The sequence below is a fragment of the Sus scrofa genome, chromosome 15, assembly GCF_054392235.1.
Source record: "Sus scrofa isolate SSC_HxYL_T2T_F1_AM1 chromosome 15, Sscrofa_HxYL_maternal_Yorkshire_Landrace_v2.0, whole genome shotgun sequence".
In the NCBI taxonomy this organism is placed as follows: Eukaryota; Metazoa; Chordata; class Mammalia; order Artiodactyla; family Suidae; genus Sus; species Sus scrofa.
In genome coordinates, this window is record NC_139397.1 from 38,933,329 (window position 1) to 39,044,622 (window position 111,294).

The following is a 111,294-nucleotide window of genomic DNA, read 5'->3' on the forward strand; positions in this document are numbered from 1 at the left end:
CAACTCCAGCCACACCGATCAGGCAGGCTGAAACATCAGTCTACAGGTCTTGCCAACTCTGTTGGGAATACTGCTGGCCTCATGCTCTGAGGAAGGCAGGGTTAGTATATGTTTGAGACTGGTCTGAGGTCTAGCCAGTCCATGGTTGCAGAGCAAACGAGCAAGGGTAGAAGCCCCAGTGAGGGTGAAATATGCATCTGCAGGGAGCATTCCCCGAGTCCCCCCACAGGCACAACCAAGTGGGGGAAGCAAGGGCACAGCAAGGAGTAGGGCATTCAGGACCTAGGAAGGGCAAGGGTTTAAGGCTGCAGAAGAGAAAAGCTGGAGCTTGACTGGAAGATGGAGGTGGTTAAATAGTAAGAAAGAAGAGACAGCTATCAGACAGTCTTTGCCACTTACTCCCCTCAGTCACTTCCACAGTCCTGCAAGGGAGGTGGTCATTTTCCCATTTTGCAGGGTGCTTAGGCTGAAAGGAATTAAAGAGAAGCTCTTAGGCCAGGCAGTTCTCAGTTCTCCCCTGCAAAGCCTGTTCCCTGGTCTTAGGCTTGGTTCAACCTCACCCCAGAACAGTGAGGCTTCAGCATTAGTAACTTGCCCAAGGTCACTCAGCTGGTAAAGAAACTCAAAACCAGGGAGTTCCTGTGGCTCAACAGATTATGAACCTGACTGGTATCCATGAGGATGCAGGTACAAGCCCTGGCCTCACTCAATAGGTTAAGGATCTGGCATTGCCATGAGCTGCAGTGTGGGTCACAGACACACGCTCAGATCTGCTGTGGCTGTCTTGGATCTGCTGTAGCTATAGCTGTGGGCAGCAGCCAAAGCTCTGATTTGACCCCTGGCCTGAGGCCTAGTCAAGCGTCATGCATGTCAAGAACCTAGTCCAAGAGCAAATTATCATTCCTTTGGTAACACTAGAGAGAGAGAGTGTGGGTAAGAAATGAACTTCCCAGTATTTCGCCCTGTTGCTAGCTTGTGAAAGGCAGCCAGGACCTGGCAGACATGTGCTCAGTCACTCTGTCACTGTGGTGCTGCTGGCCAGAATCTCAAGAAAGTAGGCCTGAGCCTGGGCAAGCTCTGATGAAGCTGATGCTGCCTGGCCCTCTGCAGTCACTTACGCTATGATCATACAATGACTACTCAGTATTTCTTCTCCAGCAGATCCCCATGGGAGAGAAACACTGGAATGAAAAGGTAGATCCAAGGCCCATCTGCCCACCACTGGTGTGACCTCTTGATTAATGGCCATCATTTGGGAGAACCCATGGGGCCAGTCTCCCACTCGCTCTTTGCTTCAGTTCTGAATTTCATCCCACAGTGCCTTAAGGTGGGGGCTATACCTCCTGACTGTGTAATGGGTGTTACTGTGCCCATTATTCCAACGAGAAAATAAGTCTCAGATGATGTGAGTGGATCCAAACCCAGGGCTCTGGCCAGGAGGGCCCTGCTCATCCTCTTCCATCACATTCCCTCTTGTGGACACAGGCAACCCCTCACTGTTCAGCCCCTCTGCCCATAAGATGGTGGAGATGACCCCCATCTTCCTAGTCTAGCATATAAGATACTATGAAATCCCCCACCTGCTGGCAGTTCCTTCCAGAAAGCAAGTTCCCTCTTTAAAATTGGTGTGATGCCCAGACAAGCTGTACTTTTAAAAGCACCTAAGGAGGGGAGTTCCCATCATGGCTCAGAGGAAATGAATCTAACTAGTATCCATGAGGACACAGGTTTGATCTCTGACCACAATCAGTGGGTTAAGAGTCAGGTGTTGCTGTGCCTGTGGTGTAGGCTGGCAGCTACAGCTCCAGTTCAACCCCTGGCCTGGGAACCTCCATGTGCTGCCGATGTGGCCCTACAAAGGCAAAAAAAAAAAAAAAGTACCTAAGGAGATTCTGAGGCTCTGCCAGGTTTGGGAGAGGCCCTCCCCACTCACTATAAAGCAGTAGTACCAGTTTCTCAGAAAGTAATGTAGGTCTGATAGTCTGTGAACACATCCCCAGCAATCTGTGGGGAGCTGTGCCTTCTCCTATGGCCTCTGCAGGAGTGTACACACAGCCTAGAGAGGGCTCTCAGGTGTCATCCGGGGGAAAATGAGGGAGTGGGGAGCAGGGCAGGACACCATTCTTCACCCCCTTCTTGGTGAAGCACCCACAGCTTCCCTGTAGAACCTCACCTCCAACCTGACGTGTGAATCCCACTTAAGTCTCTCAGGTGCTGGATCACCTATCTTTTTAGAGCCACACTTCCTTCACCTGGAAAATGGGCTGATAAAGTGGGTAAAGTGCTTAGCACAATGCACAGGGAACAGCAATCTTCTAGCAGCCTGGAGGTCTTCCCTCAACATCCATATCCTCAGTTCTTCCCTCTCCACTGTCTGGACAAGCCTTGGCGTTAGGACATGGGCTGCTGCTCTCCCCTTGGCAGTGCTTCAATAGTTGTGGCGGGGAGGGCAACCACGTAAGAAGCGTGGGTTGTCCTAGAATGTTGTCTCTATACCAAAGGAGTTCCAAGATCCAAAAGCCTAGGAACTGCTGCTGAAGATCAGTGTCCCAGCAGGATGTCTTGGGGGGACACGGAAAAGTGGCCGGATTGCAAGTCAGGGGACCTTGGCTCAGCCACTGCCCAGGTTACATAGACCTGGGGCAAGTTATGTCACCTCTGTAAGCCTCAGCTTCTGATGCTAAGCAGAAGGTCACGTATCCAGCAGAGCAAGGAAGGCAGGGAACGAGAAGGCCCCAGAGGTGGCTGACTTGACAGGAGTCGGGCTGGGAAGTTGTGAGGGGGTGGTTTAAACAACCAGGTGAATAAAGGTGTGTAAAATTAAATTACAGGTGTTTGGAGTTGAGGCCAAGAGAAAGAGAAAGAGCCAAGAGAAATTACCAGGAGAGGCAGGCTTTAAGGGGCTGTGGTGCTGGGCTGGCAAAATAGCACCTCCACCCTTGGCAGCTCCTAGGGAAAAGAGGGTTAGAATGTTTCTTCCTTTATTTATTTATGTGGGTTGGATTGTGTTCCCCCAGGAGATATGCCCTCCTGCAGCACACCGGACCTGTGGTTGTGACCCTATTTGGAAATAGGATCTTTGCAATTGTAATTAGGATAAGGATCTTAAGGATAAGGAGAAGATCATCCAGGATTAAAGTTGGGCCCTAATCCAATGACTGGTGTCCTAATAGGAGAGAAGAGAGGGCAATTTGAGATGCGGAGAGACACAGAGAAAAAGGCAACGTGAACATGGGGACAGAGAGTTATGCAGCTACAAGCCAAGGAATGCCAAGGGTCATTGGCAACAGCAGGCTCTGAAAGAGCCAGGAAAGGAACTTTTCTCTTAGTCTCTAGTAGGAACCAACCCTGCAGATAATTTGAATCTGGACTTCTGGCCTCTGTCTTTTTAGGGCCACACCCACAGCATATGGAGGTTCCCAGGCTGGGGGTCAAATCAGAGCTGTAGCCACTGGCCTACACCACAGCCACAGCAATGCCAGATCTGAGCCGGGTCTTCGACCTATACCACAGCTCATGGCAACACCAGATCCTTAACCCACTGAGCGAGGCCAGGGATCAAACTCATGTCTTCATGGATGCTAGTCTGGTTCATTAACTGCTGAGCCATAACGGGAGCTCCTAAATTACCCAGTTTAGTTTTTATTTGACTGCTCAGGGTGGAGACGTAACCAGGACTCTGGCTCCTCAAGGGCTGGGAGCACATCTGTCAGCTCTTGGGTGGGGGGCCCAGTCAGAGGCAGGAGCAGAAGGAACAAAGTCAAGGAGAAAGAACACAGACCCCATTCTTGATGAAAAGAGGATCATAATCACAATGTACAAAAGGTCTGTAGGATGGGAGATATTGTTGCAGCAATTTGGGGGGAATATAATCTGCCAGAGATTTATGACCATATCGCCTAAGGCTGCCATCAAATTGTCCTTTCTAGAGAACTGAACATCCTCTTTTTGCTTAAACTAGTTTGGCATGGCTTTTTGTCACTTCTTGGCTACCACAGTGTAACGCACATCTCACAGGGCTGTTCTAAGGATTAGATGACAGAATGCTTGCAAAAGTTACACCACAGTGAAAACTATAGGAGCTTCCTCCCTCCTTTTCCCTCCCTTCCACTGACATTTCATTGCCCCTAGGGATGGTGGGAACTGGCAACTAATGCTGTCTTTGTTGCAACACAGGAGTAGCAGCAACTTTATCACCATGTACAGATCATACCCCTTGCTTACAATTACAGTTTCAGTCTAGGGAATTTTGTAATGCATTTGCCCAGCCCAATGCAGACAGAGCTCTGCTCTTAAGCAGTAATCTTTTTTCCTTCTACTCACTAACAAATATTTCCATCAAGACACTCCCAAACTGTACTGACTTCACATGAAGCAAAAGCTTTTGCAAACTCATTTTTTAAGAGTTTTAAACAACCTTTACAGATGCAGTTTCTTTACAACATACCCCATCCTCTTTCTTATCCCAGTTCCAGACTGTGCTGCATTTTAAAAAACATTTTTCTGGGAGTTCTTATTGTGCCTTAGCACGTAGTGTCCGTGAGGATGCTGGTTCAGTCCCTGGCCTGGCCTGGCCCAGTGGGTTAAGGATCAAGCGTTGCTACAGTTCGAAGGTGTGGCTTAGCTCTCATGTTGCTGTAGCTGTGGCATAGGCCAGCTGCTGTAGTTCCAATTAGACCCCTAGCCTAGGACCTTCCATATGCTGGGGGTTTGCACGCTAAAAAAAATTTTTTTTTCTGATTTGACAAACAATGTGCAGAGTTCCCATCTTGCGCGGTGGAAATGAATCCGACTAGGAACCACGAGGTTGCAGGTTCAATCCCTGGCCTCACTCAGCGGGTTAATGATCTGGTGTTGCTGTGAGCTGTGGTGTAGGTTACAGGCGCGGCTTGGATCTGGCATTGCTGTGGCTGTGGCAGTGACATAGTCCAGCAACAACAGCTCCGATTAGACCCCTAGCCTGGGAGCCTCCATATGCCACGGATGCGGCCCTAAAAAGACAAAAGACAAAAAAAAAGAAAAGAAAAACAATGTGCATGTATTGCAGAAAACTTGGGAAGTACCAGAAATATGGAAAAGAGAACAAATTATCTCTCATAATCTGATAGCATACAACAAGAATTGCATTGTATATAAAGTTCTATAACCTGACTTTTCTCCCCTTATAGTATATTATGAAAAATGTCTGCATAATATTTGCATCACATTGTTGGACTGTAATTTAATTAGCAACACCCAATTTTTGCTATTATAATTTGTGAAACTTCTTTATATGAAAATCTTTGAAAATGTCTTGATTTTTCACCATTACAATATAACTTACTGATTCAAAAATAGATGATCTTTTATACATATTACATTATTCCCATAAAAATCCCCTACTGGTAATGTACAAAATTGCCCTTTCATCATCACCTCCTTGCCAGCATTGAGTATTATCATTTAAAAATTATTTCGTTATTACAATGTGGCAAGTAAAAACTGGTGTCTTGCAGTCTGAGATTCCTTTGAAAATGAGAGGATTTGAGGGTTGTCGTTTCTCACTCACTATCTCTCTGCCATCTTGCACAATCTTGCGTTGTTGCTTAGTTGGAGCATAGTCTGCAACTCTTGTCCCAAACGGTTCTTTCTCAGTTCTACCTCTGCTCTCTAAAATCTCATTCTGCCAGAGAGCACAGAGCTAGACGTTTTCCATTAACCAAGTCATGATGAACCGGTTAACTTGGAAGTCCCTCGAGGAGGCGGCAGGAGTGCCTAGTGGGGCAGAGGTGCCTCCCCCTGGGCCAGACAGGGTGGGCTAATGCCACAGGCAGAGGGGGCAACATATGCTGCCTGGCTTTTTCTGGCCTCACTGAGTGTAGCATGCGAAGAAGCGATCCAGATTCACACACTAACACAGAACCCTGAGTTCACAGCAGGGTGGATGGAATGGTGTTCCAGGCTCAATTCCCGGAGGGAGGGAGCCGCTTTCCAGCAACAGCAGCCCTAGGACAGAACAGCTGCGTGCCCACCTTTAGAGGGTCTGCAGAAGCAGGGGTCTGCAGAAGCAGGTGACTGCAGAACAAGAAAAACTGTCCTTTTTTTAAAGCTACACTGAACTTTGAAGGACTATTTCAGGACTTTCGACTTACTTGTTTCTGTCCATTTTGATATGAAATGTTTCAAACATACAGAAAAATGATTTTTTTTTTTTTACAGAGAGCACTCAAGTAACCCCCTACCTATATTTTCACCACAGCATTGTACTCTAGTTGTTTTATCATACAGCAATCCATACACTACTCTAGCCAGTGACCAGAATTATTTTTGGATGCAGTTCTTTTTTAAAAATTTTAGTTTATTTTTATTTATTTTACTAAGCTATAGTTGATTTACAATGTTGTGCCAATTTCTGCTGTACAGCAAAGTGACCTAGTCATACATGGGTGCGTTTCAAAGTAAGTTGCAGGCGGAGTTCCCATTGCGGCTCAGCGGTAATGAACCCGCCTAGTAGCCATGTGAACTCTGGTTTGATCCCTGGCTTCGCTCAGTGGGTTAAGGGTCTAGCATTGCTGTGAGTTTTGGTGTAGGTCGAAGATGCAGCTCGGATCCCGTGTTGCTGCCGCTGTGGTACAGGCCGGCAGCTACAGCTCCAAATTCGATCCCTAGCCTGGGAAACTCCATATGCCAAGGATTCAGGCCCAGAAAAAAAAAAAAAAGTTAAGTTGCAGACGTTACTATGATTCTTCCTGAATATTGTCAACTTAAAAAAATGCACAACCTAAAAGATGAGAGTTAAGTTTTATTTGGGGCAAAATTAGGAAGGACTTAAGCCCAGGAGGCAGCATCTCTAGTAACCCTGAGAAAACCACTCTGAGGAGGCTAGGGGGGAGTTAGGATATATAGGAGTTTTTGCAACAAAGGGCAGGTAGTGTTTTTCTGTGGGAAAATGCAAAGGTCTGGGCTCATTGAAATCATTCTTTTGATATTCACCTCAGCCATCTGGGGGCAGTATCCTGGGTTTTCATCACCTGAGCTTCCTCAGGGTTTGCTGTTAGGAATGGCTGCAGTCTGCTGGCTGCTAGATGGTAGGTATTCTTTGTTTCCTTCCTGAGTTCTCTTAGGACTTATTGGCTCATTAAAGCTACTATTAGTCACGAGGAGCAGACATCACCGTGAGGGATTTAGTGTTTTTCTAGACAAGAGATGCAAGAATTGGGCACATAAAATCTTCTCCTTAAAATATCTGTCTGAAGACCTGTTCTTCCAGTTTTCACAGAGCATGGAGTGCCTCACTCCTGGTTTCCACCCTAAGCTCTGCTTTTGGGGTGCTGCAGGTCATCAGTGGCTCATGATTTAATCCATGTAGAGGCAGATGGCAAGTTCAAAATACTTAAACATATAAATTATTAAGTAGAGTTCAACATTTGCTTATTGTTTTATTATTTATTTGGGGTACAATTTATTTACAATAAAATGCAGAGATCTTAAATGTACCGACTGATAAGGTTTTTGTTGTTGTTTGTTTTTAGTTTCCTTTTTCCAGGTTGGTAAGGAACTATAATTCTTTTTTTTTTTTTCAACTGATAAGTTTTAACAAGTACTTGTACCTGCACAACCCAGATCCCTCTCAAAATATGGATAGAACACTACTATCAACCCAGAAAGTTCCTTCAGTGTCCTCTCCCAACAGGTATGTCATGCTCCCAGAGACAAACACTGCTTATTTTTTTCTATCGTAAATTAGTTTTCCCTGTTCTACAACTTCATGTAGGTGAAACTGATAGGGATGGAGTAGGCACAGGTAGTTATAGAAGTCCCAATAAAGGATCATAAATAGAGAGGGAAATCTAGGGGACTTTGGGAGATCACTCTAAGTTAATAAATTGTTCAAAAAAGCCATCAGAACAAGGTAGGCTTGCTTGACTGGTTGAAGTGCGAGAATTGCATCAGGTCATTGGGTGGGGGATGGGATGAGTCCTGCCTTGAGATTCAGACCAAGGGAAGAAGTTTGATTTGAATACACACCTTACTGGATACCAAGGACAAGCTACTAATCCAAGAAAGAGGAAGAGGCGGTCTTTTCTGACACCTACTCCCCTTGGATGATAAAACTGTAGCCACCAGATCCTGGATTCTTGGGGCAGAGCTTCTGTGCCTGCCCTCTTGCAACTCTCACAAGCGTCCTATTCTAGTAAATCTATTTCTTGCCTATCACTTTGTCTCTTGCTAGATTCCTTCTGCTCAGAGGCATAAAGAACCTGAATCTCGGTAAGTTCAGACATAGGGTGAGTGATTCTAATTTAAAACCATGGCTTCAAGTCCTAATCTGGGTTTAGGCTGGGTTTGAGCCCTGGCTTATGGGTTCAGGTCCCAACCTGGGTTTTGGCTGGCTTCGAGTCCTGGCTCATGGGTTCAAGTCCCAGTTTGTGTTGTGGCCACTTTCAGGTTGTTAATGCTGGCAGTTTCAAAACCATACATTTGGAGTTCCCGTCGTGGTGCAGTGGTTAACGAATCTGACTAGGAACCATGAGGTTGCGGGTTTGATCCCTGGCCTTGCTCAGTGGGTTAAGGATCCGGCATTGCCGTGGGCTGTGGTGTAGGTCGCAGAGGCAGCTCGGATCCTGCGTTGCTGTGGCTCTGGCATAGGCTGGCAGCTACAGCTCCGGTTAGACCCCTAGCCTGGGAACCTCCATATGCCGCGGGAGCGGCCCAAGAAATGGCAAAAAGACAAAAAAAAAAAAAAAAAAAAAAAGAGTTTTAAAGCTTTGTATTTTATATTTAGGACTATGATCCATTTTGAGTTAGTTTCATGAAAACTTTAAGGTCAGTGATTTGAATAATTTTTTATTACAAGTGGATGTGCAGTAGTTTTTTTTGTTTTTGTTTTTCTTTTGTCTTTTGTCTTTTTAGGGCTGCACCTGTGTCTTATGGAGGTTCCCAGGCTAGGGGTCTAATCAGAGCTGTAGCTGCAGGCCACAGCCACAGTCATAGCAACGCCAGATCCAAGCCACGTCTGCGACCTACACCACAGCTCATGGCAACGCTGGATCCTTAACCCACTGAGAAAGGCCAGGGGATCGAACCCGAAACCTAATGGTTCCTAGTCGGATTCACTTCTGCTGTGCCACGTCGGGAACTCCAATGTGCAATAGTTCTAACACTCTTTGTTGAAAAAACTACCATTTCTCCATTGAATTGCCTTTGTTTCTTTGTCAAAGATCAGTTAACTGTATTCTATTCTACTGTTTTACTTGCCTATTACCACACTATCTTGATTACTGTAGCTTTAATTGATCAACTGATTTTTTTTTTTTAATTTCATTTTATGGCCACACTCATGGCATATGGAAGTTCGCAGGCCAGGGATCGAATCTGGGCCACAGCTGTGAACTGGGCCACAGCTGTGGCAATGCCGGATCCTTAACCAACTGCGCCAGGCCAGGGATTGAACTGCACTTCCGCAGTGACCCAAGCTGCTGCAGTTGGATCCTTAATACGCTGCACCACAGTGGAACTCCAGTGAACTGATTTTTGACAATGGTTCCAAAATGATTGAATGAGGAACAGGATAGATTTTTTGACAAATGGAGCTAAAACAACTGCAATATACCTGGAAAAATGTTAAATCTGTCCCTTTTTTCACACCATATACAGAACAACTCAAAATGGATCATAGACCCAAATATCAAAAGTAAAACTATAAAACTATTAGAAGAAAACATAAGAAAATATTTGAAACCTTTGGGTAAGCAAAGATTTCTTTCTTTTCTTTTTTTTTTTTTTTTTGTCTTTGGCTTTTTTAGGGCCACACCCTTGGAATATGGAGGTTCCCAGGCTAGGGGTCCAATAGGAGCTGTAGCTGCCGGCCTACACCACAGTCACAGCAACTTGGGATCAAAGCCACATCTGCGACCTACACCACGGCTCACAGCAACGCCAGATCCTTAACCCACTGAGCAAGGCCAGGGATGGAACCCGCAACCTCATTGTTCCTAGTCAGATTCATTTCCTCTGCTCCATGATGGGGACTCCACAAAGATTTCTTAGGACACAAAAAGCACAAAGTACAAACCATAAAGAAAGAAAAAATTTTTAAGAAAAAATTAATAAATTGCATTGCATCGTAATTAAAACTTTTACTCTCCAAAGATGTAATCAAGAAAATGAAAATAAAAGGGCAAAGCTAGACTGGGAAAAATGTATTAGCAATACATTTATCTGTCAAAGGACTTGTATCTAGAATTTGTACAGAGTTCTTACAATGCAATAAAAAGAAGATAAAGAGTCAAATTTCTAAAAATTGGCAAAAGAGTCTAACAGTCACTTCACAAAAGCCCTGAGCCACTACAGTCAAATACTTAACCCACTGTGCCACAGTGGGAACTCCAAGTACGGCAAGTTTTATTGTGAGGAGGGAACAAAGACTTGGTGTACAGATTCCAGAAGATGAAGACAAGAAGTCCCAAACTAGGAGTTCCCATCGTGGCTCAGTGGCTAAGCAACCCGACTAGTGTCCATGAGGACGAGAGTTGGACCCTGGCCTGGCTCAGTGGGTTAAGGATCTGGTGTTGCCTTGAGCTGTGGTGTAAGTCACAGATGCAACTTGGATCCCGAGTTGTTGTGGCTGTGGTGTAGGCCAGCAGCTACAGCTCTGATTGGACCCCTAGCCTGGGAACCTCCATATTCCTAGGGTGTGGACCTAAAAAGACAAAAAATAGCCAACCCCTTCTCTGAGTTCCTATAATATCCTACAGGTATGTCTTTTGGTGGACTGATTACATGCATGGAATTTAAATGATCTGTTTATGTGTCTGTGGTCCCCACCACCCACCAGGCAATGGAATTGGAGTTATACCTGATAGACAGTAGATATTCTGAAAAGAATGAATCTTTTTAGGAAGCATTGGAGCTCCCTCTTGAGGCCAACTGTTATTGTAGGGGAGGTCTCCACAAGCTTACTCAAGTCCTGATGTGCTGCCTTTTCTTGTGGTGCCTGGAAAGGGCACTGTGAGAGCAGACTTCTGCTAAATCCTGAGGGTTTTATGTAGAGCTCAGTCCTGGACCCAATACCTGCCTCATGTCACTTGCAGGATGTGGCACCTTAGGGATATCTGCTTCCCTGGCCTGCCTCCTATACTCCTCCCCTCCCCAGAACCACCCCCTCAACTATGGATCCAGGTGATCTCAGGCTGTGGCACCCTTGAACTTTTGAAAGAAGCTGTTCCCTGTTTTTCCTCAACTGGTATCTCCCTCCTCTATCCCACCCACCCTCATGGATACTTTTCTATCCCAGGACTCTAAGTGCTATACTACAATTATCTGTTAACACAACTGCTAGAGGGAAAAACCAAAGAGGCAGGAGGCCAGAGTGCCAAAACTTCAAGTGAGTTGTATTGACCAACAGCCTGGCCAGGAGCACTGAGAGAGAACTCAGGCTCCCCACTGCCTAGGGAGAAGTTAGTTACAAAGGACAAGGGGTAGTTTCTATTTTTAGCACAGTCAATATTCAAGGGTTGGGGAAGGCAAACTCCTTAGGAATGTGGATAATGGTTTGGGGTAAAGAGTAGAGGGAAATTGTAAAGGAACATCCCATGACAAATGACTGTTCAAATTTAACTGGTCTCCAAGACAGCTCATTGCTGGGGAGGGATGAGCCTTCTAGACTGTAAGTCTGATTAGAGTTTGGTGGGGCCTAGCAAGCCATGTCTGATTCCCCACCTAAGAACAATTACCTGCTCCCTCCTGGTGAGGTCCTTGAAGGCAGGAGATGTGTCTTCTTCATCTCTGTATCCTCAGGGCTTAGCCACATCAATCCTCAATAAATATTTGTTAAATGGCTGCATGGCTGGATGTCAAAATTCCACTTACTTCTTGCTTTACTCTACCCTACCCCTTCAAAGATATTTCACAATAAATTATATTAATAAACCTTCATTGCAATCCTCCATTACTGTAATTACAATGTTTTCTGCCATAATAGTTAAGTCAAAAATCTCAATGGCTCAATACAATAGAATTTAATTCCTCACTCAGAGAAAGCTCCAAACAGATTTCCCACTATGTGAATGGCCTCTTCCAGGGTCCTGACTCTGCCTTCCCCTATAGCCTTGGGGTCCATATTTAGCCTGTGGACTGGGAAAGACTGGAGGTTTTAATTGGCCAGGGCTGTGATGGACAAGCTTCATTTGTGCCAATATTCCATTGGGTAGAATTCTGTCATATGGCACACTTACTCTGAGGGAGGCCAGGAAATGTCTGGCTGTGTGTGCCCAGAGAGAAGAGGAAATGGATTTGCTTGGTAGCCAGTCAGTCTCTGCCACACATGAGTTAATGGGATTTCATTCTGTTACCAATTGAAAGATAAAGGAGTTTAGATTCAGCTTTGTCCTTTACATGGCCAGACTATTTTAATATCAGAAGGGTTTTTATGATTAGAGAGGAGCACTTCTCATCACTTGTATGGGAAAGAATGCAGTCTTTATTAAACACAGCCATTTTTCTGTTTGACAGTGCCTGTGGCATGTAGAAGTTCCCCGGTCAGGGATCGAACCTGAGCCACAGCAGTGACAATGCTAGATCCTTATCCTGCTGAGCCACCAGGGAATTCCACACAATTTTAATAAACGACATTCAGAGAATAATTGTTCATAAACATTTGCACACTGATGACAGACGTAGTTCAATAAATTTTCTGAACAATTTAAACTAAAATTAGAGCATTATCATGACTGATTATTTGAAGCTTCGAATACTCTAATATTTCTAGGGCTGCACGCAAGGCACATGGAGGTTCCCAGTTTAGGGGTCCAATCGGAGCTGTACCTGCCGGCCTACACCAGAGCCACAGCAACTTCGACTTAGACCATAGTTCATGGCAACACCAGATTCTTAATCCACTGAGCGAAGCCAGGCAACGAACCCGTGTCCTCATGGGTGCTAGTCAGGTTCGTTAACCGCTGAGCCATGATGGGAACTCCTGACTCACTGTTGTATAACTAAAGTTTTATTAGCCCACAGCCATGCCCTTCATTCAGAGGGTATCTGTGGCTGCTTTTGTACTATAATTGCAGAGTTGAGGAGCTGTGGCAGAGACTATATAGCCTGCAAAGCCTGAAATATTTACTATCTGGCCCTTTAAGAAAAAATCTAGGCGTTCCCGTCGTGGTGCATCGGAAACAATCCAACTAGGAACCAGGAGGTTGTAGGTTCAATCCCTGGCCTCCCTCAGTGGGTTAAGGATCTGGCATTGCCATGAGCTGTGGTGTAGGTGGCAGATGCAGCTCGGATCTGGTGTTGCTGTTGCTGTGGCTGTGGCATAGGCCAGCAGCTACAGCTCCTATTAGAACCCTAGCCTGGGAACCTCCATATGCCTTAGGTGCGGCCCTAAAAAGAAAAAACGAAAAACAAAAGAAAAAAAATTTAGACTGAAAGAAAATATCCACAATGACTACAAAACCAATTACTACATTTACATTGAAACATACTTCAGAATATTGACACCATGGGATTCATCTTATAATCATCACCTTTACAGTTGTTCTTTTACCTTTGTGGGCTTATGGTGGGGTTTATTGTGATACCTTTTAGGAATACAGCAAAACGACCTGAAAAGGGAGGAGGAGGAAATGGAGAGAAGGCAGAGAAGGGAAGAAGGAGGGGAATGAGCAAGAGGAGGGAACATGCTTGCTTTATGGGGACTCATTTTAATTAACTAGGACAACTCAAGGTTTTATCTCCTAGAATTCAAGGAATATGATCTAGAGAGTTCTCTTCTTTTAGAGTCTTGCTTAATCCACTACCTTGCAACACACTCCCAGGGCTCTTTCTTTGAGACTTTTTGTGACCATCAGTGCTGCTAGGTCCTTGCTACTCTCCCTGGTCACCCCCACTTGCCCATGCTGCCTGTACTCACTTGCAAACAGAGAGAACATGTTGGACACAGTTTTTTGTTTGTTTGTTTGCTTTTTAAGGGCTGCACCAGCAGCATATGGAGGTTCCCAGGCTGGGGTTCTAATAGGAGATGTAGCCGCCAGCCTATGCCACAGTCACAGCAACGCCAGATCTGAGCCCCGAATGCAACCTACACCACAGCTCACAGCAATGCCAGATCCTTAATCCACCAAGGGAGGCCAGGGATCAAACCCGCATCCTCGTCGTGGATCCTAGTCCAGTTTGTTAACCACTGAGTTATGAAGGGAACTCCCATGTTGGACACAGTTTTATAAACAGACTGAGCCTCAAGAAGAGATCCATATATTATCAACACTGTCTTTACTACTGAGATTATATAAAATACTAAAATTTTGGAGTTCCCTGGTGGTCTAGTGGTTAGGGACTAGGCATTGTCACTGTGGTGGCTCAAGTTAGATCTCAGGCCTGGGAGTTTCTGCATGCCATGGGTGCAGCCAAAAAAAAAAAAAAGCTATCCTTTTGTATAGTTTACATAAAGTTTTCCCTTTCCAGGTATCATTTTATAGTCTCGTGTCTTTTTAGGCTAAAGTTGTTCTTAACAAAACTACAATTATTATTCAGTTTTGACATTCAAATTGTGATGCATTGTTGCCAATTTTTACAGTTTGGCCAAGAAGTCCTTTGTTCTATTAGTGCATCCCACGACTCTGAAACTTTTCATTGTTTGAGGCCAGCAGCAGGATACTTCAAGCCCATCCCAATCTTTTTCTACTCCTTAGACATAGAATCAGTTACTCTCTTATGGAGTCTTGATTCCTTTTAATATAGAATTATATCAGAACACAAACACTGGATACTTAAAATTAGGCAAAATAATAATAATTTCTGCTGCCATGGGTTTTTTTGTTTGTTTGGTTGGTGGCTGTTGTTTGTTTGTTTTTTTGTCTTTTGTCTTTTTAAGGTCGAACCCATGGCATGTGGAGGTTCTCAGGCTAGGGGGTCTAACCTGCGCTGTAGCTGCTGGTCTACGCCACAGCTGCAGCAACGCCAGATCCAAGCCGCATCTGTGACCTACATTCCAGCTCACGGCAATGCTGGACCCTTAACACACTGAGTGACGCCAGGGATCGAACCACAACCTCATGGTTCCTAGTCAGATTCGTTTCTGCTGCGACATGACAGGAACTCCTCTGCTGTCATTTCTGAAGTCATACACCTGGAAAAGAAATGTATTTTGAATGTGTTATTGCTCATCTTTCAAAACAATTCTTTTTTTTTTTTTTTTAATCCTAGAAAGACAGCAGTCTCAAAAACTTGACTTCACAGAGAGCGAGAGAGAGGGAAAAAAGTTTTTCTGATTCCAGAATCTTCCCATTACTTAGCAAAAGCTTGGGGAGCTGAGAGAGGAGACTGTTAAGAAACTACAGTATAAAGAGGATGCAGAATGTGATCTGGGTGTTTTCACTCCAGGAGACAAAGAAAAGCCCTTGCAGTTTAGGAGGGATGAGGAGAAGAGAGCCAGCAGAGGAGGGAGCTGAGCCAAGAGGTTCTTCTCTTCTGCCCTCCCTGCTCTGGCTGAATATGAAGAAAGCAGTGTCCCATAAGAGCAAAATACTCCCATGGTTGGGGATAGGGGAGAGCAAACAAGCCAGGCCCGTCTGCTTCCCAGCTGGATCTTAGGAGGGTCTAGGGACTCCCACAAGAAGTACAGTGTGCCAGTGTTGAGGGCTAGGCCTGGGGCAGCTCCAGGATCCAGAGCTGCCCAAAGTCACAGTCAATAACCCAGGTGCTAACTTCCTCCTCAAAATACAGAGTAAGTTTAAGGAAGAGGGATGCAGGCAGGACTTTTAAGCCAGAGCTTGAAAGTGAGCTGCAAACCATGCCTCAAGGATGGCAGGTCCAGCAAGCACGAGGTAAAAGTAAGCAAGCGTGGGGCACAGGGACCGCTGGGTTTCTGGGACAAGGCATAAGCAGGTCCTGAACTCCTGAAGCCACCACACATCAATAAGGGACTCAGTGGTGACTGGCATACAGCCTCAGGCCATAGACCACTCCATGGCATCTGACCTCTTGGGAAGGGAGACACCTTTAGAGGGAAGTTCTGATGAGGAAGTCTTAAATCTGAAGAGACCTTAATATTTGCAAAAGTCTCTTTTAAACCAGAAGAGACGCAGTACCTTTAGTCAGCAAGTTACTACCTCATTTCCTACCTTAGTGGATTGGAGGTGTCGCAAGATGAGGCAGATGTACATGTGGCTGGACCACTGCCTTGGGCGCCCAGTGCTTTTTCTTCCGTGTAAATCATTCCTCCCCGCTGGGCTGGAGGCACTTTGACCAGGCTCGCGCTGTACTTTGGACACTTGGCCTCTAGAGGACGCGCGGAAGCCTCGACCTGCCAGCTTCGCTGAAACCCTTGATCCCGCGTCCCTGCCTCAGAAGTGTGTTCTCCCTCCCTCAAAGCTCCTCTCAGCCTCACCAATGTTTTGTGTCAGGCTTTACTTTTGCAAGCTGTGTTGCAATGAGGTAGAGTTTCCCTCCTCTTCCAAACGTGAGTTATTATAATTTGAATGTGGTTTCTAAATATTCCTGTTCCGTTCCACCCTGGAGATTTTCATATCCCTAAACATAAAGGCGTGTGCCCACTAGTCCCAGATCACTCTGGGGTGGAGCCCAGAGATCTGGGCATTAGCAGCCCTCCCTGGTGATTCCCAGGCACACTCTGGCTTGAGAATTGCTGCTCTATACTCTAGCCCCTCTTTCTGTCTTGTCCCATAGCCACCACCTAGAGGGAAGAAACCATGGAAGTCTGGAGATGAAATGCCCTGTTGCAAGGGGCAAAGAGGACAGGAGTAATAAGGTGGTGCTTTCCTGAGCTCCAAAGGCTATGACATATCTGAGAATCAGACAACACCCACAGTGCAGGACAAAGGTTTCTGGTTTCTGCCCCCTCCAGCTACTCCCTGCTCTACACAGGGGCTTCAAGGAAACTTCTGCTTGGCATTGTAAGTACAGACCCAAATAGAATCACAGCCTGAAGGCACTTTAGGCAATTTTTTCCCCTCTTTCCAAGCATTATTCACTTTGCTCATTCAAGCCTTTGCTGACAGTGCCATGTGCTGCCCACTGAGCCCAGATAGATAAGGAGTCTCCAGAGCCCTGCACCATGATGCCTGCTCATTGCAGCTGCCCCAGTTGTTGGACTTGAGGTACCAATGGGAAGGATGAACAAGCAAATAGACCTTCTAGTGCAGGAAGCCCGGAGCCTGAGAGCCCTAATCCCACTGTATGTTCTGGGTGCAGCCACCACTCAGGATCTAGATGCTGTAGCTTGTCCCCAGGGGGAGGAATGAGCAAAGTGAACTAACACAGATGATGGTTTATAGGGTGTGATTGGTCCCTTCCATGATCCCTGAAATCTTCATATCAGCCATGCATATGGAAGGAGGAAAACTCCCATCTTCCCCATGAAGACACAGGACAACTGAAAGCCTGGGCCAAGCTCTCTAAGCTAGGAGTCTGATTCCAGCTCATCTGATGCCACCCCTGGGCTGCCCCATATTCCAGGCTGCCTCTGAGGGGAGTGAACCCCAAGTCTGCCTCCAAGATATTCTGAGGACCTGCTTCAGCATGAGGAATCTGGGGTGGAAAGGAAGAGCCTTGCTTTGCCCCTAACCAAACTCCTTCAGGTCTCTTCCCCTGAGGACCTCTGTTTCTTCACCCCTCACCCATAAAATGAGGAGGTGGGAAAGGTCAGGTCTCTGTCCTCCCCAGCTCCACACTCCTGGCTCTGGTCCAGCTCTGCCCTTGTAACCATATCTCCTACCTGAACAGGACCATTTGCATAAGCTGTGGAGCCCAGAGCAAAATGAAATTGCAGGGTCCCTTATTAAAAGAAAGAAGGAAAGAAGGAAAGAAAGAAAGAAAGAAAGAAAGAAAGAAAGAAAGAAAGAAAGAAAGAAAGAAAGAAAGAAAGAAAGAAAGAAAGGGAGGAAGGAAGAAAGAGGAAGGAAGGAAGGAAGGAAGGAAAACTATTAAGAATTTTGAGATGGTAACAGCAGAGCATTGATCCAAGTATGGACTTTCCTGAGCCTGGAGCCATTTATGCCTGCATGGGTCACATGCCCATGAAGCTGCCCCTGCCTCAATGGAATCTGACAGAATTTGTCAGATTTGGTGAAGAGTCAGGAGTCACCCACTGAGTGTCTTCAGTGTAGGGCCTCCTGGACCTCATGCTCTGAGGGCTGCCTGGAAGACAGGAAGCTTTGCCCATAGAGTTTATGGCTGACACAGAGTGGCCAAGTCAAGATCATTCTTTGCTCCATGCTTACTAGCCCAGCAAGGGCAAAGAATCACAATTGGCTTCAGCCAATCATAGGACTCCTATCCCAGTCTCCCTGAGCTAGAGGTGGTTCTGTGCTCTGCTGGGCCTTATGGGAAAGATTTCACCTTCCCCAAGTCAGTCTTATAAGCCCTCTTTATATTGCTGCAGGCTTCTGCAGTATACTTCTGGTGTCTTCTGCCTTGTCCCCTCTGTGGACCTGAGGTGGCCCTTCCATTCTCCAAACTGACACTGGTATTTAATGGGCAACAAACCGTATGATCTAAAGGCATTTATCATGCTGAAAAGGGCAAGTTTAAAGATGATGTTAGAAAAAGTGCCATGCACTTCTGCGTCACTCTCTGGAACACTCACTCCTGACTCCTTCAGCTGCCATGTAGGCAGTCTGACTTTGCAGAGACTACCATGCTGTGAGGAAGTCCAAGTTCACTGACATGGTCAGACCCCACACAAAGCCCTGAGAGAGCAAGAAGCCAGAGGGCTCCCTGACCACTCAACTATATTCATTTCTTGCTCATCCAACCATGTGACTGCAACCCCAAGTGTCCTCTAGCCAGAAACACCAAAATTCCTGACCAATGAATAAAACAAAGCAAAATTGAATGTTAGACCTTGCTGCCCTTTACATTAGGCTAGGCACTCCCTGGGGCTCCTCTGCTAGCTGGCTGGATGTAGGATTTAAACAATTGTGGGGGGGGAGGCACCCTCTAAAGCAGAAGATGTAAGATTATTTATCCAGTATTAAATTTGAAAATCAATACCTATTTAGGAGAGACTCATGCAAGAAAGGAGTCTTGAAGTGTAAACTTCATAGGCTTCCTTGTAAAAATACTTCTCTTACCAGCCACGTACCTCCTTGGCTCCAAAGAGCCACCTTCAGCTGCAGCATTCCAGCTGCTCGAAAGCCAAATGTGCCAACAAGCACATGAAAAAATGCTCAACATCACTGATTATTAGAGAAATGCAAACCAAAACTACTATGAGGTACCATCTCACACCAGCCAGAATGGCCATCATTAATAAGACTACAAATAAAAATGTTGGAGAGGGTGTGGAGAAAAGGGAATCCTCCTTCACTGTTGGTGGGAAAGTAAATTGGTACAATAGCTATTTAAAACAGTATGGAGGTACTTCAGAAAACTATGCATAGAACTACCATATGACTAAGCAATCCCACTCTTTAGGCATATATCTAGACAAAATTTTCCTTGAAAAAGACACATGCACCCGTATGTTCATTGCAGCACTATTCACAGTAGCCAAGACATGGAAACAACCTAAATGTCCATTGACAGATGAATCGATTAAGAAGATGTGGTATGTATACACAATGGAATACTACTCAGCCATCAAAAAGAACAAAATAATGCCATTTGCAGCAATATGGATGGAACTAGAGACTCTCATACTGAATGAAGTAAGTCAGAAAGAGAAAGACAAATACCATATGATATCACATATATGGAATCTAATATACAAATAAACTTTTCCACAGAAAAGAAACTCATGGACTTGGAGAACAGACTTGTGGTTGCAAAGGGGGAGGGGGAGGGAGTGGGATAGACTGGGAATTGAGGGTTTATAGATGCAAACTATTGTCTTTGGAATGGATAAGCAATGAGATCCTGCTGTATAGCACTGGGAACTATGTCTGGTCACTTGTGATGGAGTATGATAATGTGAGAAAAAGACTATATATATATGTGTCTAGTGGGAATTCCACCTCCAGCTCCCCAAACTGAAACAGAGCCAACTCCAGCCCCAGACTCTTCCTGCCTGTGGCATGTAAGCTTGGAGTTAGTGAGGATAAACTTAGGAAGAACCGGCTAAGTGAGGAAAAGTCTGACATCAGGGCTTTCCCTCCAAGGTTGGTGGCAGACCAGTTGACTCTGAGGTATGCAGTGAGGGCTGGGCCAGGGCTTCCTCGCTCTGCCATCAGCTGCCTCAGATCTGCCTTTCCCTGATTCAAACTTCTATGAAATATGTGCATATCCGAGATGCAACACTTGTCAACCTTGTGACCTAGGCAACTTTCATAAACCACATGACTTTACTGTCCACGTTAGATAACATGACTTGCTGCACAGAGTGACTGTGCAGATTAAATAATGTGGGGCAGATGGGAAGCTGGGCCCGTCTTATTGTTTAGGGGAGGACAGCCAGGTCCATCGGTCGTCCAGTCATCTGCCCAGGAGGCTCAGCAGCCTCTGCACTTATTAGGGGCCTGAAGTCTACACAACTACAAGACAAACAAAGCCTACGGTTGTAGCTACCACAAGGGAATGTACCTTTGAATGGGGAGTTGGTCCCAAGGGGTGACCAGAATGAGTGGAGATGTACCTTGAGTTGAATGCAATTCATGAGCCTTCATGAGCTTGGAGTTAGTGAGGATAAACTGGGTGAAAATGTCCCCCTCATTTCCTCATCAGGATTGCATCCTGGGTGGACAGAGAACAAAGCCCAGGGACTCAGGTGAGTTTCAGGCCATGTTCACGGATTCCTGGGATCCAGCTCTAACTGGTGACCATTGCCTGGAATGCAAAAATGGGTGTCAAAGGTCCAGGTGACACACTCCCTGTTCCCCCAGAGCTGTTCAAGAAGGTGGTTCTGTCAGTGCCTGGGCTCCTGCCTATCCCAGAGGGTCCAGCCTTACCATGAATACATGGCACCCACTGTGCCTGCCACCATCATCCAGTTCAGCAAGGTGGCCACCTGTGTCATGACCACTTGTCTCAGTGATCCAAGAAAGATGGTCCAGGACAGGGTCCGGGTGGGACGCACTGAATCAAGGTGGCCAGGGTTTGCTCTGGAAGCCACCCCCAGCATATTTCATCTCCAGAAACTTAGGAAACTCTCCTTCATCAGCTCCAGGATCAAAGTTTGTGGTCTAAATCATTGCACAGCTCCTAGGCTCTTCCTGCCAAGGGCATGCTAACCTTGACCCACATGTCCCAGTAGTGGTTTGCAAAATGAGCTAACTGGCTCATTTTGAGGTTGAGCTAGAATCATCCTTCCTGTAGATTTAAAAAAAAAAAATCACCCTGGGAGTTCCTGTTGTGGCTTGGCAGTAACAAACCCGACTGGTATCTATGAGGATGCGGGTTCAATCCCTGGCCTTTCTCAGTGGGTTAATGATCCAGCATTGCCATGAGCTGCAGTATAGATCACAGACGTGGCTTGAGTACTGTGGCTGTGGCATAGGCTGACAGCTGCAGCTCAGATTTAACCCCTCACCTGGGAACTTCCATATGCTGCAGGTGCAGCACTAAAAAGCAAAATAATAATTTAAAAATTTTAGAAAACATCCAGTCCTGATGATTGTTGTACACCTATAAATGTAATAAAATTCATTAAGTAATAAAAAATAAATAAAAAATGAAAATCATCCTGTCTTACCCATTGGGTCCCATCTCTGCCCTCCTTGCGCTCCCTGGGCAGCTGTCTCACTAGGACACAAGAAGACAGAAGAGGGATATGGAGCCAGAGAAAACAGGACAGCAGCTTCCCACCTCCCACCTCGTTCTCCTCCCTTCCCTGAGGTGCTGAGCCGGGAACTCCTCCTCCATGCATTCCATCTTCTCTGCATTGCACAGCACCTCCAATTCTGAAAGCAACAAAGGAAAAGGTTTCCAGGTGGGTGTGCTTCCCACCATAGGAGGTCCAGGGTGGATATCTAATATGTCTGTCATATAAGGTGGGACCTCCTGGGAGGCAGCAATGTATAAGGACAGGGACTGGACTTGAAGCCTGAGCCTATAAGACTTCCTGGGTAATAGGACACCATTCCTTCTGCTTTTGGAATCAGATTCTTTAAATATCAGATAATGGGGTGAGCTAAATTAGAGATTTTCAGGTGATTCCTTTATAGCCACAGAACTCTATGACTAGTTGAATTTCAAACCAGTCAGAACAGAGCTTCTCAATAGAAATAGATATTGAGGCCCCTGGTAACCAGTCTGAGTACTCCATCCTCAGTGTTCCACAGAATGATGGGTGCTCAGGAGTTCCCGTTGTGACACAGTGGAAATGAATCCGACTAGTAACTATGAGGTTGCAGGTTCAATCCCTGGCCTTGCTCAGTGGGTTAAGGGTCCTGTGTTGCTGAGAGCTGTGGTATAAGTCGAAGATACAGCTCGGATCCAGCATTGCTATAGCTCTTATTTGACCCCTAGCCTGGGAACTTCCATATGCCCCAGGTACAGCCCAAAAAAGAAAAAAAAAAAAAAAAAACGGTGCTCAGAGGAACCCAATGAAAATCCTCATTTAGACAGTTTGATTTTTTTTTTAAGTTTCTCAAATAAAAGAGATTTGTACTTTAATGTGTCTCACATGTTTTTTATTCCTCACCTTCTTTCCTCTCTGTTCAGGAAGAGCTCTCAAAAATCTAAAAAGCTATTTTGCAAAGACAACTGACTGAACAGAGAACTTCTCATTAGATTTAAGTGGAGGCTGGAGGTCTGGGATGAAAGGAGGAGTGAGAAGGGAAGGGGACTAGGCAGGGTATTTTTTGTTTTTTGTTTTTTGGGTTTTTTTTTTAATGTCTTGCCTAAAGATTCTTTGAAAAATTCCAGTATTTTCTGGCTTAAGAGGAAGAAGGAGAGTTTTGTCCAAAGTCAGGTTGAAGGGCAGGAGATCTTAGTAATGAGGTAAAGTGATGGCTGGGCTATTCTAGGAGGGGATGCTGAGATAACAAAATTAGCAGATCTTTGGCTTCCATGCTGGTCCATCCTGCTGGCACTTAGCTTTTTCTAGGCTGTTGAATGGATGGGTGGGAGGAGGCAACTTTCTTCCCTAAACCAACCCAGTCTGTTCTCAGGAACCCAGGTTCCTGCAGCTCCTCTGTACTCACCACACCTCCAAGGGTAGTGCATCCTTCTTGCCCCAAGGATGGGTACTGCAGGGGAAGCCCATGGGCCAGGTGTATGATGCACTGCCCAGCCTTGGGTACAAATGGCTGGAATAGAGACAAGATATACATGCCGTCTGTGACTCCCCACTGTGCCCCGCACACAGTTGCTGCTAGTCAGTCACAGTCGGGATTCTCACCTGGGTGCCTAGTTAACTGTGACACATGCCCCAGGTGGCTGATGAGAAGTGTCTGAGCATCTTATGGATTCTTAGTGGACCTTTCCTGAAAGGACTTTAGAAGCTTCACGTAAAGGAGCAAGCAAAGTTTCTGTCACCTCCTACCCCATCAGTCAGAGGCGGTACCTCAGGGGTTATGTTACTGAGTAGATGAAAAGAAACTGCTATCCAGGGGAATGTTATAAGCTGATCCTGGGGCAGGGAAGGCATCAGCATGGCTTTGGGTCCAGCCTGAGTGGCAGAGGCTCCAGCGGATCTGGGGCAGGCAGGGAACTAAAACCAGACTTCCAACCACCCCATCCCTCTCCATCCACAGCTCCACTCAGATAGGGGCCTGGACAAACTTGAGAGTCAAGTGGACAGGACATCTCATTCCAGGTGGGACTGGGGTGGATGAGGGAAGCTGGAACAGGGCCTCTGGCTAACAGGAGGTGCAGCCTGTCCTCTGTGGACCCCTAAGCCTCACTGCATCTCTTTGGCCTCTGCCTCCTCATCTGGAAAGCGGAGGGATAATAAGCCTCTGGTGCGGGCCTCACAGGGTAGCGATGAGGTAAAAGGGAAGACAGGAATGTGAGGTTCTTTCTGTCCCGATCCAGCTGCAGGCTGATACAAGAACAATGATGACAGCATCACAGTGCGAAGGGTGGAGTCTTCAGGAGACCCTTGTGGTAGCTGGGATTCCTACACTTTTCAGATGAAGAAACAGGCTCATGGGGAGCAGGGGCAGGCTGCAGGGCCAAAAGCACACACTGAGTGAGTTTTGGAGGTGGGATTAGTCTAGAATCAGAGCATGCTGGAGAATGGAGTATCAGCTAACATGGATCAGATGTCAGGGTCTGAGGTCTCAGGTACTGGACAAAAATGGGAGGTTGGTGGGGGTAGTATGGCCTCAATGACCCTGTCCTCGGCCCTGACAGGAGCAGCCCTCCATGTTCGCCCCTTGATGGTGAACCTCCATTAAGCCCAGAAGATGCTACAGAAGGTCTGCACAGGAGTCTTATATTCTTGGAGAGTTGGGGGAGGGAAATTGAAAGGAGATTATTAAGGCTCCTCCTAGGCTGCTCCTTGAGGAAAACCTGGGGCAAGGCCAGAAGCTGAGGGTGAGGAGTTTTCAAGAGAGGGTACCCAGGCAAATCTGGGAGTAGAGGCTCATCCCACCCCCCTCCCTGATGACACAGGTGTCTGTCCCCTTCCTTAGCACAATCTTCATTAATCAGGTCATGCTGGGCCCGGTGAGGGAGAATTATCTGGGCCAGGTAAGGGGGACTGTGGGCTAGGCCAGGGGGATCAGAATTGAGGTTTGGGAAGAGAGAGACCTGTAGCTGAGCCCTCAATGGTCAGCACTCAGGAAACCTCTGAGGAGAGGCTCCCCGCCACCCCTGTGAGCTGGGACATCATGTCCATTTTAAAGATGAGTGAAAGGAGGCTCCACAGAATACACACTGGTCCCAGTTTTCAAGGCTGGCAGAGCAGTAGATCTGCCTGACCACAAAGCTGGACTTAGCCTCTCCTTCAGGTGGTGTCCATGGGGTGAGAGTGATATGGGGGACCCACAAGTCCAGCAACAAAGAAGAGAGGGAGCCTAAAGCCTCAGGTTCTGAGTGTCGTCACTGAGGGTTGTGCTACAAGATCCCTGAGCCTCGGCCTCCATGTCCCACGCTCTTGGGGGCCACGACCTGACCAAGGTTTACATCCCGTTTTCTAGGCAAGCCCAGCCCCTTTGTGAGGCCTGATGGTAGTGCCACATGAAAAGGGTGGGCATAGGGTGCTAGTAACGACTAGGGGACACTTTCAGGTGTCTGTCTACCTTAGAGGAGAATGAGATCAACCACCAGAAAAAGAATAAGGCAAGAGCTTGGCACTTCCTATGGAAGAGGGGAAGGGAACAGAAATCAGAAGTACCCCTGGGCAGAAAACTCCAGGTCTCCATCCCCTGTGCCTTACATTTACAGGGAGAGTTTAATAACAGAGGAGTGGGAGAACTATCCAACTGGTGGGTGGGAATGAGGAATGGCACCAAGGAAAATTTCCTGCAGGAAATTTATTCCATTTCTGAGAACAGGTAGGACCTTGATGCAAATGGAGGGAAGGTGGAGTCTCGTGTGTGCAAAGACCCAGGACCAATGCCCTGCCTCTCTCCTCACCCCTCCATCATCTCCTTCCCTCTGGTCCCAGGAATGCACAGTAATGGCAGAGATCATGCTGCTCTGGGTGGCTACAGATAGAGAGCCTGAGGAGCAATTTGATGTCTGATTCTGAGACATGGAGTGGTTCAGTGAGAATGGGAGGTGAGGCTGAGCAGAAGGGAGAGGTGGAGTGGACTCTCCCTACCAGCCAATTTAGAGAACCCAAGTTCACATCTTCTTGGTCATCCCCAGACCTTGTTGCATGGCCATCACTGGAATTCCAGCTGCTGGGCAGACACTGTGAGTGACACCTGAATTGTGGCTCCTGGTAACTCAGGTACCACTCTCTCCTATACCTACCTCTTGTCCTGCTAGCTGGAGGCCAAGTCCTATCTGGGCAACAGAAAACTCAAGGCCAAGAAGAATTGGCACTCATCAAAATCAGGGGCAAATGTGTGTCCAGTGGCAATGCGACATTCACTGTGGCAGAGAGGCAGCATAGGGACTTGATGTGAGCTGGCACCATCTCCCTGATGCCTCATTCCCAAGACTCCTTTACCTATTTTGAAAGACTATTATTTATTATTGTAAATAGCACATGATAGATTTGAATGTTGTTTTAGTAAAATCCCGTTTTAATTTACAGCATAGCCCAGGAGTTGTGGGGTTTTTTCCCTTTGCTAATTTAAATGAAGTAGAAACTCTCACGTTCCTCTTTGAATTAAAAGGCTTTAGAGGAGTTTCCATCGTGGTGCAGTGGAAACGAATCCGACTAGGAACCGTGAGGTTGTGGGTTCCATCCCTGGCCTCATTCAGTGGGTTAAGGATATGGTGTTGCCGTGAGCTGTAGTGTAGGTTGCAGATGCAGCTTGGATGCTGCTCTGCTGTGGCTCTGGCGTAGGCTGGCAGGAATAGCTCTGATTAGACCCCTAGCCTGAGAACCTTCATGTGCTGCAGGTGTGGCCGTAAAAAGAAAAAATTTAAAGAAGGCTTTAGAAACACAAGTGTTCTATAACTGTTAAACTGTTCACTGACATGGATCACTGTGTACAACCTCCTTTCACTGAAAAAACACTTTGCCAAAAATTAATTTCATGACAAATATGTATATTAACATGCGAACAAGCCTTTACAGATAAAGGGAAAGGATTTCAATTTCCTACACTGTTAGAACGCAGGGCTTAGCACAGCTTCTACGTAGCCTTAGAAACTAAGTAGTGATATAGGTCTATTAAACAGTTCAATACATGGGTCAAATATGGGTATAACTTCTTTTTACTGAGGAAACACAATACCAAAAATTTCTTTCATTAGCTTGTAATAATATAACATATATATATATACACACATACACATATATATACACTATATGTATGCATATAACACTATATATAATTTTTATATACATGTATGTGTGTGTGTGTGACAAATCTTTATATACAATGGGAAAGACTTCCACATCCATTTGCTATTAGAACACTGAACATACTGTAGCTTCTAAGCAATCCTACTTACAAGTGTTACAAATTTGTTAAATAAGACTCGCTGCAGGACACCTCCATTAGCTGAAAGAACACTGTCCAAAATTTTTTCACATAGCTTGTAACAAACATCAATATATATCAAATTTAGTACATTATTACACAGACTCAAAAGGTGTTCACATCTATTTGCTGTTAGAACACTGGACTTCATGCAGAGTCAAAGTAGCCTTATAAACATTAGAGCTACAGGTTATTACAAAATTATAAAGTCTACTACATGCATGACACAGAATATAATTTCCTTTCACTGAAAGAACACTGTGCCTAAAATTTCTTTCATATGGCTTGTAATGACAATCTATCATATCTGAAAATATAGCTTCATCTGCAAACAGAAGATTTTTATATGTATTCCTTATTAGAAAACTATTCTTTTCATAACTACAGTGCATGCATGGAAACTTTGAAGTTATAGGTCTGTTAAATAATTCACCACATGCATTTCTCACTGTATATAACTTTTTCATTGATGAATGTGCCAAAAATTTCCTTCATGTAGCTGTAAGAGGCATCTATATAACTCTAGTGTTGGAAAAACTCTGCTATACAATCCAAGACGCATGACTCACATATAAGTTTTTCACTGAAATATAGTTGGGCTGGGCTTATAAATTCTTTCATATAGCTTGTAATAAAGTTCTATGTATATCTAATATCAGAAAACGACTTAAAGGCAAAAGGTAAGATCTTTACATATATTCATTGCTAAAATGCTAGACTTGGGAATTCCCCTTGTGGCACAGTGGAAAAGAAACCAACTAGTATCCATAAGGATGAGGGTTTGATCCCTGGCCCTGCTTGGTGGAAGGATCCAGCATTACCGTGAGGGGTGGTATAGGGCACAGACGTCTCTGGGATCCCGCATTGCTGTGGCTGTGATGTAGGCCGGCAGCTACAGCTCCAATTCAACCCCTAGCCTGGGAACTGCCATATGCTGCAGGTGTGGCCCTAAAAAGCAAAATAAAATAAAATGCTAGGCTTTTCTCAGCTCAACATACACTCACAAACACTGATGCTACAGTCTGTTAAACAATTAGCTATGTGTATTCCTCATTAAATATAACTTTCTTTAAGTGAATGAACACTATGCCTAACATTTCTTTTTTTTTTTTTTGTCCTTTTTGCTATTTCTTGGGTCGCTCCTGCGGCATATGGAGGTTCCCAGGCTAGGGGTCGAATCGGAGCTGTAGCTGCCGGCCTACGCCAGAGCCACAGCAACGCGGGATCTGAGCCGCATCTACAACATACACCACAGCTCACGGCAACGCCGGATCCTCAACCCACTGAGCAAGGGCAGGGACCGAACCCGCAACCTCATGGTTCCTAGTCGGATTCGTTAACCACTGCGCCACCACGGGAACTCCCATTTCTTTTCCTTTCATTTGGCTTATAAAAAACACCTCAATAAATCTAAAGTGGGAACAAGACTACATACACTGGGAAGTAGGTATATGATTTCCCTGTTGAAAGCCAGGTTTTTTGCTGCTTCAGAGTAACCTTAGAAACAGTTTTCAAAATAAGAAAGGATGTACATTCCTTTCCATCTGCAAGTAAAGACTTTTTTATCTCAGACATGCAGACCTAGTATTTCTAAGGCTACACTGAAGCTGTGAAAGCCTGCTTTTTAGCCAGGAAAACCTGTATCTTCCTTTTCTTCTGCAGGTTAAAAAGTGTTCAGGAGTTCCTGTCATGGCTCAGGGGTAACAAACTCCACCAGTATCCATGAGGACTGAAGTTTATTCCAGTGGCCTCACTCAGTGGGTTAAGGATACAGTGTTGCCATGAACTGTGCTGTAGGTCACAGACACAGCTCAGATCATGCCTTGCTGTGGCTGTGGTGTAGGCCAGCCGCTGTAGCTACAATTTAACTCCTAGCTTGGGAACTTCCATATGCCATGGGTGCGGCCCTAAAAAGACAAATATATATATTTTTGCCATTTCTTGGGCCACTCCCCCGCTGCATATGGAGGTTCCCAGGCTAGGAGTCTAATCGGAGCTGTAGCTACCAGCCTATGCCAGAGCCACAGCAACCACTTCTGCGACCTACACCACAGCTCACGGCAATGCCACCAGATCGTTAACCCACTGAGCAAGGGCAGGGATCAAACTCGCAACCTCATGGTTCCCAGTCGGATTCGTTAACCACTGCGCCACAACGGGAACTCCATATTCTAAGTGTTCATATGTTAGATATATATCTGGGAAAATCCAAGCATTCAAATGAGGAAGTTAATCTACTTTCTCCCATCCACATATAAACACAGGATACCACATTATGTAAATAGATGTTTACAAAAACCTACGTGAAAGAAAATTTAAACACAGTATTCTTATGGCGATTTATACTCTGAATCATGCATGCAATGAATTGTATGAGGCCTGTAGCACTAGTTCTTCTAAAACTGCTTTGAAACTACCAAAAGCGCAACTTTCAAACAGTGAACAAATGTTTCCTCTTGTCAGTCTGCATGAAAAGACTTGCTTCCAGTTAAGTTTGCATTGAGTTTATTTTTCTTTCCTTCTTTTTCTTTTTAGGGTGCACTTACGGCATATGGATGTTGCTGGCTAGGGGTTGAATCAGAGCTGCAGCTGCCAGCCAACGCCACAGCTACAGCCACACCGGATCCGAGCCACATCTGCAAACTACGCCACAGCTTGCAGCAACGCTGGATCCTTAACCCACTGAGCGAGGTCAGAGATTGAACCCACATCCTCACAGACACTATGTTGGGTTCTTAACCTGCTGAGCTGCAATGGGAATGCCAACACTACTCTTTCTAAGGCTACATTGAAACTGTGAAAATACTAGCTTTAAGGGAAAATTATCTATTTCTTACCATTTCTTTGTAGAGGCTTGCATTTAAATGAAATAAATAGACATCACTTACAAGCTACATGTAAGAACTTTTAGGCACAATGGTTCTTTGGTGTAAGACAATTATTTTATTTTATCAAGAATTTTTAATTTTTTAAAATTATAGCTGATATACAATGTTGTGTCAATTTCCACTGTACAGCAAAGTCATACATTTATACATTCTATTTCTCATATTATCTTCCATCATGTTCTATCACAAGTGATTGGATATATTTCCCTGTGCTATACAGTAGGAGAAAGATAGTTCTTTTAAATAGGCATGTAGTGAATTATAAAAAGGACCTGTTGTTTCACTGTTTCAAAAGCTACATAGAGCTGCCTAAAGTCTAGCATTGAACAGAAAAAAAATGCAACTGCCTTGCCTTCAGAAGTGAAGGTATAAGCTTAATTTTACATCAAACAAATAGATATTTCTTACAAGCGGTATGAACACAGTGTCCTTACCTAAAAGCTATCCTCAGTGAGTCATGTATGTACTGAACTGTATAAAGAGGCCTACATTACATTACTAGAGTATCTACTAGACAATTCATTCCCCGCACTATCCAGTAGGTCCTTTTTAGTTATCTCTTTCACTTATAGTGGTGTGTATCTATCTGTTAATCCCAGCCTCCTAATTTATCCCTCCTCCCCTTCCCTCTTTGGGAATGATAAGTTTGTAGTCTATGTCTGTGGGTCTATGTCCATTTTGTAAATAAATTCATTTGTATCAATATTTTTTTATTCCACATATACATGATATAATATGGTATTTGTTTTTCTCTTCTGACTTACTTTGCTTTGTATGATAATCTCTAGGCCCATCCGTGTTGTGGCAAATAACATGATTTCATTCTTTTTTATGGCTCAGTAGTATTCCACTGTATATATGGAATATCCATTCATCTGTCAATGGGCATTTAGGCTATATCCATATCACGGTTATTATAAATAGTGCTGCAATGATAATAGAGGTACATGTAGCTTTTCAAATTATAGGTTTCTCTGAACTGGTGCCCAGAAGTGGGATTGCAGGAACATATAGTAACTCTATTCTGTTTCTAAAGAAATCTGCCAAGGGCTGCACCAGTATACATTCCAAACCAAAGTTAGAGAAAGTTATTTTTCTCCACACACTCTCAAGCATTTATTATTTGCAGACATTGAGGCCTTCTTCTAAACAGTATCACCCTGAGACTACATGCCAAGGCCTTTTAAACCTTGTAACCAAGTTTATTCTTGATATCTGTGAACCTATTTCTTTATTATTAATTCATTTTATATTCCACATATAAGAGATAACATACAGTATTTGTCTTTCTTTGATTTATTTCACTTAGCATGATATCCCGCAGGTAAGAAGAATTACCCCAAGAAACTGGGAGACTCTTTACCAAACTGCCAGCACCGAGGCTTTCTAATCGTGTTCTTTCCAGTACTGGAAGTTCAGCCTAGTGCAAGCTACACCTAGAGCCTTGTGCCTGAAACCTGTTAGCGTATCACTTGTGGCTCTTTCACAGTGCTGGTTTACATTCAGTGTTCAGTGCCATAGGCCATGCATACCATTCAGATGGCAGAGTTCACATGACTCCAGAGAGGAATTTAGTGGAATCTGATAGTCTCTATAATAGGAAAGAAATACCAGGCACAGTGTTAATTCACAAAGTGGATGACATACTCTTTTCAAAATAACTGGGCTGTTATGAAGTCTGTCTTATAAGGCCAGGCTGAATGATGTCCATTCACACCATGGACAGAGGTAGGTTTCCTGCAGCTGAAATATAGGCGTTTTGATAAGATAGATGAGCCAAGTTTGGTACAGATGGTACACTTGGCAAATGGAGCCTGGACCTAGGGCTTTGAGAAGATACCACTCACTTTGAGAGAACCACAAATATAACTGGCCTAGAGTGTAGGGTTTCGGAGCACTTTGAAGCTTTGTGTGCAAAGGCCCCAAAACGGGACTAAAGCCTGTCAGAGAGCATGGAAAGGTTTTCCTGCCGTTAACTCAATGCATGTGTTTCAGACAGGTCAGAAGAAATGATTTTTCAGAGAGGTTTTTTTTTTTTTTTTCCCCACTGCAAGGAAGGACCTGAAGCAAAGAAACTTTTATTTCACAGGCTTATACCACTGATATTTCTATAAGCTCCATTGAGACCTTCCTTTAAAAAGGTAGCTCCCTGAGACTACTTGCCAAGTTCTTTGAGTCCTGTTCCCAAAAGAGTTACCCAGGGACAAAGGAAAAGATGGCAGAGTAGTAGGACATGAGGATCACCTACTCCCACAAATGTACTGAAAATACATCTACATGTGGAGCAATTTGCACAGAAAAATTGCTGAACACTGACAAAAGACCTCAGGATTCTGATAGAGCAAGAAAATCTTCACAGAACTGGGTAGGACAAAAGAAAAAGAAAAAGAGACAGAAAATGAGAAAGGAAGTGGGATGGGACCTGCACCCCTAAGAGGGAGGTAGAAAAGAAGAAAAGCTCCTGCATCCTGGGAGGTCCTCTCTCCATCAAGGAGATCAGCCAGGATAGAGGAAGAAATTTAGTCTTGGAGGAGAACACAGCAATCAGTATGAAGCAATTAAAACAGAAATAGTCCTCCACGAATGATCAGTGCTACTGCCCTACACTTCCCAACCAGGCAGGGGTTGGGAAATAAACTCTGACTTTGGATACCAGACTCAGAGAGAGAGCTGAGTCTGGCTGAGTGGGGAAAAACTTGGGTTGGCTGCACAGAAAGAGCCTGGAGGAACTAGAGTCTAGGGTGATCACATTCGAGGGTATAAGCTGAGGAAATCTGCATGGCTTGGAGGCCAGGCACCATTGTTTGGTGGTGTTGGAGGGGAGAGGAAGGATCCACCACTACAACTGTGTTCCCTGTGCACACTCTCAGGCTTCAGGACACCAACTTCTCCAGCTCCAGGAACCATAGCAGAAGCAGCTTCTGTCTAGCAATGGGAGGAGAAGCCATCCCCCTCATCACAGCTGCAGAGAGAGATCTCACCAGCTTCCTGGCAAAGGAAGGGGCCATGGGAGCAGCCCCCACCCTTGGGGCTACAAAGCCCACTCTTACAAGCAACCCAGCAAAGGGAAGGACCACAGAAGCAGCTGCTGACATTGCCAGCTAGTGGGTACATTCCTGAGAGCTGCCTGGTAATGGGTGGGGCTGTGGGAGCTGCTGCCAAACCACCTACTCCAAGAGCAGTCCCATGAACCACAGACCTCACATACCTCATTCCTAGCAGCCACCAGGCTCCAGGAGAGGTAGTGTCCCCATCACATGCTCTGGATAAGTGTGAGCCACCACCAACCCTGAGAACTCCAGAACCTGGCACCAACTGCTGCATCTACATACATGCAGTCAAGCGGACTACAAACATAGAAATGTTAGATACTGTGAGATAGCAAAGAATTAGCTTTCAGAACAAGATAAAAACACACAAAAACAACTAAATGAAGAAGAGATAGGCAATCTACCTGAAAAAAAGATGATCCAAAATATCAGAAAAAGAATGAAGGCACAGATTGAGACGTATGGTAATGGCACCGAAGAAAAGACGTATAGATCAGTGGACAAGGATAGAAAACTCAGAAGTAAACCCAAGCACCTATGGTCAATTAGTCTGTTACAAAGGAGGTAAGAATATACAGTGGAGGAAAGACAGTCTCTTCAATAAGTGGTGCTGGGAAAGCAGGGAATCTACATGTAACAGAATGAAATTAGAACATTCTCTAATAGCATACGCAAAAATAAACTCAAAATAGATAAAAGACCCTTAAAGTAAGGCTAGGTGCTATAAATCTCCAAGAAGAAAAGATAAGCAAAACACATTTTGATATAAATGGCAGCAATATCTTGTTTGATACAACTCTTAGAACAATGGCAATAAAAACAAAAGTAAACCAATGGGATCTAATTCCTTGAACAACAAAGGAAACCATAAAAAAAGAAAAGGCAACACCATAGCATGGGAGAAAATCTTTGCAAATGAAGCAAACAACAAAGGATTAATCTCCAAAATATACAAACATTTCATAAAGATCATCAAAAAAAAAAGTTCCTGTCATGGCTCAGTGGTTAATGACCCACTAGGAACCATGAGGTTGCAGGTTCAATCCCCGACCTCACTCAGTGGGTTAAGGATCCAGCGTTGCCATGGGCTGTGGTGTAGGTTGCAGATGCGGCTCAGATCCCGCGTTGCTGTGGCTCTGGCATAGGCCAGTGGCTACAGCTCCGATTCGACCCCTAGCCTGGGAACCTCCATATGCCTAGGATACGGCCCTAGAAAAGACAAAAAAAAAAAAAGAAAAAAAAAGAATGGGCAGAAGATCTGAACAGACATTTTTTCAAAGAAGACATAAAGATGGCCAAAAAACACATGAAAAGATGCTCAATATTACAAGCTCTTGGAAAAATGCAAGCCTCAACAGCAAATCACTTCACACAGTCAGAATGTACATCATCAAAAAGCCTACAAAAATAAATGCTAGAGAGTCTGTGGAGAAAAGGGAACACTTCTACACTAAAGAAGCCAATGCCTGGGGAGTTCCCATCATGGCTCATTGGTTAACAAATGAAACTAGTACCCATAAGGATGCAGGTTCGATCCCTGGCCTCTCTCAGTGGGTTAAGGATCCAGCTTTGCCATGAGCTGTGATGTAGGTCACAGACAGGCTTGGATCCCGCGTTGCTGTGGCTGTGGTATAGCTATAGCTCCAATTCGACCCCTAGCTTGGGAACCTCCTTATGCCTTGGGTGCAGCCCTAAAAAGAAAAGAGAAAAAAAGACAATGCCTGTTTTATCTGAATACCAGGAAAACTTTCCAAGACTAACCAGAAGCCCTCTGAACCAAGCTACCAGAACAGTTTTCCTAGGAGTGTTCTTCCTTGAAGGGAGTTAATCCCTGCTCGTGATGTCTAGAGTCATTATTTTCAGCAGCTTGGCATGCTCTTCCTTTGATTCTGTGTGAGAAACTGAGACAAACTCAGAGGGCTGAGAGGCTTTGGTATCTTTGCCTTCCAAGAAGCCTAGTTAAGTGTTAGTCCAATGAAGAATGAAGGGCAAGTGTTTCCAGACAGGACCCGGAGACTGTGTGCTAGAATCCTGGTGACCCTGCTGCAGCAGAGCCACCCAGCTCCCAACAGAACCCATTATCCTTTTCCTGCTCACAGCTGCTCTGAATCTCCCAGCCTGCCCGGCCCCTACAGCTGAGACACAGTGTCTCTTATTGGCAAGGGGAAGTGGTGGGGTGGTGAGGGTCTTGGCCAGCCTGCATCCTAGGACAAAGGGCATGGTGCCCAGGTGGCCACCCCATCCCCTCCTGGCTGGAGTCCTCCACCGGGAAGCAGGGAGGATAAACAAGGGGGACAGAGGCTGGGCCCTGACACCCACCCATCCTGGACTCTCCCATGAAGGGGACAGACCATTGTGGGGGAACACTTTGCTCCAATAATAGACCTTTGCCCTAAAAGCTAAAGTGCTTTACAAAACCCTCCCCACCTGTAAGAAAAAGTAATACAATTTCATCACACTTTTCTCAAGCCACAGCCTGTGCTGAGACCAAATTCAGGACATGGTGCTTCAGGGCAGCCTCTTTAAACAATCCCTGGAGTTCAGCTCCCCAAGCTCTATTCGGCTTAAAGGAGAAGTTTCCTTGACAGTGAAGCTTTGCAATCTCCCAAACTCTTCTCCTTCAAACCTTCCTGCTGTAGTCATCACCTGCCAGAAAGTGATTCCTCCAACGCTGTCATTCGTTATTGGTTGCCTGATGCTATTGATGATAAACTCCCAGAGGAGCCAGCTTTGCAAAGTAACGACTTCTGGACTTGGCACTAGGTCCCTCTCCATGGACAGGGTGGAGGGGCTCTTGTCATGGCCTGTGGTGGAAGAGCTCACCTCCTGATGAAGCCAGGCCTCGATCCTTTCCAGGTGCTTCCAGGGTCCTCATTCTCCCCAGACCCCCAGTTACATGGCTGCTGTTTGCACCCATCTATATGGACCTTGGCCATCTCCTAAAATGACAGTTATTTTATACACAGAGAATGGGTTGAATGGTGGCTTTTTTTTTTTTTTTTCCCAAAAGCTGTGTTTCCCAGAACATGGGAATAGGACCACACCTGGGAAAACTGTCTTTCCAAATGTGGTTGAGATGAGGTAATCTTGGTTAGAGTGGCCCTAATTTCAATGACAGAGTCCTGATAAGAGTCAAAAGAGGAGACACAGAAACAGAGGAGAAGCCATGTGAAGATGAGGCAGAGATGGGAGGGAGGCAGGCACAAGCCTGGAGACCCTGGGACCCCCTCCCCCCCCCCCAGAAGCTGGAAGAGGCAGGAAGAACCCTCCCCTGGAGCCTCTGGAGGGACCTCAGCCCTGAAACACCTTGATCTCAGATGTCTGGTCTCTAGGACTGGGGGAGGATGGATTCCTCTTGTTTGAAACCACCCAGCTTGTGGTCATTTTTTAGAGAGGCCACAGAAGAGTCACAGACCCTGCTCTATAGGATCCTGGAAGCGTGAGTGTCTCTAAAGGCCAATAAAGGCCAGATTACAGAGACCTCAGAGTCAGCACTGGGCCCCCAGAAATCCCAAAAGCAGTGGCAGGACACTAGAATGTTGGTCAAGTCTGAAGCCCTTCCCTAAGCGTGCTGGCTGCACACAGCCTCCCCAGCTTCTTTCCCCTGTACACATGGGGAATTTTAACCCCAATTGAGGACCTTTGATATAGCTGTTCACACTACTAATTAAGAACCCATCAGTTACACAGATAAAAACCCAATTAGGACACTTACTACACTGATGAACAATTGTGAAGTTGCTCAGGGGTGGGAAATTTTCTCCTATGCAGACAGCAGCCCCGCATATGAAGCATCTTCACTGGAAAGCTGATGGACCGTGTGGAGGGGTCTCTAGGTAAATGTTGGTAAATGCTGCTCCTGAGCCTCATCCACCCTTCCCAGGTAAACTACCTGAATATGTGCATAGACTTTCAAAGCTGGAAGAAAGGGTGTGGCACCATGCCCATGACAGCATGCTTGCTGAATTGGCATCTGCAGGCCATGCAGGATGGTTTTGGCCTAAGGGCTTTTCCGGAAGCCTTCACTTTGCCTAAATTATTCCTCCTCTCTGAACCCTCTCTGCCTTTTTCTTGCTTTCTCACCTCTGCCAGGGGAGAACTTCCAGTGGCAGATACGGGTGACACATCTCTTTCTAAGCAAATGTTGGCCTAGCAACTCCTGTGTCAGGTCCAGCAGAGGCCCACTCAGACTGGGCCACCTGCAAGGCTGTGATTCCTCATTACCTTTAACTAGCCCAGCTTCATGACTGCTGATGAGGTAGAAAGCATGAGCTCAGATACAGCTGCAGGTACTTGTGTTGCCTAGAAGGGCTATTTATACAGATCTCAACCCAGCACACCTGGGAAGGGCTGGCTGAATGGCTCAGGCTGCCTAGGTCAGGCAGTCCTCACCCATCAGGGGTTCATGGTTGCAGAAAATGGGCCTTGCTGCATGGGCCAAGTCCAAGGAACAAGTGGGGGTTCTTAGCGTCAGGGCGGACATGGGGCTGCAGCTCTAGCTTGTTTTCTAAACATTTTAACTGGCCCATGACTGGGAGACAATATCAAAAAGACCCTCTCCTCATGAGAGAAATCCTGGAATTAGGGATAGGAGGGGAGGTGGGTGGAGACAGAGGCCAGATACTCTGGGCACAGTGGAAGCCTCTAGAAAACCCAGAGGAGGGAGGCTGCACAGAGTCAAGCCCAGGGGCACAGACCTCTCCAGAAGCTGCTGTTAGTTCAGGTCCTGCTCTGAGGTGCTCAGTGTCAGCTCTGATAAGCGGGGCTGGGGGTGGAGCTCTGTGCATGGTTCCTGTATGCTGAGCCCTGTCAGGGTACCTGCTCAGGTGAGCTCCATATCCTGGGAAGGGCCCGCCCACATGAGCCCCGAGCACCGGGAGGGGTATATGAACAAGCATTCTCTCTTTGCAGCTAGCACAGAGTTGCTTAGGATGATTCCCCTGTGGGTATTGTTGGAATGAGGTGAGAACCAGAAGATCTAGCGTGCCAAGGTCGGTGGGTAGGTGATGGCCACTGTGCCGCTTGAGGGAGGCCCCATGAGTACCTCTTCTTCCACCTGACAACATAGAAGCTTTCCTAGGACAGAGTGGACATCCTGCCCTAGGCTGGTGGGAGCTCCTGGGGACCCTGCGGGGGACGTGGGAGAAAGGGAAGTGGGTGCCCAGGAAGAGCTGTGGGGTTGAGGACCAAGGAAGTCTTCTTTCTGGGTTTGAGCTGGGAATGGACGAGCAGGTGGTGAGTGTGATCCAGGAGAGCTCCCATCAAAGGAAGGATTTGTAACACAAATCCCACCAAAGAGAAGGTTTGCACAGTGAATCTTCCTAAAAGGAGGCTCTGTGAGCCAGTCCCCTCAGAGGTGGGATGTGGGATCTACCAGGAGCAGGTAATCACCCTGAGTGGGTAGTGGGTGCACTTTCTACTCATCATTGTCCACAATATATGCCTGGGCCTGTCGATATCAGGATCCCTTAATTTAGGCATCCTCAGATAGCAGCCGTTTTTAGGAGTAAAGGGGGAACAGCTCATGAGTGCAAAGACATTTTCCAAGGACACTAATATTCGATGACTCTACTGCTTGGTTGTTGACTTCAGTCATAGTTCTCCTGATTTTGGATCTGATGTGGGGATTATAGAGGAGTCAGAATTTAAATCTTCATAATCTGTGTATTTGTGGCTCCAGTATCGTTGATGACCCGTGGTTTTATGCTTAAGGAAAGAATATTAACTTTATATATCATGTAAAGAATTTGCAATGATGATATGACAAATAAGGTTATAATGGTGGCTAATGAATGGTTCAGGTTGTCCTACTTGTGCATCTAGTGTACGCATATGAGTCGTTTTAGTTGTCAACAGGATGGATGCTCTAGCGGGGACCTGGGACGGTGGAATTGGGCCACTTCTGATCTGTCCTTGTGGGAGGCTGGGCTGCACGACAAACTCTGGGCTAATTCTGGGTTCTGACCATCACGTGACCAGAGAAATTGGTGACATTTTTGCTTTGCCTGATGAAATGTTTAATGACAAACATTTTGTGCAGTTTCCCAATGTAGGTGAACTGTGGAGGTTGACGATTTATTCTCCAAGAAATGAACATCCTACTTCTCGCCAAGGGTGAGCCCCTGTCCAGAGGTGAGAGACCCCATGTGTATGATCTGTGCCTCCCAGGAGAGCAGCCCTAAATTAGTTTAAATCTGAGTGAGTTCTATGTGGTAGATTTAGACCTTTCCATGCCCTGTCTACACTGCATATGTTTAGACCTAGCCAGATTCCACCCATGCTAGGATGTGGAGACCTGGGTAGAGACCCAGCCTCAGTCCTGAGAGCTTTGGTGGGTGGGAGGAACATGGGGTCCTGGGTAGAGATGCAGACTGGCCTTAGACCTGGGAAGCTCTGAGCCTCTGTCCAGATGCTATGCTTAGATGTCAGGTATGGAGCTGAGGTATGCTTGTCTAGTCATAGCCTCTGATCTGAGGTTGGTTTTCTGCCCTCCCAGGGGTCATGGCTGTGGGAGGGGCCTTAGTCCTTACCCCTGGGGATGGTGGAGGCTCTTCAGGTGAGCTACCTCATAATTAAACCAATTCACCAGGGAGTTCTTGCTGTGGTGCAGTGGGTTAAGAACCTGATTGCAGGGAGTTCCCATTGTGGTTCAGCAGAAACAAACCCCACTTAGTACTATGAGGATGTGGGTTCAATCTCTGGCCCCGCCCAGTGGGTTAAGGATCTGGTGTTCCCACAAGCTGTGGTCACAAACTGTTGTGTAGGCCAGCAGCTGTAGCTTGGATTTGGCCCCTAGCCTGAGAACTTCCACATGCTGCACCTGCAGCCCTTAAAAAAAAAATCCGCAGCGGCTCTGGTTGCTTCAGAGGTGCAGGTTCAATCCCTGGCCTGGCACAGTGAGTTGTGCTGCTGCAGCTCATATTCAATCCCTGGCCCAATAACTTCCAAATGCTGTGGGTGTGGCCATTAAAAGAAATAAATAAAAATAAACTAATTCACCAGGATGCACAGGATGAAGAGGGAAGTAGGTTTGCCTGGTGAACTGATTGCTGGCAGGTGGGTCTGGGTGTAAGGCCCATCAGCAGTGGCAAAATTTGCCTCTGGGTTCTCCTTGCAGTTGCCGATCTTACTCAGCAGAGTCCAGACCTGCACCTCCTCTTTCAGCCCTGCCTTCCCATGAGTTTTCACAACACTTCAGCAAGCCAGGAAAAGGCTGAGCCTGCCAGAACCAAAAGTGGTGTGTACAACTTTAGCATAAAAGGTTAAAAACAATTAAAATAACCCAGAACCAGGAGTTCCCACTGTGGCACGCAGAAGAAACAAATCTGACTAGGAGCCATGAGATCTGATGTGGCTGTGGTGTAAGCCTGCTGCTACAGCTCTGTTTGCACCCCTAGCTTGGGAAGCTCCATATGCCTCGGGTGCGGCCCTAAAAAGCAAAAATAAAATAACCCAGAACTAAAGTGAAAACAGGTAAGGACAGACTTCTCTGGGACAAGTGTTAGAGGACCCTACACTTCTTTCTACAGCCCTAGCAGGTCCCAGGGACCTGGCTTATTCCCACATTGGGGGCCCGGCCAGCACAGCCCTAGGTGTGACCCCAGGTGCAGGGTCTAGAGAGATGGGGTCACCCTGGTGAGTGTAGACTCGAGCCCCCAGTGCAGGCTCTGGGGATTGTGTGGGTCAGGCTCTGTGCAGGGGAGACTCCATGTCTGCCCTTGGCCTCCAGTATGTCTTGTCTTCTCTGAAGTTTCAAACATCTGAAATGAGGGTGTTACCCTGTTTAACCTGTGGTCTCCTTTCTTTTTATCTGGTCATGTTCCTAGGAGGACAGGCACATTTAAGTGGTCACTGCTCCGTGTTCTGCTGACTGACAACCCTTGGTGTCATCGTATTAACATCATGGTATATCATATACCTCACCCATGTGGTCACCACTGTCTGGGTTCCCCTAGACAGAGCTCAGGTAGCACAGACTAGCCCCCTGAGAATTGTCCCCATGTGCCATGTGAAAGTACCATGATGGCCTCCTTGGTGGGGACAGAGCTTCAGCCTCTCACATTTGTTAGGGTAGTCAAATTGGAATCTCAGTAAGACATCAGTTTTATAATTTATTTTAAGTGAACTATAATACATCACACACCCTTTACCATCATCACCATTTTGAGTTCATGTTTCCGAGGCATCAGATACATTCACCTTGCTGCGGAGCCCTCACACTATTCACAGAATTTTTCATCTCATAAAACCAAAGGTCCCACAACCATGAAAGTCTCATTCTCCACACCCTCTGGCAGCCCTGGCACCACAGTCTGCTTCCTTCCATGACCTGTCACCTCCAGAGCCCCCATTTGAATGGAATCTGTGGTGTTTGCTGACAGGTCAACAGCCTGCCAGGTGGTCTCTGTCCTGAGGCAGAAGGACCCTGCAGGGGGTACTCTCAGAGTATGGGGTATGATCCCAAGAGCATGGAGTTCACATGAGACACATGACCCTTTTTCTACATGGAATGTTCCCATGACCCAACTGAGGAGGGCATGGTGGGCGGCCTGAGACCCCAGGGTCCCTTTCCCGCCCTGGAGTTCAGAATGCATGTTCACCATAGGCCCTGGATTCACCCCACATCTCACTGTCTCCCTCTGTCCCATCTTTTTTTTTTGGGGGGGGGGGATGCACACCCATGGTATATGGAAGTTCCCAGGCTAGGGATTGAATCAGAGCTACAGCTGTCAGCCTACACCACAACCACAGCAACACCAGATCTGAGCCACATCTGTGACCTCCACCACAGCTCATGGCAACGCCGGATCCCCAACCCACCGAGCAAGGCCAGGGATCAAACCCACATCCTCATGGATCCTAGTTGAGTTTGTTAACCGCTGAGCCATGAAGGGAACTCCCACCTCTGTCCCATCTTGAACACAGGAAAATGACTTCTACTGATCATTGTCCACAACATAGGCCTGGTCTTGTCGATATCAAGAGTATTTTAGTATAGGCCTCCTGGTATAGCAGCTGTTTTCAGGCCTAAAGAGGGAACAGTTTATGAGTGTAAAACATTTTCAGAGAAAATTAATATTTGGTGACTATACTATTCGATTGTTGACTTCCATTAGCCATAATTCTTCTGGTTTTAGGTCTGATGTGGGGGTTACAGAGAAGTCAAAATTTAAATCTTTACAACCTGTGTGTTCATAGATTCAGTATCACTGATGACTTGTAGTTTTTATGTTTAGGGAAGGGTTATTGATTTCATGTATCTTGTACAGGACTCTCAATGATACTAGGGCCAATTAAGATTAGAACTGTGGGAATTCCCTCCGCAGTGCAACAGGATTGGTGGCATCTCTATACCATAGGTTCGATCCCCTGCCCAGTACAGGGATTAAAGGATCCAGTGTTGCCACAGCTATGGTGTACGTTGCAACTGTGGCTCAGATTTGATTCCTACCCGGGAATTGCATATGCCACAGGACAACTAAAAAAATAAAAATAAAAAGGTGAGAATGGTGGCTGCTGGTAAATGGTTCAAATTGTTCTACTTGTGCATCTAATGTATGTGTGTAAATCAGTTAAGTTTTCAATGTTAGTGAAACAAAATAGAAGACCAGAGAATATATCCAAAAATAATTATCTTTTGCCCACACCCCTGGCATGTGGAAGTTCCTTGGCCATGCGAGAACTTCCCAAAATGATTATTAGTGTGTGATCATGAAAATGTAAAAATTCCTCCATGATATATGATGTTGCCTCTTGAGATCCTACCTGAAATGGATATGCCTTGTGATATACAGGATTTTTACCTGTATATCACACTTATTGAGAAAGACATAATGGTTATGGTATTGGCTTGACACCATTGACAGGAATTCAATTCCTTCCTTCCTTATTTTTTTGGCCACCTCTGAAGCATGGGGAAATTCCTGGAACAGGGGTCAAATCTGCACCACAGCAGTGACAAGGCTGGGTTCTTAACCCACTGAGCCACAGAGGAACTCCCTCTTCCTTCTTTATTTTAAATGTATGTAGGTAGGCTCTTCAAAACTAGGATAGGGTGGAGAGCATCTGTGTAACCATTCTAGGTTTGTAATAGCAGTTTCCACTGCTGAAACTCCTTGTTTGGATACAAATGCTTCTCACATTATGAAGATAATTAGCATTGCTGTTGTTACTGAGTGAATGAGCCTGTGGATGGAGGATTTCACATTGTGTGCACATCAGGGCTGTTGGAATAAAGTAATGACATCCCTAAAAGGCCAAGAAAGTGCTGTGGGGGGGGAAGGCATATTTACTACTGCAAATAAAGTTGAGAAATTTCACTCACGTTTGGCTAAGCATAAACCTGAGAATAGCAAAAATCAGCAAATGAAGCCTTCTATAACAGTGAAGACTGCTCCCATTGACATTACCTAATGGAAGAGTGGTACTACCTCATAGGTACCATGGGGGGACAATGTCCCAGGATGAACTGGCTAAGATGAGTCCTGTCAAACCATCTGTTGTGAAAAGCAAACTATAGCCTAAAGCTCACAATGCAGTGGGAGATCACGTTCTACTACCTCTGTGAAGAGTTACTAATCAGCTGAATATCTTTACTCCTATAGGAATAGTGATAATTATGGCAGCTAATGTAAAGTAAGCTCATGGGTTGACGTCTATCCCTATGGTCAATATATGATAGACCCATAAGATAAATCCTAAAAAGCAAATGGACATGATTCATACCATTCCCATGTATCTGAAAGGCTCTTTTTGTCCTAAATAGTGTGTAATGATATGTAAGACTATTCCAAACCCTGGTAGGCTATGAATACAGACTTCAGGGTGACCAAAGAATCAAAATATGTGTTGGTATAGAATTGGGTCTCCTCCGCATGGTCAAAGAAAGTAGTGTTTAGATTTTAATCTGTTGACAATATGATGATTCTGGCTGCTAGGACCCAGAAGTGATAATTACAGTAATATGGCTGTAATTGGGGCAGATCAAACAAATAATGGTGTTTGGTATTGAAATAATGGCTGGTGGTTTTAAACATTGTAGTTGTGAAAGTAATAGCACCAAGATTTGAGGAAACACCTGCTAAAAGTAAGGGGGAAATTGTTAGGTCAACAGAGGCTTTTGCATATGCCAGATTGCCGGCTAGATGTGGATGTATGCTTCATCAGGTACCAGAACCAGCTCTACCATTGACGATACAAGCAGGAGGAAGAATGAGGGGGAAGTAGTCAAAAGTTTATATTATGTATTTGGCAAAATGCTACAGCAGGTACCCCAGGTATTCGTGGGATAAGACAGTTTGCAAACCCTCCAATCATAACAGCACAGCTATAAAGAATATTAGAAATGCAGGGGCTGTCATGACTACATTATAGATTTGGTCATCTCCAAGCAGGCTCCAGGTTGAGATAGCAGAACACTTAAGGTGTTGCCTGCTGTTCCAGCTCAGAGTAAAGTGAGAATACATTTGTGATTTGTTGAAGACAGCAATTTATGAACACAGGTAAAATGGCTGAGCAAGCATTAGACTACAAATCAAAAGAAAGATTGAGCCCTCTTTTTGTTGAACCCTGTGATGAATCCACAAACTGAACTGCCAATTCAAAGAAGCAGCTTCATTTTTCCAGATGCTTTTCCAGATTTTTCTTTTTTCTGGAAGGTGAGAGAATTAGATTGAAGCCAGTGGACTAGAGTATTTACCTGTTAACCAAATTTTCCTGGGGTAGAAACTCATTTTAAAGTGTTTCATAACATTTATTTTCAGGAATCAAGTATATTGTACTTGCTTAGGGTTTTGAAAGCTCTTGGTCTAAAAGAACCTAAGTTCCTAGTCCAGCACTGAGAGAATGGGTGTTAAAGGTAGTGATAGTGTGGATGTTGTGATTGGTAATGATAGCAAGCTTATTTGTTTTGTATGTGTGAATTGTCTTTTTTTTTTTTTTTTTTTTTTTTTTGTCTTTTTAGGGCCGCACCCACAGCATATGGAGGTTGCTAGGCTAGGGGTCGAATTGGAGCTGCAGCTGCTGGCCTACACCACAGCCACAGCAACACCAGATCCAAGCCACGTCTGCAACCTACACCACAGCTCACGGCAATGCTGGATCCTTAACCTACTGAGCGAGGCCAGGGATCAAACCTGAATCCTCATGGATACTAGTCAGATTCATTTCTGCTTAGCCAGGACAGGAAACTCCAAATTATCATTTTATCTTTATTGAAGGGAATATAGTTATTGATGTGGAGAATGATAGCCACAAGTAGATATACACACTGAGTAGTTCTCTGATGGTTGCTAGTGTAGGTAGAATAATGTCATCATTTTTGTCATCTCTTGCATAAGTATTTAGTTGGGTAAAAACCCTGATGATAATGGGAGACCTTCTGATGATACTCTTATGATGAGGACAAAGATCATGATGGGAGGTATGTTGTTGCATGTGTGTGATCATGATACTGTTTTGGTACATGAGCTGGGCATAAATAGTAAGAAGTGTTATGATACAAATCAGTGCATTTAGGATTGTTATGGTTGGATTATTCATTGCAGTAGCTGTTATTCCTCCTATATGGACGATTGATAAGCAGGCCATAATTTTTATAGTTGAACTTGGTTGAGTCCCCTGCAGCCTCCAACGATGCATAGTACAGCTATGACTAAAGTATGTGTAGGTTGATGGGTGGCGGGATTTGGGTACAAGTTTGTCATGTTAATAGCATCAATTCTGCTGTTCATGGACCGCTTTGTGTTACTTCAGGCACTCAGAAGTGAAATGAGGAAGGTCCTAATTTTATGATAAAAGCTGATATTTTGATGGTGGGTACAGTTGGACTAAAGATTTTTGTAATTTGTGTTCACTGACCAGAGTTATTAGATTAACAGTAACAGCCATCATAAGTAGTATTGATGGTGGTGGATTATTTTAGAAATAATTGTTGGATGCCTCTTTAGTTTATGGTTTAATTTTTTTTATTAGAAATGAGGCTCATGTTAACTAGTGTGAGCCTGTTACTGCAATTATGCTTCCTGAAATAATGGTCAGAAAATGATAGTAAAAATAATAGGGTGTGGAGTTCCTGTCATAGCTCAGCGGAAAACGAATCTGACTAGCATCCATGAGGACACAGGTTCAATCCCTGGCCTTGTTCACTGGGTTAAGCATCTGGCATTGCCATGAGCTGTGGCACAGGTTGCAGATGCAGCTTGGATCCCACGGTTGCTGTGACTGTGATGTAGGCCAGCAGCTACAGCTCCGATTCAACCCCAAGCCTGGGAACCTCCATATGCCATGGGTGCAACCCTAAAAAGACAAAAGACAGAAACAAACAAACAATAGGGTGTATTAGTACATGAAGATATAAAACAACATATATACAACATTTGAGGGGTATGGACCTGATTGCTTACTCAGTGGAACTTACTATATCATGTGGTTGTAACTTGGTAGCATGGTAGGCTCAATTCCTACAATTCTAGGAATAAGAGGTTTGAAACCTCTATTTAAGTAATTCTTTTGTCAGACATACCTCTTATGCCTGTGGTGGAATGCCTGATGTGAAGAGGTAGTACAGCTTCTCATGATGTTAACAGTTAAAAAAAGAATTGTATAAGTTGATCATATCAATATTGTGGGTAGGATGCTCAAATTCATAGAAAGGAGATTGTTAGAAGTGATTTAATGATGATATTGGCAGTATATAATTCTGGGCTTTATAGGATGTGAAATGCTTCTGAAAATAGGATTGTTGCAAAAATGTTTATTAGAATGATATTGACAGTCTCTAGGAAGAAAAAGTGAATGCACCCGCTACATTTTCTGCAGTGAAACAAAAGAGAGGTTTTGATTCTACTCTGTCAAACCAAATGCAGCTCCACTGGATTTCTATTTTTTTCTTCTTTTTTTTTTTTTTTTGGTCTTTCTGGGGCGACACCCATGGCATATGGAGGTTCCCAGGCTAGGGGTCGAATCGGAGCTGTAGTCTCTGGCCTACACCACAGCCACAGCAACAAGGGATCTGAACCACATCTGCAACCTACACCACAGCTTATAGCAATGCCGGATCCTTAACCCACTGAACAAGGCCGGGGATCGAACCCATGTCCTCATGGATGCTAGTCGGATTTGTTAACCACTGAGCCACAACAGGAACCCCCCATTGCATTTCTGCCAGAATAATCAAATTCCGGGTAGGGGTTGGGATGGGAAATTAGTCACGGATGTTCTTGCGTAACATCACATTACCGGGGAAAGTGGGAAAGTGTAAATGATCCATTTATCAGTGGGACTTAGAGAATAATTGCTAGTGTTCCTTCATATGAGATTGTGCTACTGCCCACAGAGCTCTAGTTGTGTGTATTTTGAATCTGAAGCTCATTCTCTCCTGTAGGTTGCACCCTGATCTACGTTTTTATGTCTGATCATTGTGCTCACTGTTGTTCTTTACAAGGTTTCCTGAGGATGTCGGTATGTCCGTATATAGGGCTGGTGAGGTTTATCCAAGTTTATTAACTATAGAACAGCCTTCTCTAGAAGGGCGTGCAGCACCACCCAGTTTTTTACTTTTAGGCAGATGCTAGCAGCATTCCGGCAAATGATTTTGTCGTTATATTTCTTTGAATTTAGGACTAAGCATAGTGGGACATCTAATGACAGCATGTATCTTAACTATCATGTAATCAGAAATATTAAAGTCACTTTCATAGACTTTATGTCAGCTATGGCTTTTTAATGATTAACTAGAGCTTAACTTTATTGGGGAATAATCTTTAACATGCTTGACTCTGAATTTCTATTAATATGGAATAATCTGAGACCAAGGTGGCTGATACTAAATTTACCAACCCTGATTGGTTAATAAAACATGCTCAGACTTTTTTATGGCTTTTTATTACTGCCATTTGCCATGGGAGCATAGTTAAAGCAAAGCATTGTGAGCTACTTTTTAATGTGCTTGATGCTTGCTCTTCTTGATTTTTTTATGATTTAGAAGGCAGTCTCTATGAGATGCAGTGTAATTTTATTAGAAATTAATAGACCGGGACCACACCTGTGTGTTTATGGAGTCAGTAAATTCACCCAGTCATTTACAGTGCCTCACTTTAAACATGAAACTACATCAACAGGTTGAGTAGGATTTTGTACATATGAGATTTATGCAGGAGTTCCTGTGTGGCACAGCGGAAATGAATCTGACCAGGAACCATGAGGTTGTGGGTTCCATCCCTGGCCTTGTTCAATAAGTTACAGATCCGGTGTTGCCGTGAGCTGTGGTGTAGTTCAAAGATGCAGCTTGGAGCCCACGTTGCTGTGGCAGTGGTGTAGGCCGGCAGCTGCAGTTCCGTTTGGACCCCAGCCTGGGAACCTCCATATGCCAAGGGTGCAGCCCTAAAGGCAAAAAAAAAAAAAGATTTATGCATTTATGTGATGTATTAGTATTCAGTGTAGTAGCCTGGGTTGTGTTAAAATTAATATTGAAATATTTAATGTATTTTCTTTTGGAGATTATTAAAATGTACTTTATTTTTTATTTTGTTTGAGATAAATGGCAGCTTTATAAGCCTAATATATCTTAGTAATTGATGGGTATTATTAGGAGGCTAAGAAGAGAGGGTGGGCAGTTAAGGAAGAAATGGCCCCCAAATCAGAACAGTAAGCAAAATATAATTCACTTTGAGTTACCTTGTGGCCTAGTGGTTAAGAACTGGTGTGGTCACTGCTGTGACTTGGGACCAATCCCTGGCCTGGGAACTTTGGTATGCCACAGGTGTGGCAAAAAAAAAAAAAAAAAATTCGTTTATAGAAATCCCCACGGTTCTTGGGCCAGGAACTAAGAGAGAGGCATGTTTGTGGGCAGGTTGATGGCTTATTGAGGCTTCCTGATTATGTTCTGGTTGTTGGTTATGATAAGCATGTTGACTAGAAGTGGTTGGACATAATATGGTATGTACAATTAGTAATTATATGTCCTAAATAACATCAATCACTTCAGTTACCCCTATGAATATCTTGCCATGGCTGGAATTTAATAAGAATTGAACTATTTTTCGGTTTTTTTGTTTGTTTGTGGCACCCACAGCATGTAGAAGTTCGCAAGTCAGGGATCAAACCGGAGCCACAGCAGTAACCCAAGCCATGCAGTCTTTTTTTTTTCCCCTAAAAAATTATTTTTATTGAGGTATAATTGATATATAACATTATGTAAGTTTAAGGTGTACAAAGTGTTGATTTGACACATTTATACAGTTGACCCTGAAACAATAGGGAGGTTAGGGGTGCTGACCCTCTGTGCAGTTGAAAATCTGCCTATATCTTTTTTTAATAATTATTTTTATATTTTCCATTATAGCTGATTTATAGTGTTCTGTCAATTTTCTACTGTACAGCAAGGTGACCCAGTCATACATACATGTACACATTCTTTCTTCTCACATTATCATACTCCATCACAAGTGACCAGGCATAGTTCCCAGTGCTATACAGCAGGATCCAATTGCTTATCCATTCCAAAGGCAATAGTTTACATCTATTAGTCCCAAATTCCCAGTCCATCCCACCCCTCCCCCTCCCTCTTGGCAACCACAAGTGTGTTTTCCATGTCCATGATTTTCTTTTCTGTGGAAAGTTTCATTTGTGGTATATTAGATTCCAGCTATAAGTGAAATCATGTGGTATTTGTCTCTCTCTTTCTGACTTCACTTAGTATGAGAGTCTCTAGTTCATCCATATTGCTGTAAATGGCATTCTTTTTTTGTTTTTGTTTTTTTTGTTTTTTGTCTTTTTGCCTTTTCTTGAGCCACTCCCTTGGCATATAGAGGTTCCCAGGCTAGGGGTCTAATCAGAGCTGTAGCCACCGGCCTACACCACAGCCACGCAATGCAGGATCCCAGCCGCGTCTGCAACCTATACCACAGCTCACAGCAATGCCGGATCCTTAACCCACTGAGCAAGGCCAGGGATCGAACCCACAACCTCATGGTTCCTAATTGGATTCGTTAACCACTGAGCCATGACGGGAACTCCTCTTTTGTTCTTTTTGATGGCTGAGTAGTATTCCATTGTGTATATGTACCACATCTTAATCCACTCCTCTGTCAATGGACATTTAGGTTGTTTTCATGTCTTGGCTATTGTGTATAGTGCTGCAATGAACATGCAAGTGCATGTGTCTTTTTCAAGGAAAGTTTTGTCCAGATATATGCCCAAGAGTGGGATTGCTGGGTCATACAGTAGTTCTATGGTATGTCCATACTGTTTTCCATAGTGGTTGTACCAATTTACATTCCTACCAACAGTACAGGAGGGTCCCCTTTTCTCCATACCCTCTCCAGCATTTGTTATTTGTGGACTTATTAATGACAAGCCATGCAGTCTTAATGCCAAGTCCTTAACCACTAGGCCACCAGGGAATTCCTGGATTGAACTGTTTAATGTGTCCTGTAATAACAATAGGCTAAAGTACATGCTTATACACATGAGGTAGATAATTAATACATGATTATCTGATCATATATTATGTATGATAAAGCATATGTATTATATATCTAGAAGGACATAATGCACAATGTACATAGTAATGTCAGTTTTTATTATAACATTTTTAATACACAGCACTTAAAGATAGTATAAATGTCCCATATGCAAATTGTTCATGGAAGAGTTAAGTCAAATTCCAGCTTTGGGAGCTGAAGGTGGTGCTGGAGCTTCTTCGTTAAGTCTCGGGAGATATGTTATTCTCCTTTTCTGATTTATAAATGAGGGTAATAAATATATTTCAGTCTCTTTTTTTTAAGGTGTCATTTTCAATTATGCTTGTTATTAGTATAAGGACAAGAACTAAAAGAAAGAATAGATGCTAATTTGGGTTTGTGCAGCCAAAAAATGAAATTGAAGCTGAGATGGATGCAGCCCAAGTTTTATTCCATGAGCAAAAAGAATGGAGAAGCAGGAACTTCTCCGAGGGGTGAGAGGGATTTGATTTTAAAGAGTAAAAATAAAGGGAGGAGGCGTGAGGCTAATGATGGGATGTCTGCCCACTCGTCTAAAGGGAAGGTTCAGGGCTTTCCTGGAAATGGGGTGCCACCCCCTTCTTATCTTTTTTTGGTCTGCACCTTCCAGTCATGGCCCCCTGTAGGTATGTCAACTAGTAACTAATCTAGTAAAATCAGCATAGAATGAGACTCCGGGTCAGTAGGAAGTCAGATTTGTTACCATCTTAATTCCACCTGGTTCCATCTGGGTTTTGATTGTCCCTTCCCATAGCTTCCTCCTTTCCTCTCCAGATCCTGTCACTTCAAGGTACATGTTAACTCCCATTGAAGGAGAGGTTGTCAGGTTTTAACAAGGATTTGCTGTCAGCTCTGGCAATAAACTCCCCCCTTTCCTTGTCACTGCTCCCCATTCTGGAGGGCAAAGGTCTGTCTTCTGAGGCTGCTTTCTCCTGAACACAGGCATAGATTTTCCCTGGACTGGAGGTGCAGAACTCTTCCTGCCCCAGCCTAAAATAAGCCTGGTTGTCACCAGGCTGTGGTCCCAGTGCTTGGATCCTTGTGTTAGTATCATCTGAAGTTTGAGGGCTTCAAGTCCTTCACTAATAAAGTTGACAAGGCAGTTAAGGAGGCAAGGCTTGAAGATAAACAGGATGTTAGTAGCAGTTAGTGGGTCAAGAAATGGAAGAAACCAGGTTAAACTAGAAAGGCTCTGTTTGACCATATTCCAGATGGAATTTGGATCAAGATATTTTGTGGTATATCTTTGTGACCTTTGAGCTTCTTCATGTATCTCTTTTATGTTTACCTCAATCTGACTAGAGTTATTGACATGTATGTCAAAGGTTTTATTAATAACCTTGCAGAATTTCCCTTGCTCAACCAGGAGATAGTCAAGGGCTAGCCTATTATCAAGTACAATATTTTCTACTGAGTCCAGAGAAGTACGGGGTTCCTGTAAGACATCGCCCATGTTTTTAGACAAGTCCTCAAGGACCCATGTGAGATTTTGCACAGTGACTTCATGGTATGCAGAACCTCCCCAGGGGGCAGTCTCAGAGCAATCCTTACTACTGCCAGAATAAGTCTTAGTTCCCTTTTATCTCAGGTCTGGGTGATATTATGAACAGTTATACCCAGGTTCCTAGAACTTAGCCAGCCTAGTGTGCATTGCACACAAATTGGGCATCATCTAAGCAAGGGTAGGCTAGACCCCACCCCCAAAGGAGTTAGGGTTGTCCTGATGGGCCAAGTGGTTTACACCTGGGCTCCAAAGGAACAAGTACCCAGAGGGAGCACATGCCTAGTGCACTTCTAAGGAGTTGAACCATCTTTGTAAGAGACCAACCCAAGAGGGAGTGTCCTTGCAGTGTGAGGAGAGAGGCCCACCTGCATGGGGGGGGCGGTCACTGGGGGCTTCCTGACTGGTTGATTTTCCCCAAGCCTCAGGAGAGCCATATACTAAATATCAGACAACCAGCTTCGTCCCTTCCCAATAAGTACATCTCCCATCTGGTCCCTGTGTGTATCCATAGAGTCAGTGCAGAGGGCACCGATGGGTGAGATTTCCATAGGAGTCAATCCTGGGACACAAAAATTGTGAGGTCATGGAAGAAGCATTGCTCAGAGTCCAGAGCAGCTCCAGGATGTTATTACAGGTTTCTCACCTTTGTAGGAGCTTTTGAAGAGCAGTGGCAGTGAGACGGGTCAGAGAGATGGCACTTCAGTGAGTGTTTTGTCTTCATTGGAGATATTAATGCAAGGGGTGAGGTCCAAGCAGGGAAGCCACATTAGGGATGGGACATGAACTTCAAAAGGGGTAAGTTGGAGTTCCCGTCGTGGTGCAGTGGTTAACGAATCCGACTAGGAACCATGAGGTTGTGGGTTCGGTCCCTGCCCTTGCTCAGTGGGTTAAGGATCCGGCTATTGCCATGAGCTGTGGTGTAGGTCGCAGATGCGGCTCGGATTCCGCGTCGCTGTGGCTCTGGCAGCTACAGCTCAGATTCGACCCCTAGCCTGGGAACCTCCATATGCTGCGGGAGCGGCCCAAGAAATGGCAAAAAGACAAAAAAAAGGGGGGGGTAAGTTTAGCAGACCTGTGAGCCATGGTGAGAGAGAGTGAGGTTGTCATTCTTAGGGGTAAAATGTAATACCTTTAATCTAAAGGCAACACTGTGTGGGTCGGGGTGATGGACCAGTGCTGGAATAGATTTTGTCCATGGGCTATAATCCTGGAGAAATTTACGATTGTACTAAATTCCTATTCTGCATGGACAGCTGTAAGAGACAGAGAGGAGAAGATAAGAAAGAATAGACAAGAATGGCTACTCACCCTACTTCCAACATTCACATCCAACATGGACAGATGAGATGTTTGGCAGAATGGCAGAAAACAAGTAAGACAACAGCAATGTCAAGGCCAACTACTAAGCTGTCCACCACATTACTTATCTGTTGGGAAGTTCATCCTTTTGAGAAGCAACTTAAGATCTGTGACAGGTTCACAAATGTATTGAGTGGGTGGCTCAGTAATTTCATCCTCAGACATAGTTGCTGTCTTCACTCTGGTGTGGTGGGGCCACGGAGTTGTGCATGGTAATTTTAGGACAGAACAAATGGTCAGGGTGAGTAGATAAGGTCCTGCCCATTTGGAGTCTAATTGATCTCATGGATTTCCAGCCTTCTGGGTTTTCAAATAAACCCACTTCCCACAGGGAGAAAGATGTACAACCATGTCAGAAGGGAAGGATGTTCAGATTGCTGTATGGTGTAAAGCTGTGATTATTTTCCCCTCTCTGTAAGGCATATTCTCTTGGTCCACATCCCTAAGGTTGGTCTTGGAGCTGGGTCCTTCAGGAATGAGCCTCCTGTATATGGGCTCATATGGACTCAACATGATCTTTCCTTTAGGGACTATTCACATTTTCACAAATGTTGTGGGGAGAAAGGGGATCCAGGGTTGATGAGTGTCTTGACATAGTTTGGCTAAGTTCCCTTTTATTATTTATTTATTAAATTTTATTGGAGTATAGGACTTACAATGTATTAATTTCAAGGGTACAGCAAAGTGAATCCGTTTGTGTATATACATAGATTTAGATAGATATATATCCATTAACTTTTCCCATATATTATTATAGAATATTGAGTAGATTTTCCCATGCTCTACAGCAGGCTCTTGCCTATTATTTATCCTACACTTAGCAGTGTGTATATACTGACCCCACTGCCCCAATTTATTCCTCCCCCCATAGTTTCCCCTTTGGTAACCATAAGTTTGATTACAAAATCTTTTGAGTTTGGAGTTCCCATCGTGGTGTAGTGGAAAAGAATCCAACTCAGAATGATGAGGTTGTGGGTTCGATCACTGGTCTTGCTCAGTGGGTCAATGATCTGTCATTGCCGTGAGCTGAGGTATAGGTCGCAGATGCGACTCAGATCCCACATTGCTGTGGCCATGGTATAGGCTGGCAGCTGTAGCTCCGATTTGACCTCCAGCCTGGGAACCTCTATATGCTGCGGGTGTGGCCCTAAAAATCAAAAAACAAAAACAAAAAAAAATCTTTTGAGTTTGTTTCTGTTTTATTTATTTTTTGTTTTTTGTCTTTTCAGGGCCATACTGGCGACATATGGATGTTTCCAGGCTAGGGGTCTAATCGGAGCTGTTGCTGCGGGCCTACGCCACAGCCACAGCAATGCCAGATCCTAGCAGCGTCTTCAACCTACACCATAGTTTATGGCAACTCCAGATCCTTAACCCACTGAGGGGGACCAGCGATCGAACCCACAAACTCATGGTTCTGAGTCGGATTCTTTTCCACTGCGCCACGATGGGAACGCCTGTTTCTGTTTTATAACTTAAGTTTTTATATCATTTTTTAGACTTCACATATAAGTGATATATAATATTTGTCTTTGATTTACTCAGTATGTTAATCTCTAGGTCCACCCATGTTACTGCAAATGATGGCATTTCCTTCTTTTTATAGCTGAGGAACAGTCCATTGTATGTATATGCACCCTATCTTCTTTACCCATTCCTCTGTTATTGGACATTTAGGTTGCTTCCATGTCTTGGGTATTATCAGTAGTGCCGCAATGAGTGCTGGGATGCATATATCTTTTCCAACTATGATTTTCTCCAGATACATGTCCAGGAGTTCTTTTGAGGGTTCAATTTGTTCTACTTTTCCTGAAGATTGTGGTTTCCAGGTGGAGTGTAAACCCCATTTAATTCCCAGAGTTCTAGAGACTCCCTTAGTAATTTAGGAACAAAGGCAGGCCCCTTGTCACTCTGGATGGACATAGGGTACCCAAATCAAGGGATTAGTTCCTTAAGCAGGACCTTAGAGATCTCCAAGGCAGTCTCGGCTCTGGTGGGAAATACCTCCATCCTGTCTGAGAAGGATTCAGTCAAAACCCACAAACATCTAAGAATTCCTCCTCCCCAGCGCATTACTCTAAAGTCAATTTGCCAGGCTTGATGTGGATATGTGCCTCTGAACTGGATGGAGGTCACTCCACGCTCACTCTCTCGGGGGGAGGGTAAGACTTGAGCTTATTCTTTTTTTTAATGATTTTAACTTTTTCCATTTTAGTTGGTTTAAAGTTGGGCTTATTCTGAAGGCAGATAGGTTGAGCTGCAACCACTTGATGAAGGAGACTAGGGAAATTGGGGGCAGTCATGGATTTTTGAACCATTGCTATAGGACCCCTGCCCATAATGTGTGCTCTGGTGGGCTTCCTGGATGGCCTGCAGTGCAATGGCTGACAGAAGGAACAGCTGCCCCTGGCCACTGTTCCACCTGGAGTATTCTGGGCTTCTAAAATTGCCCCCATCTCAAAGCCTTTCTCCTCTTTTCTGGGGTGTGTATGGAAGTGTAGGAATTAGGGTCTGGGAGAGCTGGTAGGAGTGGCATTTGAAATTTGTCCCCATCCTCTGCTGCTTGTTCAGCTGACATGTCTGCTCTGTTATTTCCCCTTATAAATCCTTCTTCTCCCCCACCCACTTTTATTTGGTCATGCCCTCGGCATGTGGAAGTTCTGGGCCAGGGATCAAACCTGCTCCACAGCAGCAACCCTAGCCACTGCAGTGACAACACTGACCCTTAACCCACTGAACCACAAGGAAACTCCCCTGCTTCTCCCTTGTGTGGGACTCATTTGGTAGGAGTATAGCCTCCAGCATCTGCATATTCCTGCTTCCCCCAGTCTTAATCCATTTATCCCCTGAGGTTTTTGCCAAAATTTGGCTTCTGTCTGCTGGTGCCAAATTGAAACACAGAGACAGAGTTTGGGGTAGAGGAGAAAAAGATAGCATTATTGCTTTGCCAGGCAAAGGAGGGTCACAGCAGGCTAACACCCTAAAGACTCTGCCCCCCACTGGAAAGAATTATAAGGAGTTTTGTAGTAAAAAGAAGAAAAACATGTTTTGAGCTAGGAATCAGGATTGGGACAAAGAAGATTTCATTCTTTCTTTGGGGGAATCTTAGTCATCAAAGCTGGAATCAGGAGATCTATGCATGATCATGATTGGTGGTCTTCTGGGTTGCTGCCTAGAATAACTGTACTTGTGAAAAGCACATATTGATTAGAGATCAGAACAAACTAGGAAAGTTTCTGAAAAACATCGTGTGTTAATAACCTTTAACCCACAGGCAATTATGCTCAGGTGCCTAATCTTTAGTTTATGGGTGATTGTGTTTAGTGTGCAACTAAGCCAGGGAAATGCACAAAGAAGGACTCTAAGCTGTTCAAATTTTGAAGTATTCATTTCTAAAAGAAGCATAAGGAACATAACTTTTCTCTTGGGCATATAAAATGCCTACATCATTATACGTATCCCTTGAGAGGGAATCAGGATCCTGCCCCAAGGCTGTACTATTGTTTCTTGACTGTTCCTCCCCAGTCTCTGTGTCCCCTTCCTTCCCTGATCAGCAACTGGCTGAACCTCTCCTGTGGAACTCAGGGAAGATCATGGAGACTGATTGAGGCTCATTTCCTAAGAACAAGAAATGGCGGGGGGGGGCGGGGGGGGGGCACAAAAAGGCTTTTGTGCCCTGGAGCCCCACAGGGCCCTGCTCAGTTTCAAGGTCAGCATTCCTCTCCCTTCTAGATGACCCCAAGGGCATGTAGGATTGAATAGAGTCAGCATAGATCTTGACAACTTGCTCTCCTGGGCAGAACAACCAGAGGACAAAACTTTTAGCAGTTTGGTACAATTGTTTTTTAAAAAATAGGCCACAGCCTGAGCCAGAGGCCCCAGTTTTCGTGCAAGCATCTCCAGGGTGCGTCCCTCTTTTCTTGTGTATATATAAAAGTAGGTGACAGCTCAGGTCACTAAAGCTAACTCAGGAGATTTCATAGGATGATTTTTCAGTTCAAGGAAACCCTGGTGAGAATCAGGGATTCTACTAGAAAGGGTCAAGCTCATTTCCTTTTAATTGTTCATACAAGGGCTTGATAATTATACCACAGTTGGGGATCCATATGCAGCAGAACCCAACCATCCCCAGAAAACCCTGGAGCTGCTCTCTTGTATTAGGAATGCCATCTGGCAAATCAACGGTTTCCTCCACCGAGGTAGTGCCCTGTGCCCCTTTCCTGTAATGAACACTAAGTGTTCTACCCACTGAAGTGAGATCTCGGCTTTTTCCTCTGAAACTATATCGTCTCTCAGCCAGATGATTTAAGATGTAAACCACATTATGGTAAGAAAACTCTTTGGTGGGGTTGGTGACTGTGCTGTCATCCACGTGTTGGAGAATAGTTCTTTCCTTGTTTTAACTCGAGGTCACTGAGGTCCTCAGCTAAAACCTTTCCCAAAGGGGTAGGGGCATTTTATAATCCCTGGGGCAGAACCATCCAGCACTACTGTTATTTTCTCAAGCTGTTGGGAATCCTTCCACTCAAGGGTAAAAATGTATTGAGATCCTGGGGCTAGGGGCACATTAAAGAAAGCTGCTTTTAAGTCTAACCCTAAGTACCAGGTCCTCTCAGGGTTTAGGGTAGAGAGTAATTTGGTTGGTACTGATGCCAGAAAGATGTTACCAGAATCCAGGTTCTTGTTCACACAGTCAAAGAATGAACTCTGTGAACACACAGGCAACAAGCAAGCAAAGCCTTTATTACAGGAAAGCAAATAGCTCCCAGGGCTGCTGGGAGAGGGGAGAAGATCACCCGCTCTCTACTGTCCTATAGGGGTTTTTGTCCCTTAAAAATGGGAGAGGGTAATAACATGGGGTCTGGAAAGATGTGGTTTTCTCCCATTGGCCTTGCCCAGTTACCTATATCAGTCCTTGTCCAATAGGGGTTTTAGGATGGAACATCCTATAGGTTTTATGGTTTCTTTGTCCTTTCTCTTCCCTTAGACTGAGTCACCATCCCTCTCACTCCTTTTTTATCTCTTGAGTGGGTTAGAGATGAAGGTCCATGTGGGTGTAGGTACACTTCCTATAATAAAACAAAGCTTGTGGGGAAGGCACACTTCCTATAATAAACAAGGCCTGTGGATATATTAATCTCTGGAGTCCTTAAACCACAAATGCTAATCAATAGTCATATCAAAGAATGCATCAAAGACCATGTTCCTACACTGACTACCTGAGTTAGTATCCTACCTCAGTTCCACAGAATGAATCTCCTCCAAATCTTCATTTATGGCCCAGAGATCCTGAACTAGCCAGTATTTCCCATTTGTCCCCTTTATCAGCAGAACAAAAGTGTTGCAAGGGGACTGGCAGGGTCTAAGAAGCCCTCGCTTATGGAGGCTTTCTTTGTGCCTGCTAGGGTTTCTTTGCTTCAGGGGTGTTGGGTTTTTTTATTTCAATGATTATGTCCAGGTCACACCTTGACTATGGTGGGTGGTGCCCTTCTGACTCTGCCCATGGTGCCCTGGGTCCCTGCTGAGGCATTAACCCCCTCAAGGTTAAGTAGGCTATTATTCTTGGCAGAGAGAAGTAGCACTAGGGCTACAGAATGGAAGGGAGCCTTAGGTATTTCAATGGTAAGGTGTTTGTCTCTGAGATGAAGGGTAGCTCCCAATTTGTATAGTAAGTCTTCTCATATGAGGGGAATTGGGCATCTGGTACATATGAGAGTGAGGCAACATTCTCCCCTCCACACCTCATTCCAGAGCCTTATATAATGACATCTCCCAACTCCTGATATCTTACAGTTATCTTTGGTCACTGTGCTTTGTTGGGTGTTCAAGGCTGAGTTGGGGGCCCCTTTGTCAACTAGTAAGCTAATAAGTAAACCTTTTTATTCCCCATGGACTCAGCTAAGACCCTGGGCCCTTTCAGTCTTCTTGTTTTTTTGTTATTGTGGGTTTTTTTTTTTTCTATCTTTTTAGGGCCACACTCATGGCATATGGACATTTCCAGGCTAGGGGTTGAATCAGAGCTACACCTGCCAGCCTACACCACAGCCACAGCAATGCAGGATCCGACCCACATCCGACCTACACCACAGCTCATGGAAACACCAGATCCCCAACCCACTGAGCGAGGCCAGGGATGGAACCTGCATCCTTACGGATCCTAGTCGGATTCATTTCTGCTGCACGACAATGGGAACTCCCACTTAGTCATCGTCTTATTTCATATGGGGAAACGAGCAAGGATATGATGTCAATGAATTGCCTCAGCTTTCAAAGACCTCGACCACAATGGAGAGTAGGGCTCAAAGCCAGTCATTGTGCACATGGCATGAAGGAGGGCTCCTGGCAGGTAGGATGCCCCAAACGTCTTACAGGAAGCCAAGGGTCCTGCCTTCAATCCCTTGTGTGGATTCTAACAGTTATATTGATGGGAGGAAGGGAAGGATACATACATGGTGGTCAGTCTGCCCTCTCCACCTGACCTCTTGAGGGGGAAAGAGCCTATTGATTCTGGACAGCTGGTACTGAAAGTCACTATGGTTGTGCACCGGACTAGTTCCTGAAGGAGGCATGCTGACGGGTGGAGGTGAGAGGGTCAGGCGGCAGTGAGGGCAGCAGGTAGGATGGTGGTGAGTTGGGAGTAGATGGCATCACAGAATGAGGAAAGGTGGGGGTAGATGAATCGGGGGTCTTGGGTGAACTGTCAGGAGGGGAAGCAGCTATTCATGGCAGAGGGAGAAAACAAAAAGGAACATTGGGATTCAATTCCAATACAAGGAGAGAGAGAGATTAGAAATAAACTCACATTTATTTTGGAGGCCCCTTGTTTGGCAAGGCACCATGAAAAATGGGACATAGTGATCTCAGCCCACTTTTCTTCAAATGCTAACACTAGAGGTCTAATTGAAAAATGGTATTATACTACGCACCTACAGCCAACTAATCTATGACAAAGAAGGCAAGAATATACAGTGGAGAAGAGACAGCCTGTTCAATAAGTGGTGCTGAGAAAACTGGCCATCCACATGTAAAAGAATGAAATTAGAACATTCCCTAACACCATACACAAAAATAAACACAAAATGGATTAAAGCCCTAGATATAAGACCAGACACCATAAAACTCATAGAGGAAAACATAGGCCAAACACTCTCTGACATAAACAACAGCAACATCTTCTCAGATCCACCTCTTAGAGTAATGGCAGTAAAAACAAATAAACAAATGGGACCTAATTAAACTGAAAAGTTTCTGCACAGCAAAGGAAACCCTAAACAAAAGGAAAAGACAGCCCACAGAATGGGAGAAAATATTTGCAAATGAATCAACTGACAAGGGATTAATCTCTAAAATGTATAAACACTTCCTACCACTCAATACCAAAAAAAATAATAATAATCATCAAAAAATGGGCAGAAGATCTAAAGAGACAATTCTCCAAAGAAGACATATGGATAGCCAAAAAAAACACATGAAAAAATGTTCAACAGCACTCATTATTAGAGAAATGCAAATCTAAACCACTCTGAGGTACCACCTTACACCAGCCAGAATGGCCATCATCCAAAAGTCTACAAACAATAAGTGCTGGAGAGGGTGTGGAGAAAAAGGAACCCTATCATACTGTTGGTGGGATTGTAAATTGGTGCAACCACTGTGGAAAACAGTATGGAAATTCCTCAGAAAACTAAAAATAGAACAACCATTTGATCCAGGAATCCCCCTCCTGGGCGTCTATCCAGAGAAAACCATGACTCAAAAAGACACATGTACTCCAATGTTCTTTGCAGCACTATTTGCAACAGCCAAGACATGGGAACAACCTAAATGTCCATTGACAGAGGAGTGGATAAAGAATACACAATGGAATATTACTCAGCCATTAAAAGGAAAGAAATAGCATTTTTAGCAACATGGACGGACCTAAAAATTATCATGCTAAATGAAGTGAGTCAGACAATGAGACACAAACATCAAATACTATCACTGACATGTGGAATCTGAAAAAAGGACACAATGAACATCTTTGCAGAACAGACACTGACTTATGGTTTCCAAAGGAGACAGTTTGGGGGGTGGGGGGATGGGCTGGGGGTTTGGGATGGAAATGCTATAAAATTGGGTTGTGATGATCATTGCACAACTATAAATGTAATGAATTCATTGAATAATAAAAAGAAAAATGGTATTATAATTGAGAGAGCCAGTAGTTGGCTAACTTTCCCCATCTACAAATTTTTGGTCATGTGGTGCTGCAAAAGAAAACAAGCTGTTTGTTAGCAGGTGGTAATTTTTGCTCATGGAGGCTGAACGCTAGTAGTGATTTTGCCAGGATAGAGGCTTGGTTACAACCACCGAGGAGACCTCACTTTTGGTCTGTTTCCAGTTCTCGTGTGGCCTCCTGCTAGGGTTGGTGGTGATGCAGATCCCACAAAATCTAGCCCATGCCAAATGGTATAGGTGCTCTAACAGAAACACGAACCAATCTTTGTGGGGGGCAGGAGGGGAAGTGCTAAAAGGACCTTAATTTTTTTTTTCTTTTAGGGCTGCACCTGCTACATATGGAAGTTCCCAGGCTAAGTGTTGAATTGGAGCTACAGCTGCTGGTTTATACCACAGTAACAGCGACACAAGATCTGAGCCATGTCTGTGGGCTACACCACAGCTCAGAGGAACACAGGATCATTAATCCACTGAACGAGGCCAGGGATCGAACCTGCATCTTCATGGGTATTAGTCGGATTTGTTTCCACTGCACCACAATGGGAAATCGCAAGGTCCCCTCTTAAGTCAATGATTCAATGTTCCAAGACCCGCTCTGATGCTGTAGGAGATATCTAATGCAGGTGGGTGCTTTTTAGCAATCAGGCCCTGGATATAAGATGGAGGGGAAAATAGGATTCTCTAGCCAGAAAAAATTACTCAGCCTCTCTGGTGGTCAATGGGACTTGTTCAGAAAGGGTTAACTCAAGCTCAGTTACAGGTAATCATTCACGGAGGCCAAACGCCCATTTGTCATGTGTTCAGTTCTCTATAAACTCAGCTACAAGGACCCAAAATTTTTGGATGACTTAGAGGTGTTTTTCTTCTTTCCCTAGATGTTACAGTGATTTTCCTGAAATCTAGAGAAAAAAAAGGGAAGGTGCTGATGGATTGAACCTTGCACAGTGAGTGTATAAGAATAGAATTTTGGTTTACGGGCAGGGCTAACCCTTGTGATTTTCTTTTGGAGAGTTCCCCTCAAACTTCCTTCTTCCTTTTCCATCTGAGACTCCCCCACCCCACCCCTGGATGACCACTGTTAGCAGGACTGACCCAAAGAAAAGTGATATGAATTAAGAGTAGCCCAAAGAACAGGCAGTTTGACAGGCTGTGAAGAGTTCTGAGAGCCTTTGGAATCTGGAGAGGCAGAATTCTGAACTCAAAAGTAGTTAATTGGATAAACTTATTGAGCATGCAGTGTTTCAGGATCAGGCTTACACAGTGTTTGGCATTGGGAACGCTGTGCTGGTGACCATGAACGGAGAGTATAAAGCAGAAAAATTCCCTTGGTGGGGAGTCTGCATCCATCCCAGAGACCTGTCTCTTAAGGGTTCTCTGAAAAGATCTTTCTTTTGCTGCCATCTGGGGCTCTCCCTCCTTTCATTTACCCCAGAGTGGGAAAAACATTACCTCAAGCCAAGTCACACAAAGCAAGAGGGGAGGCTGGTTAATTAAAACCCACTTAGCAGTGTGGAGTGGGTTTGGCTCATTGACTAAGAGGAGTGGTGAAGGATGGGCGGGAGTGAGTGCCATGGTTGACTTTGAGGAAGAAATACCAAGTCTGTTAGGTACTTGGTTGCTCTTAGAAGGAGAGGAGGAATTAAATCAGCTCTCAGGTGCACAAGCCCAGTGCAGTCCAATGCTTTGTTCAGCAGGCAGGAGTAAGGGCTCTGAGTTGTCTTTAGAGAAAATGGCCACGAGAGGGCGCCGAAGCGCTGGGCAAGGCCCTCAGCCGCTTGGTGTTGGCACTTCCAGGCTCAGAGATGGGGTTTAAGATGGGCATGATTGGAACCACCCATGAGGTTTCCAGAGAGGAGTAGGTTCCAGGCTACGTGAGCCAGTCCAACGTGGCTCACCAGGTAAAAGGGAAATGATTCTGCCTTCATATTTGGGTCACTTTCATATGCCTCACGTAGCTCAAAGTCTCCACCACTGGACAGCACATAGGGGGTCTACCTGCCTTTTGATTCTCCAGAAGCAGAGCTCTGAACCCACAAGCAACTGGTTTGACTATTCGGCATGTAGTCTTCTAGCTTTCACAATGTTTGCCTATGAGAGCTGGGGTGGTGGTCATGAATGGAGAAGCAGAGAAGCTTTGATGCTCAGGCTGTGTCCAGCCCAGAGACTGTCTCTTGAGGGTTCTCTGAAAAGTTAATTCAGTTTCTTCCATCAGAGCCTCTCCCTTCTTTTGTGCACCCCTGAGGGAAAATCCTACCTCAAGCCAAGTAACATAGATAAAGAGGGGATCAGATTAAGGCTGATTAATTCAAATCCAGTTAGCTGATTCGGAGTGGGTTCAGCTCATTGACTAAGAGGAATGCTGAAGGATATGGAGGAGTGAGTGCCACAGCTGACTTTGAGAAATACCCACCTCCTACAAGATGCTATGTTGTTCTACGAGAGAGGAGGAATTAAATCTATCAAGTGCACAAGCCCTGTGCAGTCTGCAGTCCATGGGTTTGTTCAGGAGGAAGTAGGGAGGGCGCTGAGTTGTTAGAATGGCCACCAGAGGGTGCTGAGGGGGCTGGCAGAGCCTAGCAGTTGCTTGATGTTGGCACTTCTGGGCTCAATGATGGTGATGGGTGGATCCCTCAGGAAGTGTCTGGCGAGGAGGGTTAGGTTACATGCCACCTCTAACTCTCTAGTCTAAATTACCTCACCTGATACAAAGGACTCTGTTTTGCCTTCCCTCCTGTGGGTCCCTTTTTGACAGCTCAGGTAGCCCAAAGTCTAGGTGGTTGGACAGACTGGCAAGAGTTCTGATTGCCTTTGGATTCTGCAGAGGCAAAAATCTGAAGCCAAAATTTGTTGGCTTGGATATTGTGCATGCAGTGTTCCAGGTTCAGACTTGCGGGGTGTTTGGCATCTGGAAAGCTGATTGGGTTGTTGTGAATAGAGAGTGGAAAAGCAGAGGTTCCTTGGTGGGCAGGCTGCATCCATCCCTGCGACCTGTCTCTTGAGGTTTGTATGAAAAATTCCTTCTGTTTCTTCTATCTGAGCCTGTCCTTCCTTTTGTGCACCCCTGAGGGAGAATCTTACCTAAAGCCAGGTCACATCAAATAAGGGGAGGCTAAGGGGGTAGAGGCAGGGAAAAAATTTAAAGCCAGTTATTTGACTCATAGTGTGTTCAGCTGATTGACTTCAAGGGCTGTTGACAGATAGGTAGCGTGAGTGATATGGGAGACTGAGAGAGGAATACCACCCTCCCAAGGCCCTTGATTGTCTAAGACTGAGGAGGGCGAAATCTGTTTCACAGGTGCTCAAGAGCAATGTAGACAGAACTGGGTGGGATCTGAAGCAGAAGGCTGGGATCTGAATTGTTGGTAGAGTTAACAAACGCTAACGGAAGAGAAGCCATGACAGTGCCCACCTGCTGCTTTGGTGCTGGCACTTTCAGGCTCAGACATGGGGATGGAGATGGTGCTGGTGAATCCCCAGGATGTGGCCAGTGAGGAAAATGAGTTACATGTTGCTTCTGACTCTTGGGTCCAAAACACCTCTCCTGACATTGGTACATAATTCTTCCTTCACGATTAGGGGTTATTTCCATACCAGTTGGGGAGCAGAAAGACCAGACAATTTGATAGGCTGTCTGACGTCTGAATGCCATTGGGAACTGCAGAGTTACAACCCTGAATTGAGAAGTTTGTGGCTTGAATCTTGGGCATGCCATTTTTGAAAGTCAGGTTTTTGCTGAGCGTGGCATCAGGAAAGCAGCGCTTGTGGAACTGCATGGAGTGTGTGTGTGTGTGTGTGTGTGTGTGTAAGTGGTGTTTTTGGCTGGGCAGGCTGTCCTCATCACTGGGATCTATGCTGAAATATCTCCCCATAGTTCCTTTTTATTTCTAACCTGAGCCAGTGCTTCCTGACAGTCACCCCTGAGGAAAAGAACACAGGCTAATATGAGGGCATGTCTATTAAGGCAGGCAGATAAACTTCTAGCGGGTGACCTGACTTGAAGCTGGATCGGCTGTTGGATGTAGAATTGTGGTGTTGAATAGGCAAAAGGGAGTGCCCTGGGAGACTTTTAGATGTACTGCTGTCTCTAAGGCAGCATGCGGTGGTTTTTAGAGTGAGAGTAGGACGGAAATCATCTGTCTGTTGTACAAATCTAGCGGGTTTGGTGAGGAGGTACGAGGGAGGGTTCTGAGTTATTAGAGTGGCCGTGAGAGGGCGCCAGAGCACCAGAAGAGTCCAGCAGCAGCCTGAATTGGCACATCCCAGCACAGAGATGGGGTTCAAGATGGGGCTGGTGGATCCCCTGGGAGGCTCCTGGTGAGGAGGTATATTTTACGGGCTACAATTTAGCCTCTTACACTTTCTGAAAACTTGGGTAGACTAAAGTCCAGATAATCCAGCAGGCTGAGGTCTGACTGCCTTTTGATTCAACACAGGCAGAATTCTGACCCAAAAGTACTTGGCTATAAGCAATGGGATCCTGCTGTATAGCACTGGGAACTATGTCTGGTCACTTGTGATGGTACATGATAATGTGAGAAAAAAGAATCTATACATGTATATGTAACTGGGTCACCTGCTGCACAGCAGAAAATTGACAGAACACTGTAAATAAGCTTAATGGAAAAAATAAAAATTATGTTTAAAAAAAAAAAGTACTTGGCTTGAATATTGGGCATGCTCTGTTCCAGGATTGGGTTTGCATGCTTTTTGACTTCTGGTTATCTGTGCTGTTGGTCATGATGGAGACTAAAAAGCAGATGTTCCTTGGTGGGTAGGTTGTGTTCATCCTGGAGACCTGTCTCTTGAGGGTTCTTTGAAAAGTTTCTCCTTTTCCTTTATCTGAGCCTTTCCCTCCATCTATTCTCCCCTGAGGAAAAATACTACCTCCAGCCAAGTCACATCAATTAAGGGGGGCTCTGATTCATTTACATCCCATGACCTGAATTGGAGTACATTTGGCTCATAGACTAAGAGGAGTGGTGAAAAATAGAGAGGAGCGAGTGCCATGGCTGACTTTGAGGGAGAAATAGCCACCTCCAGAAGGCTCTGGTTGTTCACATCATTGGGCAAGAAGGATGAGTAGGAAAGAAATCAAGCTGGTAAGTCTCAAAGGCCAGCACAGTCCCAGTGAGCTGTTGAGAGAAACAGAAGGGAGGGCTAAGAGTTGTTATTGGGGGAAGGCAGCCTGTATTTTTTTTTGAAAGGCAAAGTTCTGCACCCACAAATATATATATTATATATATATATATAATATACATATAATATATATATATAATATACATATAATATATATAATATACATATAATATATATATATATTTTTTGCTTTTTGAGGCTAAACCCTCAGCATATGGAAGTTCCCAGGGTAGGGGTAGAATCAGAACTACGGCTGCCAGCCTACACCACAGCAACATGGGATCCAAGCGGTTTCTGCAAACCATACCACAGCTCACGGCAATGCCAAATCCACGACCCACTGAGAGAGACCAGGGATCAACCCTGCATCCTCATGGTTACTAGTTGGATTCATTTCCATTGCACCACAACAAGGACTCTCACAAATATCTCTTTAGTTGTGGGCTTACATATTTCATGCTGTTGGCCTCCATGAAGTGATCATGCAAAAAAAAGGGGGCTGGTGGTCATAAATGGAGCTCATAAAAGTTGTGATATTTTGGTAGTCAGCTGTTTGAATTGCTCTGCTTTTCCCACAGGATGTGCCCAGACTGTTCTGGGCTGGCAATCTTTAAGTCTCCAGTGTCAGTGAAGGTTTCATGTGCAAAAACGGGCTGGGGCTTTGAATGGGCTGTTTTTTGGTGGGCTGCTTTTCTACTCTCTGTGCTGTTTCTCTCAAAATTCTCTCCAAACATCCTTTCTCCCTATCCATCTGAGTCTCTTTTTCCTGTCTCTGACCCCTCTTTCAGGGAGCAGACCTGAAGGCAGTTCTCATGAATTAAAGCAGGGTGATTGATTCAAAGAACATGCTCAAGACCCAGTGGGTGGGGAGGCTGAGGGTTTTAATGTATTAGGGTCAGGTAGGTTGAGGCAAATGCTCTGGGAGGCTTTGAAAGAGAAATAGCCCAGACTGTAGGGCACTTCATTGCTCTTAAAGGGTGAGGAGAAAAGAAATCAAGCTGGTAGGTGTCTAAGGCCTCTGAGGGAAACAGGAAGAGCTGAGAGTTGATGTTAGAGCTGATGGTCACCAGAAGGCTCCCGAGTACCAGCAGATCCCCCCGCACTTCCATGGCTTCACCTCCAGGCTCAGAGTTGAGGTTGAAGATGGAACGCCCAAGAGGTTCCCAGAGTACTGGGGTGGGTTACAGGATGTCTCCGACTCTCTGGCCCAAATTGCCTAACTTCGGGGGAGGGGAGTACATGTGTGCCTTCAGAATCTATCTGATGGGCATGTCGATTCAGGTTGGGGAGCCCAGGGGACGAAGAGTTTAACAGACTCTCTGGGGCTGGATTGCTTTTTCTTTCTTAAAAGGCAGGACTCTGGCCTTGAAATATCTGTCTTGAATCTTGAGCTTGCAATTTTCAACCCTCCAGCCTCTGCGAGATTATGATTTAAAAAAAAAAAAAAATCAGACCTGTGGTTGTGAATGGAGCATGTAAAAAGGGTTGCTTTTTTTGGTGGGCAGCTGTGCCAGTCTATGTACTTTTTCTCTCAAGATTTCTACCCCAATTTCTTACTACCCTTTCCATCTGAGCCTTTTCTTCTGTCTCAGACCCTGGTTTCTGGCAGCGGACCTAAATGCAGATGACGTGAGTTAAGGCAATGTGATTTAATTAAACAAGGCTCTCATGAACCAAAGGGTGGGGAGGCAGAGAAATTTAACATATTTTTGAGGATTATGTTGGCGTGAGTGCTCTGGGAGGCTTTGAGAGAGAGATAGCCCGGTCTGTAGGGCACATCATTGTGCTAAAGGGGTGAATTCAAAGTAAATCAAGCTGGCAGGTGCTGAAGGAATAAAGGGATGAGACTTGCTAGAGGGAGTGACCGCCAGATGGCGCCAGAGCACCAGCAGAGAGAGCCCCTCTTCAGCTCCCTGGCTGCACCTCAAGGTTCAGAAATTGGATTGGCGATGGTACCATAGAACCTGCAGAATGTGCCCGGAGTGTTGGAATTAATTTCAGGGCACCCCTCCCTGTCCCAAGTTGCCTCATCTCAGGAAGAGGAAGTATGTGTGTCCCTTCAGCATCTGATGGGCATTTCAGGGGACAGAGTTTGACTGTTCCTCTAAGGTCATATCTCCCTTTGTGTCTCAAATGGCAGGGCTCTGGATCTGAAATACATGTTTTCAATCTTGGGCTTGCAATTTTCAAGCTTTCCAGCCTCGGCTAAGTTCTCATGTGGAAAAGGCATGTGGTCATGAATGGAGCATGTAAAAAATGTTTCTGGGTATGGAACTAAATAAAGGCAGGAGTCATGAATTAAGGCAGGGTGACTGACTTAAAGAAGGCTCTCATGAACCAGTGGGTGGAGAGGCAAAGAGATTTAATGTACGGAGGTGAGGTAGACTGGGTGAGTGCTCTGGGAGACTTTGAGAGAGAAATAGCCCAGTCTGTTGGGCACATTATTGTGCTAAAAATGTGAGGAGGAAAGAAATCAAGCTGGCAGGTGCCAAAAGCCTGCACAGTCCTGGTAAGCTGCTGAGGGAAATAGGAATCCTGAGAGTTGTTAGAGATGAAGGCCACTAGATGGCGCCGGAGCAGCAGCAGAGTCCCTCTGCAGCTTCCTAGACACACCTCCAGGCTCAGAAAAGGGATTGGAGATGTTGCAATCCTCAGGACATGCCCAGAGTTGTGGGTTGGGTTACAGGGTGCCACTGACTCTCTGTCCCTAAATGTCTCACCTCAGGGAGGGGACTGTCTTCTGCCTGATGGACATTTCCAGCCTGGTTGGTGGCCCAGGGGCCAGAGAGTTTGGTACGTTCACTGGCATCAGATTGCCCTTGGTTTAGCAATGGTCAGGACTCTGGACCAAGAGACATGTTCTGAACCTTGGGCTTACCATTTTCAAACCTCTGGCTTGTGTGGAGTTGACATGTTGTAAAAGGGTCCATTATTCATGAATAGAGCACAGAAATGTTGTGGTATATTATTGCTGGGTGGCACTGGGAATCCCTGTAATTTTTTTATCAAGCATTCTCCCCAAAATTCCTGCTTCCCTTTCCATCTGGGCCTCGTCCTCCTGTACACGAACCCTGTAAAGGGGACCAATCTGAAAACCTGTAATGTGTTTGTGGGGGTGGGGGGGAGATTTACTGATTTCAGTCTGGGTCACAAAGCTAAGGTGTGCTGATTGATTTTAAAGCCTCCTTTCGGATTGAATATATAGGGCCACTGACAGATTTCAGGTAGTGGGGTGAGTGCACTGGGACACGTTGAGAAAATCATGACCCTGTCTGTAGGGTATTTCCTTGGGTTGAGAGAGAGAGCTGGAACTTAAATCCAGCGGAGGTAGCCAAGACCAGAGCAGCCCCAGGGCTGCTGAAGAAGAAAGGGGCAAGGGCTGAGTTGTTAAAGCATATAGCCACCAGGTGGCACCAGAGCACAGACAGAGCCCACCTGCACTTCCTGACCGCACCTCCAGGCTCAGAGATGGGGTGAATAGTGGGTTGGTGGAACCCCCAGGAGGTGCCCAGAGTGTTGGGATTAATTTCAGGGCACCTCTGACTCTCTGGCCTAATTGGCTTACCTTAGGAAGAAGAAACATGTGTGCCTTCAGCATCAGATGAGCTATTCCAATCTCATCAGGTAGCCCAGAGGCCAAAGAGTTTGACAAGACCTGTGAGGTCAAATCAGCCTTTGTTTTTCAAGAGGCAGGACTCTGGACCCCAAATTTCTATCTTGAATCTTGGACTTAGAATTTCGAAGCTGCTGACCTCTGTGAAGTTGTCATGTGGAAAAGGGCTGGTGGTGATGAATGGAGCTCATAAAAGTTGTGATAATTGTGGTGGGTGGCAGTTCAAATCCATGTGTTTTTTCCCTCAAGACATCTCCCCAAAATTCCCTCTTCTATTTCCCTCTGAGCTTTTTCTTCTGGCCTCCAACCTCTATTTCATAGGGAGTTGGCTTTAAGGCAGGTCTCATGAATGAAAGCAAGCCAACTGACTTAAAGATGTTTTAAGGTATTGAGGTGAGGTAGGTTGTGTTCAATGCTCTGGGCAACTTTGAGAGGGAAATGCCCCCATCTGCAAAGTAAGTCATGGCACTTAAAGGGTAGGAAGGAATGAGTCAAGATGGCAGGTGCCGAGTTCCAGTTGTGGCACAGCAGAAACAAATCTGACTAGTATCCATGAGGATAAGGTTTCGATCCCTGGCCTTCCTCAGTGGGTTAAAGATCCGGCATTGCCGTGAGCTGTGGTGTATCTCACAGACACATCTTGGCTTCTAAGCTGCTGTGGCGTAGGATGGTAGCTGTTTTAAAAAAAGGGGCGGGGGGGCTAATGCCTAAGGCCAGTGCAGACTTGGGAGCTGCTGAGGGAAACTGGAGGAAGGGCAAAGAGTTGTCATTAGAGTGGGTGGCCACCAGGTGGTGACAGAGCACAGGCAGAACCAATCTTCAGCTCCTTGTCTGAAATTCTAGGCTCTGAGATGGAGTTGAAGAAGGACTGTTGGAACACTCAGTACATAGGTTTGGGGTTGGTTACAGGACACCCCTAATAGAGAAATTTCCTCACCTCAAGGAGGGGACACAGCTGTGCCTTCAGCATCTGATTGGCACGTCCAACCTGATGGGGTACCCCAGGTGCCAGAGTGTGACATGTTCCTTGGGGTTAAGCTTGCACTTTGATTCTCTAGAGACAGAACTTTGGACCCAGAAACATGTTTTTTAAGTCCTGGTCTTGGGCACTTACGAGCATAATTTTCCCTTCCCACGCCCCTCAGCTCACTGAAATACCCTATAGGCGAGGATAAGTTGCAGAGGGGATCTGCTGGTGCTCTGGTGCGTCTGGCTCACACATGCTCTAATAGCAACTCTTAGCCCTTCCCCTGCCTCCCATAGCAGAAACCTGGTCTGCACTACCTGGGGCACTTGCCAGCCTGATTTCCTTCCTCCTCTCCCTCTCTTAGGCATCAAAATGCATGTCAGGCCGGAATATGACAATCTCAAAGTCGGCCAGGACACTCATGGCACCAGACACTACCCTAGTCCCTGAAATCAGAGACCTCGCTTATTCAGTCCTGTGAGCCGGGTCTCAATCACTCAGCAACATTCAGCCCTGGCTTCCAGCTTAAAATTAAAAACCTCCCAGGCGTGAGTCACTTTACCTGGATTTAGGCATCTTCCTGGAAACAGGCATCCCACTGAGGAGTAAGATGCTCAGGTGGGGAGGGAAGGAGGATGTGGGGATCTCTGGAGAGAAAGAGCTCAGGGACAGGCTCAGTCTGCCCCCCTGAATCCCACCGCATTGGCATACTGCATTCATTACCAAAAGCCCAGCTCTCCAGAAGCCAAATACTACACCAGCCTGATTCTAACACAACTGCACAGACAGTGCCATTCCTGCTGTGGCCCAAGGGGATTGGCAGCATCTTGGTAACAATGGGACACAAATTTGATCCTTGGCCTGGAACACTGGGTTAAGAATGTGACATTGCTTCAGCTGAGGCTTAGGTTACAAGTGCGGCTCAAATCTGATCCCTGGCCCAGGAACTACATATGTCACAAGGTGGCCAAAAAAGAAAACAAAACAAAAAACTGCACACCCAGGATTCAAGCCAGGTGTTTCTGGGTCCAGTGTTCATCCAAATAAGCAAAGGGCACTTAGGTTCTAGACAGTCTGTCAAAATCTCTAGCTATTTGGTCACCTGACTATGCAGAGATTGAGCCATGGATGTTATGGCAGAACCTTGTCCTTAAGACACATTGAGCTATGTGTCAGAGGCAAGTGCATGGGGTGCTTCTTGGGCTTCCGCCAGTCCAACTCCAACCGTGTAACTGAGCCCAGAGATGTGGGGCCTGGGAGATGCAGAGGGGCTCTGCTGGGGCTCTGGCACCATCTGGCGGCCATCTGTCCACCTCAACCCTTCCTCTCTTCTCCCACAGCAGTGCCCAGCACTGCATTGCCTTGGACACCTACCACCTTGATTTCATTCCACCTCCCTAAGCACAAAAATGCCCTGAGAAGGGGGTATGACTTTCTCAAAAAGTCACAAGCAGACTTAAAATCAACTGGCACCCCTCGGCCCTGGAAAGCAGCTTTGAATTCATAATCCCCAAACTTTATACACTTCACAGGGTTTTAGGTTCCCCTTAACAAGGGTTTGGTAGAATAGAAAAAGGTTCAGATGGAAAAAGGAGGAGGAAGTGGGGAGAACTCTCCAGAGAAAACCTCAGGAATGTACACAGCCAGCCCACCAATAGGAAACTTTTTAAAAACTCCCAACCTCTGGGAGTTCCCATTTTGGCTCAGCTTGTTAAGAGTGTGGCTAGTATCCATGATGACATGTGTTCAATCCCCGGCCTTGCATGGGTGAGTTAAGGATTTGATGATGCTGTGAACTGTGGTGTAGTTCCCAGATGCAGCTCAGATCTGGTGTTGCTATGGCTGTGGTGTAGGCCTGCAGCTGCAGATCTGATTAGACACCTGGCCTGGGAACCTCCATATGCCACAGATGCAGATCTAAAAAGATAAATAAATAAATAAATAAATAAATAAATAAATAAATAAAAAACTCCATTCACAATCACAAGCCCTGCTTGCCAGATGCCAGAGGTCAAGCCCTATGCAAGCTTGATTCTAGAAAACTGCAGCCCAAATTTCAATCCAGCTATTTCTAGGTCCAAATTTCTGCCTCTGGAGAATCAAAGGAGAGTCAGACTCGAGACAGACTGTCAAACCGTCTGACCACTGGGCCTCCTGACCAGGCTGGAAGTGATCCATAGATATGAACCCTGAACTATGTCCTCTCTGTGAGGTGAGGCAATCTGAGCCAGAGACAGGCAGTAACCAAACTCTGGCCTCCTGCAGAAGCTCCAGTAACTGCACTGGCCTTGGGCAACCAGCAGCTTGAGTTCCTTCCTCCTCTCATTCTAAGCACAATGAAATGCCCTACCACTGGGATACAACCTTCTCAAAGTCTGGCAGGGCACTCACCTGGCCTATACCACCCCACTCCCTGAGGTCAGTCAGCCACCCCACTTTTTAAGTCATGTGAGCAAGCTTACTTTCAATCAGCATCATTCAGACCTATGACCCAGCTTTAAATCACTAACCCCCAAAATTTATATACACGCCCAGATTTTAGCAAGTTTCTCCCCAGAAGAGGTCAAGTAGAGAAGGAAGAGTCTAGATTGAAAAGGAGGAAGGAAATTAGAGCTAACACTTGACAAAAAAAAAGTAGCAAGGATGAGCACAGCTCATTACCAAAATATCACTGCTTTTACATTCTCCATTATTGACTAGCCCAGCATTCCAGAAGCCAAACCCTATGCCAGCCTGATTCTAGAAAATTGCAGCCCAAGATTCAAGCCATGTATTTCGGGGTCCAGAGTTCTGCCTCTGCAGAATCAAAAGACAGTCAGATGCCAGACAGCCTGTCAAACTCTCTGACCATTGGGCCATCCAACCAGGCTGGAAGTGACCCATAGATGTGAGGGCAGAATGATGTGGGAGCTCAACTTCTCTCCTAAAAACAACAAAACTCACAACTAAAGACCTGAGCACTCTTCACCAAAATGGACCAGAAACTTTAAAAAAGATACCCTACTCCAGAAGAAAAAGAGAAGGCCACATCAAGAGGTAGGAGGGACGATTTCACGATACAAACAACCCCATACCTCCTGGGTGGGAAGCTCCACAGACTGAAAACTAACTGGTCTCAGAGACTCACTACAGGAGTGAGAGTTCTGAGCCACACATCAAACTCTCACGTGTGGGGATATGGCACAGGGAGAAAGAGCCCCTGGAGCATCTGGCATTGAAGGCCAGTGGGGCTTGTGCACAAGAGCTCCATGGGACTGGGGTAAATGGAGATCCCATTCTTAAAAGGCGCACACAGACATTCATGTGCACTGAGTCCCAGGGCAGAGCAAAGTCTCCAAGGGAATCTGCGTCAAACCTGACTGCAGTTCTTGGAGGACATCCTGGGAAAACAGGGGTGAATGTGGCTTGTTGTGAGAGAAGGACATTGAAGGCAAAGCTCTTGGGAATATTCAGCAGCAGTGCCTTTCTCTGGAGGTGGCCATTTTGGGAAAATCTGGCCCCACCCGTCAGCCAGCTGCTGAGAAGCCCCAGGGCAAACAACAACCCAGGTGGGATCACAGCCCCACCCCTCAGTAAACAGGCTACCTAAAGACCCCTCAGGCACGCAGCTGCCTCTAATCCCATCCAGAGGCTAAGCCCCACCCACCAGAGGGATTAGAATCGGCTCCTCCTACCAGGGGGCAGGCATCGGCCCCTCCCATCAGGAAGCCTACACCAAGCCCCCATACTAACTTCAGCCACAGGGGGGCAGACATCAGAAGTAAGAGAGGAGGAGTTTCCATCATGGCTCAGTGGTTAACGAATCCGACTAGGAACCATGAGGTTGTGGGTTCGATCCCTGCCCTTGCTCAGTGGGTTAATGATCTGGCGTTGCTGTGAGCTGTGGTGTAGGTTGCAGACGTGGCTCGGATCCCGCGTTGCTGTGGCTCTGGCGTTGGCTGGCAGCTACAACTCCGATTAGACCCCTAGCCTGGGAATCTCCATATGCCTCGGGAGTGGCCCAAGAAATTGCAAAAAAAAGAAGAGAGGCTACAACTCTATTATCTCTAAAAAGGTCACCACACCAACAACCTATAAAAATGAAAAGACAGAGGACTATAACTCAGATGAGAGAGAAGGGAAAAACCCCAGAAAAACAGCTAAGCCATGAGGAGATTCTTAGCCTCCAGGAAAAAGACTCTAGACTGTTGATGCTGAAGATGATGCAAGACATTGGAAATAAACTGGAGGCAAAGATGGATAACGTACAGGAATCACTGACCAAAGAGATACAAGATATAAAACTTAAGCAAGAAGAGATGCAAAATACAATAACTAAAATAAAAAATTCACTAGAAGCAGCTAACAGCAGAATACAGGAGGCAGAAGAATGAGTAAGCGAGGTGGAGGACAGATTAATGGAAGTTATGGATGCAGAACAGAAAAGAGAAAAAAGATTGAAAACAAATTAAGAGAGTCTCAGAGATCTCTGGGACAACGTGAAACACACCAACATCCATATTATAGGGGTGCCAGAAGGAGAAGAGAGAAAGAAGGAGACAGAAAAAATATTCCAAGAGATAATAGCTGAAAACTTCCCTAACATGGGGAAGGAATCAATCACTCAAATCCAGGAAGCACAACGAGTACCATACAAAATAAACCCAAGGAGGAACACACTGAGACACATACTAATCAAACTGACCAAGATTAAAGACAAAGAGAAAATCTTGAAAGCAGCTAGGGAAAAGAAACAAAGAACATACAAGGGAACCCCGATAAGGTTATGGGCAGATTTTTCAGCAGAAACTCTGCAGGCCAGAAGGGAGTGGCATGATATACTCAACGTGATGAAAGGAAAAAACCTCCAACCAAGATTACTCTACCCAGCAAAGCTCTTGTTCAGATTTGAAGGAGAAATCAAAACCTTCACAGATAAGCAAAAGCTGAGATAATTCACAAACACTAAGCTGGCCTTACAACAAATACTAAAGGAACTCCTATAGGCAGAAAAAGTACAAGAGAAGAAGGAAAGGAAAAAGAGAGGCAAAAACAAACCCAAAATAATTAATAAAATGGCAATAAGAACATACATATCAATAATTACCTTAAATGTGAATGGACTAAACGCCCTAACCAAAAGACATAGACTGGCTGAATGGATACAAGAACAAGATCCATATATATGCTGTCTTCAAGAGACCCACTTCAATTCTAGGAACACATACAAATTGAAAGTGAGAGGGTGGAAGAAAATATTTCATGCAAACAGGGATCAAAAGAAAGCTGGAGGAGCAATACTCATATCAGACAAAATAGACTTGAAAATGAAGAATATTTTAAGGGACAAAGAAGGACATTACATAATGATCAAAGGATCAATCCAAGAAGATGATATAACAATTATAAATATCTACTCACCCAACACAGGTTCACCACCATATATAAGGCAACTGCTAACAACCTTAAAAGGAGAAATCGACAATAACACAATCATAGTGGGGGACGTTAACACCCCACTTACAGCAATGGACAGATCAACCAGACAGACAATCAGTAAGGAAACACAGGCCCTGAATGATGCATTAAACCAGATGGACTTAATAGATATTTATACGACATTTCATCCAAAAGCAGCAGAATACACATTCTTCTCAAGTGCACATGGAACATTCTCTAAGACTGATCATATCCTGGGCTACAAATCCAACCTCAGTAACTTTAAGAAAATTGAAATCATATCAAGCACCTTTTCGGACCACAAAGCTATACGACTAGAAATCAACAAGAAAAAAACTGCAAAAAACGCAAACACCTGGAGACTCAACAATATGCTACTAAACAACCAATGGATCACTGAAGAAATCAAAGAGGAATTTAAAAAATACCTAGAAGCAAATGACAATGAAGATACAACACTCCAAAACCTATGGGATGCAGCAAAAGCAGTTCTAAGAGGGAAGTTTATAGCAATACAAGTCCACCTCAGGAAACAAGAAAAAGCCCAAATAAACAAGCTAACTTTACATCAAAAGCAGCTCGAGAGAGAAGAACAGACAAGACCTAAAGTTAGTAGAAGGAAAGAAATCAAGAAGATCAGAGCAGAAATCAATGAAATAGAAACAAAGAAAACCATAGAAAAGATAAACGAAACAAAAAGCTGGTTCTTTGAAAACATCAACAAAATTGACAAACCCTTAGCCAGACTTACCAGGCAAAAAAGAGAGAGGACTCAAATCAATAAAATTAGAAATGAAAAAGGAGAAGTAACAACGGACATTACAGAAATACAAAGTATCATAAGAGACTACTATATGCAACTATATGCCAATAAAATGGAAAACCTAGAAGAAATGGACAAATTCTTAGAAAAGTACAATCTTCCGAGACTAAACCAAGATGAAATAGAAAAGATGAATGGACCCATCACAAGAACTGAAATTGAAACTGTGATTTAAAAACTTCCAACAAACAAAAGTCCAGGACCAGATGGCTTCACAGGAGAATTCTATCAAACATTTAGAGAAGAGCTAACACCTCTCCTTCTGAAACTATTTCAAAAAATTGCAGAGGAAGGGATACTCCCAAACTCATTCTATGAGACCACCATCACCCTGGTACCAAAACCAGACAAAGACTCCACAAAAAAAGAAAACTATAGGCCAATTTCACTGACGAACATTGATGCAAAAATCCTCAACAAAATACTACCAAACCACATCCAACAATATGTTAAAAGGATTGTACATCATGATCAAGTGGGATTTATCCCAGGGATGCAAGGGTTCTTCAATATCTGTAAATCTATCAGTGTGATACACCACATTAACCAACTGAAGAATAAAAACCATATGATCCTCTCAATAGACGTGGGAAAAGCCTTGACAAAATCCAACACCCATTTCTGATAAAAACCCTTCAGAAAGTGGGCATAACGGGAACCTACCTCAACATGATAAAGGCCATATACAACAAACCCACAAGCGAACATCATTCTCAATGGTGAAAAGCTGAAAGAATTCCCGCTGAGATCAGGAACAAGACAAGGATGTCTGCTCTCGCCACTACTCTTCAACATAGTTCTGGAAGTCCTAGCCACAGCAATCAGAGAAGTAAAAGAAATAAAAGGAATCCAAATTGGAAAGGAAGAAGTAAAACTATCGCTATTTGCAGGTGACATGATACTATACCTAGAGAATCCTAAAGACTCTACCAGAAAACTGTTAGAGCTCATCCACGAATTTGGCAAAGTCACAGGATACAAAATCAATACACAGAAATCAACAGTGTTTCTATATACTAACAATGAAAAAGCAGAAAAGGAAATTAGGGAAGCAATCCTGTTTACCATCACCTCCAAAAGAATAAAATCCCTAGGAGTAAACCTACCTAAAGAAACAAAAGACCTGTACTCTGAAAACTACAGCCCACTGATGAAAGAAATCAAAGATGACACAAATAGATGGAAAGATATACCATGCTCGTGGATTGGAAGAGTTAATATTCTCAAAATGACTATACTACCTAAGGCAATCTACAGATTCAATGCAATCCCTATCAAATTACCAAGGACATTTTTCACAGAACTTGAACAAAATATTTTAAAGTTTATTTGGAAGTACAAAAGACCCAGAATAGCCAAATACATCCTGAAAAAGAAAAATGGAGCTGGAGGAATCAGGCTCCCGGACTTCAGACTATACTACAAAGCAACAGTCGTCAAAACTGCATGGTACTGGCACAAAGACAGACATATAGATCAGTGGAACAGGATAGAAAGCCCAGAATTAAACCCACGCACTTATAGCCAACTCATCTATGACAAAGGAAGCAGGACTATACAATGGAGAAAGGACAGCTTGTTCAATAAGTGGTGCTGGGAAAACTGGACAGCCACATGGAAAAGAATGAAATTAGAACATTCCCTAACACCATACACAAAAATAAACTCCAAATGGATTAAAGACCTAGATATAAGACCAGACATTACAAAACTTAGAGGAAAACATAGGCCAAACACTCTCTGACATAAATGACAGCAACATCTTCTCAGATCCACCTATCAGAGTATTGACAATAAAAACAAAAATAAACAAATGGGATCTAATCAAACTTCAACGTTTCTGCACAGCAAAGGAAACCCTAAACAACACAAAAAGACAACCCACAGAATGGGAGAAAATCTTTGCAAGTGAATCAACTGACAAGGGATTAATCTCCAAAATTTATAAACAACTTCTGCAGCTCCATACCAAAAAAACAAACAACCCCATCCACAAATGGGCAGAAGATCTAAACAGACAATTCTCGGGAGTTCCCATCGTGGCGCAGTGGTTAACAAATCCGACTAGGAACCATGAGGTTGCGGGTTCGATCACTGGCCTTGCTCAGTGGGTTAACGATCCGGCGTTGCCGTGAGCTGTGGTGTAGGTTGCAGACGCGGCTCAGATCCCACGTTGCTGTGGCTCTGGCATAGGCCGGTGGCTACAGCTCCGATTAGACCCCTAGCCTGGGAACCTCCATATGCCGCGGGAGTGGCCCAAAGAAATAGCAAAAAAATAATAATAATAAAATAAAAAATAAACAGACAATTCTCCAAAGAAGACATACAGATGGCCAAGAAACACATGAAAAGATGTTCAACATCACTCATTATTAGAGAAATGCAAATCTAAACCACTCTGAGGTACCACCTTACACCAGCCAGAATGGCCATCATCCAAAAGTCTACAAACAATAAGTGCTGGAGATGGTGTGGAGAAAAAGGAACTCTTGGTAGGATTGTAAATTGGTGCAACCACTGTGGAAAGCAGCATGGAGATTCCTCAGAAAACTAAACATAGAACTACCATTTGATCCAGCAATCCCACTCCTGGTTATCTATCCAGAGAAAACCATGACTCACAAAGACACGTCTACTCCAATGTTCATTGAGCACTATTTACAATAGCCAAGACATGGAAACAACCTAAATGTCCATCGACAAAGGAGTGGATCCAGAAGAGGTGGTGCATATACACAATGGAATATTATTCAGCCATTAAAAAGAAGAAAATACCAACATTTTTTGCAACATGGATGGACCTAGAAACTATCATGCTAAGTCAGCCATACAATGAGACACCAATATCCAATGCTTTCACTGACATGTGGAATCTGAAAAAAGGACAGACTGAACTTCTTTGCAGAACATATGCTGACTCACAGACACTGAGAAACTTATGGTCTCTGGAGGAGACAGTTTGGGGGGTGGGGGGATATGCCTGGGCTGTGGGATGGAAATCCTGTGAAATCAGATTGTTATGATCATTATACAACTACAGGTGTGATAAATTCATTTGAGTAATAAAAAAATGAAAAACATTCAACATTTCCTGCTTACATCGAAACCTTTTCCAAAATGATTTAATCTATATCTAATCCCAAATTCTATAACAGTTCTAGTCATTTAATTGAGAACACCTGGTTTTTCAGACTGTAAAATTTTTGCCATCAGGTAGTTGTAAAAAAGATCTCATTGGAATAATTTGCAATTCCAGAATACCAATAAAGATTAGCATTTTTCCCCTAAAAAAAAAAAAAAAAGAATGATGTCCCCTGTGTGAGGTGAGGCAATTTGGGACAAAGGGTCAGAGGCAACTGGTAACCAACACCTATTCTCTGGGCACGTCATGGGATTCTACCCACTCTACATCTCCAATCCCAACCCTGAGCCTGGAGTTGCTGCCAGGGAGCCTCAGGTGAGTAATGCTCCCATTCCAGCACCCTCTAGCGGTCATCCCCTCTAACAACAACTCGAACCCCTCCCTCCTACCTCCCTCACGGACTTGGGGGCTGGACTGGAGCGCCTGGAAACCTGATTTTCCACCCCTCTCTCTCAGAACAATCAAGTGCCTTGCAGAGGTGGGTAATTTCTCTCTCAAATGCTCCCAGGGCACTTACCCTGCCCTATCAACACCACTGCTTTTAGCAATTGGTGAAACCCACCTTAAGACAGCTAACAGGCTCTAAGTTAGGTCCTCTAGCGGACATTACCTCTATCCACAATTCAGACCCCATTCTTCAGTCCCACCCCATTCTGTCTACACTGCTCTTGAGCACCTGTATTCCTGATTCGGTCTTCCTCTCTCTCTCAGAAAAATCAAAGGCCTTTCAGAGGGTGGTATTTCTCTCTCAAGGTCTCCCACATTCCTCACTGCTCCCTAGTGTCAGCGCTCCTTTAGGTCAATCAGCTGGACACATTTCGACTCAGGTGACCAGCTTTAAATTATTTTGCCCCTTTCCCTCCCATCCTGCTTGGCCACCCCTTATTATATATGACCTAGCTTTAGGTAAGATTTTCCCTCAGGGGTGCACAAAATGTGGGAGAGGGTCAAAGAGAAGAAAAATAAGGAAATTTTCAGAGAACCCTCAAGAAACAGGTCTCCAGGATGGGCACAGCCTGCCCACCAAGGAACCTCTGCTCTTACAATCTCCATTCATGACCACCCAATGAACTTTCCAGGTGCAAAACCCCCTGCGAGTCTGATCCTGGAACACTGCTTGCCCATTATTCAAGCCAACTACTTTTGAGTAGGGGTGTCTGCCTCTGCAGAATCCAAAGGCAGTCAGAACGGTGACAGCCTGTCCAGTTGTCTGGACTTTGGGCTACCTGAGCTGCCTGAAAGAGACCCAGAGGTGTTAAGGCAGAACAATATCTTTTCTACCAGGTGAGGTAGTTTAGACTGGAGATCAGAAGCAACCTGTATCCAACCCCTCCTTGCCAGTCATGTCCTTGGGGAGCCACCAGTTCCATCTCGAACCCCATCTCTGAGCTGGGGCGCGACAATACTAAGCAGCTGCTAGGCTCTGCGGGTGCTCTGGCGTCCTCTGGTGGCCATGCCCTCTAATAACAACTCAGAGCCCTGCCGCCTGACCAAACCCATGGACTGCCCTGGGCTTGTGCATCTGATAGTCAGTTTAATTACTCCTTTCACTCTAAGAACAATCAAGCACCTTTTGTGAGGGGGTATTTCCTTCTCAAAATCACCCATGGCACTCACTCTGCCCTATTTTCACCACTCCTTTCAATCAATGCACTTAACCCACTCCAAATCAGGTAACTGGATTTATTAATCAGTGTCCCCTCTAAATTTATGTGAATTGTCCAGAGTTAAGATTTTCCCTCAGGGGTAACTGAAAGAAGGGAGAGGTTCATATGGAAATAAAAGAAAGAACTTTTGCAGAGAACCCTCAAGAGACACGTCTCTGGGATGACGCAGCCTGCCCACCAAGGAACATCTGCTTTTACACTCCATTCATGAACACCAGCCCAGCTTTCCAGGTGCCAAACATCATGCAAGCCTGATTCTGGAACACTACATCTCCAATGTTCAGATTTCTGCCTCTGCAGAATTCAAAGGCTATCAGAACTCTTGACAGCCCGTCCAATTGTCTGGACTCTGGGCTACCCGAGCTGTCTGAAAGTGACCCACAGTTGTGAAGGCAGGACAATGTCATTTCTATCAGGTGAGGTAATTTAGAGTGGAGAGTCAGAGGCAGCCTGTAACCTTCCCCCCACCCCACCCCATACCTATCCCCCACCCCCATCTCGAACCCCATCTCTGAGCTGGGGTATACTAATACCAAGCAGCTAATGGGCTCTGCCCATGCTCTGGTGCCCTCTGGCAGCCATGACTTCTAAGAACTCAGAGCCCTTTCTCCAGTTTCCTGATTAAACCCATGGGTGCACTGCTCTCATGATAAGAAGCACCATGTGCCTCGGAGAGAGTGATATTTGTCTGTCAAAGTCTCTTAGGCCACTCCCCGCTCCATATCCAAAACCACAAATACATGTGCACAGCCAATTCCACTTCAAGTCAGCTGATAAGCTAGCTAGAAAAAACATCTGCCTGCCTTAATTCAGGTCCCCAAATTTTAGCTTATTCCTCAGGGGTAAGTGACAGGAGGCAGTGGCTCAGGTAGAAAAATTAAAAGAAGCTCTAAGGAGAGATTTCAGAGATAGATCCCAGGGATGAACAGCACCTGGCCAGCCAAAAACACTACTTCTACACACTCCATTCAAATCCACAGGCACTGTTTCCTGATGCCACACCAAACAAAAGCCTGATTTTTGAAAACTGCATGCCCAAGATTCAAACCAAATACTTTTGGATTCGGGATTATACCGCTGGAGAATCCAAAGGCATACAGACCTCAGGCAGCCTGTCAAATCATCTGGTCTTTGGGCACAGCGGCCAGTATGGAAACGACACTTCGTCATCAAGGAAGAACTATGTACCCACTGTCAGGAGAGGCATTTTGGACCCGAATATAAAAAGCAACCTATAACTCATATTTCCTTGCTGGGCACATCCTTGGGGTTCTGCCAGCGCCAACCCTACCTCTGAGCCTGGAAGTGCCAACACCAAGCAGCAGGTGGGCAACATCAGGGCTCCTCATTTCCCATCAGGCTTTACCTCTACCAACAATTCTGATCCCAACTTCCTGCCCCCTGATCCCACCCAGATCTGCCTGCACAGCTCCTGAGCACCTGTGAGCCTGATTTTGTCGTCCTCTCTCTCAAATCACAGGACTTATGGAGGGGGGTGTTTTTCTCTCAAAGTCTCCCATATCCCTCACTGCTCCTATCGGTCAGTGCTCTTTTAAGTCAAGCAGCCAAACACACTTCGAGTCAGGTAACTGACTTTAAATTATTTCCCACCCCCATTCTTCACCACCCCTTCTTTTATGTGACCTGGGCTTAGTTAAGATTTTCCCTCAGGGCTGCACGAAATGAGGGAAAAGCTCAGATGGAAGGAAAAGAAGGAAATTTTCAGAGGACCTGCAGGAGAAAGTTCTCCAAAGTGGACACAGCCTGCCCACCAAAGGACCTCTGCTTTGACACTCTCCATTCTAGGACACCAGCCAGCTCTCCAGATGCAAGACACCGTGCAGGCCTGACTCTGGCAAACTGCATGCCTGATACTCAAGCCAACTGCTTGTGGGTTCAGAGTTCTACTCTGGGAAAACTCAAAGGCAGTCAGATTCCCAATGACCTGTCCAGTGGTCTTGACTTTGGGCTCCCTGAGCAGACTCAGGGACCCAGAGACCCAGATGTGTGAAGGCAGAACCATTTCCCTTATACCAGGTAAGCCAGTTTGGACTGGAAAGGCAGAGGCAGCCTGGAACCTACGCCTCCTGGCCGGGCACCTCCTGGGGGGATACATCATCCCCATTTCCAACCCTATCTTCTTGAGCCGCTCCCGCAGCATATGGAGGTTCCCAGGCTAGGGGGTCTAATCAGAGCTGTAGCTGCCAGCCTACACCACAACTCACAGCAACACTGGATCCTTAACCCGCTGAACAAGGCCAGGGATCAAACCCTCAGCCTTATGGTTCCTAGTTGGATTCGTTAACCACTGAGCCACAACAGGAACTCCTCCAACCCTATCTTTGAGCCTGGAAGTGCCAACACCAAGCAGCTGCTGGACTTGGCTGGTGCTTTGGTGCCCTCTGGTGCCCGTTCTTTCTAACAACAACTCAGAGCCTTCCTCCTGCCTCCTGAACTAACCATGGACTGCACTGGCCATGGGCTCCTCATAGCTGATTTAATTCCCCCTCTCCCTCTGGGAACAAACAAGCACCTTACAGAGGTGGGTGTTTCTCTCTCAAAGTCAGCCATCACACTCACTCCTCTTAGTCAATGAGCTGAACCCTCTCCAAATCAGGTAACTGGGTTTAAATTAATTAGCTTCTCCTCTTAATTTTGTGACTTGGCTTAGGGTAAGATCCTCCCTCAGTAGTGAACAAGAAGAGGGAGAGGCCAAGACAGAAGCAAAAGAAGGAACTTTTCAGAGACCCCTCATGAGACAGGTCTCCAGGATGGACAGAGCCTACCCACTAAGTGACCTCTGTCTGCTTTTACCCTCTCCATTCACAGCCACCAGCCCAGCTTTCCTGATGCCAAAGAACGAGCAGGCCTGACTCTGGAGAACTGCAGGCCTGATACGCAAACCAACTGCTTGTGGGTTCAGAGTTCTACTTTGGAAAAATCCAAAGGCAGTCAGTTTCCAACAGCCTGTCCAGTGGTGTGGACTTTGGGGTACCTGGGCTGACTGAAAGGGACCCAGATGTGTAAAGGCAGAACCAGGTGAGCCCATTTGGACTGGAGCATCAGATATTCCATGTAAGCAACCCCTCCTGGCCAGACACATCCTGGGGGATCCACCACCCCCATCTTGGATGCCATCTTTGAGCCTGGAAGTGCCAATACCAAGGGGCTGCTGAGCTTGAATGGCACTTTTGCGCCCTCTGGTGGCAATTCTTTCTAATAACAACTCAGAGCCCTTCCTCCTGTCTGCTGAACAAACCCATAGGCTGCACTGGGCTTGTGCACCTGAAAGCCAATTTAATTCCTCCTCTTCCTCTGGGAACAAACAAGTGCCTTACCGGGGTGGGTATTCCCCTCCTAAATTCTCCCAGGGCACTTACCCCACCCTATCAACACCACTGCTTTTAGTCAGCGAAACCCACTTCAAGGCACATAACTGGTTCTAAACTGATCATCCCCATTTACTCATGTGACCTGGATTTAGATCAGCTATTTCATCAGCAACAGGGAAAAATAGGAAAAAGAGTCTCAGATGGAAGATGTAAAAGGAACTTTAAGGAAAACTCTCAAGACAGTTCGCAGAGATCAGCACAGCCCCGTAATTACATATTCCATTCAGCACAACCAGCCCAGCTTCCCAGATGCCAAACCCCAGGCAGGGCTGATTCTACAAAACTGTCAGATAAAGATTCAAGGCAGGTATTTCTGGGTCCAGAGTCCAGTGTCTGGAGTATCGAAGGGGAACACATAACCCAGAAAATTTTTGACTAGGCACTGGTCCACCCACAAATGCTGATAGTGCCAACATCAGAAGCTAACAGCAGAAATATGTCCCCTCTGTGAGGTGAGGAAATTTGGGCTAGAAAGTCAGATGCTCCCTGTAACCAAGAAGCAAGCTCCGGGCATGTCCTTGGGATCCCACCAACCCATCTCCAGCACTATTTCTGAGCCTGAAGGTGCAGGCAAGTAGCAGCCAGGGGCTCTGCTGGTGCTACTCTACCATCTAGTAGCCATCCACTCTAACACCCACTCTCAGCCCTTAACCTCTGCCTCCTTCTAGAGCCACAGGGGCTGCACGGTCCTTGGGCACCTGCCAGCTTGATATCATTTCACCTCTCCCTCTAAGTGCACTGAAATGCTCTACAGATGGGGGTGTAACTTAGTCACACAGGCCATCACCCTACCCTGCACCACCCCACCCCCTGAAGTCAATCAGCTGTCCTGAGTTGTAATTCATGTGAGGAAGCTTAAAATCAATCAGCTTCAAATCAATAATGCCCCACCCTTTATATACATAACCAGATTTAGTTAGGTTCCCTCAAACAAAACCATGGAGAGGAGGAAGCAGCTCACATAGAAAGGGAAGAAGGATGTTGGAGAGAACTCTGGAGAGAAAGGACAAAGAAACGAGCACAGCCTGCCCTCCCAAATACCACCACTTTTATACACTCCAGCTTCAAGAACAGCAGACACATTTCTGGATGCCAATATTCAGGCAAACCAATAACTTGAAAACTGCAAGCCCAAGAGTTAAGCCAGGTATTTCAAGATCAAGAATCCCTCCTCCGGAGAAGCAAAGCACAGTGAGACCCCAGACAGACTCTCAAACTCTGGCCACTGGGACCCACATGAAGTCTGGAAGTGCCCCCATCAGATGGTGAGGGCAGAACTACATCCTTTCTGTGAGGTGAGGCAATTTGGGCTGGAGAGTCTACAGCAACCAGTAATCAACCCCCTCCACTCTGGGCATGTCCTTGGGCTTCCACTAACCAACCTCTAACCCCATCTATGAGCCTGGTGGTGTGGCCAGGGAGCTGCAGAGGGGTTCTGCCAGTGCTCTGGTGCTGTCTGGTGACCGTCCACTCTTAACACTAATTCTCAACCCTTCTTCATACCTACCACAGCCAGCCAGGGTCTGCACTGGCCCTGGACACCTGCCACCTCTATCTCAATCTCAGTGCCCTGAAATGCCCTACACACAGGGATATGGCTTTCTCAAAGTTACCCAGGGCACTCATTCTGCCCTACACCACCCTAACCCCAGAAATCAGTCAGCATCCTGCTTTTTAAGTCACATAAGCAGGTTTAAATCAATGAGTACCTTTCAGCCCTGGGACCCAGCTTTAAATCAATAGCCTCCCAAATCTTATACATGGTACCAGGTTTTAGGTAGGTTGCTCCTAAAAGGGTCAGGTAAAGGAGGAAAAGGCTCAGATGGAAAGGTAAGGACGAAGGTGGGGAGAACTCTAGAGAGAAAGGGCACAGAGATGAGCATAACCCATGCTCCAAATACCAGTGCTTTACACACTCCACTCATAACCACAAGCCCAGCTTTCCAGATGCCAAACACCATACAAGTCTGAGTCTAGAAAAATGCAACCCAAGATTCAAGCCAGGTACATCTGGGCCCAGAGTTCTGCCTCTGGAGAATCAAAGGACAGTCAGAGCCCATATAGCCTGTCAAACTCTCTGACCATTGGGTCACCTGAAGTGACCCAAAAATGTGAAGGCAGAGCTATGGCCCCTCTGTGAGGCAAGGCCATTTGGGCCAGACAGTCAGAGATGGTGGAGAATCAACACCTCTCTGGGCAAGTCCTTGGGGTTCAGCCCACCTCCTGCTCCAACCCCATCTCTGAGCCTAGAGTGGCCAGGAAGCAGCAGGTGGGAGCTCCTGGTGCTGTGGCACCATCTAGCGGCCATGCACTCTAACAACAACTTAGAAACCTTAGTGGTGCCTCCCTACACAAATTGCAAATCAGGGAACCGCACTGGACTGAAGCAGGTTACAGTCTGATTTCATTCGTCCTCTCCCCCTGAGCACGATCAAGTGCCTTACCGTCGGAAGTATTTCTTTCTCAGAGTTTCCCAGGGGACTCACCCCTCCCTAGCCAACAACACTGCTTTTCGTCAATCAGCCGAAACAGCTATTAGTCACCCAAACAGCTTTGAATTAATCAGCTCCTCCCCTTAATTCATTTTAGATCAGCTACTTCTGCCAGTTAAACGACAAAAGGAAGATACTCAGACAGAAAATGAAGAACCCTGGGGAGAACTCTTGAGAGATAGTTCAGAGATGGGAACAGCAGGCCCACTACAATATCACATCATTCATGAAGACCAGCTCAGCTTTCCTGATGCCAAACTCCGGGCAAGGCTGATTCTGGAAAACTGACAGTTCAAGATTCATGCCGGGTATTTCTGCTTCTGGAGAATCAAGGGGCTATCAGACCTCAGAAAATTTTGAAACTCTTTGGCCACTATGCCACCCCCAAAGTCTGGACAGGCCCCCATTAGATGTTCTGGGTTGATCTATGTCCCCACTGTGAGGGGAGACAATTTTACAATAGAGTAAGAGGCATCATATAATCAACTCCAAAACTCGGGCCACATCCCAGGGGTTCCATTAACCCGTCTTCAACCCCATCTCTGAGCCTGGAGCTGCGGAGGCTCAGCTGATGCTCTGGCGCCATCTGGTGGCCATCTTCTCAAAAAACCCACAACCTCTCAGCCCTTCCTCCCCCCTCCCTCAGCAGGCCCTGAAAGTCTCTGGCCTTGAGCACGTGCCAGCTTAATTTCACTCCTCCTCTCCCTCTAAGCACAAGGAAATGTGCTATAGGTATAGGGTATGACTTATCTAAAAGTCTCCCAGGCCATCACCCCATCCTGCACCTTCCCACTCCCTGAAATCAGTCAGTTGCCCTGCAATTTAAGTCACATGAACAGGCCTACCCTTCAGCCCTGTGACTCAGCTTTAAATCAATACCCCCCACACCAAATGGTATACACATTAACATGTTTTAGGTAGGTTCCCTCCAACAGGGGTCAGGTAGAGGAAGAAGAGGCTGAGATGGAAAGGGAAAAAGAAAGATGGGGAGAACTCCTGAGAGAAAGGGCATGGGGAGGAGCACAGCCAACCCACCAAAATACTACAGCTTTTACACACTTCATCTATGACTTCAAGTCCAGATTATCAGAGACCAAACACCCTGCAAGCCTGATGATTGAAAACTGCAGCAGAATATTCATGCCAGGTATGTTGGTGCAGAGCTCTCCATCTGGAGAACCAAAGCACGGTTGACCTCAGACAGCCTGTCAAACTGTCTGACCGTTGGGCCTCCCAACCAGGCTGGAAGTGTCCCATAGATGTGCAGGCAGAACTATGTCCCCCCATTGTGAGGTAAGGCTGTTTGTGCCAGAGCATCAGAAAGGATCAGTAAGCAACCCCTCCACTCCAGGCATATCCTTGGGGTTCCCACCACCCATTCTACAACCTCATCCATGAGCCTGGAGTTGCTACCAGAGAGCAGCAGGTGGGCTCTCCCATTGCTCAATCACCCTCTAGCAGCTGTCCCCTCTAATAACAACTCAGAGCCCTTCCTCCTGCCTCCCTGCCCAAACTTGGGGACTGCACTGGACTGGAGCACCAGACAACCTGATTTTGTTCTTCCTCTCCCTCTAAGAACAATCAAGTGCCTTACAGAGGTGGGTATTTCTCTCTCAAATCTCCCAGGGCACACATCCCTCCCTATCCCACACCACTACTTTTAATCAGCTGGACCATTTTTAGTTACGTAACAGGCATTAATCATTCACACACCCCCATTATCTCATGTGATCTACTTTTAGGTTAGCTTCTTCCGCAACAGTCAATGACAGAAGGAAGAGGCTCGGATGGAAAATGAAGAAAAAACCTTAGAGAAAACTCTCAAGATGTAGTTCACAGGGACGCACACAGCCATCCCAACAAAGTACCACAGCAATTACACATGGCAGTCCCGAACACCAGACCAGTTTCCAGATGCCAAACCCAAGGCAAAGCTGATTCTAGGCAACTATCATTTCAAGATTCAAGGCAGGTATTTCTGGGTCCAGAGTCCTGCGTCTGAAGAACCAAAGGGTAATCAGACACCAGAAAAATTTTGAAACTTTCTGGACAGTGGGCCACCAGCAAAGGATGGAAATTATTCCATCAGATGCTGAGGTCAGAACTACGTCCCACATACAAAGTGAGGCAGTTTGGACCAGGGGATCGGAGGCTTCCTGTTACCAACCCCAGCACTCTGGGCGCATCCTTGGGGTTCCTCCAACCCACCTCCAACCCCATCTCTGAGCCTGAAGGTGCAGCCAGGGAACTGCAGGTGGACACGACTTGCGCTCTGGCACCCTCTGGCAGCCATCCACTCTAAAACCAACTCCTAGCCCTTCTTACCTCCCTCAGTGTGTCCTGGGGCTTCTTTGGCCTTAGGCACCTGCCAGCTTTGTTTTCTTACTCCTCTCCCTCCCAGCACAATGAAATGCCCTACAGCCAGGGTGTAATTTTCTCAAAGTTGGCAGGGACACTCACCCTACCCTCCCATCACCCCACTTCCTAAAATCAGTCAGCCAGCCCACTTTTTAAGTCATGTGAGCAGGCTTTGAATCAATCAGCCCCCTTTATCCCTGGCACCCAGCTTTAAATCAATAATAACACAGCCTTTATACATGTTACTTGGTTTTAAGTAGGTTCCCCCTAAGAAGGGCCATTTAGAGGAGGTAGAGGCTCAGATGAAAAGAGGAAGTTATGGTGCACCCTCGGGGGAAGGGAACAGGGATGAACATAGCCCAACAAAATAACACTGCCTTTACATAGCCCACCTTCAAAACCAGCAGACCATTTTTCCAGATGCCAAAGGCACACAAACCTGAAGCTTGAAAACTGCAAGGACAAGAATCAAACCAGGTATCTCTGGATCCAGAGTCCTCTGGAGAATCAAAGGGCAATCAGACCCCAGAAAGACTGTCAAACTGGCCACAAGGACACTCGACCTAGCTAGAAGTCTCATCAGATGCTTAAGGCAAAAATATGTCCCCACTGAGAGGTGAGGCAACATGGGCCAGGGTATCAGAGGCATTTTGTAACTAACCTCAATACTCTGGGCTCGTCCTGGAGGATCCCATCAACCCATCTCCAACTTCGTGTCTGAGTCTGAAGGTGCAGTCGGGGAGCTGCGGAGGGGCTCTGCCTGTGCTCTGGCGCCATCTGGTGGCCATATGCTCTAAACACTAACTCTCATGCTTCCGCCTGCCTCCCTCAGCAGCCCCTGGGTCTGCACTGGCCTGAGACAGCTGTCTGCTTCGTGTCATTCCACCTCTGTTTCGAAACACAATGAAATGACTTTCTCAAAGTCAGCCAGGATACTCACCCCACCCTACACCACCTCACACCACTCCACTCCCTGAATTCAGTAAACCAACCCATTTTTAAGTCACATGAGCGAACTTAAAATCAATCAGCACACTTTAGCCCTGTCACCCAGCTTTAAGTAAATAAACCCACAAAACTTTATACACATTACTGGGTATTAGGTGTGTCTCCAAAACAGGGGTTGAATAGACAAGGAAGAGACTCAGATGGAAAGAGAAGCTGGAATTTCGGGAGAACTCCAGAGAGAAAGGGCACAGGAATGAGCAAAGCCTGCCCACCAAAATACCACCACTTTTAGAGACTTCATTCACAACCACAAGCCCAGATTTCCAGACACCAAACCCCACACAAGCCTGATCACTGAAAACGGCAGCCCAAGATTCCAGTCAGGTATTTCTGGGTCCTGGGTTCCACCTCTGGAGGATCAAGAATCAGTCATATCTCAGACAGCCTGACAAACTATCTGACCACTGGGCCACCCTACTGGCCTCAAACTGACTCACAGATGTGAAGACAGAACTAGGTGCCCTCTGTGAAGTGAGGCAATTTGTGCCAGAGGGTCAGAGACAGCCACTAATTAACCTCTGCTTTATGGGCACAGCCTTGAGGTTTGGCTCACCCCACTTCCAACCCCTTCTCTGATCCTGGATGTGCTGCTGCCAGGGAGCTGCAGGTGGGATCTACAGATGCCCTGGTGCCCACTAGTGGCCATCCCCTCTAACAACAACTCAGAGCCCTTCTGCCTCCCTGCCCAAAACCAGGTTCTGCACTGGACTGGAACATTTGGCAACCTGATTTTCTTCCTCCTCTTTGAGTAAGAACAATAAAGTACCTTACAGGGGGTTGGTGGTAATACTCTCAAAGTCTCCCGGGGCACTCAGACCTCCATATCCAGCACCACTACTTTTTAGTCAATCATCAGAACCACCTTTTAGCTACCTAACCAGCTTTAAATAAATCACACAGAGCCCTTAATTCACATGACCTGTTTTTAGGTCAGCTTCTTCCACCAACATCAATGACAGGAGCAAGAGGCTCAGGTGGAAAATGAAAAAAACCCTTGGAAGGATCTCTCAATAGTTCACAGGGATCAGCACAGCCTGCCCACCAAAGTACCGCAGTGATTACACACTCCATTCAGGACAAAAAGCCCAGCTTCCCAGATGCCAAACCACAGGCAAGGCTGATTCTGCAAAACTTCCAGTTCAAGACTGGAGGCAGGTCATACTTCTCAAAGCAATCTACATGTTTATGTGTCCCTTGTCAAATGGCACATGACTTTTTTTCATAGAACTAGAACAAATAATCCAAAAATTTACATGGAACCATAAAAGACCCAGAATGGTCAAGGAATCCTGAGGGGGGGGGAACCAAGTGGAGGCATAACTCTCCCAATTTCAGACAATATTACAAAGCTACAGTAATCAAGACAGTGTGAAACTGGCACAAACACAGACATACAGATCAATGAAACAGAATAGAGAGCCCAAAAATAAACCCAGACACCCACGGTCAATGAAAAGGAGGTAAGGAGAGTTCTTGTGGCTCAGCAGTAATGAACCTAATTAGTATCCATGAAGTTTGGGGTTCGATCCCTGACCTCACTCAGTGGGTTAAGGATCCAGCGTTGCTGTGAACTGTGGTGTAGGTTGCAGAAGAGGCTTAAATCTAGGGTTGCTGTGGCATAGGTCGGCAGTTGCAGCTCTGATTTGACCCCTAGCCTGGGAATTTCCATATGCCATGGGTGTGCTCTAAAAAGAAAAAAAAAAAGAAAAGGAGGTAAGCATAAAAGGAGACAAAAATATAAAATGGGAAAAGACAGTCTCTTCATCAGGTGATGCTGGGAAAATTGGACAGCTGCATATAAATCAATGAAACAAAAACACACCCTCAACACCATGCACAAAAATAAACTCAAAATGGGTAAAAGACTTAATAATAAGACAAGACACCATAAAACTAGAAGAGAACATAGGCAAAACATTCTCAGACATCAGCTGTACAAAATGTTTTCTTAGATCAGTCTCCCAAGGCAATAGGAATAAAACAAAAATAAATCAATGAGACCTAATCAAACTTATAAGCTTTTGCACATCAAAGGAAACAATTAAAAAAAAAGACAACCTATGGAATGGGGGAAAATAGTTGCAAACAAGGTAACCGACAAGAGCTCAATCTCCAAAATATACAAACAACTCATACAGCTCAACAGCAAAAAATAAATAAATAAATAAACAACCCAATTGAAAAATGGGCAGAAGTTCTGAATAGACATTTCTCCAAAGAAAACATACTGATGGCCAGCAGGAACAAGAAAAAATGCTCAACATCACTAATTATTAGAGAAATGTAAATCAAAACTCCAGTGAGGTACCACCTCACACCAGTCAGAATGGCCATCATTAACAAGTCTACAAGTAGCAAAGGCTGAAGAGGGTGTGGAGAAAAGGGAACCCTTCTATGCTGTTAGTAGGAATGTAAATTGGTACAACAAATATGGAAAATAATATGGATGTTCCTCAGAAAACTAAATACAGAACTACTGTATGGTCCAGCAATCTCACCCTGGATGTATACCCTGAGCAAAACTACAATTCAAAAAGATACATGCACCCCTATGTTTGTTGCAGCACTATTCACAATAGCCAAGGCATGGAAACAACCTAAATGTTCATTGACAGATAAATGGATTAAGAAGATGTGGTATATATACACAATGGAATACTACTCAGCCATAAAAAATGCCATTTGCAGCAACATGGATGGAACTAGAGATTCTCATACCAAGTGAATTAAGTCAGAAAGAGAAAGACAAATATCATATGATATCACTTACATGTGGGATCTAAAATATGGCACAAACAACTTATACAACTCAGTAGCAAAAAAGCCAACAACCCAATTGAAAAATGGGCACAAGATCTGAATAGATATGTCTCCAAAGAAGATATACAAATGGCAAACAAACACATGAAAAAATGCTCAACATCCCTGATTATTACAGAAATGCAAATCAGAACTCCAATGAGGTACCACCTCACACCAGTCAGAATGGTCATCATTAATAGGTCCACAAGTAACAAATGCTAGAGAGGGTGTAGAGAAAAAGGAATCCTCCTACACTATTTGTGGGAATGTAAATTGGTACAACCACTATGGAAAACAGTATGAAGGTACCTTAGAAAACTATACATAGAACTACCATATGACTAAGCAATCCCACTCTTGGGCATACATCTGGACAAAACTTTCCTTGAAAAAGACACATGCACCCACACGTTCATTGCAGCACTATTGACAATAGCCAAGACATGGAAACAACCTAAATGTCCATCGACAGATGATTGAATTAAGAAGATGTGGTATGTATACACAATGGAATACTACTCGACCCTCAAAAAGAACAAAATAATGCCATTTGCAGCAACATGATGGAACTAGAGACTCTCATACTAAGTGAAATAAGTCAGAAAAAGACAAATACCGTATGATATCACTTATATCTGGAATCTAATATATGGAACAAAGAAAACTTTCCACAGAAAAGAAAATCATGGACATGGAGTACAGACTTGTGGTTGCCAAGGGGGGTGGGGAGGGAGTGGGATGGACTAGGAACTTGGGGTTAATAGATGCAAACTATTGCTTTTGCAATGGATAAGCAATGGGATCCTGCTGTATAGCACTGGGAACTATGTCTGGTCACTTGTGATGGAGTATGATAATGTAAGAAAAAGACTGTATATATCTATGTGTGACTGTCACCTTACTGTACAGTAGAAAATTGACAGAACACTGTAAATAAGCTGTAATGGAAAAAATAAAAATTATTAAAAAAATAAAACATGGCACAAATGAACATAGTTACAAAACAGAAACAGACTCATAGACAGGGAGAACAGACTTGTGATTGCCAAGGGGGTGGGGGAGGGACGGACTGGGGGTTTGGGGTTAGTAAATGCAAATTATTACATTTATAATGGGTAAGCATTGAGGTCCTGCTGTATAGCAGAGGGAACTCTTTCCAATCATTTGTGATAGAACATGATGGAGATAACATAATACAAAGAACGTGTATGTGTATGTATATATAACTGGAAACTGACCAGAATATTATAAATCAACTATATTTAACAAAAAAAAAAATTTTAAGATTCAAGCAGTTATTTCTGGGTCCAGAGTCCCGCTTCTGGAGAATCAAAGGGCAATCAGACCCCAGAAAAAAAAAGAAACTCTCCAGACACTGTACCACCTGAAAAGGCTGGAAGTGCCCCCATCAGATGCTGAGGGCAGCACCATGTGTCCTCCTTGAGGTGAGGCAATTTGGCCAGAAAGTCAAAGGTACCCTGCAACCAACCCCAACACTCTGGGAACCTCCTTGGAGTTCCTCCAACCCATCTGCAATCCCCTCTCTGAGCCTACAGGTGTGGCCGGGGAGTGCTGAGGAGTTCTGCTGGTGCTCTGGCATTGTCTAGAGACCATCCACTCTAACACCAACTCTCAGCCCTTCCTCCTGCCTCCCAGACACTGCAATGGCCTTGGGCATCTTGCAGCTTGATTTCCTTTCTCCTTGCCCTCTCAGCACAGTGAAATACCCTACAGATGGGGGTAGGACTTTCTCCAACTCTGCCAGGGCACTCACCCCACCCTCTACCACCCCACTTTCTGAAATCAGCTACCCCAACTATTAAGATAGGTGAGGAGGCTTAAAATCAATAAGCACCCTTCAGCCATGGAACCCAGCTTGAAATCAGTAACACCCCAAACTTCAACCATGTTTACTGGCTTTTAGGTAGGTTCTCCCAAACAAGCTTCAGGCAGGGGGAGATAAGGCTCAGATGGAAAGGGAAGGACAGTTTGGAGAACTCTCAAGAAAAAGACCACAGGGATGAGCAGGGACTGCCCATGAAAATACCACTGTTTTTACACACTTCACATTCAAGACCAGCAGACCCATTTTCTGGATCCCAGCACCCAGGGAAACCTGTATCTTTAAATCTGAAATCCCAGGGGTTCTCATGTGGTGCAGTGGGTTAAAGATCTGGCCTTGTCATTGCAGCAGCTTGGGTCACTCTGGTGGTGTGGGTTTAATCCCTGGCCCAGGAGCTTCCACATGCTGCAGGGGTAGCCAAAAAAAAAACTTCAAGCACAGAAGTTAGGCCAGGTATTTTGAGATTCAGAGTGCTCTCTCAAGAATCAAAGAGCAGTCAGTTTCCAGATAGCCTGTCATACTGTCTCATCATTGGGCTACCCAACCAGGCTGGAAGTGACCCATAGATGCAAAGGCAGAATGATGCCCCCTCTGTGAGGTTAGCCAATTTGGGCCAGAAGGTAAGAGGCAGCTAGTCATTAACCCATCCTCTGTGGGCCCATCCTTGGGGTTCCAACCACCCCATCTCCAACCCCATCTCTGAGCCTGCAGGTGCCACCAGGGAGTTGCAGAGAGGGGCTCTGCTGGTGCTCTGGTGCCACCCAGGGCACATCCACTCTAACACTGACCCTCAGCCCTTCCCTCTGCTTCCTGCCCCATCCTCACTGGCTGCAAACCCAGGGCACCTGCCAGACAGATTTCTCCCTCTAAGCACCATGAAGTGCCTTACATAGTGTGATATTTCTCTCTCAAAATCTCCCAGTGCGCTTCCCCATCCCTAACCAACATCACTATTTTATTTTCTTTAATTTTATTAGAGTATAGTTGACTTACAATGTTGTAGTACTTTCAGATGTATAAAGTGAATTAGTCATACATAAAAATATACCCATTCTTTTTTCCCACATAGGTATTACAAACTGTTGATTAGATTTTCCTGTGCTCTACAATAGGTTCTCATTAATCATCTATTTTATAGAGTAGTAACACCACTGCTTTTTTTTTTAATTTTAGGGCCACACCCACAGCATTTGGAGGTTCCCAGGCTAGGGGTCAAATCGGAGCTGCCAGCCTACACCACAGCCACAGCAATATCAGATCCAAGCCACATCTACCACCTACACCACAGCTCATGGCAACACCAGATCCTTAACCTACTGAGCAAGGCTAGGGATCAAACCCACGTTCTCATGGTACTAGTAAGGTTCCTTACTGCTGAGCCACAGTGGGAACTTCAACACCATTACTTTAAAATCACTCAGCCATTTTCCCCCATTGAGTCATCAGAGATTGCCTTTTTTTTTCTTTGTTTTTTTGGGGCCACAACCAAAGCATGTAGAAGTTCCCAGTCTAGGGGTTGAATCAGAGCTGCAGCTGCTGACTTATGCCACAGCCACAGCCATGCCAGATCCAAGCCAAATCTTCAACCTATACCACATGGCAATGCCGGATCCTTAACCCACTGAGCAAGACCAGGGATCCAACCCGCATCCTCATGGATACTAGTCAGATCCATTTCCACTGAGCCATGACAGGAACTCTGAGAGATTTCTTTATTTAATCACCCTTCATTATTTTATGTGACAGGTCATGTCCCCATAACAGGAGGAAAAGGCTCAGAGGCAAAAGAAAGAAGGATGTATGTGGAGAACTCTCAAAAGAAAAAGAAAGTGGTGAGGAAGAGTCCACCCACCAAAATATCACCACTTTTTCACACTCCATTCACTACCACAAGCCCAGCTTTCCAGAGGCAGCAACCCTCCCAAGCCTGATTCTAGAAAACTGCATGCCCAAGATTCAAGCCTGGTATTTCCATGTCCATAGTCCTGCCTCTGAAGTATCAAAGGGCAGTCAGACCCAGAAAAACTGTCAAAGTTTCTAGCCACTAGGCCACCTACCAGGTTGGAAGTGCCCTATCAGATGCTTGAGTCAAAATAATATACCTTCTGGATGGACGATTAAATGGAGGAATAGAAGGACTGGAGCTCACCTTCTCTCATAAAAACAACAAAATTACAACCAAATGCTGAACAACCCTCAACCAAAGGGACTGGAACCTTTCAAAAAGATATCATACTCCAGAAGACAAAGAGGAGGCCAGTCAAGAGGTAGGAGAGGTGATTACACAATGTAAGCAACCCCAGACCTGTCCAGTGGGAAGCCCACAGACTGGAAAGTAACTGTATCACAGAGACTCTCCTACAGGAGTGAGAGTTCTGAGCCCCACATCAAATCCCCACACCTAGGGATCTGGCATTGGGAGAAAGAGTCCCCAGAGAACCTGGCATTGAAGGCCAGTGGGGCTTGTGCACAGAAGCTCCATGGGACTGGGGGAAATGGAGACCACGTTCTTTTTTTTTTTTTTTTTTTTTTGTCTTTTGTCTTTTGTCTTTTTGTTGTTGTTGTTGTTGCTATTTCTTGGGCCGCTCCCGCGGCATATGGAGGTACCCAGGCCAGGGGTTGAATCGGAGCTGTAGCCACCAGCCTACGCCAGAGCCACAGCAACGCGGGATCCGAGCCGCATCTGCAACCTACACCGCAGCTCACGGCAACGCTGGATTGTTAAACCACTGAGCAAGAGCAGGGACCGAACCCGCAACCTCATGGTTCCTAGTCGGATTCGTTAACCACTGTGCCACGACGGGAACTCCGAGACCACATTCTTAAAAGGTGCACACAGGCGTTCATGTACAATGGATCCCAGGGCAAAGCAGAGGCTCCACAGGAATCTGGGTTGGACCTGACTGCAGTTCTTGATGATCTCCTGGGAAAACAGGGGGTGACTGTGGCTCATTATGGGGGAAAGACATTGCAGGCAAAGGTCTCAGGAATATTCATCAGCATGTGATCCTCTACAGGTGGCCATTTTGGGAAAATCTGGTGCCACTGAACAGTGCTGAGAAGCCCCAGGCCAAACAATAATCCAGGTGGTATCACAGCCCCATCCATCAGTAAACAGGCTTCCTAAAGACCCCACCACCACCACCACACAGCCAGCCTCTAATCCCACCCAGAGACAAAGCCCCACCCACCAGAGGGACAGGAATCAGCCCCATCTACCAGTGAGCAGTCACCAGTTCCTCCCATCAGGAAGCCTACAGCAAGCCCCATACCAAATTCAGCCACAAGGGGGGCAGACATTAGAAGTGAGAGAGGCGGAGTTCCTTCGTGGTGCAGCGGAAATGAATCTGACTAGGAACCATGAGATTGACGGTTCAATCCCTGGCCTCTCTCAGTGGGTTAAAGATCCGGAGATTCTGTGAGCTGTGGTGTAGGTAGCAGACACGGCATAGATCTGGTGTTGCTGTGGCTATGGCCGGCAGCAACAGCTCCGATTAGACTCCTAGCCTGGGAACCTCCATATGCCGCGGGTGCGGCCCTAAAAGGACAAAAGACAAAAAATAAAAATAAAAAAATAAAAAAAGAAGTAAGAGAGGCCACAACTCTACTGTCTGCAAAAAGGAGACCACACCAAAAACCTATAAAAATGAAAAGGCTGAGAACTTTAACTCAGATAAGGGAGCAAGATAAAACCCCAGAAAAACAGCTAAATAATCTGGAGATTATCAACCTCCAGGAAAAAAGACTTTAGACTGATGATGCTAATTTACAGCATAAATTGAGCAAAGAAATACAAGATTTAAAATTTAAGTAAGCAGAGATATAAAATACAATAACTGAAATAAAAAATTCATTAGAAGCAACCAACAGCAGAATCAGAAGCAACAATCAGAATCAGAATGAATAAGCGAGGTGGAGGACAGACTAGTGGAAATCACTGATGTGGAACAGAAAAGAGAAAAAAGATTGAAAAGAAATGAAGAGAGTCTCAGAGAGCTCTCTGAGAGTTAAACACACCAACATCCATATTATAGGGGTGCCAGAAGGAGAAGAGAAAGGGACAGAAAAAAATATTCAAAGAGATACTAGCTGAAAAATTCTCTAACATGGGAAAGGAACAACTCACTCAAATTCAGGAAACACAATGAGTACCATATAAAATAAACACAAGCAGGAACACCCTGAGACACACATTAATCAAACTGATCAAAATTAAAGACAGATAAAATCTTGAAAGCAGCTAGGGAAAAGAAACAAAGAACATACAAGGGAACCCCAATAAGATTATTGGCATATTTTTCAGCAGAAACTCAGCAGGCCAGAAGGGAGTGGCATGATATGCTTAACATGATGAAAGGAAAAATCTCCAACCAAGATTACTTTACCCAGCGAGACTCTCATTCAGATTTGAAGAAGAAATCAAAAACTTTGCAGATAAGCAAAAGCTAAGAGAATTCAGCAAAACTAAACCAGTTTTACAACAAATACTAAAGGAACTTCTTTAGGCAGAAAAGGCCACAACTAGAAACAAAAATACAAATGACAAGGCTCACCATAAAGGCATATATACAGTAAAGGTAGGAAATCATCCATGCACAAATATGCTGCCAAAATCAGAAATCGTGGAGTTCCCGTCGTGGCGCAGTGGTTAACGAATCCGACTAGGAACCATGAGGTTGCGGGTTCGGTCCCTGCCCTTGCTCAGTGGGTTAACGATCTGGCGTTGCCGTGAGCTGTGGTGTAGGTTGCAGACTCGGCTCGGATCCTGCGTTGCTGAGGCTCTGGCGTAGGCTGGTGGCTACAGCTCCGATTCAACCCCTAGCCTGGGAACCTCCATACGCCGCGGGAGCGGCCCAAGAAATAGCAACAACAACAACAACAGCAAAAAAAATAAATAAATAAATAAATCGTGAGAAGAGGAGGGTACAGATGCAGGACACTGGAGATGCATTTGCAATTAAGAGACCAACAACTTAATATAATCATTCATATATATATATGTGCCTGTAAATACAACAATCTCATGTATATATATATATATATATATGCTCCTATATCAAAACTTCAGGTTAACTGCAAACTAAAATTATAGAATTGATACACAAACAAATAAGAAAAATCAGCCCGGAGTTCCCATCGTGGCGCAGTGGTTAACAAATCCAACTAGGAACCATGAGGTTGCAGGTTTGATCCCTGCCCTTGCTCACTGGGTTATGGATCCGGTGTTGCCGTGAGCTGTGGTGTAGGTCGCAGATGCAGCTCAGATCCCACATTGCTGTGGCCCAAGTGTAGGCCGGTGGCTACAGCTCCGATTCGACCCCTAGCCTGGGAACCTCCATATGCCATGGGAGCGGCCCAAGAAATGGCAAAAAAAAAAGACAAAAAAAAAAAAGAAAAATCAACTCAAATACAACACTACAGATAGTCATCAACCCCAAGAGGAGAGAACAAGAGAAGAAGGGAAGAAAAAAGAGCAACAAAAACAAATTCAAACAAATCCAAAGCAGTTAATTAAATGGCAATAAGAACATACATATCAATAATTACCTTAAGTGTAAATGGACTAAATGCCCTATCCAAAAGACATAGACTGGCTGAATGGATACAAAAACAAGATCCATACATATGCTGTCTTCAAGAGACCCACTTCACTTCTAGGGATATATACAAATTGAAAGTGAGAGGATGGAAGAAAATATTCCATGCAAATGGGAATCAAAAGAAAGCTGGAATAAGCGTTGCTGTGGCTCTGGCGTAGGCTGGTGGCTGCAGCTCCGATTGGACCCCTAGCTTGGGAACTTCCATATGCTGCGGGAGCAGCCCAAGAAATAGCAAAAAAAGACAAAAAAAAAAAAGAAAGAAAAAAAGAAAGCTGGAATAGCAATACTCAGACAAAATAGACCTTAAAACAAAGAGTATTATAAGAGACAAGAAAGGACATTACATAATGATCAAAGGATCAATCAAAGAAAAAGATATAACAATTGTAAATATATATGCACCCAACATAGGATCACCTCAATATATAAGGCAATTGCTAACAACCTTAAAAGGAGAAATTAACAATAACACAATAATAGTAGAGGACTTTAACACCCCACTTACAGCAATGAACAGATCATCCAGGCAGAAAATCAATAAAGAAACACAGGCCCTGAATGAAGCATTAGATCAGATGGACTTAATAGGTATTTATAGGATATTCTATCCCAAAACAGCAGAATACACATTCTTCTGGAGTGCACCCTTCTCAAGTGTATTCTCCAGGATTGAACACATTCTGGGCCACAAATCAAGCCTCGGTAACTTCAAGAAAACTGAAATCATATCAAGCATCTTTTCTGACCACAACACTATACAACTGGAAATCAACAACAAGATAAAAGAAAGTGCAAAAAACACAAAAATATGGAGACTAAACAACATGCTACTAAACAACCAATGGATCACTGAAGAAATCAAAGAGTAAATTAAAAAATACCTAGAAGCAAATGACAATACACAACAATCCAAAACCTATGGGATGCAGCAAAAGCAGTTCTAAGAGGGAAGTTTATAGCAATACAAGCCTACCTCAGGAAATAAGTAAAAGCTCAAATAAACAACCTAATTTTACATCTAAAGCAACTAGAGAGAAGAACAGACAAAACCCAAAGTTAGTAGAAGGAAAGAAATCATAAAGATCAGAGCAGAAATAAATGAAATAGAAATGAAGAAAAACCATAGAAAAAATCAATGAAACAAAAAGCTCCTTCTTTAAAAAGATCAACAAAATGGATAAACTCTTAGGCCAGACTTTCAAGAAAAAAAGAGAGAGGACTCAAATCAATAAAATTAGAAATGAAAAAGGAGGAGTTCCCATTGTGGCTCAGTGGTTAACTAATCCAACTAGGAACCATGAGGTTGCAGGTTCAATCCCTGGCCTTGCTCAGTGGGTTAAGGATCTGGTGTTGCCGTGAGCTGTGGTGTAGGTTGCAGACATGGCTCAGATCCCCCGTTTGCTGTGGCTCTGGCATAGACCAATGGCTACAGCTCCAATTAGACCCCTAGCCTGGGAACCTTCATATGCTGTGGGAGCGGCCCTAGAAAAGGCAAAAAGACACACAAAAAACAGAAATGAAAAAGGAGAAGTAACAACAGACATCACAGAAATAAAAAGGATTATAAGAGACTACTACATGCAACTATATGCCAATAAAATGGAAAACCTAGAAGAAACGGACAAATTCTTTAGAAAAGTACAATCTTCTGAGAGTAAACCAAGACGAAATAGAAAAGATGAATGGACCAATCACAAGTAATGAAATTTAAACTGTGATTTAAAACCTTCTAACAAACAAAAGTCCAGGACCAGATGGCTTCACAGGTGAATTCTATCAAACATTTAGAGAAGAGCTAACACCTACCCTTCTAAAACTACTCCAAAAAAATTTCAGAGGAAAGAATATTCCCAAACTCATTCTACGAGGCTGCCATCACCCTGATACCAAAACCAGACAAAAATAACACACAAAAGAAGAAAATTACAGGCTAGTTTCACTAAAGACCATACCATCTATTCCGACCACAATGCTATACGACTGGAAATCAACAAGAAAAAAACTACAAAAAACACAAACACATGGAAGGAACACTCCCAAACACAGCACCTAGGTTTATTAAATGTCAAATAAGATACTGAGACTTCAGTTGCTAAAGTCATTTAAGAAACTAAAGTCATTTAAGACTATTAGTCAGTATGTTCAGTGTTATCCTGAAATGTTCTGTATGAAAAAGTACATGCTTTTAGAAAGTATAAAAAAATAGTCCATGGGTGCTTCAAAAAAGTAAAAAAGGTAAATTAGTGCAAAACTTAAATTTGGATTTGATCTCTGTTAAAAAAGTGTTTTCTTAAAATGCTACTTTTGATAACAGATTATATAAAATCTTTGCCTTTAATTTGTATTTGCTTTTAAAATCCTTTGGTTAAATAAGTAATGTTAAACAATAATCTATGATTCTATCTGACCAGGTATTTTTAAACTTTTCCTCATATTCTTTTTTCCAAACTTCCTAAATATAAATCACAGGGAAAACATTGTCAAATGAAAAATATAGCACAAAGAATTAACCCCTCATTGTCAGACTTTCGCCATCCTGATGCCCTTGTAACATAGTAACAGTCTGCTCCTAAATCAGAGAAGTTAAGATAGGTAACCAATAGTTGTAAATTCAACAGTCAAGGCTGTAGGAAATCCAAGACAGCTGCTTGGGTCTTCCGGGCTCCCTGACAAACCCAATAATAAAAAGGAAGTGGTTAAAAAACGTGTTTTCCATTTGGAGTATACTTTCTACAGTCCTAATTTGGCTACTCTTGGTAAAAATGAGTGTAATTTTAAGGAAAAAGACTGTTTTGATTCATATTCTAGCTCTGTGTATTGAGACAAATTTATGAGAAAAACTATTCCAGACCTCGTTGCCATACAGGCTGCTTTAGCCAGATATACAGGGAAACTTGATAATCATCCTCCCAAAAATAAACTTATAAAATTCCTACAAGAGACTCCAAATCACAGTCAATTGTTGAGGCATATACTTAAAATTACAGACGGATCTTCAAATGGTAAAGCTGGTATTTGAGGTCTGGATATTACTAAAATACAAACTTCTTACACTTCAGCTCAAAAAGAAGAAGTAGTGGCTAGTCAAAAAGTTTTAAAAATAGTCTTGTGTCCTTGTAATACTGTTTCTGACTCTCAGCCTGTGGTACAATTAGCACAGAAACTAAAAACAACAAAATTAAGTTGTTTCAACTGTTTTTTTATACACAACAAATTATTAGACAAAGGACATCACCATTTTTCATTAGTCATATGTGTTCTCATATTTCTTTACTAGTTCCTTTACATGATGGTAATCAAAAAGTAGACCAACTAATAGCCTCTGTCTTTGAAACTGCCTGTGCTTCACATACACTTCTCCATCAACCTGCAGCAATGCTGCATAGACAATTTCGTCTGTCTAAATATTATTAGATCCTGTTCATCCTGTCAAAACTTAGTCCGAGTACCTACCAATAAGGGAGTCAATCCTAAAAACTAAAAGTAATCAAATATGGAAAGAAAATGGATGTTACTCATGTTAATAGTTTTGGTTGTTTAAAATTTGTCCATGTTATTGTTAATACCTATCCTTCTGTTATTTGGGCCTTGGCTCAGGCAGGTGAAACATATCAACATGTCAAAGCTTTTGCTGTACTGGGCCTTCCACAACATATTAAAACTGGTAATGGTCCTACTTACACTAGTAAGGTTTTTGCTGATTTTTGTCACATATCGGGCATTCTACATGTCACCGACATTCCCTACAATCCCCAAGGACAAGCTACAGTGGAACACACACATCACAGACTAAAACTTCAACTTAAAAAAATAAAGGCAGCGAGTTCCCGTTGTGGCTCAGTGGTTAACGAATCCAACTAGGAACCATGAGGTTGTGGATTCAATCCCTGGCCTCGCTCAGTGGGTTAAGGATCTGGCTTTGCTGTGAGCTGTGGTGTAGGTCACAGTCAAGGCTTGGAACCCGAATTGCTGTGGCTCTGGCATAGGCCAGCGACTACAGCTCTGTTTAGACCCCTAGCCTGGGAACCTCCATATGCCATGGCTGCGGCCCTAGAAAGACAAAAAGACCAAAAAAAAATTTTTTTTTAAAGAGGAGGGGGGGGACAAGAAGGTTCCCTACAAGATTATTAAGACAAGCTTTGCTTACTTTAAATTTTTTCACATGTAATTATCAAGGAATAACGCCTATAGAATAGCACTGTAGTACCTCCCCATTAGTATACTGGAAAACACCTGAGGAAAACATATGGAAAGGGCCTAATCCTCCGATAACTTGTGGTAGAGGTTATGCTTATGTTTTCCCAGAAACTATGGCTACATCTTTCTGGATTCCTGACAGTGTGTGAAACAAGGGCGCAGAGGAAGACCAGATGAGATGCGACTTCCAACGAATGACAGTGGGATCCTGGGGTCAACATAATGCTACATTAGATATTCTAACACTTCAAAAGGACATTCACAATTTAGTTCTATGCAATTGGACACTTCTAAAGATCAAATTATAGTAAGTATTTTGTCTAGACTTCAAACATTTGACCCTCGTACTTGGTTCAAAAGTCCAAATATTATTTTTGTTGTCTTTCTAATCATTACTATATTTGTACTTTTTCTTTTCTGTGCAGCCTGCCAAATTGGATTGATTAATAAGAAGCCAGACATGAGCTCTACAATCAAAGCTTACCATGACTATTCTTTTATGACAAATAAATAAAAAAGGGGGAGATGTTGGAGACCGCTGAACTTATGAATTCTGCTGAAGGCATACATGGTGTAGGTGCAAAAGCACAAGAAGCCAAGAAATGCTTATGATGGCAAAAGGCAATAGGCATATATGCTAACACAGGTTCTAAAGTAGAGGGGCTTCTTGGGGAAATAGGATAAGGAAGTTATGCATTAACTATATTGTTTTATAAGCAGCTGCACTATGGCCTAGAAGTATGCACTGGCAATTTTATTGATGACTGTTTCTTCAGATCTTGTGAGATCTGACCTCAGAACTGCCTGTTTTCCCTCCCTGCCTGATTGCCTCACTTATGTCCTCTCTAATAAAAGTCATGTGAGCTAAAGCCTTTGTTCTGCGGAACAAAGTGCCTCCTGGACGCCACTTTCTAAATGTAAGAGTCTTGTGTCTTTGTTATACCACACCATTCCTCTTACAGAATCCCCCATTGCCCTGCCATGCAGGATGCAGCAATTTATCCCAGGGACGCGAGGATTCTTCAATATCCATGAATCAATCAGTGTGATATACCACATTAACAAACTGAAGAATAAAAACCATATGATCCTCTCAACAGATGCAGAAAAAGCCTTTGACAAAATGCAACACCCATTTCTGATAAAAAAAAAAAAAATCCTTCATAAAGTGGACATGGAGGGAAACTACCTCAACAAAATAAAGGCCATATATGGCAAACCCACAGCTAACATCATTCTCAATGGTGAAAAACTGAAAGAATTCAAAGTCCTAGCCACAGAAATAAGAGAAGTAAAAGAAATAAAAGGAATCCAAATTGGAAAGGAAGACTTAAAACTATCACTATTTGCAGATGACATGATGCTATACCTAGAAAATCCTAAAGACACTACCAGAAAATTATTAGAGCTCATCAATGAATTTTGTAAAGTTGTAGGATACAAAATTAATACAGAGAAATCGACTGTATTTCTATATACTAACAATGAAATATCAGAAAGAGAAATTAGGGAAGCAATCCCATTTACCATCACATTAAAAAGAGTAAAATAACTATGAATAAGCCTACCTAAAGAGGCAAAAGACCTGTACTCTGAAAACTATAGGATGCTGATGAAAGAAATCAAAGATGACACAGATGGAAAAATATACCATGCTCTTGGATTGGAAGAATCAATATCATCAAAATGACTATACTACCCAAGGTAATCTACAGATTTAATGCAATCCCTATCAAATTACCAAAGACATTTTTCACAGAACTTGAACAAAATATTTTAAAGTTTATTTGGAAGCACAAAAGATTCAGAATAGCTAAAGCCATCCTGAGAAAGAAAAATGGAGCTGGAGGAATCAGGCTCCCTCAATTGAGACTATACTACAAAGCTACAGTCATCAAAACCATATGGTACTGGCACAAAGGCATAAATATAGATCAGTGGAACAGGATAGAAAGCCCAAAATTAAACCCATGCACCTACAGCCAACTAATCTATGACAAGGAGGCAAGAATATACAGTGGAGAAAAGACAACCCCTTCAGTAAGTGGTGCTGGGAAAAGTGGACAGCCAAATGTAAAAGAATGAAATTATAACACTTCCTAACACCATATACAAAAATACACTCAAAATGGATTAAAGACCTAAATATAAGACCAGATACTATTAAACTCTTAGTGGAAAACATAGGCCAAACACTCTCTGACATAAGCCACAGCAATATCTTCTCAGATCCACTTCCTGGAGTAATGACAATAAAAACAAAAATAAACAAATGGGACTTAATTAAACTGAAAATTTTCTACACAGCAAAGGAAACCCTAAACAAAATGAAAAGACAACCCACAGAATGGTAGAAAATATTTGCAAATGAAACTACTGACAAGGGTTTAATCTCTAAAATGTATAAACACCTCCTACCGCTCAATACCAAAAACACAACCCCATCAAAAAATGGACAGAAGATCTAAACAGAAAATTCTCCAAAGATATACAGATGGCCAAAAAACACCTGAAAAGATGTTCAACATCACTATTAGAGCAATCCGAATCAAAACCACTATGAGGTACCCCCTTACACCAGCCAGAATGGCCATCATCAAAAAGTCTACAAACAGTAAGTGCCAGAGAGGGTGTGTAGAAAAAGGAATCCTACCACACTGTTGGTGGGAATGTAAATTGGTACAACCACTGTGGACAACAGGATGGAGGTTCCTCAGGAAACTAAAAATAGAATTACCATTTGATCCAGCAATCCCACTCCTGGTTATCTATCCAGAGAAAACCATAACTCGAAAAGATACATATATTCCAGTATTTATTGTAGCACTATATACAATAGTCAAGACATGGAAACAACCTAAATGTCCATTGAAAGAGGAGTGGATAAAGAAGACTTGGTACATATACACAATGGAATATTACTCAGCCATTAAAAAGAACGAAATACCAGCATTTTTTGCAACATGGATGGACCTAGGAATTATCATGCTAAGTGAACTCAGTCAGACAATGAGACACCAACATCAAATGTTATGACTTACATGTGGAATTTAAAAGAAGGACACAATGAACTTTTTTGCAGAACAGATACTGACTCACGGACTTTGAAAACTTTTTGGTTTCCGAATGAGACGTGTTGAAGGGTGGGGGAATGCACTGCAGGTTTGGGATGGAAATGCTATAAAATTTGGTTGTCATCATCATTGTATAACTATAAATGTAATAAAATTCATTGAGTAATTTAATTTTTTTTTTGTTGTTGTTGTTGTTGTTGCTATTTCTTGGGCCGCTCCCGCGGCATATGGAGGTTCCCAGGCTAGGGGTCGAATCGGAGCTGTAGCCACCGGCCTACGCCAGAGCCACAGCAACGCGGGATCCGAGCTGCGTCTGCAACCTACACCACAGCTCAGGGCAACGCCGGATCGTTAACCCACTGAGCAAGGGCAGGGACCGAACCCGCAACCTCATGGTTCCTAGTCGGATTCGTTAACCACTGCGCCACGACGGGAACTCCCTCATTGAGTAATTTAAAAACAAACTATATACATCCTGTGTGAGGTGAAGCTATGGAGCTATTTGTGCCTGAGAGTCAGAGGTGCCCAGTAACAAGCCCTTCATCACTGGGCATGGCCTGGGGGTTCTGACAACTCCATCTCCAATCTCCTGTGAGACTGGAGGTGCAGCCAGGGGGCTGCAGGCGGGCCATGCTTGTGTTTTGGAGCCCTCTAGCAGAGATTCCTTCTAACACCAACACTCAGCCCTTCCTTTTGCCTCCCTCCCCAGCTCCAGGATCTGCATTGGCCTTGGGCACCTGTCAGCCTGATTTGTTTCTCCTCTGCCTTGAAGTGAAATCAAGTTCCCTATAGAGGGGGGTACTTCTCTCTCCAAGCCTCCTAGGCACTCACCCTGTCCTACCCCAGCCCACTACTTGAAATCAGTCAGCACCCCTTAATTCAAGTGATTTAGCTTCAGGTCAGGTTCTCCCGACAGGGGTCAAGGATGGAAGGAAGAGTCTCATATGGAAAAAGAAAACTAAGGGGAGAACCCTTGAGAGAAAGGGCACGGGGATGAGCACCCAAAGTACCACTGCTTCTTCACAGTCCACGGTCAATACCATCAGACCGTTTTTCCAGATGCCAAAGCCCACACACACAAAGCTTGAAGACTGAAAGGACAAGAGTCAGGCCAGGTTTTTTGGACCCTAAGTCCTGCTTCTGGAGAAGCAAAGGGAAATTGGACCCCAGAAAAGCTGTCAAACTCTCTGGCCACAGAGACACTCGATGTGGCTGGAAGTCCCATCAGATGCTGAAGGCGCACATGCATCCCCACTGAGGAGTGAGGCAATTTGGGCCAGTGGGTCAGAGGTGCCCTGTAACAAACCCCAACACTCTGGGCACATCCTTGGACTTCCACCAACCTATCCTCAACCCTGTCTCTGAGCCTAGAAGTGCAGCCAGGGAACTGCAGATGGGCCCTGCTGGTGCTATCTGGCCACCATCCACTCTAACACCAACTATGAGCCCTTCTTCAGCCAGCCCTAGGGCTGCACTGGCCTTGGGCACCTCCAGCCTGATTTCCTTCCTCCTCTCCCTCTAAGCACAATGAAAGGCCCTGAGGGAAGTATTTCTCTCTCAAAGCCCACTCACCCCAACCTACTGGTCCTAGTATGTTAAAATACTCAGGTGCCCTTCCCTGCCTTTTTGTTGTTATTTTTTGGTTTTGTTTGTTTTTTGGGATTTTTGTTTGTTTGCTGTGCCTGTGCCATATGGAAGTTCCTGGGTCAGGGATCAAGCCCACGCCACAGCAGAGACCTCAGCCACTGCAGTGACAACACCAGATCATTAACCCACTGAGCCACAGAGGGACTCCATGAAAAGCCAGCTTTAAATCAGTCATCCTTCCTTAATTCACGAGGCATGGCTTTAGGTCACATGACCCATGACACTGTCAGGGATAGGAGAAGAGACTCAGATAGAAAGGAAAGAAGTATGTTTGGGGAGAGATCTTTAAAGGGCACAGAGATGAGCACAGCCTGCCCACAAAAATACCACTGTACTTCCACCCTCCATTCACAACCACCACCCTTTATATTGTCTCTAATGAAGGGTCAGAATGGTATATAACTAAAGCCTTGCATTGTCCCTAACCAGACTTAAGTGTCCCTAACTACATCCCTGATTTGTCCCTAATAATGCCCCGAGCTGTCTGTAACTAAATCCCCATGCCTAACTAGACTTATGCTATCCCTATTAAAGTGCCTGCTCTATCCCTAAGGCCCTGCACTGTCCCAAACTAGACCTAAGTAG

The 111,294-nt window shown here is 44.8% G+C and overlaps 1 long non-coding RNA gene across 2 annotated transcripts; it reads right to left on the minus strand.

Annotated features, from left to right (window-relative positions):
* Window positions 1-15,162: 15,162 nt before the first annotated feature.
* Window positions 15,163-91,285, minus strand: LOC146395797 (uncharacterized). 2 transcript variants are annotated; one of them, XR_014829310.1, is made up of 3 exons: window positions 91,200-91,285; window positions 21,629-21,678; window positions 15,163-20,763 (listed from the first exon to the last, which is right to left on the minus strand). It is a non-coding gene; the product is annotated as an uncharacterized LOC146395797 (long non-coding RNA). The 2 variants fall into 2 exon arrangements; XR_014829311.1 differs by lacking the exon at window positions 21,629-21,678 and adding an exon at window positions 21,749-21,836.
* Window positions 91,286-111,294: the final 20,009 nt, after the last annotated feature.